The following is a 144179-nucleotide window of genomic DNA, read 5'->3' as shown; positions in this document are numbered from 1 at the left end:
AACCTCTTTGTTTGTGACGTGTTCTATTCACGATATTTTCAGAATTCTTCTATACACCCATAGCTCGAATAATTCTAGTTTTTCATTGATGCAGCATTCAAGGTACAGCTTCATTTTAAATTATTTGTATACAAATAAATTACATTCAGTGTTTCCAAATTTGTTCACTGCTCTTACCTCAATTTACCTCAAATTGCCAGTGACGGTAGCGCACAGTGAAAGATCATTTTCTAAATTGAAAATATTTAAAAATTATGTAAGGTCAACATTGTCGCAAATACGATTGACAAATTTCTCACTAGTCAGTATTGAATATGAAATAAAAATTGAAGTAAGTGATATTATTTCAAGATGTTGCTAATGCAAAAGCACGAAAAGTATCTTTTTTATATTTATATGTTGTAGTAAGTGCCTAAGTGCGCCCTTTAATAATTTGTTAATAAATTATTATTTTTTTAAATTATCACAAAGTTGTTCTTTTTTATTTATCTAACCAATTCCTTCCTAAAAATACTATTTACTCGTGTACTCTAACTTGTCAAATTTCCTCAACCAATTTTCCTTTATACCTCATAGATAAAAAAGTTCATTTTTAATTAAATATTTTGGACAGATTTATGTAGGTTGTTCTGACGTCGTGAATACCTATTGGCTCCCGACATAATTTAATATTGCACTATTTGCATCTGGATTTTTGTTTACATTATAAGCGTACATAATACCCTCTAATACTCTATGTACTATTAGTACAGGTACTGGGTATTATAGGTACTATTCGACTAATCCATTTTGACCGCGCTTCGACCAGGGCATTGACTGCCCACGGGCGCTAGAGGGGCTTGAGCCTCCTCTGGCACGATAAGAAAATAGTATCATCTAAAATGAATCGTATGAACACCATGTCATCACTTTTTATTGGCACATGCGTCGACAGTGGCGCATCAAATTTACACTTATGGATAGGATAATTAAAACCCACAACCCCCCCCCACCCCACATCATCATTTTTGGTTTTCTTTAGGTGGCATGCAATCAATAATTTTAAAATTTCAATAAATTCACACGCATAATTGAGGCTTTTACAAAACATGTCTATTTTTATAGACGCTAGATTGAGTGAACATAATTTAAAAAAAAATAATTTTTTCTACGAGCGTGCAAAAATGTCTACTTTCGCGCACGCATTTTAGTTTAGAAAGTTTCACTTTTCCGCACGTGTGTTACTTTTCCGCACGCGTGTTACTTTTCCGCACGCGGTTTTTACTTTTCCGCACGCGTGTTAATTTAGATATGTTAATATGGCCTTAAAGTAATTATAATACATGCAATAAACTAATATTTAGATATTATTTACTAATTTATTTCAAATATATCTTATTGTGTTCCTGTTTTAATGAAATTAACGCGACAATTCGATGAAATAAAATTATTTTGACATAATATTCGAAAGTCAAATCGGTAGACAATAACAGTCGTTTTGAATCATCGTCATGGAAACCAAGATCGTCGTCATGCTAACTAATTATATTGAAAGTTTGGTTTTGACAACCTTGTCAAAGAATTAATTTGTGTATATATTTTCATATTAATTAAATTAATTGATTAAGATTTGGTAATTTTTTAAAGACTCTTAGAAAAAATATTGTTCCTTACTCTGCAGAAAGTCTCTTTTCCGCACTCGACTGCTTGCCGAACTCCCGCTTCGCGTCGTTCGGCAAACTGCAGTCGCGTGCGGAAAAGAATGACTTTCTGCACTTGTTAGGAAAATAACTATTTTCTACGGCCGTGCTAATAGAGCCACTTAGAAAGTAAGTTTTCCCGCACGGCGTGCGGAAAAGTAAAATACCTTGTAATATGGCATTATATTATATTATAATACATGCAATAAGCTAATATTTAGATATTATTTACTAATTTATTTCAAATTTATCTTATTGTGTTCATGTTTTAAGGAAATTAGCGGGATAATTCGATGAAATAAAATTATTTTGACACAATATTTAAAAGTCAGATCAGTAGACAATTACAACGGTTTTGAATCGTCGTCATGGAAAAAAATATCGTCGTCGTGGTAACCCATTATATTGAAAGTTTGGTTTTGACAACCTTGTCAAAGAATTAATTTGTGTATTTTCACTTCTAAATAAAAATTGATATAGCTATATTTTGTGGCTTTTTTACAAACGTATGGCCCTAGAAAAAATATTGTTCTGCACTAGTTAGGAAAATAAGTATTTTTTTGGAAAAAAGCGTGCCTATTACTTTTTTTTGGGATCGCTGCAGATCTAATTAATCTAAATCTTGTGTATTTTATCAGACACTACATTTCTAATTTTTTTCAGTTTTTTCCGTAAAGTTGGCTATCTATAAAGAATCCAAAAATTTTTTTTTGGGGTTTTTGAGGGTTTGAACGTGTTTCGTCCATTTTTAAATAAACTAAAGAACTCCGTTAGTTAAATTTAGATATAACCTATAAAACCATTGATTTGATCTGTATATTTTAACGTCTATAAAATATGGAAAATCCTCAAAAACCCCTCAAAAAACAGTTTGTCGGATTTTTGACGGTTGCGATCCTTACGGACAAATCTGAAACAAATTAGAAATATAATTTTTGATAAAATACACTAGATTAAAAAAAAATTAGACCTGCAGTTATCCCCAAAAAGAAATTGTAAATATACTTATTAAAAAATAAATAAAAAAAATACTGAGGTTAGGTACACTCAACCTAAGGGCGTAGATATTTAACCTAGACTGCGCGCTGCCATCTAAAACTAAATGACGATTGCGACAGAGAAAACTGAGGCTATTATGCGGGAAGTCTCTTTCTAATCGACGAGGTTTATCCAATGACGTTGGGTTTATCGATCACGTCACTTTCCCACTGTCTCCGATTGGATGAACTTCTCCGATTAGAAAGGGCCATCCCACCTAATAGCCTCAGCTTTCTCTGTCGCATTCGTCACTTAGTTTTATATGACAGCGCGCAGTCTAGGTATTATATATTTATGCCTAGGGGTCTATAAAAAATAGGTATGCTTTGTAAAAGCCTCAACTATGCGTGTGAAATTCTTCTTCTTCTTCTTCCTTCTTGTATGTAGGCTTCAACGCCTGTTTCTTCTTCAATATTAGCCTCCTAAATTGTTTAAGTTATTGTGAATTTCTTGAAAGTTTAAAATTGAAGGCATTTATTTCACCTAAAAAAATAAAAACAAATAATAAAGTTATTGATGGCGGGTGAAGGGGGAAGGGGGTGGTTGGTTAAAATTACTCTGAGTTTTATTTTTTAATCACATAGAACTTAAACAAATAAAAAAAATTAATTCTGAAAGTGAGGGAGGGTACCATTCATTTTATTTATCCCATCCATAAGTGTAAAGTTTGATGCGCCACTGTCGACGTATGAGCCGCTAAAAGGTGACCACACAGTGTTCATACGTTTTCTTTTAGGTTCTACTATTTTCGTTATAGACTCTTATCGTAATTAAAATGATTTCCATATAAACAATGTATCACAAGGAAGTCCAGATGGGGAAAGGTATGTAGGCCCAGAAAGAAGTGGAAATATGCATTGATAGAGGATATGGAGAAAATGGTACAGGACTGACAGCCATGAAAGGCGATAGTAGACACGGCAGAGGCTCATGAAGAGTTGTCACTTCTTCAATAATCTTTTTCTTCGAGTGCTATTTCCTTGAAGGAGATTGGTAATCATAGTAATTCGGACTTTAGTGATGGAGCAAGTTGTATCTCTCTCCACGTGTAATCCGATAATGTCCGAGATATTCCAATTTTCTTGTTTTGATGGTATTTAAAATTTCCATTTCTTTATTCATCTTCCTCCGAACTTCTTTGTTTATGATAATGTGTCCTGTCCAGAATATTTTCAGAATTCTTCTGTTGACCATGAGCTCGAATGATTCTAATTTTTTATAAATGCCTCACTTAAGGTCCAAGCTTTCATTCCATAAAGCAAAGTCGAGAAAGCGTAGCAACTTGCCAACCCAAATTTGGCGCTTCCATTCTTATAACACTTCTTCTTCTTCTTCTTCTTTGTTTTTGGTTTCGCTGCAAGGCGATTACCAGCACGATTTATAAGCGATCTTGACGTAGTCTGGCTCTAAGTAGGGATGGCGGTTATTGACAAAACACCGGTTTTCGGTTATACCGGTTTTTTTGCTTACGGTTTAACCTGGCGGTTATAACCGGCCAAAAAAACCGGTTTTTGGAAAAACCGGTTTTCGGTTTTTTTAATCCAATAGGTTACAAAGTTACATTTACAATACACTTTAGTTTGCGATACTCCATTCGACTCGATATCAATATGATCAAAATTAGTACTATCGAAAGAACATGTACTACTTTTAACGCGTTTGTATATTTGTAGAATAGGTACATTTTATTTAACTCATTTAATATTTTCTGTATGAATGAATCATTTTAAAAACGTAGCGAAATTCTTGGAGATCCGTATTCGTAATCAGTAATTCGATATTCATAGTCAGAGCATTATTTTTGGTAATCAGAAAAAGTCATTCACCTACTTTCAATGTCAAGAGTTAAGTGTGAAAAATAGATGATGTTTGCGTCTAATTCAACCAGATCACTTCTTATGTAAATATTATGATTACAAATACCTTTTCAAGGAAATATTATAATAAAACTTAATAATTGTTTCTGGCTGATGTGAGATTGCACTTTAAGTTTGCTTCTGTATTTTATGAAATAAAATAAAATTTGAATTGTGGTTTTGTTTGGAATAATTAATTGAGAATAATGATTATGATTGGGAACCAAAATAATACCTAACCTAATCCTAATCACCGTAAAAACCTAATAACCGGTTTTTACTTTAAAAAGAAAAAACCGGTTATAACCGGGACAAAAAAAAACAACCGGTAAAACTGGTTATTACGAAGTAAAAAAACCGGTTTTAGGTTTAAACCGGTAGGTTTTTCCCATCCCTAGCTCTACGCCATACCAAAATCGCTGACTATGTTCTTGTAAGGAAGCTTTTGATGAGGTGTGATGATTATAATTAAATGAGATTAATTGGGTCAGGTTAAGTATGATTAAAAATTAAAACATAAATTAAATGACAAATAGCAACATAATATAACACGGATACATATAAACAGTTGAGCCTTGCAATTTGTAAGCTTATTTTGTTAATTGCTAGAAAACGCATTGCAGTTTATAAGCTTATTTGGTTAATTGCAAGAAAACGCATAATTACATTGACTGATTCTTCCGTTAAGGAACTTAGAATATTGTATATAGAGAGCGGTGTTTTGAAGTTCATGGAAATAAATTGTGTGTATATATCAAAATTAGGAATCACATTAATCGGGCATTCAAAAAAGATGTGGTTTAGATCCTCGAGACGACCACATTCACAAAAAGGATTATCTTTTATATTCATTTTATACAGATGTTGTTTTGTTAAACAATGGCCTGTGCGCATTCTAATGATGGTGGTATTGTGTCTTCTATTTCTATATGGAAAATTGGAATACCAAGGTTTTGTAGGAAAGAAGTCTTGAATTGTTTTGTATTGCGAAGTCTTCTTCCGGACTAAAGATTTCCATTTTTCTTGGTACTCTTTTGTAATTTTTCCTCTGATGACTGATAGGGTATCCTGGGAATTCAGTTGTAGGTACTTCCATGGGTACATTCAGGTCTCTTCCTATTTTTGCCAGTATGTCAGCCTGGGTGTTACCAAATATATTAGAGTGTCCAGGTATCCAGGAAAGGAGAATTTTGGTAGCATTATAACACCTTATTTTACAAAAATTTTTAATATACGTCAAGCTGTTGTTAATTTTGTGAGTTAATGTCAAAACGCACAGCATTATACATACTCGTATGTGTACTAAATTACTTCAAAACTATTTGGCACTGAGAAATTAACTGAAAATTGTCTGTCTTGACGGTAGCACCCTCTCGCGGTTTGAAACTTGTACTTTTCTGATAAGATTGGTGTATGTGAAATATACAAAACGAGAAAAATAGATATTTATCTAGAAAAACACAAATTATGAACTGAAATATTATTGTAACCTGATTACTGAACGAATACACAGAATTGATAGTAAAGTAATTATGTTTTTTTATTTTATTCATTATAAGTTTAATATTTAATATATAAATTCGTGCAACTGGATGACTGCTTACACAAGAGGCCATTGAGAAAAAGAAGAAGTTTATGTGAAATTTAGAGGTTACCTCTGTTTTTATTGCATAGAGGTATATATTAACATAGAGTGACCCCGCGCTTCCTGACGACAAGATCTCATGGACTGGTTTGCGGTATCTCTTTCTAGCACATTGAGAAGAGAGGACAACAGTCGCAACTTTATTATGCGTAAGAGTGAAATAGGACTAATCCAAATAAAAAAGATGGTGTCGTCACTTCGCCATAAATGGCACTCTGTCTATTATAAGTCTATGTTTTATTGGCTGCGGATTTCGTCGGTAGCACTCTCTGTCGGTTTGAAACTAATACTTTTCTGATAAAATTGTTCAAATTCAATACACAAAACTGCCAGTAACAGCGCTGGCGAAAACTGTCAAATCCTCTCTACTCATCGGCTCAAAGCGAATTGAACAATAAATATGTACTATGCTTGTACATAAATAATATTTTGATGAATGGTACAATTATATAAAAAGAATAGTTTTGTTCTAAAGCTCTTTTCTTGTAGAGTTTTAATATTATTTCCTGTCTCTAATGCGGTATAACCACAATGTTATATTAAAATTACCTTTATTTCGATTTCGCTTTCCACTTCTGAAGTTACGAAATTCGTATTTTCTAGAGATTCATCAATCAGTATATTTTTTGCAGAAGGGCATTATTTGGTAAGATAATTTTAAATAAGACCATATCGCACCCGACGTCAATAGAGCCATAACCCTAAGAAAATGGGTAATATGTTTTTTGGCCTAACACGTTTCTTTAGGCGTTGCCTTCATTGTGTAATAATGCTATATAAATTAGTTATCAGTTTTGGCTCTCACAGCATTAGCAAGCGCGCCATAAGGCAGTTTGCGTTACACTGTGGTCGAAAGTAGATAGTAATAAGTAGGTAAATACCGTTCATCTTAAATATTCCCCTAACCTGTGATAATGCATTTTTGGCCAAGAACAATAAAACTGCTCTAGTGCCATAACTTGTGATATGGCAGGTTGATACGCCCTACGCCTCGAATTTTGAATATATGTGCCTTAATAATAGCGCCTTTTTATATTTTACGGTTAATTTCAGGGTAAAGCAATGCCAATAATTAAACATAAATACTAGCATTAGATAGCTACACACAGAATCAAATCGAATACAGAATTTGATTAGATAAGGAAGATGCAGAGAAAAACAATAAAGAGTTCACATAATGTACATCTTGCCTTTGCTCTCCTGAAAATAGGGCTTACAATACCGGGATTCCGGGATCCCGAATACCGGAATCCCGGACGATTTTTGTCCGGTATTCGATACCGGTATTTATAATAAAAATACCGGTATTTCGGTATTAGCTTAATTTATAAAAAGTGAATTGATGCACAATAAACTTTCTTCTAAAATATTTTTTGCTATTACAAGAAATTATTTTTGAAGATAAACAACCAATATCATTGTAAAAAATATTTATTAAACACGTTTATTACACATACAAGTCGTTAATTTAAGGCGAAGCGTTATATCAGTTTCTACAACCAAATTATTAAATCTCGTCTATACAAATATGTACATAAAATGAGTTATATAAAAATTCTTAAATTTTTAAAAAGCCGTAAGATTTATCAATCAGAATTGTTTTTACATTTTTAGATGTATTTTTCATTTTTTTTGTGTATTGTGGTGTATGAATTAGGCTCACTTATTTTCTGAATTATTTATAATAATTGAAAATATCACTTACTTACTTATTCCTCATCAGTTTCTACAACCAAATTATTAAATCTCGTCTATACAAATATGTACATAAAATGAGTTATATAAAAATTCTTAAATTTTTAAAAAGCCATAAGATTTATCAATCAGAATTGTTTTTACATTTTTAGATGTATTTTTCATTTTTTTTGTGTATTGTGGTGTATGAATTAGGCTCACTTATTTTCTGAATTATTTATAATAATTGAAAATATCACTTACTTACTTATTCTTCTTCACTCCATGCGGAGCATAGGGCGTCAACTGTCTGCCTCCATTCTGTCCTATCCTTTGCACTGATCTTTATTTCTGCCCAGGTTTTCCCAATAGCATTAATTTCTTTTTCGACACTTCTTTTCCACGTTTCTACGGTTAGTTCTTTTCCATAGGTTCCTGGTTCGTTCTTGTCCATAGCTCTTGGTTTGATATACGGTTTGGCCAGTAAATGTTAAGAATCTTCCTTAGGCATTTATTTATGAATACCTGCATCTCTCCGATACATTTTCTTGACATTTTCCAAGTTTCTGCTCCATATAGTAACACAGTCTTCACGTTGCTGTTGAATAGCCTTATCTTGGTTTTAGTTGTCATCTGACGTGAAGACCGCATTTTCCTTAGCATATTGAATGTGTTTTGAGCTATTCCTATTCTCCGTTTTACGTCCTCCTCCGTCCCTCCTTTGTTTTATAGTTAAATTAACTTACAAATAGCAAATTTCATATGTAAAAGTACTATCCTATTATATGCAAAATTTATCCTAGAATCAAATATACTCTATAGTCTTTCTATTTCCACATTTTTTGTATCTATGTATTCCTACTCTCTATCTAATACTTATTATAAACAACATCTACTCATTTGAACACAAAATTTAATAGGTTTCATGTATTATTTAATGACAAGTCGATATAACAACTGAGGATAGCATAAATATAACGTGTATATTTTTTATTCATAATACCGGTTTTAATACCGGAATCCCGGTATTTGAAATTTTAAATACCAAATACCGGTATTGTGATTTTGGCTCGGTATTGTCGGCCCTACCTGAAAAGTTTGTGATTTTATGATTACGGCACGAATGGAGTCGGGTTGCAAACACATCATGTAAAGTTAGTTATTATTTAAAACTATAGTTATAGCTGACAATTAATTCCGACTAAATGAAACATTCTTAATTAGATTTAAAATTTTTATTTATTCTAATAGATACTAATCCCGTTTTATATAAAACATAAAAATGCTACATTGTTTCTGTCAAAACACATCTGTATATCACAAGAGATTTAATTAAGTTTTAACAAATATTCTTTACAAAAAAACATACCAAACAAGCAGGAACTCTTCGTGAATTTAGTATTACAAAACTTTTGAAGCTTAAAAACTGTCCGGAAGTATAGGGGAACATAAAAGAAAAGAATAAAGGCGGATGTATCAGTAAACACTGGAGCTTAATGAGGATCTGCCTTTAAAAGAAAAGTCAAATAATGAAAAACCCCATTGAGGAGGATGCTTACCGTGTCGTGAAAAGTGCAATCGGTGTCTGGAAAAAGCAAAAACTCTCCCAAGTCGTTTGCACGATGGCAATCGCACTTTGTTGAAAGAATGGATGAGGATTTAGTCCTGAATGAGGAGAAGAATTTTTACCCGTATACAGGGTGTTAATAAATAAGTATGACAAACTTCAAGGGGTAATTCTACATGAAAAAATATTGACAGTTTGCTCTATAAATGTATATCCGCAAATGCTTCGTTTCGGAGATACGGGTTGTTGAAATTTATATTTCAAACTGCCAATTTTGTTATTGCTCTAAGACCATTTAAGCTGTGGAAGTTAAATTTGGTGGATTTTAAGAGGTAGTTATTGCGCATTTTTTGACAAACAAATAAGACTTTTGTATTGGTTACATACGGGTAATGGTCTCAATTTTTTTAAAGAAAAAAATAGTACGCCACTGAGATATTTCAAATTAAGACATATTTTTGTATTCAACGTTTAATTTATAATAAAAAACCGTTCTTGTGGTTTTTTCGTATGGTGCATCGTTTTTATGCAAAAAAAATTAAACATATTCGCGCGTATTTTTCATTTCTTAAGAACTCTCTAATATAATAATACCAAACTGGAACAATACCAGAACATATTAGTAAAAAATTTGAACTAGGTGAAAAGCTACAACAAATGTTTAAAGTTACCTTCTTTAAAGGTGGCAATCTGAATTTTTTTAAAGAAAAAAATAGTACGTCACTGAGATATATCAAATTAAACATCATTTTGATTTCCTTGTTCAATTTATGACAAAAAATATTTCTTGTCTTTTTTTCATATGAGTCTCCGTTTTTATACGAACAAATTAATATCTCGAATAATTTGTAAGCGTTAAGATGTTTTTTTTTTTTGTATAAAACGGCGCCTCATATGAAAAAAAGTCAAGAAAGATTTTTCCTCATAAATTGAACGAGGAATTCCAAAATAATTTTTAAATTGACATATCTCAGTGACGTATTATTATTATTTTGTTAAATTTTGACCAGTACCTGTACGCGGGCCAACGGTGACTATGAAATTATTCTGCCACCTTTAAAGGAGGTAATTTTGAACATTTGTTGTAGCTTTGCACCTAGTTAAAATCTTTTTAGTAATATTTTCTGTTATTGTTCTGGTTTGGTATATTATTTTGGAGAGTTCTCGATAATGTATTAAGAAATCAAAAATACGCGCGAATACGTTATACTTTTTCGCATAACAACGGTGCACCAATTGAAAAAAAGACAAGAAAGGTTCTTTATTATAAATTAAACGTGAAATAGAAAAATAATTTGAAATATCTCAGTGTCGTACTATTTTTTTCTTAAAAAGAATTCAGACCATTACCCGCAGGTGCGCCAATGATGAGTACAAAATTGTTATTTGTATGTCAAAAAACTCACAATAACTACCCCTCAAAACCCACCAAATTTAATTTGCACAGTTCACACGGTCTTAGAGCAATAAAAAAATTGGCAGTTTAAAATAAAAATTTCAACACCCCGTATACCGGAAACGAAGCATTTGCGGACAGACGTTTATCGAGCAAACTGCCATAATTTTTTAAGTAGAATTACCCCTAAAGTTTGTCATACTTATTTACTAACACCCTATATATGTATTGTAGATTAGTTAGAAAATAAGGTTAAAAATATTGGGGAAATTTTTAAACTAATACTCAAAGTGTATCAATTGTACGGCCTAACGTTTTCGTTTGTTCACTTCTTCAGAGTTGAAGTAAAGAAAATGACAATTAGCCAACGTATATCGCATACAAAATGTTAGTTTCTATTATCAATACGCTGAATTGTATAGCGAGTATTAGAAAAGAGGACATGCAAAATAGCATAATATCTCTGTTTTAGTTGAAAGAAAAAACCAAAACACAACACTCTATCTGGGAAAAATATGGCAAGGTCACAATCAATGAAGTTTGTACTCAAGGAACGAACTACACATATAGGTTATAGTCAAACCCCGAAGTTCCGGCACTCCTAGGTTTGACTAGTCAATCCTCAGGTCTGCCTAACTGTGTTAGTCAAACCCCGAAATAAATTCCATTTTCGGCCTTTGACTGAAGTGTTTTTGCACACAGGGGAAAATTTATAAAAAAAACGCTATCAATTCGTCTGGAGAGACTCATAATAATACTGATACAGATACTGATAATATTATTAAGTGGCAACTTTCCCATCAAGTGCTGGAATTTTAGATTTACTTAACTATTGATTTCAATACGTTTCTTTTATAACTTGCAGACTAAATTAATTTAAAAATAAAATAAAAATTCCATTTTTGTTCAGTTGCAATGCGAAGGCAAAACCATCTTATTCTTCACTTAGAACAGGGAGCGCAGACCAGCAATCTAAATCGACGATTTTCGACTCTATTTGGAGTCATAATCAGAGAGGCGTATAGACCAGGGGGCATCTGTAAAAATATTAGTACATTTGGACGTTGAGAGGTGACTTATAAATTTTTTTGCAGAAATTGCTTGAGAATAACTCAAATAATAATATTTGAGTTATCCTCCCTCTCAAAAAAAGTCTGGAACATTGTTTAAATAATCAAAATGTCAAAGAATGAAGGAAAAATTCGATCTTGTTTCTTAGTTTTTTGATTATAACTTTAAAAGTATTAATTTACGAGATAAGTTGTACTAACGTAAAAGTTGAATAATTAAATTTCCTACAATATAAAATTGGACGGAAATTTAAAAAATAGTCACCCTTGTGGCAAAATAGCAATAATTGCCAAAAAACAATACAAAAACCAGTATTGGCATTTTACGTTTTTCAACCATTTATGCTACACTTAGAATCTTCATATTTCACCCAGAAAAACTTTATGATACAGTAAAACAGTACTGTAAATTTCATTAAGATCGGTTCAATAGATTTTGCAAAATAAATTTTGCAATCCAGCTTTCGCAAAAAAAATCATTTTTTCAAAATGTTACAGGACTGAAAATAAAGCAGAGAGCAAGTTGAAATTTTTTTTAGTATAGAAGTTGCGTATAGAAGTGTACTGTACCTTTCATTTTCTATTTGCAAAATTAAAATCGATTAACTACCACGGCGTCAGGAATTTTTTTAAATAAACATTAATTATTGGTGCTACGCGCAGGACAGCGGATAGTTTGCTCTGATTGGGCATTCCAATGACCTTTGATAATGATTGATACATTTTAATTTTTATTACATTTCGATATAAATAAATAAATTTGTTTATTGCAAAATAAAAACACATACTATATCTTTCGAAATAACACTTTTTTTAGCAAAAATTTTCTTTGTTCATATATTTTAACTTAGAGAATAAAAGTAAAAGAGTAAAATAAAAGCAACATATGCAATTGTTTAAACAATATTTCACAAACAATAATAAAATTAGTTTGATTTTTGTGGAATTAAAATATTAAAATACAACAAATATAGATTAAGAAAATAATAAATTAGATAAATATTGGAAGACATTTTGCTGGAAATCAACTTGTGTGAATCGAACACCGCTGTCCTGCGCGTAGCACCAAAAATTAATATTTATTTAAAAATTTCCTGACGCCGTGGTAATTAATCGATTTTAATTTTGCAAATTGCAAATTAAAGGTACAGTACACTTCTATAAGCAAAAAAAAATTCAACTTGCTATCTGCTTTATTCTCAGTCCTGCAACATTTAAAAAAAAAAGATTTTTTTTTGCGAAAGCTGGATTTCAAAATTTATTTTGCAAAATCTATTAAACCGATCTTAATAAAATTTACAGTGTTGTTTTGCTATATCATAAAGTTTTTCTGGGTAGAATACAAAGGTTCTAAGTGTAGCGTAAATGGCTGAAAAATGTAAAATGCGAATACTTGTTTTTGTATGGATTTTTTTTCGCAATTATTGCTATTTTGCAACAAGGGTGACTATTTTTTAAATTTTTAACCAATTGTGTATTGTAGAAAATTTAACCTCGCAACTTTTATGTCAGTACAACTTTTCTCAGAAATGAACAGTTTTAAAGTTATAATCAAAAAACCAATTAAAAAAATCGAATTTTTCCTTCACATTTTGACATTTTGATTATTTAAACAATGTTCCGACCAATTTGAGTTGGAGGATAACTCATATATTATTATTTGAGTTATTTGCAAGCAATTTCTGCAAAAAATTTGAGTCACCTCTCAACGTCCATCTCAAAACAGATGCGCCCTGGACTAGTAGGCCTTCTGCTCTCTGCCCGAAGTGACAAAATCACGAAAGCTTATGCCCGCATTGCAACTGACGTTTATGGAGTAGGTGACTAGCGGCATCTGGCAACTGAAAGACAAAGTAAGTTTTCAACTTAATAGAAACATTAATAATATTGAAAAATATTAAAAATATTACTAAAAGATTTTTAATGGAAAACTTATTGGTCCGTTTCCCTGGTAACACCTCCATGGCTTCTAAAATTGCAAACCAGATGGATGCTAACGCGAAGAAGACAAGAGGAAATTCAAAAACTTACAATTCACAACCCCGTCTGTTCAGCTAGTAAATTCCAACGGATAATGGACATAGTTACTCAAAGGAGTAAAGACCAATATAAAAATAAAATAAAAATTCCATTTTTATTCAGTTGCAATGCGAAGGCAAAACAGTCCTATTTTTCACTTAGAACAGGGAGCGCAGACCAGCACTCTAAATCGACTTGCACTACTTTGCCTAAATTAATTTACTATACATACAGTGCACTACACCGTGTACAGTGTACGTGCCTTGCTCTAGCTTTACCTAGTATCTTAATAAAATTTCATAAAAAAAAGTTTCAACTTAAAATAAAAATTTTATTTTATCACAAAATATGAGAAGGGATGCCATCGTCGACTGTGAAATCAGATATTTTGTAACGGTCCACCCGTTATAATATCATTTTTAGCTCTTTAATTATTTTTATAATTATTTTCTCTTGGCCTCCCAATTAATTTCTGTAATTTTCTCGTAAAGGACTACTTACGTGACGTCATACCTCGGTAAGAGAACGTACTATATACGCCACCTATCGAGAATTATTTCGTGTTCTGAGAGAATTTGACGTTTACCTTGGCGGAGAAACGCATCTCGTTCGCCACTTGGCTGTTGGTTGTCTCGACGAAATGGCGGGTTGCTAATTTCAACTAAATTATTTATATTTAACATATCCAGTTTAATTTTAAAGTGAAAAGTAGTTATTACCAATTGTTGTTTTGGAGAAAGGAGAGAAGTGTAAAACACAAATGGAATCTGGATAAGAATCACCCGATAAAACATTTATTTTTTCATAATAATTTTTTTATATATAGCCTGGTTTTTTTGTGATGGAACATTTGATATATTAAGTTCATTGTTAAATTTCTTAGTCAACTCATTATTTGGATTTTATGTAGATTATTACATGTTTATTGAATATTCATTCAAGGAAAATTATATATTAATATATTTTTTGGTTAGACATAACCAAAACTTATGCAATTCTCAACTAATATTGGAAATACTTATCATTTCTCTGTAGGTTTTAAATTTATTGAACATCCAATATTTTTATAAATTCAATATATTTTTACAAATATATTCCCTCAGATAAATCATATTCAAATTTCGAATTCAATGTCATTATTTGTTCATATCTTCACACCCAAAATAGTTCAAGGTTACCTGAGATTAGTTTTTGCTCCATTTAATGGTTGCTTTTTCTGTATTACATATTTCTTCTAAAAAGGTTTTTCTCATCTACTTATTTCTTCTTCTCTTTATTTGCTCACCGGTTTATATGAGAAATAAAACGAAGGATATGTTTTTAGCCATTTGGAAGAAATATACAAAGTCATAGCCTTTAAAACATCTTTAGAAGCCCTGAGACAGCCACAGCCAAGTCAATCATGGGAGTATGTCTATTTGGGAGCAAGCTATGGAAGCGTTCCAGCTCAATTTTTGTCTTGGCACCTGGGCCTACAGGAGACATGGGGTCGCACCATCCTGATGCTCATTTTCGAGGATGCAACCGAAACCTCTTTAGGAGTCGTTTGGGTTTGTTTTGGGAACATTTTGTGTTGTGTAACTATTGGTTTTTATATTTCAGACCCTTGGTTTAATGCACAGTGTTTATTAATTACTTTTTCAGATATTTGTATATTAATGTATTAGGTTCCCAAACTATTGTATCTATGGTAAATTACTTGTGTGCACAAGGTAATCAGGCCTAGAAAATAAGGGTTTTATACTTTATTATTGGTTTGATATTTATTGTGTAATATTACTTGCTTGTTTCCCAAATATTTTAATATTTATTCGCTTTATTCCATTTGTTCGGTTAATTTAGGTCATCGTTCGGTATTTATCTTAGCTTCATTTCTATAACTTTTATTAATTAATTTTGCTTAATTCATCATTGTATTTTCTCTTCGTCAGGCTTGTGCCTATTTATTTATATACTTTTCATATTCGTCGGTTTTTTTATTTAGTTGTACGTAGCAGGCGTACTATAACCATTTGGTAGAAATCTCCTGTGAGTTTTAGCCTATATGTAAGTAAGAGGTACTTGTATAATTTTGTAACAGGTAACATTATTGTTGTTATCTTAGATATAACCTTTGTATAACTCTTGTCATGTTGAAGTCACAATATATGCTTTGTCTAACTCAGAGACTGTTAAAAATCTGGTATTTAATTTTAAAAAATGGTTATTTATTTTGTACATCATTTATTCTTATTCCCTTTATATTTACATTTACTTACATATTTAATATGTTTAGTATTTGACAGCAGTGTAAGGTACCTGGGAGAGTGATCGAAGATCATTTTCTTGGCGCCCATGATTTGTTAGTTTTATTTAATTGGTTCTTCTCTATTACTTATTTATCTTTATACATTTTCAGTACAATATTCTTATCTTAATATTTACCCTTTTTAGTCATCATTATCTACTATGAGCTACTGTTCTTCGACAGGCATGCAAACGAGCCGTATCCATCCTTGAGTGTCAAGTTGTTCTCTTGCATCTCTTGCTAGCGAATTCTATTCAGTTTGCCTCTGTCTCTTCATACTTCTACTTTTATGCCTTCTAATCCGCCTTTCTTCAGTACTACTGCAAAGTAGTAGTTTTTTCTTACTTCGGCCTCAACGTAGAAGCCACCCCTCTCTCTCTTCATTTTTGTTCTATTAGCATCCACTAGTTCTTTTCTTTTTTCTACTTCTGTTGGAGTTTATCCCTCTCTTTACATTCACTCCAACAGAAGTACTTCTTATTTGTTTCAATTTCAATAAAAGAAAACACTAATGATCACAACATTATTCAATAATTAAGAGTACTTCTTCAGATGTGGTTTGTTGTGTTTGGCAAAAAGAGAGTTGTGGCGCACATACGTGCAAAATTTTAAAATTATATGCATGCATTGTGCACAGACAGAAAATATAAAAATAAATAAAGTAAATGCGAATGAAGATCTTCATGATCAGGTTAATGTTATGAAACAATCTACTTAATAATTAACCGAACAAAAATTTTCAGCCAGTTACTATCGGAAAAACTGATAGAGCTTGATAGAGCTAAAGGAGATGCTCAAAATCTTTTGGGTATCACACAAGATAAAGTGGTTGACGGTTTATACAGAATACAGTAGTAGAAATAATGTAGTAGGTAGTACAATGAAATAACGCAAAAAGTAGATTCTTAATAAGATGTGCCAGACGTTCAGATGTTTCTAAGAAAAATCCGTACAAAAGATTCTCAAGGGGGAACAAGTGTTTATGAAATAAAAAATGGTATTAAAAGTGATGTACATAAATATAAAATGTCCAGCGTGTTGTGCAGTTCTAAATATTATAGCTTTTTTTATTAGAAAAAGAAGTCGCATCCACCAAAAGATTATTAGCGACGGAACAAAATATAAATAACAAAAGTAAACATCTACAGATTGTACAAAATGTTTATGGATCTTAGATAATTAACTATATTGTCATAGGAACAGTTTTGACCTAGAGCCTCTGGTGGAGTGTTTGGAATATTGTTGCGCTGTCTTTCTTGGTCATATTTACTACAACTTGTTAAAAAGTGTTCGACTGTTAATCGAACGTTACACTGATCACATATAGGTAGATTTTTCTTTGTTGAAAGGTAAGAGTGCGTTAACCTGGTGTGCACTAGACGTAAACGCGCAACCACAATTTGTTCTCGTCTATTTCGCGACGGTGGAATCCACTGAGACACATTATTTTTTATTTTATTCAGCTTAGAATTATTTTGAGACCACTCACTTCGCCACAAACACAACACTTTATTTTTAAAATAAGCTTTTAAGTCACTGGAAACACACTTGCCTATCGGCTCCGAAAAATCACTTAAAATTGCCTCTCGTGCAGTCCTGTCAGCTTCTTTATTTCCTGTTATTCCGACGTGTGAGGGAACCCATAAAAATTGGACGCTTCTTCCATGTTCATGAGCTTGGGATAGCGGGTAGTTTAGCAACTTTTCAAAAGGATGTTTCGGAAAAATGTGTTTTAATGTGTTTAGAGAGCTAAGAGAATCTGTTATGGTGAGGGCTTTTGTGAGTGTAAGCTCGTTAAGAAGTTTCACAACACGGTATATGGCGTAGAGTTAAACTGAATATGTGCTACATTCTGGGGTTAAACGGAGAAGAAGATTGTTTTCTGAAGAAACGATTGCTATTGCTACACCACCGCTTGCACGACTTGCATCTGTATTGTCTTTGCGAAAGCAAGTGAAATATTTTGAATTGTACAACTGATTGGTCTTTGAGTTTGTCTCCTGTAGACAGATAATATCTGGAGAATATTCAGATAAAAGAAGCTGTAGCATAGGCAGACGATGGAAAAATTCATCAATGTTCCATTGAGGTATCGAGTTGAATATTGTTAACAGATTTGGAGATAGATGATACTGAACAATTGTCTACAGAAGAGTCAATGTCTAAGTCAGAAATCTCTTTCCCTAAATGGTTGTGTAGTTTCTTTTGAAGCTTTGTAAACTTGGTTTTTGTAGATCTATCATTTGTATATTGATAGCTGCTTTGTAAAAGATGGAGAAACCAGCCATATCAGTTGTAAATTCTTTAACGACACTAATAGTGTCGGGGGAGCCTTGGACATTATCAATCAGTAAGGACAATTGGTGGTAATTTAAAACGAATGGTGGGGTATGATTATCAATAAAATTTTCAAGAGTTTCCCGTGTAGATGGGACTTTAGATGAGCGCGGTTTTTTTGGTTTAGAGGACTTGGGTTTTGCAAACAGATTTTGTGATGAAATTGCTGAGTCTGAAGGAGGCATATCAACCTCACCAATACTGCGTTTCATGGAGGAACTTGCGTTTTCGCAAGTGCTATTAGAGTTTTTACTTAGATGTTGTGGCTTTATTACATTTGGAAGTACTGGAGCAGGCTCATTGGTAGTGACAGAAGTCGAGCTTGAAGTTTTGTTTGTAAGATTGGTTGAAATGGTTGTTGCAGAAAATTGTGGTGTTGTATCAGTTTTATTAGAGTTTTCTGCAGTTATATCTAATGGAAAAGGTGCTGATAGATTGGAGGATATTGCTTCCGAAGTTTGTGAAAACGGTATTGCCGTTGAATGCCGTGGTTGATTGAAAGTGTTGCTATGAGTAGGAGTATTAGTAATTTCTTGGTCATGGAGATTTGTAGGTGTAGGTGATATGCTCGGATTTGATAATGCATCACTTGATGACTGCTGAGTGTTTGGTACCTTGTGTAATATACTTGTTGGAGCTGTTTGATTTGGTACTTCATTGTTTGAATGAATAAGAGTTGATTCCGTTACTGAACTGTTATTGCATTGGGATGATATGTGTCCTGTATTTTTGCAAATAAAGCAGGTGACTGTACCTTGTGACAAAAATATGCAGTAAGGTGTTTGGTCGAAATTTATTAGAATAGAATCTGGAATTGATGATGTTATAGGGCTTACATAAACTTGCCTCCGAATGCTCAATATGTGACTATATTCCGGAAGATTCGAGCTAATTTTCAGAAATGTTATTGGGGAAATAAGCTTTAAACCGATATTCTGTAATTCTTCAACTAATACTTGATGAGCAATTGATGGGCAGACACCAGACAAGATGTAACGATGAGTGCCATCGTTACGATATTATTATATTTATTCCTATAAGCCACCTAATAAGTATGCAACCAGTTATGCGTTCGTGCTTAGAACGGGTTACCTAGATTTGTGACCAAATATAATAGAAGGTTGGTACTACGCTTGGGGAATTCTGGTCTTAGCTTGTGGCTGTACGGCTTCCGACGGAGGGGCATGTCATATCGCCCATCGGAGAGGATTGTCACTTCAATTTTCAATCTGGTTGGATGAACAAGTAAATTTTTCCGTGGTCACTGTTTAAAGAATACAATATTTAGTTAAAATATTCATTTATTATAAGATTGGTTTATTTTGGAAGGAGCTATTTTTTGTTTTGGATTTGTGCGGTGAGAGGAAGAGTTTTATTTCCAAGTTTCCTTTTGGAAAACAGTGGGTAAATCGGCTATTAAGTATTCTTGTAAAAAAAAACATGGTTATCATTCTCAATACAATACTTATAGTAATATTATAATTGTTATTCTATGAATATAAAACATCAGGTCTTAACGAGTCAATCTCACTATCAAATTCATGTTTCTACAAGAAAAATTCTTTAAAATTAAATTTCCAGTTCAAAATAGTTTCTGAAGTAATGACACTTTTCATTTCCTTTTAGTATCTACGTCTATAAAGTAATCCCTTATTGCAATATATACATATCTTCTTGGTTCATATGTCCTTCCATTTCTTTATATTTCCATTTTTGTTCAAGGTTAATGACACTTACTTATAAATGTCAATAGCTCCTCTTTTTTCGGTAACTTTTTCTAGAAATTTTTATAAGGTTTTTATACCTTTCTTATATGCCCTGTTTTTTGTGTACTTAAGGAACACCAGCTAATAGGAGATTCTTATGCTTTTAGCCACGGAAGAAAATAAGAAGATGGAAAATTAAGTCAATCATACTTTAATTTGTTTTTTTGGAATACATAATCATTTTGGGGATATTTTGGATGGAATGTGGATGTTTTGTTTGGTTTTTGTGGAATAAAAGTTGAGTTTTCCGATACTGGGCAGCTACCTGCTTGCCGTACCTTCCTGTTGGTGTGGAGTACCTCCCTAGGGTTGGGAACCAGAGGATACCTTATTTGGCTCTCCCCTCATCATCTTCACCGAAGGTTGGAAGAAGCAATCCGCCTACTTTTTGTAGGGACAGGTTTTTATATAACTAAATTTGCATGTCAATTTGTTTTAATAATAACTTCCAATTTTACTATTTTTTTTCTCTTCGTATCAATAACTTTCAAATCACTCTAATAATAATATACCATCATGGTTTTTTCATAACCATAATTAACATAATATTCAATATTTTTCAACAATTTTTATTATATTTTACCCTTATTTAATTTATTTAAAATAGCCTGGGATTTATAAACCATATGTAAGATAATGTGCACAGTATCTAGGTCATATCCTATTTAATAATAGTTATTCCAGTTGTCGGATGTTGTCACCTCCGATTAGATACGGTATTGTCAACCAATATTTTAACCCTCATTAATAATAAGTTGTTAAGGTAAATACCTATTCATACTAAATTCATTACATATTTTTTTTCTACTGTAAAACCTGCATTATCGACAGCAGTGTATTAGCCTAGTACGTCGGATAATTAGCTAGTGTAAAAATTGTATATAGGGTATATAGGTTTTTTTATTAAATGTGGTTGTACATACTTATATGTTTTATTATCCTACCATTTTAATAGTACCATTTTAATAGTATCAGTTAGGTACAACAATATAGGTCACGTGGAGAAGAATTTATAAAATCCTTCCCTGGCGCTCAACACTACTTCTGAATATCTTCTTGGTCAGTAGTTTCATTTCTTTTCATTACTCCTTATATTCATTTATTTTCTTTATCATTCCAGTATTTCATTAGGTACCGTCTTACTAGGGCGTGCAAATACGGCCTGATCCTTCCCTGAGCCCTACTGTTTAGTCTCTTCAATTTCCAGCTAGCCGATTTTGAGGAAACTTCCATAAATAAATAATTATCCTTTAAAGCTATATCTATTCTGCCACAACAAAACCTCGTTTTTGTTACAATTGGCGCCCAACGTAACCGACTGCTCAACCGACGAGCTGCTAAACTAACGACCGAATAAACCGACAAACCAAATATAACCGAGATATATATTTGGGGTAGATATTTAAAATAATTTAAGTAACTGTTTAAACGAAAATGTATATAAAAAAAATGAAAACTTTATAAATTATATACAGGTATGGTAAGCAAAAATTTAACTAACTGTAGTATATTGTGGCTGCAACTAAATCAAACGTAGTAATGTACCTAGATATCAAAAAAAATAAATCATTCAAAATTTTTCAAAATAAATATCCAGGTATCACCAAACCGACCAGACCGAAATGTCAACCAATATACCTGTTCAAATATTATCCTACTCACGATTTACAATTATTATTTTAAATAAATTAAAATAGTACCAATACAGCAATACAAGTGCACTAGTGTATTTTCCAAATAACGTACAAAAAGAATCAAAAAAATATCTCTATATAATTACAAAATATACAACAATGAACCAGAAAGATACTTACTAGAAAAATTTACAATAAGCAACAAAATAAAGAAAGGTACTGTCTTACTGAAAATCGGGCTCCACGTTGGCGAGCGTCAATTGTGGATAAAAGTCTTGCTACAATAAATTTTCCCCTTTCTTGTTAATGACTCTTATATTTAGGTTAGGTTATACTGTGGTCTATTTTTTTTGCATGTTGAGAATTGGCTACGAGATTTCTACGGACTGTTCACTTTGGATATGCTCTATTTAAATCTGTTGTCCATCGATAGAACAGTTTGTACTACTCGTCCCATTCGACATTTTTTTGATTAGAATTTATCTGAATTATGAAATTTAGCAAAGGGTTATAATAAACCTTAACTATGTATGTTGGTACCATATGTGATATATTGGTCATTAAGACAAACCCATTTACATGACTCATAATTTGCGGTTAGGTATAATCGATCGAGTCAGCTGTAAGTGTGAGTAAGTTAGTCGTCGTATAGGTTATATTAAGTTTTGTATTCGAATATTGTGGTTATGGTGTTCTTGTTGACTATAATTTGGGGTTTTATATAAATCTACTAAATCAACTGGAACACAATTTTGTCTTTAGGATATATATCAGAGGACTGGTCCTACGAGTTTGGACGATGTCCTACGATAGGTTAGTTTAGAGTAGTGAAGTAATCATAGGTTCGCACTATATTTTTGCTATTTGGTTTGTTCACGCCTGTGTTGGATCCCACAGCGTGTGATTTTTCTCTATGAATACTTGCATTGAGTATTTATAAGTATATATGGAAAAAATTGTTCCTAAGATCAATTTTTTTTTTCCGAGTAATGGGGGAATGTAACGATGAGTGCCATCGTTACGATATTATTATATTTATTCCTATAAGCCACCTAATAAGTATGCAACCAGTTATGCGTTCGTGCTTAGAACGGGTTACCAAGATTTGTGACCAAATATAATAGAAGGTTGGTACTACGCTTGGGGAATTCTGGTCTTAGCTTGTGGCTGTACGGCTTCCGACGGAGGGGCATGTCATATCGCCCATCGGAGGGGATTGTCACTTCAATTTTCAATCTGGTTGGATGAACAAGTAATTTTTTCCGTGGTCACTGTTTAAAGAATACAATATTTAGTTAAATATTCATTTATTATAAGATTGGTTTATTTTGGAAGGAGCTATTTTTTGTTTTGGATTTGTGCGGTGAGAGGAAGAGTTTTATTTCCAAGTTTCCTTTTGGAAAACAGTGGGTAAGTCGGCTATTAAGTATTCTTGTAAAAAAAAACATGGTTCTCATTCTCAATACAATACTTATAGTAATATTATAATTGTTATTCTATGAATATAAAACATCAGGTCTTAACGAGTCAATCTCACTGTCAAATTCATGTTTCTACAAGAAAAATTCTTTAAAATTAAATTTCCAGTTCAAAATAGTTTCTGAAGTAATGACACTTTTCATTTCCTTTTAGTATCTACGTCTATAAAGTAATCCCTTATTGCAATATATACATATCTTCTTGGTTCACATGTCCTTCCATTTCTTTACATTTCCATTTTTGTTCAAGGTTAATGACACTTACTTATAAATGTCAATAGCTCCTCTTTTTTCGGTAACTTTTTCTAGAAATTTTTATAAGGTTTTTATACCTTTCTTATATGCTCTGTTTTTTGTGTACTTAAGGAACACCAGCTAATAGGAGATTCTTATGCTTTTAGCCACGGAAGAAAATAAGAAGATGGAAAATTAAGTCAATCATACTTTAATTTGTTTTTTTTGGAATACATAATCATTTTGGGGATATTTTGGATGGAATGTGGATGTTTTGTTTGGTTTTTGTGGAATAAAAGTTGAGTTTTCCGATACTGGGCAGCTACCTGCTTGCCGTACCTTCCTGTTGGTGTGGAGTACCTCCCTAGGGTTGGGAACCAGAGGATACCTTATTTGGCTCTCCCCTCATCATCTTCACCGAAGGTTGGAAGAAGCAATCCGCCTACTTTTTGTAGGGACAGGTTTTTATATAACTAAATTTGCATGTCAATTTGTTTTAATAATAACTTCCAATTTTACTATTTTTTTTCTCTTCGTATCAATAACTTTCAAATCACTCTAATAATAATATACCCTCATTGTTTTTTCATAACCATAATTAACATAATATTCAATATTTTTCAACAATTTTTATTATATTTCACCCTTATTTAATTTATTTAAAATAGCCTGGGATTTATAAACCATATGTAAGATAATGTGCACAGTATCTAGGTCATATCCTATTTAATAATAGTTATTCCAGTTGTCGGATGTTGTCACCTCCGATTAGATACGGTATTGTCAACCAATATTTTAACCCTCATTAATAATAAGTTGTTAAGGTAAATACCTATTCATACTAAATTCATTACATATTTTTTTTTCTACTGTAAAACCTGCATTATCGACAGCAGTGTACTAGCCTAGTACGTCGGATAATTAGCTAGTGTAAAAATTGTATATAGGGTATATAGGTTTTTTTATTAAATGTGGTTGTACATACTTATATGTTTTATTATCCTACCATTTTAATAGTACCATTTTAATAGTATCAGTTAGGTACAACAATATAGGTCACGTGGAGAAGAATTTATAAAATCCTTCCCTGGCGCTCAACACTACTTCTGAATATCTTCTTGGTCAGTAGTTCCCTTTCTTTTCATTACTCCTTATATTCATTTATTTTCTTTATCATTCCAGTATTTCATTAGGTACCGTCTTACTAGGGCGTGCAAATACGGCCTGATCCTTCCCTGAGCCCTACTGTTTAGTCTCTTCAATTTCCAGCTAGCCTATTTTGAGGAAACTTCCATAAATAAGTAATTATCCTTTAAAGCTATATCTATTCTGCCACAACAAAACCTCGTTTTTGTTACAAAGACTAGTCATTCTGCTGGAGAGACAAGTCTCCGTGCTGTTACAACTTCGCATAGTACTTCTATAGAGCCATGTTGTGTCATGAAATTATCTACTACGGTTTTGTTTGCCAAATACATGCAGATTCTATTATGATATAATCTAGATGAAAAATGATATTTTTTGGGTTGATTATTGTGCCCAACGGAATTAAATAATCCTGCAGTTTAGCATTATCGATATAACTAAATACAATTGCTTGGGTCTTACTCGGAAAGAATGTGAAGCGGCTGATGTATAACTGTTTGTTATACTCGAACGTTGATTTACTGGACTGGTTAGATCGGAAGGTGTGTTTACATTATGTGAAGTCATCTTAAGCTGCGGTGGCGAAAGCTTCAGTCCGACTCTGGTAAGTGACAAACCAACCGCATGCTAGCTAACCTCACAAAATGATTGTACGGTGGTGTATATTTATTATTTAACGTTTTCTTTTCACAATAATAAAGTAATAATTACGTATAGATGACTTACGTAGTAGTATCTAGTAGATAAACACTTTAATTTTAAAAACTATTTAATATTACCACTTGTTTTTAGTAAAAACTAGGAGTACAATATCAGTACAACTTGACCATACCTTGCCAGGGTCGGTCCTAAATATTATAGTGTTTTACCATGTGAGAATAAAGATTAATTTTTATTTTAATTACATACGAAAATAAAATAGTTATTTTCCTAACTGTGCTAAAAGTCATACTTTTTCGCACGAGATTGCAGTTTGCCGAACGACGCGAAGCGGAGTTCGGCAAGCACTCGAGTGCGGAAAAGAGAATTTCCGCAAGAGTTAGGAACAATATTTTTTCTACGAGCGTTTAAGAAATGACCAAATCTTAATCAGTTAATTGAATTAAGAAATAACGCTAATAAGATATAATAATCCCGAATTAAAGTCAACGCGGTGCCTAAATACCTGTTATTCAGTAATGAATGGTATATGACAATACAGGTTTTAATATTTTAAAGTCATAACAACGGTGTGAAACAAAGCAATTATTGTCAAAAAGCACGTCACACACTTTAAAATGTCCACGCATCTTTACTTACGAATTTTAAAATAATTCGGTGATTTAGATGGCATCAAATTACGAAGAACTACCCCATCTATTCTCGGCGTTGTCAATAATCTTGATCTGTTACCGGAAAAATATGTATGTAAATTCACTGTGGAAAAGTAAAACTTTCCAAACCAAAACGCGTGCGGAAAAGTAGACTTTTTTGCACGCTCGTAGAAAAAAAACAGTAAACATTACAATTAAAAAATAACGTTTTATTAAACCCAGTCTAACTAATTGTCATATTCTAATACCTAATCGGAGTTTGACTGGTCAAAGCCCAATTTCATGAAATTAAGTTTCGACGCTTGCCTGACCGAGATAGTCTCTCCTAGGTTTGACTAGTCAAAGGCCGAAAATGGAATTCATTTCGGGGTTTGACTAAGACCGTTAGTGAGACCTGAGGATTGATTAGTCAAACCTAGGAATGCCGGAACTTCGGGGTTTGACTATAACATACACATATAAAACTAGATTTTTTATTAGATGCAGTCCATTCCAACTAAAATTTGACCCCCCAGAAACTCAGAAAACAAGAGCTATTTTTTTGAAAAGGTTTTATTTACAATCTTTCCTTAACTGAGGACAATAGGTAAATTATTTGACAAAAATTAAATGACCTGTAGAGGAAGATCCAGTGATCACCCTCTTTACATAAATTAAATTAAAACAAGTTAAACAGTAATTGAAAAAACAACATTTTCGGGAGCCATTTTGTTTATAAAAAAAAGTAGCTCACTATCTGCGGACTTTGCATAACTATATTATTAATATTACAATCATAAGAATCGATTCCAGCAAAAAAATTGCTGGTAAATAACTTTTCCTTGCATTTTGCTAATAAGCCCAGAGTAACGTACTAAGGGGCATTCAGCATTGTTCTAAGGACTTTGTTCTGGAATCTCTGCCGTATTTCTAGATTTGTTTGACTGGCTGTCCTCCAAAGTTGGATACCATAGGTCCACATTGGTTTTAAGAGGAAACAGTAGCGATCAACAGGTAGCGAAAACGCGTTACAAGATTGCGGCTGTAATTTTGAATATTTTTTCGAGATATTTGGCATACGTATTCGTAATATAATAAAGAATGGCGGTACAGAACCCAATATGAAAAATATATTAATATGTGGAAATTACTCTGTAATTAAATACAATATAAAAAAACCAGCCTGTACCGCCATTAAGAAGAACAAAAAAATACACTTTCTTCAAATAAACTTTTTTATCCGATGCCTAGATTTTGTATCATTTTGGAACTACTAATGAAATAAAAAATTTTAGTAGTTCCAAAATGACACAAAATCTAGGCATCGGATAAAAAAGTTTATTTGAAGAAAGTGTATTTTTTTGTTCTTCTTAATGGCGGTACAGGCTCGTTTTTTTAATATTGTATTTAATTACAGAGTAATTTCCACATATTAATAAATTTTTCAAATTGGGCTCTGCACCGTCATTCTTTATTATATTACGAATACGTGTGCCAAATATCTCGAAAAAATATTCAAAATTACAGCCGCAATCTTGGAACGCGTTTTTGCTACCTGTTGATCGCTACTGTATCACCTTAATATAGCTTTATATATCATCAGTTTGTTTTCAAGTGATAGTTGAGATTTACGACCGATGATCCAGTACATTTCTCGGAATTTTATTGCTAGTTGTTTTCTTTTTGTGAAAATGTGGTTTTTCCAAGTTAATCTCCTATCAAGGTGGATTCCTAGGTACTTGACAGTATCGGTTTGTGGAAGTTGTGTTTCATTCAGAGTTACAGATGGACATGTTTGTTTTTTCATGGTGGATATCATCTTTGGATATTATTAAGGTCTTTTTGAAGGGTTCTGGATGCTGTGATTGGATCATGGTGAGAAGCTAGTACAGCAGTTTCATAAGCAGAAGTTGCACACGTTGTTCTGTTACTTGTTGGTAGGTCAGCGGTGTAGAGCAAGTACAATATTGGTCCCAAGACACTTCCTTGTGGTATACCGGCTTTTATTGTTCTTAGGTGTATGTATTCATTATCCTGCGTGACTAGGAAATGTCGGTTGGAAATATAGCTTTTTAGGATTTGATAAAAAGGATGGAGAAGGTTTTTCTTTAGTGTAAAAAGCATATCAGCATGCCATACCTTGTCGAAGGGCTGACCAATATCCAGGAAAGGAGCAGAACAATACCTTTTATTTTCTAGATCACTTCTGATGTGTTTTGCCAGTCTTTATAGATCACTTCTGATGGGTTTTACTAATCTATGTACCTGTTCTATCGTTTCGTGTTGTGTTCTGGATCCAAATTGGTATTAAGGAATTAGTTTCCTTTCTTTTATTACTGGGGATAATTGTTTAAGGAGAAGCTTTTCCAAGATTTATTATAGAATAGGTAGCAGGCTTATTGGTTTGTATGAAGCCACCTGAGTTTTATTTTTCACTGGCTTATGTATAAGAATAGTTTGAGCGACTTTCCATTGTTCTGGGTAGTACCCTAGCCTAAATATTGCATTAAATACTTGTGTTATCATCTCCAAACCTTTGTATGTTAATTGCTGCAGTACTTTTCCGTTGATCAGGTCATACCCTGGGGTTTTTTTTCTCATTAAAAGCACCCTTGAAACTCATTTAAAACGTCCTAGAAGTGAAGTCGCCTCTCCAGAAACCGACATTGCATTTCAAGAAAACCCATCTGTAGTACCAAAACTTACAGCAACTCGAAAGAAGCCAAAGACATCTAAACTTAAAGAAACAACGCACTCGAATGTATCCATTTAATCTACGATAAATCCTGTCGAAACCTTCATCGAAAATCACGAACCACCTTTTCCGATAAAGAAGAATCAATTAGTCCTCCTCCTAGATAGCATAGCTGGCTTATCAAACCCCATAATCACAATCAATGACTTCACTTATGATTTGGGAGGTCTCAGTGACATTTTAAAGGAAATCCGGCCCTACTTAAAGAAAGATCAATAAAAACAAGGCTGACCAACTTGAATAAAAAAATACTTGCTCATCTTGGAGAGGTGGGCTCCGGATTAGAAAGTAATGCATCATAGTCATCATTCATCATAGATCAGTAGCTGGTTTCTATCTCTTGTTATATTCTCCTTTTTTTACATTCAACGAATTATATTTGCTCTGTATCGCGCCCTAAAACATGCAAACCTCTCAAATATCCCTGTTTCTCACCGACTCGCCCAAGTCTCTTCTTCCAATGCAGCATCTGTGTCCTAAAAATTTTTTAGAAAAAGTAATAAAAACTGAACTACAAATTGCCCAAGAAAACAGCACGACTCCGAAATTTACATGGATCCCTTCATATACATATAGGATGGGAAGAAGAGGCAGACAAAAGTTCTCGTAATGCAGCAACAAGTGCTGAATCTGAACTAGTGCGCGAGTGTGTACGTTATTATCTCAAAACGTTTTTTTTTATACTGATTAGTCAGTGGCAACGCGAATGGTGTCTGTCGAAATCTAAACTAAAATGGGTAAAACCAGATACACCACAGTGCAAAACAAGTGCTAGTTCACGGTTTATTCAAACGGTTCAAACGCGCCTACTTATAAGACACACCAAGGTTTCATACTCATATTTACTTTCGGCTAGTGAACGTCCCAGGTGCGACCTACATATGTACTACTGTCACCCATCTGTTAATTGAGTGTCCAAAATATTGTTATGACAGTTCCGTAGATTGATCCTACATATAAAAAGTCCCTTGACGTAAAAGAAGAAGTAGTTACGTACGAGAATGTTCTGGATGTCATGGAATAACCCAGAAATGTCTGGTGACGTCCACAACACCAGAAATCTATATAAACATATGTGTTTGACATTTTTACAGTTCAGTTGTAATTCAGATTTTGAAGTTGGCAGTTATCAGTTTGTTAAAGTATTGTAATTTCTGTTCGAGTTCAATAAAGATATTTACAAGAAGCGTAACAACATCAAAGTCTACGTTCAATAGGCAATCTACCAAGCACTCTACCAGCTTTATCAGGAGAAAACTGTCCAGTAATAGACTTACTATATAATCTAAATCAATATTTTTGTACCAAATTTAGTTGTTATTTGTTAAAAATCATTGTTAACCTTTGTTTATCAAGTAATGCCGCTAATAACCTGTTGGTGAATGCGGTAAGTTTTCTTTAATAAAAAAAATATTTTTAAACCTTTTTTCTGTTTCAAAAATTATGCGATACTTTTTGTGTGTAGCTAGTTGGATATATCCGTCATAAAATCGTCTTTCACGCATATTAAAATCAATAAAATATTTATCCGACCAGCCCTACGTGTATTTAATCACAATACTTTAGCCCCCTAACTGTTGGGGCCGCTGATGAATTAACTGACGGCAGCACTTCATGAATCTCACCATTTGTCAATGTTGATTTTGTCTAATTGCCTGAATCAGTCACGTGAGAATGATTGAAAATATATTGGGTTCGCTTTTCGTTACGATTCAGCCCACTTAACACAGCTTTTTTAAATAATTGTTGAGAGTGTTTGGGTCCGAAAAATAAACAAACGCTGTTGACTGATGTACAAAGCTAGAGAATTATTTAAATGCTCTATTATTAAACGTTTTTTTTTTCTCTGATTCTGGCTTTGGTTTAGAACTAGAACCTTTAGCCACGTAATTGTATAACTTATCACTAAGTCAGGGGAGTAATGTGTAGTGTATATGTTGAGTAAGTGTCTTGTTACTTTGCAAAGTCGACGTCATTGTCTTTGCAAAGAGACGCTAATTGTTATTAAATTATTGTTATTAAAAGTTTTTAAGCGAAGGATAAAACCAACATTATTTTTTAATATTTTTGAATAAGTGACCTTTATGGTTTGACATTGTCAATGTAAAATTTGGTTAAATCTATTTATGTTAACAAATATATATCGGAAAATTAAGTAAATATGGTACTCAACAGCAATTATTAACGAATAATACATAGGAGTTATAGTCGCGGACAGACAGTCGTACGGCGTATTGCTCAGGAGCGTCGAATAATATATCGCTGGTACTATTTTGGCGACTTTAAAACGGTACTTCAAAGGATGTTCAAAAATATAGACAACACTAGCTTAAACAATATTACAGTAAGGCCAATGAGAGGAATCACTGGAAACACACTGAGGGATCGAAAAAGAAGCGGCGAAATCAGAACAGCGAGCAAGGTGGAAAATATAGGCAACTGGATACTGCATAGGAAGTGAGAATAGAACAATCATATAACATAAGCAAAATGAGAGATAAGACTGGGACAAAAATCACCGTTAGATGGAAGAAGTTTTGGCCGACCACGGAAAAGATAGAGAGACAATATATTATGAGGTCACAATCCAAGAAGACAGAAACCTGCAGAATTGTCTAATAAGAATATAGAAGGATAAGAAGAGATATAGTGTAGAGTTGAATATATTTAGTATCGCAAATACTGGTTGGAACCGTTTTTTACTTTATCGTACTACATACGCAGTATGAGTATAATAGATAAAGTTATTGGATCGTGCAAAAAAATTTTTTTCAGATTTCACTTTTTTTCGGCGTTTTAAGTCCCCCTGAGTCTAAAAAGCAAATAAAAAAACATGTCTGAAGTATGTACGTATGTACGTACGTATGTCGCCATCGCCCAGCAAAATCTACTGGACCGATTTCGATGAAATTCGGTATGAGTAAGTTTAAGGGAATTTTGTCGAGAAACTAAGCTTTTAAAAAAAACCTCTCAAAGGGGGGCCGAAATAGGGGGGTTATTTGGGGCCCATTTTTGAAAATTTTGACCGAAACGAATGAAATTTAACCTAAAGTTAGCTCATCGATAGGTAAGTAGAAATACGGAATTTGACACTTCCAAATCCAAAATGGCGGCCAGCATGGCCGACCGTCCACCCGATACATTTCCCTACCAATCTAAAAACTTGTTTAAGATAAATTTAATTTGGAAAAAACATTAATATAGCCCAAAGATGGGGCTATAACAAGAATATTATCGTTTTTAAGGAGAAGTTATGGGTTGCCTATATTTAAGGGGTCAAAATTTGACATAAATTTGAACTAAATTTTCTCAAAAATGACTCCAAGGAATTTGTTTATTTTTTGAAATATTTTTGATGTCCTATCAGTGAATTGAATAACATTAGTCAGATTTCTTAACTCCTCATAGGAGGGAAGTTATGAATTTTTAATAAAAAAATATTCAAATGCCCGTAACTACCTCTGTAATAGAAACTAAAATTTGACATTTGGCAGACATATATAGTACTTTATTATCTATTAGCACAATAAACTTTGCCCACAATGTAGCTTCCGGTTTAACCGGAAATGAAAAAAAATCTCAATTTTTTACATATGCCCTGTATATTTTTACATATTTTGAAAGAATGTAAAATTATCTTTCCAATGACATAAAAGTCGTTGCTGTAACTCAAAAACTCGAAAAGTTACAGAAAATTGAAATTTTGCTAGAATCTGGTGTGTCCCCTCTCACGCGATCATAGCAGAGCATTATTATAGGGCAGTCAATGAGGGTATTTGCTCCGAATTCCATCCTACTACATCGATGTACTTAATATTTTCACAGTAAGTAGGGAATAGCTCAAGAAACAAAATCTACCTTATATACTATGGCGCTTTTATCTTGGGGCAATTCCCACCCCTTCAAGGGGGAGGAAAATTTATTGATCAAAATAAGCATGGAAGTGGCTAGAGAACCTATTTTTAAGCAAAAACTGATCTATACTTTTTTTTGAGAACTCAATACTTTTTGAGTTATGCGTAGTTGAAAATTGGCCATTTTCATTTAAAAATGACACGTTTTCGGACGGTTTTTTGTGAATACCTTAAAAACTATGCATCAAACTAAAAATACTGTATAAATATTTTTTTAATTATAAATAACAAAGAGATTCGTTCCTTCGTAAATTTTCTATTTATAATACAAAAAGAGATATGGTAGGTAAAAAGAGTTTGTTTTTTGGTGCATGCTCAAAGTGCTCATACTTTTGTAGTGTTTAAAAAGGCCTTTACAACTTCTTCTTCTTAAAGTTCCCTCTCCTATCGGAGGTTGGATATCATAATGGCTATGGTCACTTTGTTGGCTGCTGCTCTGAAAAGTTGTAATGAACTACAGTTAAACCATTCTCTAAGGTTCCTCAGCCAGGAGATGCGTCTTCTTCCTATGCCTCTTCTTCCTTGGATCCTTCCTTGCATAATAATTCTCAGCAACTCATATTTTTCTCCTCTGGTAATGTGACCCAAATATTCCAGTTTTCTAGTTTTTATACTTTTCATAATTTCTAACTCCTTATTTAAACGTCGTAGCACTTCAACATTGGTAATCCTTTGAACCCACTGAATTTTCAATATTCTTCTGTAACACCACATTTCGAACACCACATTCTTCTTATGTGTTGTCTCTTCAATGTCCAAGCTTCCATTCCGTATAGCAATATAGAAAATATGTAGCATCTTAGAGCCCTCAATCTGAGAGGCAACTGAAGGTCTTTGTTTGTAAGCTGAAATGAAAATATCACTAATATTCTATTGATTTATGCAATAATCTATAGTGTGTCCCCGAACATTTTCTCAAATGCGGGAATTAATGATGCGTAGAACCATAAAATATTTTTGAAGAAGCATATTTAGCATTTAGAACCATATAAATAAAGTATACAAGGTGTTTCTAAAATACCAAAATAACGAGTAACTTTGTTATTTTTATAGAATGCCAGTATCTAGTACGATAGCGATAATAGATCGGTACGATAAAGTTCTCGGGCGGCCCTTCCGTCCAGCGTTTTTTTATGACAATTAATGATGCAAAATATCACAATGAGATACTTTATTCGAGAAGAATAACCAACTTGATGGTGGTAATTACAAAATGGGTATTACTAATGATGACTTAATTACACACAGAGGTTCAATATTTTTGAGAGCTTTTTCAGCGAGAATAATAATCAGGAATACTAAAATATCATCTTCACTGGATACCTACAGTTAAGATTTAAACATAATATGTAAGTTTTTTATTGGCGTTGATAAAAAGTCTTCTCTCGTCATACCTAGCCAACAGGAGGTTCAGAGTTCGGATAGGGCCAACCCTGTCCGAAGTTGGGAACATGGAGGCTGGTGTACCACAGGGGGCAGTGTTGTCACCATATCTATAAACCATATATACGGCAGACACCCCAACTGAACCCAGATCGTTGCTAAGTCTATACGCAGATGATACAGCGATAGCTTTTAGCAGTACCCACCCAGATTTTGCAACAAGACATCTACAAAGAGCTCTTGATGGACTACAAGAATGGTGTGTGCAGTGGAAAATAGCTATCAATCCTGACAAAACACAGGCCGTCATGTACCAAAAAAGAAAAGGCAGGCCAAATGAGCTACTATCCCTATTTGATACCCAAATTGAATGGTCAAATCAAGCCAAATACCTAGGCGTAATGTTGGACAAAAGGCTGACCTTTACAGAACACGTAAAACAAACAATCAACAAAGCTAAAGCCCTTAGGAGTCAACTCTCATCACTAATAGGTCGAAAGAGTAAACTGAGATTTAAGACAAAGATTAGGATGGCAAATTGTATAATTTTGCCAACACTAACGTACGCCTCAGCCGCATGGGGACACACGTGTAATACCAACAAGAAAAAAATACAAATCATCCAAAACCACATGATCAGAGAAGCTCTGAATATACCTAGATATGTCCCATTAAGATACGTATTTGGGCATACGCAACAAAAGAAAGTCCTGAGAATGATAGACGAAAGAGCACAAGAAATATTTAATAATATCAGGAACCATCCTAGCAGATTATTAAGAGAATTGACTAATTACGACGAAAACCAAAGAACGGTACATAGACGGCCTAGACAGCAGTTAGCTGGATATAGGGGAAACCCTTAAGAATGAAAAATTGAGAAAGCCACATGATATCGAAAGACAAATGTCGCCCTTCAGGCACTAAGTACCCTTCAGGTAGGTCAAATGGACCATAGCCGCGGAATGTGAGCATCGAGGTCACGTACCGACAGACGTGGGCTTGGTGGCCACACCTTTCGGGCGCTCAGCCGTCGAGGAGAACAAAATTTATTTTGTCAATTCGCCGGCTGAGTGACCGAGCACACACGGTCTGGACAGCGAGACACCGATTTAGATCGGTGCCTTGATGTCCGGAACACATTTTTTTTTAGGACACAAGTCCAAAGTAAAGAAAAAAATTAATTTAGTCATTAATAGGGAGAAAAGCTCTTCTAGCTACCCTAAAACCAGGTGGCTTAACCACATGAAGTAATACAAAGGATGTCCCATTACCCAGGGCATCCAAAGTAACGTTAAAGTCAACGCCTCCCCATTCGGTATGTCCTTCGATGGGGAGGAGTGGAGGTATAGCTTGGGGGTCAGATAGGTACCACTCTATTACGGGGTGTGACCGGTTTGATCTTCGGACATGTGGGTTCCACTTTTCCATTGGAACACACATGTCCCCCGGGGCTGGGGTTGATACGAGCATGTGTGTGTGTGACAAAAAGTTACATTTTTATGGATGACCAATTTAAAACCTTTAGTTTGCTTTAGATGCAAGAAGCCAGGTCACATTGCATCCCATTGCTCCGAACCACTAGCTCAACTAAACACTAACCAAAACAATGAAGCATCGGTATCCAGCGCAACAAATATATCTTCGCAAGCACCTAATTATACAAACCCTTCTCAGTGTGAACAAATGTCTATTTCTAATGTCCCGGAGATACCGAACAAAGTAGATGCATCAAATAAGGACAGTCACATAATCAATCAACCAAAACGTAACTTTGATGAAATTATTTCACCTGAAGCAGACCCATCTTCAAAAGAACGTAACATTTTTCCACCGCCTAAAGTCCAAGCAAAATATAAAAAAGCTAAAATTAGTTCAGCAAGCACTTCTGAACGCTCATTTTCTCTCTTACTTGACTTGACATGCTCCTAACGAATATCACGGGATCAACAGATCATATAGCCACGATTAAGGAATATACCACAGACCTAGAAGCCTTAGCCGATATGCTCACTGAGGTTTACCCCCATTTAAAGGAAAGATCTTCTTCTTCTTCTTCATGTGCCGTGCTCGATTATCGAACGTTGGCTATCAAATTGGCTATAGTAATTTTGTTAACGGCAGCTCGGAAAAGGGATGCAGAAGATCTGTTATACCATTCTCTCAGGTTTTTAAGCCATGATGTTCTTCTTCGACCTGGCCCTTTTCTTCCGTCTACCTTGCCTTGTATTATTAAATGGAGTATATTATATCTCTCTGGGTGTCGCATAACATGGCCAAAATATTCAAGTTTTCGATTTTTAACTGTTCTGACGACTTCTGTGACTTTTCCCATCCGGTGCAAAACAACTTCGTTACGAACTCTATCCACCCAACTTATTCGTAGGATTCTTCGGTATACCCAAATTTCAAAGGCTTCCAATTTCTTGAGAAGAGCATCTGTTAAAGTCCAACCTTCGACACCGTACAAAAGAGTAGAGAACACATAACATCTCACTAATCTAATTTTAAGATTCAAAGTAATGTTGTTTCCACATAAAAGTTTCTTTATCTTAAAGAATGCAGCTCTGGCCTTCTCTATACGTATTCTAATTTCTTTGCTCATGTCCCAGTTCTCATTTAGATTACAACCAAGGTAGGTGATACTGTTAGTTCTTTCTAATTGTTCACCATAAGCTGTTACTACTTCCGGTTGTATTGGCGTCTTACTGACAACCATCACCTTGGTCTTTGCGGTGTTTAGCTTGAGTCCATATTCATCACACGTTGTGGTAATCCTATTAATCAGATGTTGAAGTTCTTCATAATTGCTCGCAATTAACACCGTGTCATCCGCATATCTCAAATTATTAATATTGACGCCATTCATTTTGATACCACATTGAGCATTATCCACTGCTTTATTGAAAACAAACTCAGAATAGATGTTAAATATTAGTGGGGACAAAATGCAGCCCTGCCTTACTCCTCTTCGTATTTGAAGTTCTTCAGACGTGTCCCAGCCAATCCTGATGTTTGCACGTTGATGCCAGTAAAGATTTTTGATAATGCGTAGGTCTTTATCATCAATACCCACTTTATGAAGAATAGCAATCATTTCCGTATGTTTTACCCGATCAAAGGCCTTCTCAAAGTCAATGAAACACATATAAACCGGATGTCCGACATCTCTGCATCTCTGTACCATAACCTGAATACTAAACAGTGCTTCTCTGGTCCCAAGGTTATTGCGGAATCCAAACTGTGTATCACCAAGCTGTTCTTCTATTTTTTGGTACATCCTAGAGTGCAAAATTCGTAGAAATATCTTTAAAACATGACTCATCAAGCTAATGGTTCGGTAGTCACTACATCTTTTCGCGTTTGCTTTTTTAGGTATCGTCACAAAAGTCGACAGCAGCCAATCCGTTGGTATATAGCCAGTTTGATAAACTTTATTAAAAAGATGAAGGAGAGATCTTTTACCTGAATTTTCGAAGAGCTTTATTATTTCATACGGTATTTCGTCTGGTCCCGTCGCTTTTCTGGTCTTTGCTAATCTTATTGCTTGTTCAATTTCGTCCATAGTTATGTCAGGTCCTGTAACTACTTCGTTAATTTCAAGCTCGGGCCTTTCATCATTAAACAGTTCCTCAATGTATTCTTTCCATCTGTCTATTTTATCCAAATCAGTGATAATCAGTTTTCCGTCTCTATCAACGATGTTATTTGCATGTTTTTTGTTCTGACCGGTGAGTTCTTTTATTTTTGAAAGATCTATAAAACGCAAAATCACGTCCTTAAAGAAAAAAATTTTTAAACACCTTGGTAATGAGGAGGCATCGGACTGGGAAAGTGACACATCTCAATTAAGTCAACATTAAGATTTAATTTTCTACTTCACAAGAATATTGATGGATTTATCCATGGCCTGGCTATGCTCCAACATCTTTCTCTAAATTCCAGCATCTATACTGCAGAGCTCTTTGGTTTGTTTAAAGCCATCAAACGTGTAAATATTAAAAACCTCCCTTGTTGTCTAGTCCTTTTCGACTCTCTTAGCATAGTCAAAGCTATGCAAAATATATACCACAAACACCCCATTGAGAAAAGAATCAAGGTCGATTTAATTTAAGCTCAAGAAAGTTTCAGAAGAATCTTCCTGTGGATACCATCTCATATAGGTATAGAAGGAAATATGAACAAGCAGAATACTAGTGCGCGTAACGCTATCACTAATGATGTATCAGAAAGAGAGTGTCGGAGTGTCGCTGGCGATCTGAAAGTTCATTTCAAAAATAAAGTGTTAGTGCGTGGAATCCAATTATTGCTCCAAAGGTTTAATTGTATACAAATTGTAATTAATGTTTACCAATTTTTGATTTAATATTGTTACAAATGTTACAGAAATGTCGCTAATAACCTTCGGGTGGATGCGACTTTGTCTTTCTTAAATAAAAAAAAAATTTAAAACCTTGCAAACTTAATAAATGTTTGTTTGTTTATTGCAGAGAAGAGGTAGTGTGTGTTAAGACTTGGATGGACAAAATTTACAATAATTTCGTAGTATTAAGTAACGTTTGAATGTATTTTCAACGAAAACATTTCGTTTATAAATTCGCAAAAGTGTGTGTGTTATTGCGTTGCCGCTCCTGCAACACTCAGATCAGATTTATCGATGGATTCTTATGTAGTTTTTTCTTCTAAATCCAAATCTGAAAACGGCATTTCGATATTTCTAACCGTCTTCGAGATAATCGACCTCAAAATCTAAAATGTGACGTCACAATCGTTTTATTTTTTGCCGACACACTACACGTCCAGCTGAAATCGTTGCTATTAAGTAGGCTAGTTTTTTAATCTCGATTTGTTAAGCAAAGCATAGGTTATTTACATTTGAGTTTGACACTTCGTGAATGTCAAGCTAAATTTTAAATTAAGTATTAATAAAACATCAATGACATTTGATAGTGAATTTAATTATTATATAAAATAAATAAGATGTTCAAAAATACAATTTGAGTATATTTTAAAAGCAATAATTTATAAACAGCTTTAAAAAGGTTTATACGAGTATACGGCCTCCCCTTTATGATAAATGGACTGTTTCATTTGCTATGAAATTAAAATATAGTCGGTTCGCTAAACTCGACACAACTGGCTAGTGATTTTAGTAGGTATTTTTTCTGTTTTTTGCGAATTTTGCCAAAATTGGCAAAATTACTAATTATTTAGTAATTATTAACTGATCAATAATCATTTTTTTGCCCAATTGGCAAAATTATTGACTAAAATCACCAGCCAGTTGTGTCTGAGTTTAGCGAACTGACAGTATATGAAATAATATTGTTTGGTATAAAAAATTATGGTCTGATATGTGCAATTACATCCATCTAATGGAAAAAAATATTTGAAGATTTTTCTCAAATTATGGATGCCAACAACATTTTCATTTATAACTCTTATTTTTAATTTGACGAAGAAAATTTATTCTACATAAAAAGCTCTTCATGTTCTAAGATTTATGATGCAACCATCATATATTTTTTTTTATTAACTCCATTGAGTACGGCAATCTGCCCATTGGGCATTAAGCATTTGTTATGGTAAAAAATACAGACATGTAGAGAGTTACTCCAGTGAGTAACCTCTTTACAATTCTAAAACTAAAATTTTATCAGTCTGAATACACTTTTGATTACATTCAGTTGGTTAAGTCGGACGGCAGTTGCCGTTTTAGTCTACGCACTTCAAAGACGTCCCGCACATTTAATTGTCTGGCAAACGCATTAGGATGCACTAACAATCGTTCACAGTATTTAACACTAAAACGTTGTATGGCTTCTTTCCTCGTTGGATACATAGTATGGCGCATTGACTATGGAACGCAGCACCTTGTTTTGAAATATGTAAGATGTTTGTATTGGAGACGCTAGCAGTGCCCCATAGCTGAATCCCATAAGTCCATATGGGCTTGAGGATTGACTTGTAGAGTAAAATTTTCTTATCCAGAGATAGTTTTGAATTGCGTCCAATGAGCCAATACATATTTCTCAATTTAAGTCCAAGCTGTTTTTCGTTTGGTAAAAATATGTTTTTTCCAAGTAAGGCGGCGGTCCAAGTGCATGCCAAGATATTTGGCGTCCTTGGATTGAGGAATTAGACAATTATCAATATATACAGGGGGGCATGTTTCTCTGCGTAGCGTGAATGTAACATGTAATGGTTTAGTTCCATTAGATTTGATGCGCCATACTTTCATCCATTGCTGAATTCTATTTAGGTTTGATTGAAGATTCCTTGATGCTGTTGTTGGATTTGTGTGGGATGCCAGGATAGCAGTGTCATCTGCAAACGTTGCAACTGTAGTTGTACTAGATGTTGTAATGTCCGCTGTGTATAAAAGATACAGAATTGGGCCGAGAACGCTGCCTTGTGGGATGCCTGAGTGAATAGGATATATCTTAGTGTGCTCGGTACCGTGCTTCACAAGGAAGTGTCTATTTTCTATGTAGGATTTTAAGAGCTGGAAGTGAGGATAGGGTAGGAGCTTCTTTAATTTTATTTGTAGCCCTATGTGCCATACCTTGTCAAAAGCCTGAGATATGTCAAGGAAAGCAGCAGAACAGTATCTTTTGGAGTTAAAATCCTTGTTTATTTGGTTGACTAGCCTATGCACTTGTTCTATGGTTCTGTGTTTGTCTCGGAAACCGAATTGGTGTTCTGGAATTATTTTATTTTCGTCTATTACCGTTTTCAACCTTTTTAAGTACATTTTTTCAAAGGCTTTGCTAATCATAGGCAAAAGGCTTATAGGCCGGTATGAAGATGCATTTTCCGGTGTTTTTCCGGGTTTAAGGATCATTAGGATTTGTGCCACTTTCCATGAACTAGGGAAGTAATTTAGGCGCAGAATTGCATTAAATATAAAGGTGATTAATTTTATGCACTTATCCGAGACTTCTTTTAGAATCTTGCCAGAGATTAGGTCAAATCCAGGGGATTTTTTTAGGTTGATTTCATCTATTATTGTTTGTTTTACTTGGTTGACTGTAAATTTCGTGTGGGGCAGTTCCATTTGAAACGGTGCTGTTAGGAATCTGGTTAGTTCTGTTTCTTCCTCTGTAGATACTGTAGAAGGGTATGGCGTAAATACTTTTTGAAGGTGCTTGCCAAAAAGATCAGCTTTTTCTTTGTCATTCCTAGCCCAGGTGTTTGCCTCATCTTTGATTGGTGGGTTATGCTGTTGGGGCCGTTTGAGCTTTTTCGTGGCTTTCCAGAGTGAATAATCTGTAGCTTCAGTTGGTGTTAAATTTTCTAAATATCCTTGTATTCCATGGTTTTCTTCTTCATGGATTAATTCCTTTAATTCCTTTGTTGCTTTGTTAAGTTTTTTCTTATTTTCTGCCGTTCTTGACTGTTGCCAATTTTTACGTAATTTTCGTTTTTCTAAAATTTTTTGTTTAATTATGGGAGACACATTATTTCTGTTTGGAGATGGTTCATAGCTGGGAGTCGCATACCGTGCAGCAATTTGTATGCTTTCTGTTAGTTTATCTACAGCTGATTCTAGTTCGAGTTCATTTTTCAAGGAAAGATTTAGTGAGATCAGGCTGTCTAGTTTTTCTCTAAATTGGGACCAGTTAGTCTTGGTGTTATGCAAAGTTGGTTGATGTTCTTTGTTTAAGATTTTTTCGGAGATTGTTATTATAAAGGGTGAGTGGTCTGATGATAAATCAAAGCATGATTCAGCTTTACATTTTTTGGTATCGATGCCTTTTGTGATGCAGAAGTCAATGACATCAGGTATTTTGTTTAAATCAGACGGCCAATAAGTTGGTTCGCCAGTAGAAATTTGTTGCAGGTTATTTTCTACCATTGCTTTAGCTAATTCTCTGCCTCTTGGTGTTGTTAGTCTAGAACCCCACATCGGATGTTTTGAATTATAATCTCCACCTGCAATGAATTTGTTCCCTAGCGTGTTGAAATATTCTAGGAAATGTTCTTTTTTAACGACATGTTTAGGTGGGCAGTATAAGGCAGATATTGTTATTGGGCCGTGTGCTTCCTCAATTGTTAAGCTGGTTGCTTGAAGGTAGTCTTTGTTATATTTTTCCATTTCAGAGTGTTTAATAGAATCACGTATAATAATGGCGCTTCCACCGTGAGCTCTACCGTCTGGGTGATTTGTGTAATACAACTTGTAGTTGGGAATCCGCATGTAGTGTTTTTCTCTAAAGTGTGTCTCAGAAATTAATAATATATCAATATTTTGATTAAGTATGAATGTTTTGAGTTCTTTATCCCGTTGATAAAGGCCATTTGCGTTCCAGACTACTATTTTATATTTTATCCATCTATATAAAATTTTACCATCATATTATATAAAATTTTAATAATTTTATACGAGGTATATAAAAATATTAATTTCGATCAAGAGTAAACTATCTCTATAGTTCATAACATTTAAATTAGACTGATATAATTTCACATTAAAACATAATTATTAATTCTAAACTACTTTTCATAATAGCAATTTTCCATATTATGAATTAAAATACGTAAATAAACAAAGTTTTCGTTATGATAATACTCGCATTTTCAGCTTGTTGTTATTAAAATAACCACTAGTTAACTAAACCATTAACTTGGACCAAACATATATATGAACGAAAAGACTACAACTAGGAATTTTATACAAAAAACTTTACCGGATACTAAGAAAAACTCACACCTATTGCTGCTGATATACAAAGTAATAATAAAACCCATCTGGTCATATAGTTCGCAGCTCTGGAGATCAGCTGGCAAATCTAATGTTAAATAAAATACAAATACAATAAAAATACAAAAATTAAATCTAAACCTCTAAAAACAATCGCTAATGCCCCTTGATATATTCACAATGAAGCCTTACATTGAGATCAACAGGTAATAACAGTCTTTGAAGAAAACAAATTCTGAACAATATCAAAATAGGCTGCGCGTGCATCCTAACACTCTGACATACAACTTTCTCAACAAACAGCACGAAAAGAACCAACCCAACTGATTTTGACAGTGCCTACAGAGTAGTATCTAGAGTAGTGTCTTCAACAGCGCCCAGCGTCCATTCGGGTATGCTTGCGTCCCACCGATAAACATAAACAAGCCAATACGTGTTGTGATACTTTGAATACCGAACCTTACATATCACAGATATTTAAAAACAAACAATTATTACTGTATTATTGTTTTTATTGCAAAACAGATTATAAAAAATCTTATACCTATAGATGTTAATAAACTAATATGAATACAATTTTACGCTGTTTGTAGTTGTTGTAAAATTCTTCCTTTTTGTCTTGGTAGTTTTTATTTGTTAGGGCATATACATTTACTATTCTATTATAGTAACTTGTATTAAGAATCAACCAGGGAAAAACACAATACATGGTAATGAAAGGAGATATAAATAAAGAGGATAACTTTATAAAAATGAAAGGAGAAGGAGATGAATCTAATATTTAGGAAGTATCAGAATTCGAATACCTGGGAGTGACTGTAACCAATACTGGAAGGGAAGAAAAAGAAATTGATAAAAGATTATTATTGAAGGGAAGTCGAGTTGTGGGTGCCTTACACGATATTAAAGGCATAAAATGTATCACGAAACGCGAAAATCAGAATATATGAAACGATAATACGGCAAACAGTGTTGTATGCGAGCGAAACGTGGGTAATGAATCAACAAGAGGCGAAGAAGATACAAATATGGGAAAGGAAGGTCCTGAGAAATATTTTTGGAGGTATACAGATAGCGGAGAAAACCTGGAAGAGACGAACAAATGAAGAAGTAATGAGGATGTATAGGAGACCAAAAATAACGACAAAAATACGAACCCAAAGAGTTAGATGGCTGGGACATATTTCTCGAATGCCAGAAAGTAGAAACGTCAAGCGAATATTGAATGACAGAGCATTGGGAAAAAGGAGACGAGGTAGCCCAAGGAAGAGATGGTTAGAGGCTGCAGAGAGGGATTTAGAAGAAATCGGGGTGAAGGACGAGAAAGAGTGTAGAGGACCAAAAAAGAATGGAGAAATATTATCCAGAATTTAGAAGCCGTAGTAAGGCCTGTTAGCGTTGTTTTATATATAGGGTGTCCCAAAAGTAGCGGAACGGTTGAATATTTCGCGAACTAAACATCAGATCGAAAAACTGAAAAATACGTGTTCAATCATTTTCAAAAATCTATTCAATGACACCAAACACCAATCCCCACTACACCCCCTGGAGGTGGGGTGGGGGGTAACTTTAAAATTTCAAATGGAAACCCCCAGTTTTTCTTGCAAATTTGGATTCGTTACGTAAAAGCAGGCAACTTTTATTCAAGACATTTTTTCGAACTGTGGATAGCTGGCGCTATAATTGGGAAAAACGATTTATCCTGATACCATAGGTAAATTATCGAAACGGTCTAGTATTTCACGAAATGCACTTCCAAATTAGAAACTGAAAAACAGATTTTTAATCTTTTCCGAAAACCTTTCGAATAACACCAAACGTGACCATCCAACCCACCCCCTGGAGGTGGGGTGGGGGTAACTTTAAAATCTTAAATAGCAACCCCACTTTTTATTGCAGATTCGGATTCGTCATTAAAAATTAAACAACATTTATTCGAAACATGTTTTTAAATTTTTGATAGATGGCGCTAATAAATGGTATCTTTCCAATTAAAGCGCCATCTATTAACAATTCTAAAAAATGTTTCGAATAAATGTTGCTTAATTTTTTATGACGGATCCGAATATGTAATAAAAAGTGGGGGTTGCAATTTAAGATTTTAAAGTCACCCCCCATCCCACCTCCAGCGGGTGGGTTGAAGGGTCACGTTTGGTGTTATTCGAAAGGTTTTCGAAAGAGATTAAGAATCTGTTTTTCAGTTTCTCATTTGGAAGTGCATTTCGTGAGATACTAGACCGTTTCTATAATTTACCTATGGTATCAGGATAAATCGTTTTTCCCAATTATAGCGCCATCTCTCCACAGTTTGAAAAAATGTCTTGAAAAAAAGTATTTAACTTTTACGTAACGAATTAAAATCTGCAAGAAAAACTGGGGGTTTCCATTTAAGATTTTAAAGTTACCCCCACCCCACCCCCAGGGGGTGTAGTGGGGGTTGGTGTTTGGTGTCATTGGATAGATTTTTGAAAATGATTGAACACGTATTTTTCAGTTTTTCGATCCGATGTTTAGTTCGCGAAATATTCGACCGTTCCACTACTTTTGGTATATATTATAGTAACTAGCCCTCAGAGTCACCCAAATTATCCTTTTTGGACTAGCAGTATTTCCACTCCCTTTCGTGATTATCATTTACGCTTGTCTTCCCATCAGATATGATGAGTTATTGGTCTCCTACTGGGGTTGATCCCATTACATGGGATTATTTGGTTATAACACGTTTATCACCAAATACCAGATGGAGTTAGGAGAATAGGCAGGTGCAGAGCAAGATTGGAAGACCAAATGGAAGACAACTTACAAGTGTTACAAGGCCGGCGTATTAAAGGTATTCAGATGACTCAGCCGCGCCTACTTTACGGAATCGTAGCACGTCGCTTCACATCGCGACGCGCCGATATCTGGGAAGAGCATTCTTTTGCCGTTCGCGTTCGCCGTAGTGCAGTGTAGCGATTCGATACCAAGGGCATACTGTGGGCCGAAATAAAGGAGTACATTTTTTAGTTGAAAATGTATGTGTTTTTTTTTTTGGGCGATTTAATTTCTTTTTGTAGGGCTAATAGCCTAACATGTCCTCAACACGACTGCAAATTTGAAAGCAAAAATAACGTACAGGGTCGTACTTATAAAAAAATTTATCTAACGGTGCATTTGAGCTCGTTGCAAATGAAAACTGCCTTAGCTAAAATTGAACTGATATGCTTTTTTTGGTAGGTTAACTATCCAGAACACTTCAGTAAAGAGGAAATTTTTCAAAATTACCGAATTCGCAAAATATAATTTTTTTATTAAATTAGGAAAATATAACATTTTAACAAATAACACATTTATGAAAACAGTTAAATTTTAAAGCTTAGACTAAAATATAATGAATATGGCCATCATTATTGTTTACCACTTCTTGAAGTCGTCTGCGCCGTAAATTGATAACCCCATTTATTACACCCTGTCAAAAATTTTTCCAAACAAACTGCATTCTTTCTTGGAACTGTTCATGTTCAATGGTTTCAAATTGTTGTCCGTCATACAAATTTTGTTCGAAAATTCCCTAAATTGAATAGTCAACCGGATTTAATTCTGAGCTGTTAGGTTGCCACATCTCTGGCTCAATATAGTCCGGGTAATTTTCACTCAAGAATATCCTTGTATTGGGGGAAGTATGCGAAGGAGCACCATCCTGCTGGAAAGTGTAATCATAACATACTTCTTCAATTTCAGGTAATAAGTGCTGCAAGATTTGTTCTTGCCCCGGCATCAACAATAATCAGACGAGATTTTACCAACATGGATACTGCAACAGAGACCATTACACCTTTTGAGAAATGTCTTGCCATTTAAAAGATGTTCTAGAGGAATTTCTCTCTTAAATTGTATGTACGTCAGAATACACCCCATTATTTTGGGTATTTTTAGGAGGCCGTAAAAAAAAACATTTTTTCATCTGAAAATCATATTTTTCTAATGTCTTCAAGAGAGCGGAATCTTCTTTGTGGAGAGTCGCAAATTACATATTTCCAGTCGTTTTTCTCTTATATTGATGATGCACGACAAATTAGATAAACATGTGATGTACATAAACTTGAAAAAAATTCGTGCTACATAATTTAAAATCGCACCGGCGGCTCTAATCATCAAGAGATTTTAGGGTGTGAGTTCATACAACAATATTTAAGCTAAAGAAAAGAAATTATTAATTTTTTGGGCGCCATTAATAGATCAGAATCTATTGCTATTTATCTATATAAAAATTACAAAAATGTTACGAAAAAAATGGTTTCCCTTTGACTACTAATGGTACTTACCCTTGTTGTCTGTGGTAGGCTGCGTTTCCTAATACAATAAGGATACCTAGATGGATTGTGCGAACAGAAAAAGACGAAATAAGTTTTAAAATAGTTACCATTTATTTAGATAGAAAATTGTCATTAAACTGAGTTGATTAGAAAAATAAAAAAAAATAAGTCTTTCGCGTTTCATCTTAAAAGTTCAAAAAAAAAAGAAAAAGGAACGAAACAGTTTATTGCATAATACCTGGTGATGATCCGTTGTTGTTGAATTGCTGGAATCGGTTAGCTCGCCAGAGTTGTGGGTACGACGAAATCACTTTCACTTTTCACTTTCATTTTTAGAGTTAAAGTACTGTTACATAGTTGTTATTATATTATACGAAAAATAAAAATTCCATAGTTCTTTTTGTTTTATGAAAAGAAAATAACTGCATTCATGATTATTAGTGATACTTCTCACTGACTTGATAATTAAACATATTTTATTTAGACCATTGTCTTTAAAAAAAATGGAACTGCGTTCCACGAAGATTGAATTAAGTGCGGTTTATATGAGACATATTAAACGGAAGTCTTATCCGCAAATGTTGAACTAAGTTCTGTTTGAACGAAACATATAACACGCCGTACTAAGAAAACTATTCTTTTATCGTACCGGACACAACACAGAGAATATACCGGTATGGTATTTAAGACAACATATCGCACTTGCGATTTTCACGACAGAATCTTTAAGATTCCATTTTGCCTATTTAGGCACAGACAAGAAAAAATGCAGGTCTTCACTGCATGACCGCTAGAACTTAATTGATTTCTTCTTGTCCTAATCTCGGACAAGATTCCTCTCTGCTCTCTATATTCACCTCCCTTTTTCACAGCTATCACCTAATTTGACCAATAATCATCATTCCGAAATTTTCGTACCAATCACATAGCTGGAAAATAATGTTTAGACCAGCCTTATTATGATCATACGTTTCTTTTTCGGCCAATCACCACGAGTGTCCTTTTTGTAACCGTTTAAGGATTCCCACGAAAGTTACTGCGTTGTAATTTTGTGGAATTCCTAGATTTCTATCACTCAAACATTTAGCAATCTTTCCTATTCTTCTTTTTATGAGGCATATCCTGTGCAAAATAAATACTTTTAGGAAAGCTGTCTCCGAGCTCTAAAGTCTCTTTGTGATTTTACTGCCTGCAATAGCTAAATTATCAGCTTAGGCGTCTAGAATTTCTTAAAATATTAATCCTTCCGCTTTCTTGTGGGTGGCCTAAGAGAACGCGTTGGGAAGTACATTTCGTCTTACTTCTATCTATAACGACATTTGCGATATTTAGATTGTGATTCTTCGAGCCTCTTTCATTGACAGTAAGTATTTGACAGTAGACTTTTTAAATACTTTAAGATGGAAATCTTCTTTAATGATTCTTTGGACAGATGTGCGGGAAACCTTAGTTTCTTTTGCGATTTTCCTTGTTTCAACAGATTGGCCAGGTTGCAAATTTTTTAAACCAACCCTTTTGTCTAGCAATATTTTCTTCAGTTCTTGAGCTTCGCTTCCTTTCTGTTCCATTCTTATGTTCAATAGACCCATGGGTTTCCCTTATATGTCTTAAGAACTTTGCTATCGTTCCAATATGCCAATTATAATTTTCACGGTAATATTTAATTAATATTCTGTCCTCTCTGCTGAAAAGTGGCATTATGAACTGGCCAATTTACTTATTTAACTATAAATGTCAAACAAATTTCATGGCAACCTAAGCAGTCATGGCTTCCTAAGTAAAATTGACATATTTGAGAGTTTGAGAAATTCTTAAGACATTTAACAAAAATTACTGCTAATACGAGGCAAAAACAATGGAAAAGATGTAATTTAGTGTTAAGAGGGTTTCGTTCGGTGAACATATTTATTAGAAAAGAACTCGAATAAGATTTCCTAATTTAAGTAAAAAATAATATTTTACAAATTCGGGATTTTTTAAAATTTTATCCCGAAGGCGTGTTCTGAACATTATTTAAATAAAAAAAAATGATATTTTACGAATCCGGTAATTTTGAAAAATTTCATTTTAACTGAAGTGTTCTGGATAGTTAACCTACCAAAAAAGCATATCAGTTCAATTTTAGCTAAGACAGTTTTCATTTGCAACGAGCTCAAATGCACCGTTCAATAAATTTTTTTATAAGTCCGACTCTGCAGGTTATTTGTACTTCCAAATTTGCAGTCATGTTGAGGACATGTTAGGCTATTGTTTCTTAAAAAAGAAATTAAATTGCCCAAAAAACAAAAAAATTATTTTCAACTAAAAATGTACTTCTTTATTTCGGCCCACAGTGTATAGTTAGTGCTTCCACAATGAACGGAACAAACCGAAAATTATGAACGTGGGCGGTCCAAAGGTTGTCTTTATTTTAATGTAAGCAGATGTTAGTAGATGTAGAAATCATTATAATAATTAATCGTATTAGATTTCAAAGAAAGCATAGAATAATTGTTAAAGTGAAATAATTAAATGTTGTAGGGGAGACCGGGGTTAGTAGGCCCACTTTTTGGATTTTGATTTTTTACAATTACGTGAAACCAGATTACTTTTTCTGAACTATTATAAAATATAATACAAGGTGTGAACACTATATTACAGTAGAAATAAATACTCAAAACAAATTTTTAAAGGGATTATACGTATTTTTGTTCGGCTGGTCCAGTGGGCGAACTAACCCCTGAAGCGGGGCAAGTGAGCCACATCATTGGGGTAAGTATGCCCATACTTTTAAATGAATATACAAAACGATAATATCAATTAAAATATATTTGTAAAAATATACAATCACTAATCCGCATCGGACAAACAGCTATCGCACACAAAAAAAGGATATCTCCAGCTGTGCAAGCTTCATGAGCCCATTCTTTATATTTAGTGCACTGTACCCATTTCTCCTTACTAACACTATTAGAGAATAATTCGAGACATATTAGATAGAAGCATTCGTCCTCTTCTGAAGATGAATCTATCTCTTTAGCTTTCGTTTTTTTAGAACATATGTCTCTTTTTACATTCTTTAAACCTGCTTTACTTTGCTTTGTCTTCTTCTTTTTTCTCTGCTGCTTCTCTAACTCAAGCTCATCTTTTATTGGTGTATCCGTTAACATTGCTGTGGTTCTACGTTTTCTGCCTCCTGTTTTACTTGTTCTCTCTCCTGCTTTTGCTAACGGTCTGATTTCTTCCAAAGATTTCTCACAAACGGGAGAAGGAACATGTGACGGTCCGGCTTCTAACAGATCTTTCAAAGAGATGTCATTATTTATAGCACCCATCAAATTCTTCTTATCTTCAAGATGATTGTTTATTTTTTTTTTTGAGTAGTTAATTTGGGGGATGCATGAATTTCTAATGTGCTATTATTCATCTAATTTGGTGCAATCACTGTATTTGGAGGCCCATCGGTTGTATACCTACGCAGGTAAGAAATCTTGCTCCCCAAAAATATTTCTATTAAAGGGACATCCAGTACAAACAAATCTCGATTTTATATTTTGGGGGGTTTCTTGGAAGTTCTTCCTGTTCAGTAGAAAACACCTACAAATTTTAATCGGCTGAAGAAAAAGAAAATAAAATTAAGTTAAAGAATACCTGTCGGCTTTTAGCGTAACCTATTTGAATATTTATCAAATTTCCATTTTGTTCCTGAACTGCCATAAATTTTTTGCAATATTTTTCTAAGGTTTTTCTTGGTATCTCAAAATTTTTTGCAGCTTTTGTGACCGAAAAATTTTCTTCAAGGACAACCTTCACTGCTCGCTTCATAATATCGTACGGGGTTTTACCCTTCTCACTTTTCCTTTTGTATGTTCTCATTTTTTTTTTCTAAAAAGTAAAAAATTTCGTTTTGTATGTAAGCACAATAAAAGACCAGGGTTTAGTTCGCCATATGGCTAACTAACCCCAGCTAATATGGGCCAACTAGCCCCGACTAGAATATTTTACAAAAATGGTAGCCAGTTAACAAAATAAGCGATATTTTAAAACTACAATTCTACCAATATATTACAATAGTAGCATGTATTTGCATATTTAAAAATAAAAACTTGTAGATTATCTATATACCTACACAAACATTAAAAATGTAACAGAGGTAAAATTTACTCACCAATTCGAAAAACACTTAAACAGCGGTATGCACGCAACGAAGTCTTATAGATAACTAAAACGGAACTCGCAGTTGCCGGGCGAGGTAACAAAGGAGTGGTCAGGCCATTGGCGCACTATCGTGATTTACATAGGAAATACGGCATGTGGGCGAACTTGCCCCTATGGCACACTAACCCCGGTCTCCCCTATTTTGTTTTGTTAGATCAGTTTTTATAGTAGATAAGAGTTCTTGATATTTTTCGTAACTCATTCTGAAGTATTGATAAAATTTGTTTTGAAGATTGATTAAATCGGGAAATAAAGTAGCAAATTCCTTTTCCATATTTGGTTTTTACAAATTTCTATCCATTATTTCGATTCTACTTCCATCTTGTAACAATGTAGAATCTTACCGATTCCCTGCACTCAAATTTATCTGTTTGTCCTTTATTTAGTGTATTCGTAGTTATAATATGTTAATTTAAGTTGCCATCATTATAATTTCATAATAAATGACATTCGAGGATACCTTCATTTTATTGACGAAATGTCCCTGAAGATGCTCTAGGAAACGAAAGTATACTTGGGCAAGTTTACATTAAATTCAGTGGTCGATATCTGCCTTTCACTTTGTAAAGTTTTACAAATTTCATGCACTCATTTATTTTTGAAAATCTATTTGTTGTTCCTCCTCCGCTCACACAAATAAAATAGAATGGAAATATGCTTTATTGTTATTGGACATTGTACAATTTTATGGACAAATCTTAAAATGAGTCATAAAAAACAATAGCAAATACTATACCGGGTGGTGAATCGGAAAACGGGCCATAGGAAACTCAATGTAAAATTCTAAACTGTTGAATTCCTGCTTCCCTAATTATGTTACATCAAAAGTCATGAGAAGTTATTTGTAGAGGATTGAAATCTGTATTAAAAACAGAAGTTACAATTGTTCTACGATTTAAACACATTCCAAAATTTTGAAAAATATAATGTATTTACCGCAGTAGGTATGTGTGGGTATGTTGGGCCACACGTTACTATTTAACTGACATTGAGCACATTATTGACTGAAGAAAATATCTTTATTATTAATACTTTCTCCTTAACTAAGGGTATCTTATCAACTTTATTGTGTTTTAAACAAAAAATTAAAAAAATTGACAGTTCTAATTGTTAATATAATAAATTCATTGTCAACAAATGCAATCGTATACACATTATTGTATTGTGTGTGGCCTAGCTTTGGCGTATTACTCTGAAAATTGTATTATATTTTTACAAAATTTTGAATAATTATTGTTCATAGAACAATATTAACAGTTGTTTTCAATAAAGATTTCAATTCTCTACAAATAGTTTCTGATGACTTTTGATGTAAAATAATTAGGGAAGCAGGAATTTAACAGCTTAGAATTTTACATTGAGTTTCCTATGGCCCGCTTTCCAATTCACCACCCGGTATACTCAAATTACATAAATAGTCAATATAAATAAAAAATAATGAAATATAACAAAAACAATCTATTGCAAAATTTAAATAAATTACAGATTGCATAATCAACCTTAAGAATTAATCATAATCATCAATATTCATCCTTAGCAAATAACATGTGATGCGGGGAGAGAATCGAGAGAAGTATGGCATCCTGCGACTCATAATGCAAGGAAAGATAGATGGCAGAATAAGCATTGGAAGAAAACGAATTTCATGGCTGAAGAACCTGAGAGAATGGTTTGGGTGCAGCTCAAAACAACTATTTAGAGCAACTGCCTCAAAAATTAAAATAGCTATGATGATTGCCAACCTCCGTAGCGGAGATGGCACCTGAAGAAGAATGCAATCTGTAATTTAAGGTATCTGTAAGGTTAAGATTGTTAAGTTTAAGCAAAATAACAAACTAACAATAATAGTTTTTGGATCCATCTTCTCGGAAATATGTAGATATTTATACTGACTGAGCTGGCGAGATTTTGCCGATGTGTTGCCGATTAATGCGCGTTTCGGCATTTAATTCCGGGCTGTAGTGGTCCGTTCCGTTGTCGACCGATTTGATCTATTATGCACAGACCTTAAAAGTACGAAATTGTAAAACCAAGGCGAAAGATAGGAATGAATGAAAGCTGATTTTAGAATAGGTCAAGACCCAACATGGGCTGTAGGTAGAGTATATAGAGCCAATCATTTTTTTAAATGACATGGACTTTATGTCATTCAGCCAGTCACAACATGAGGTATCTAGTGTCGTGTGTAGTTTGTGTGTTGAGTAAGTGTCTTGTTACTTTGCAAAGTCGACGTCATTGTCTTTGCCAAGAGACGCTAATTGTATCCGAACGTCTGTGATCATAATAAATCCAATAAATAAATTCATAAATAAATAAATAAATCCAATAAATGCCAATCATAATAAATGGGTTTGATCCACTTCCATTCTATCGTATTTCGCTTAGTCCAAAAATTTCTAATTTATACTTATCAATCTCTTAACTTAGTTGCTTCAATGACAGAATATATAATTTACACCAAATTACGAAAAATATTAACAATATATTGATAGAGAAACTATCAAGTGGCATGTAAAATATTCCTTATTCAACAAGAATTATTATTGCAAAAATTTAATTACAAATTTTGGCTACACAATTGCAGATTTTGTGTATGCACTCTAAATCAGCTGGATTTTTACAGATAAATCAAACGTATGCGTCTTTTTTTTTTCTTTGTAGGTGGACATTGTCTATCTTCTTCTTCTTGTAGCACCCATCTGTACTTTGCCCAATGATGCTCTTAAAATATTTATGGTCGTTGTGTTAAACCCAGAGCCGGATTTAAGCCTGTGGGGGCCCCTGGGCAGAATTGGTGTGGGGGCCCTACCTCCTACCATTAAAACAAGAATGTGTGTGTACTATGTACGCACGTAAGAAGTTATACTTCTACTACATATTATGTGATTTTTAAGACAATACCAAAAATTTAAAAAAATAAAAGAATAAAACGCACACAAACACATTGAAAAATGCCACAAAGAAAAAATGATTTCTGAACGATAATAATTGTTGGCAAAAATTTTAAATACGCACGTTCTGAAAAAAAAATTATATAACAAATATACTTACAATCATAACATGCATAAAAAAATAAAAAAATAAAACTTGCATCGGGAATTGAACCCGTGAATTTCGTGGCGCTTTGACTCGTAATCGAAGCGTAGACTCACTCGTCCAATCCCACATTATTTATTATGTGGAAAAATACGGTAACTGAACGTTTTACTCTTTGACAGTTGTTTTGAAAATTAAATTATGTAGTTAAAATTTTGTGGAAGAAAATATAAAAATATAACAAAACAGTAAGAAAACAATATATTAGATGAAGATTGGTAGAACTTTTGTTGGTAATCAAATTACGTATGTAAATCAAAGCATTACATACCTACTAGATAAATAAATCTACGCCAAAAAATCATAATTTAAAAATAAAAATCGAACCTAATTTGGGATTTCTCTCTAAAATCCGCATTCTTGAGAAAATAAATGTATGTATTTCAACCTAATCCAAATGTATAATTACAATATGATTATAATAAAAACTACTTACCAAATTAGAATGAGTTTTCCTTGTCCAAAATAGTCCAAAAGTCCAAAAATATAGGTATATGAAAACTATTTAAAAAGGCAGTATAACTATTAACTAACTTTTGTTTGTTGTTTCTTTTCACACAAATTTTAAAACGCAACAACGCTAAATAATCTAACTACAGCTGTGCCACAGCCGCTATATTGAATAATTTTTGACATGTCATTTGAACATCCAATCAGAACAAAGTTATAATGCGCATGCGCCCGGTCGCTAAGTTTTATCATATAAAAATTCACCCTCTATCGCCGGTAAAGAAGTATAACTTCAAAAATATTGATCAACTTTTATAAATATAATTTTAAATAATAAAAAGTACAAGAGCTGTAACTTGTTACAGTAAAATACTAAAAATAATAGTAAGATGTATGGTAAAGTCCGGGAACTTTTCGAGATATTTTAATTAAAAATTTCTTGATTATGTGGGACATAAGTTGCATTTAGACATCGTGGCCAATACTCATTGTAGAGAGATGAGTCTAACACTCTTGGCCCATCATAAACCGAAGTCGATTTTTAATTAACTTAAATTTTAAGAATGATCTCTAACCACTGCAGTTAGTTAGCATCAGACCTAAATATTAACAAAATGTCACCTCAACATTTGGAAAAACATCATTCATATTCTTTTTTTTTTAGCAGTTGGTACATTTGAAATTCTTTGCTTATATTTGATGAGCTGATTTCCTCTTAAATGAATTAAAGAATCTTACAAACTGTACCAGATAGACACATAAGTTTTCATCTAAATCATTGCTATAAATGTTGGTAAGCTTTAGTGAGTGAGCTTCAATTTCATTCAGAGTGAAATTTTCCAATTTTCCAAAATGATGTAAAAATCCAAAATTAGAATGGATGGAATCCTATTCGGAAAGCCTCTGACTTAGACGTAATCTATAATACCGATAAAATTTTGAGTTCTAAACTTCCCCGATGTTCTCATATCTTTCGAAATTGTCACGTCTTGACTGTAAAATTTGTATAAGTGATCTAAGTGCTGCCACTCCTAAATTAAGGTCAATATTTGTATCTTGAATACGACTTGTGTTGTTTGTCCTCCCCGATATCCTATCTGTTTCCAGTAAACACATTCGATTATAGGTACAACAAACCATTTGCAATGAGTTTTAGATTGTTGCTCATAGTCTTCCGAAATTTTGGATATTGCTCCTTTAATCTGAATATAACCTTTAACTAGTTATTTTGCGGCATTACCTCGATGACCATCTAGTAGTATTTGCTCTTTTAGGAACAATAATATTTTTGGCACGGTCTGTATTGCTGTCGCTTTAAGACGCAGCTTTAAAACATTCTGTTAAGTTGTATCTATATGTAGAGGAAGTGAAAATATATATATATAAGCTAGTTCTTCTAAGAAATTAAAGAATGCGGTGCTATGCTAATGCATGATAACACTCAGTTGCAGCTTTTGAAACTAAATTTAGAGAGTGGGCGACACAAGGAATCCACAACTCCAAGATGTTAAGGTACGTATCCATACGTGGGTGCTCCGTGCTCGATGCAGCAGCTCCACATAGTAGATACGAAAGAGTGATCGCCAACCAGTGATTTAACCGGTTTGCTGTTTATATGTAGGGGAGCCCATGCCGTATCCATTTAAGCAGCTGTACCGAGCACGGAGCACCCACGTATGGATATGTACCTTTTTGTTCTATAATTTCAGCCTGAACACCATTGTATTTTCCATTGATATCTGACGCATTAACGTAGAACGGTCTCCTGCAGTTTTTCAGATCGATATTATGTTCTTGCAAAAATGTCATTAGATAATTAAATATATCTTCTGCTTTATGACGGCGATTTGGCAAAAATATGGTAAACCTTTCAACAGGAGTGAAACCTTCTATGTAACGAAATGTCACAGTTAATTGATTTGTATGAATTGAATAATATTTTGACTTCTTAATCCTTGAAACTACTTTATTTAATACGTTTTGACCCATCAGATGTACAATTTCCTCACATATGGTTGATGAAAGATAGTTGACATGTCCGCTTCCAGGATTTGAATATTTATTAAAATATGGTGCTTCAAAAATTGATCATATTCAGCTAATAACTGGAGTATTTTCAAATAATTTTCATTTTGTGATGAACTCGACAACTCCTTTTCGCTGCGAAATGCTAAATCTCGTTCACAAATAAACTTTATAACTCTAAAATTAGTCTTTGAGTTACCATTTTCCAATAATTCTTTATTTCTTCGGTCTGTATTGCTACTTCAGTATCAATATGCCCAATTCTTTGGTGTGCTTTAGACATTTCGTGATCCATAAGCCTACTATCTGCATCTACATGTTTCCTATCACAAAATTCTTTTCTCATCACTTCATAAGAATTTACAAACGAAGCAATACACCCACCCGGTGGGGTCTAGGACATTTCGCCGTCGCCGTTTCGCCGTCGCCATTTCGCCGTAGCCGTTTCGCCATCGAGCCATTTCGCCGTCGCCGTTTCGCCGTCGAGCCATTTTGCCGTCGCCATTTCGTTGTTAGCATTCGTAGCTTATAATTTCGGGATGATCATTAATTGTATATATATATAAGTTTTGAATGGTTTTCGAACGATTAAATACTATCACTTTTGCATAATGAAGTTTTTTATTTTTGATAGAGTAAAAACAATTGAAATTGAAATCACTTTTCTCAATATTGTTTATTTCCGGAAATCTGATAATAGTCTAGCAACTTCAGCATTTTATTTACACTGATATTTAGTATAAAAAAAGTTAGTATGTTATCACGTTCTTGCGACATTTAGTATAAAAAAGTAAGTATGTTATCACGTTCTTGTAAACTTAACAAATGCCGGGATGGCGACGGCGAACTGGCTAGACGGAGAAACGGCCGACGGCGAACTGGCTCGACGGCGAAACGGCCGACGGCAAAGTGAATTGTTAATTAAAAATTTTTTGGGATCAACAGGAAACTCGTAATTTTAAAGAGGGGTCGCGAAAGAAAATAGTTTAAGAAGCCCTGATCTACAACATTCTGATGTTCACCATGTGTCAAATTTGTTGTATTAAGAAGTAATGATGATCTTGCAGATACTAAAATGATAGCCTATTTATAATTTTCAACGAAAATTTTCGTTTATAAATTTGCAAAATTGTGTGTGTTATTGCGTTGCCGCTCCTGCAATACTTAGAGCAGATGTATCGATGGATTCTTATGTAGTTTTGTCTTCTGAACCAAATCTGAAAACGGCATTTCGATATCTCTAACCGTCTTCGAGATAATCAACCTCAAAATCTAAAATGTGACGTCACAATCCGGTTATTTCATACCACGCACGAAACATCAGCTGAAATCTTTGATTAGGAAGTAGGCTACATTTTTTTAATCTAAATTTGATATTTCATCATTTGCAAAGCAAATGTTATTATTTACATTTGAGTTTGACACTTCGTGAATGTCAAACTAAATTTTAAATTATTTAGCTATTAATAAAATATAAATTATATTTTATAGTGAATTTAATTAATATATAAAATAATATGTGTAATACATGTATAAAAATACAATTTGAGTATATTTTGAAAGCAATAATGTATCAATAACTTTCAAAAGGTTTGTACGAGTAAGTATACGGCCTCCCCTTTAATGATAAATAGACTCTTCCATAAGTACTAATACAGTTCATCAGTAAAAAGTATCTTTATATATTATGTATTTCACAATATTTGAAAATGGTTCTTAAAATGTTGTTTGGAATAAAAAATTATAATAGTTGACGAATTTTCTCAAATTATGGATACCAACATCATTTTCATTTATAAATCTTGTATTTTTAATTTGACGAAGAAAAGTTATTCTTCATAAAAAGCTCTTCTTGGACTAAGATTTATGATGCAACTATCACGAATAAAATTCTATTAATTTTATACGAGGTATATAAAAGATATGAATTTCGAGTAAAGTATCTTTATACACTGCGCGTCATAGAAAACTGGCACCCCAAAAAATGGGTCATGTTTGATGTCAAGTGTCTCCTAAACCTGTCGTCCGATTTAAGTAATTTTTTCACTATTTTATAGCTTTATTCTTTATCAATTTCGCTGTGATAAAATTGTTGCTAAACACGTAAATTTTGATTGTATACCGGGTGTATGAATCAAACTGTGTTTTTTCCTCAAAGTTTGCAACACCCTGTGGCATATTCTAGCATTTATAAAATACTGAAATTAAAATACAACTATAGCCTCAGGTTCTCTTAACATTCTGTTTATTGATAAATTCGCTTATATTGGATAATACAAAAGTTAGGTACTTTAACAACAAGCCATGCTCTTCATCAGTACAGGGTGTTTCTAAATAAGTACGACAAACTATAAGGGGTAATTCTGCATGAAAAAATAATGACCATTTTGCTTTATAAACATATGTCCGCAAGTGCTTCACCTCTGAGATACAGGATGTTGAATTTTTTCTTACAAACCGACTATTTATTTATTGCATTAAAACCGGTTGAGATATGCAAATGAAATTTGGTGGAATTTTAAGAAATAGTTATTGAGCATTTTTTGACATACAATTAAGAATTTTATATTCACGTATGCACGCCAATGGTGAATATAAAATTTTTAATTGTATGTCAAAAAATGTGCAATAACTACGTCATGAAACCCACCAAATTTTATTTGCATATCCCAACCAATTTTTAAGCAATAAATAAATCGTCAATTTGTAAGAAAAAATTCAACATCCCGTATCTCGGCAACGAAGCATTTGCGGGCATACGATTGTAGAGCAAACTGTCATTATTTTTTAATGCAGAATTGCCCCTTAAAGTTTTTCGCACTGGTTCTCGCATTTAGAAACACCCTGTACTGACAAAGACCATGCCTAGTTATTAAAGTACCTAATAACTTTTGTACTATCCAACATAAACGAATGAATCATGAAACAGAATGTTAAGAAAACCTGAGCTTCTTGTAGGGCTTTAATTTCAGTGTTTTATAAATTCTAGAATATTTCACAGGGTGTTGCAAACTTTAAGGAAAAAACACAGTTTAATTGGTACACCCGGTAGGTATACAATGAAAATTTACCTATTTAGCAACAACATTATTACTATATACAGCGATATTGTTAAAGAATAAAGCCATAAGATATTGAAAAAAATACTTAAAGCGGACCACAGGTTTACGACATACGAGACATCAAAAATGACCCATTTTTTGGTGTGCCCGTTTTCTATGACGCGCAGTGTAGTTCACAACATTTAAATTAGAATGATATATTTGCACATTAAAACATAATTTTTAATTCTAAACAACTTTTCGTTATAGCAATTTTCCATATTATGAATTTAAATACGTATATAAACAAAGTTTTCGTTATAAAAATGCTCGCATGTTTAGCTTGTTTGGATCTATTATTTAAAAAAAAAATGAGAAAGAAAAAAATAGTAAAAATATTTCAACATGCTACCATACTATCTCTTATATTTTTCGTAATATCTCGATATTATTTTGTTTTCCTTCTTGCACAAGTATACTACGTCCAATTTGCTTTGGTAGAATACTTGTAAGGTTGTTTTAATCTTCTAATACACTTGAGAAATTTTCCAAAGTACACACGTTGTTTTAAAGAAAACAAATAATTTTTTCAGTTTAATCTCAAAGTCTCGTATAGTTACATTGTTAGATTTTTGTTCCCAAGTGTGTACATGAGAAATAACATTTTTAAAATTTGAGTGACATGACTGAAATGTCTGTGTTAAAACATTAAGAAACATATTACATTCTTTAAGATGTATTAATATTGTCGAAAATATTAAAATAATTTAAAAAATTACTTCTTTTATTATGTGGTAAATGACTATTAATATGTAAATGTATACCTAAGTAAAAATCCTAAAAATGATTTAAGAAGTTCAAAGCTTTACTTCCTGAGAAATAATGAATTCTACTGGGATCAGATTCTGGTATCTCCTATATTCGTGTTTTTTTAATACTTGAAAAGCAGAAGAACGATGAATTAAAGAAGACTAGGGGAAATCTTAAATTGCACTTCACTATCTGTCTATTCATCTAGGTAAAAATTCCAACTAATCTTGGTCCCTATACTCCTAGTAGTGAAGGAAATTATGCTAAATTTGCAGTTACTGGAGCGTTATGGGGATCTATTGGGTTGTCTAGATTAGGTCTTAAAACTAAAAAAGTTAAGTAGAGTTTTCCATAAAGTGGGGGACTTTAAATTTTTTTAATTAATGTTCCATTTCCAACATTCTTTTTTCCGATTATAGCGCCATCTATCCATAATTCAAAGAAGGTCTCGAATAAAAGTTACTTATTTTTACGCCCAGAATTCAAATCTGCAATAAAAAATGGGATATACTATTTAAGATTTTAAAGTAGCCGCCTACCCCACCTCCGTGAATGTCGTTTTTGGTGACATTAGACGAATTTTTCAAAATATTGAATACCTACGTGTATTTTTCAGTTTTTCGATCTGATGTTCATTTCGCGAAATATCGCGGGGTTCGTATTTAAAATTTTAAATTTACCCCCACCCCTCTTCGTGGGGGATCGTGTTTGGTATTATTCGATAAATTTTAAAAAATGTTGAAAACGTATTTTATAGTTTTTTCGATCTGACGTTCATTTCGCGAAATATTCGCTTTTTTGTGAAACTTTGTGACTCACCCATATCCTTAAGCCCCGCACAAATCGTCAGATTTTTTAAATATAAACTGTTTTGCACGTATGTACTTAACCTACCTTATCTTAATCTGACGATTTCGAGTTTTACTAAGGACAGATTTTTCTTCGGACCTCCCTTAACAGACTCCCCTGTGTTAGGAGCCAATATATGGTATATTTACAGGGTACAAGGTTTCTCTTCATGTGATAATCTGACGCCCTCGAGTAACTGCAAAAATCCCAGCTTGGGTGGGGTATATTATCAAAAAGAGAGAAATCTGTTATTTCAATTCATTGAGAGGACCATTATCCTCTTAATGCACAGTACAGTTGAGTCCGCGAATCTTTACCCGTGCGTCATCACTTAAAGCTAGGGATGGGAAAAACCTACCGGTTTAAACCTAAAACCGGTTTTTTTACTTCGTAATAACCGGTTTTACCGGTTGTTTTTTTGTCCCGGTTATAACCAGTTTTTTCTTTTTAAAGTAAAAACCGGTTATTAGGTTTTTACGGGGATTAGGATTAGGTTAGGTATTATTTTGGATCCCAATCATAATCATTATTCTCAATTAATTATTCCAAACAAAACCATAATTCAAATTTTATTTTATTTTATAAAATACAGAAGCAAACTTAAAGTGCAATCTCACATCAGCCAGAAACAATTATTAAGTTTTATTATAATATTTCCTTGAAAAGGTATTTGTAATCATAATATTTACATAAGAAGTGATCTGGTTGAATTAGACGCAAACATCATCTATTTTTCACACTTAACTCTTGACATTGAAAGTAGGTGAATGACTTTTTCTGATTACCAAAAATAATGCTCTGACTATGAATATCGAATTACTGATTACGAATACAGATCTCCAAGAATTTCGCTACGTTTTTAAAACGATTCATTCATACAGAAAATATTAAATGAGTTAAATAAAATGTACCTATTCTACAAATATACAAACGCGTTAAAAAGTAGTACATGTTCTTTCGATAGTACTAATTTTGATCATATTGATATCGAGTCGAATGGAGTATCGCAAACTAAAGTGTATTATAAATGTAACTTTGTAACCTATTGGATTAAAAAAAACGAAAAAGCCGGTTATAACCGACAGGTTAAACCGTAAGCAAAAAAAACCGGTATAACCGAAAACCGGTGTTTTGTCAATAACCGCCATCCCTACTTAAAGCATTCAAAATAAGTCGATGATAAGTTGGAAATTGAAATTTACTAAACGCAACAGCAAGAGACAGTAAGTAACTTGCTGTTGCGGTTAGTAAATCGATGGCCCAGAAGCAATACCTCGTAAGTACATCTGTCGGAATTTGTGGTTTTTAGAAAAAACTTTTTATCGATTGCCTAGAAGCAATACTTCGTAAGTACCAAAAATCACGCTTTTGGCACCGCAATATTGACATACACCTTTTCTAGCAATCGCAAGACTGGTAAACTTTATAATATAAACTTGCAAAACAAACTTTTACGTTATAATCGACATTAACTACAATAGCAAAATAAACACATACGAGGTGTTGTACGCAAAAATATTTAGGCGAGGTATTGGCACATGATGAAAAGTACGATATTAATTGCGTTGCGCCTTTATACTGCTGGTGATTGGTAGAAAAGGTTTAAATCAGTACTGCGGCGCCAAAAGCGTCATTTTTAAATTTTTGGTACTTACGAGGTATTGCTTCTAGGCCATCGAAATTTCAATTTCCGACTTATCATCGACTTATTTCGTATGCTTTAAACAATGACGCACGGATAGTGATTCACGGACTCAACTGTACGTTTCACCCTTTCATCGGAGAGGCTCCTAGTGTTCTTTTAGTCCATCGTTAGTCTGCTTTATAAGTGTTAAGTCGCGTATCCGTTTCGCGAGGCTACCGCGCGCGGCATGTTCGTTGTCGTTGCTGCGGAAAGTGTATACCACACTTTTATGCGCGGCAAAGCAATAAAGCCTCGTGCGCCACGTGCGAGGCAAATGCCAAGTTTGCCTCGCGACCCAGGCCGCGCGGCAGCCTCGCGAAACGGATACGCGGCTTTAGAAATCACGAATACAGAAGTTACCATTCCCATTACAACTCCCAGTAGAATTCTGTATTGCTTTGGAAATAAAACTTCGATCTTTTTAAGTAGATGCCGCTGCAGCGTCCGTATCGAACTATTTATTTTAGTTCGGCATTGGAAGACAAATTCTTTCTCTTTTCGTTCAGAGCAAACCATAGAGCCTCTCCGATGATCCCTAAAACCTTGATTACACGTAACGAGTATTGTAGCGAGACAGTGTTCTCGCCCGTGTGCTCGTTTTTCTTCTCGATAGCTCGAAATTTCAAATCTTTGGTGCATAAAAATAAACAAAAACGTGATGCAGCATATTTATCGATTGTAGAAGAAATAAATATTGTTGGTTTCAAAACTCAAATTGTTGGCTTCAAAAAGTCAAATAAAATAAAAAATTTAAATTCCACATATAGACAAGAAATAAAAAAATAAATGAATCGAAGAAATCGAAAGCACCGAAATTTGGTCTTCTTAAAATCCATTGTCCAAAGACGCGTATTTCCTTATCATAATATATCCGTCAATTATTGTATAAGCAGTGGTATAAGCCGTTTGATATATTTTTAATGTTAGCTTTACGATCCATAAGTACACTACACCTTGTTTTTGTGAATCGGAACTAACTGACTCGCCTCCAAATTCAAAAATTGCCAAATACGTATAAACCATCTCTCGCCCTCAGCACTGCCTCGGCCTAGTAACAGTTTGCTGTCTCGCCACCGTACTCGTTACGTGTAATCAAGCCATAAGGAGGGTAAAACGTACGTAATAGGATGATGGTCCTCTCTGAATGAATTAAAATATAAGATGTTTCTTTCATTTTCATTTCAGATTTAAGAAGTCTGAAAGAGGTATACCAAAGGTGAAGGGTTACCATCATTCCCACTAAAACCGAAATGGTTCTTTCCCACTATGATCAGATCCATTTTTAAGGGTCGTTTCTCATACCTACGTTAATCTATGGTTCAGTTGACTGAGGTTCATCGGTGAACTTCGGTTTTTTTTTGGAATACATTTCCCATTGTCAGTTTACGTTCTACAGCTTTCGATAAATGCCAATAGATGGCAAAAGGTAAAAACTATCGCCATTTTTTACGACCTTTTTATGCTGTTTTTGAATAAAGTTAAATTTAAGGGTAAGATATGCATGCATCATGCGTATCATGATAATCTTTCGTTTATGGATCGAGGCTGACAGCCATAATTTTAATTGTCCAGAGAGAATCAAATGTGTGCTCTCTGAAGAAATTCTAACAAGAGTTGAAATTAATTAGAGCAATTTTGGCCCTCTCTGAACTAACTAAAGTAAAACTGCTCTTGTTTCGATTCACAACGAAAGGATTATTTATTATTTTTTTAGTTTTACTCCTATTCTGAGTATTGGGAACTAATCTTTGTTGGAATTTTACCGTGCTGGACAGGCGAGTTGTGAGATGCAACTTGATAGATATCCCTCGGCCTTCTTTGCTCCGGCGATTCGTTGGCTTGCAAATTTTAGAAGCCACGAATGGTGTAACCAGAAGATTAGTTCTGATAAAGTTTTATTTTTGGTATTGTTAATATTCAAAGTAAAACTTTCGTTAGTCTTTACCAGATGAAGTCACGGCATCTATATCATAATAATCTTTCGTTTGTGGATCGAGGCTGACAGCCATAATTGTAGTTGTTCAGAGAGAATCATAAATGTGCTCTCTGAACAAACTCTAACAAAAGTTGAAACTAGTTAGAACACTTTTGGCGCTCTCTGAACTAACTGACGTAAAACTGCTATTGTTTCGATTCACAACGAAATGATTATTTATTATTTTTATTAGTTTTACTCCTATTCTGAGTATTGGGAACTAATCTTTATTGGAATTTTACCGTGCTGGACAGGCGAGTTGTAAGATGCAACTTGATAGATCTCCCTCGGCCTTCTTTGCTCCGGCGATTCGTTGGCTTGCAAATTTTAGAAGTCACGAATGGCGTAACCAGAAGACAAAGTTTTATTTTTGGTATTGCTAATATTCGAAGTAAAACTTTCGTTAGTCTTTAGCAGATGCCGCCACGGCATCCATATTATGATAATCTTTCATTTGTGCATCGAGGCTGACAGCCATAATTTTATGAGAGACAATCAAATATGTGCTCTCTGAAGAAACTTTAACAAGAATTGAAACTAGTTAGAGCACTTTTGGAGCTCTCTGATCTAACTAAAGTACTGCTGCTCCTCCTGGTGTTCTCTATGACAAGTTGTAAAACATTAATTGTTATTAATTTCATTGAATGTTCATTTTTTCGTAGCAATGAAGGGCATTTGACGTAATACTTGACGACGGGAAATTATCGAAAAAAATTCAGTAGTAATTACACGAGAGCTCTAAAATTATCGATTTGTATGACGAGTGACACTTTGACAGTTTTAATTTCAAGACCTGCAGTGTCACGAGAGCAAAACAAATCGATAATTTAAGAGCTCGAGAGTAGTTCGGTAAGATTATTTCATGAATGAAACTATATTTTTAAATAATTTTAACTAATATTATATTGATATCTTTGCCTGAATATTTACTAAACTTGTTTCTTGGTATTTTCTGTAAAAAGTTGTAAAACATTAATTGTCATTAATGTCACTGATATATTTTTGTGTAGCAACGAATGACATCTGACGTAAAATATTTGAAAACGAGAAATTATCAAAAATTGTCAGTAGCAATTGCACGAGAGCTCTAAACTTATCGATGTGTTTCCCGAATGACACTTTGACAGGTTTAATTTCACGACCCGAAGGGGAGTGAAATTATGTGAAAGTGGCACGAGGTCAACAATTCGATAATTATTTTAGAGATCGAGGGTAATTCGCTGCGATTATTTAATGAATAAAACTATCTTTTTAAATAATTTTAACTAATATTTCATTGATATCTTTACCTGATTATTTGCTAAACGTGCTTCTTGGTGTTCTCTGTCACAAGTTGTAAAACATTAATTGTCATTAATGTCACTGAATGTTCATTTTTGCCATAGAGGTATATATTAACATAGAGTGAGCCTAAACTCCGCGCTTCCTGACAACAAGATCTCATTGACTGCTTTGCAGTATCTCTTTCTAGCACATTGTAGCACATTAAGTGTAAGTATAGGCACGGAAGGGGAGGACTGCTGTCGCAGCTTTACTATGCGTAAGAGTGAAACAGCACTGATCCAAAGAAAAAATATGGTGTCGTCACTTCGTTTTGAATGACACTCCGTCAATCATTATTTAAGTCTATGATTTTTGCATAATTACGTAGGGCATCTGACGTAGTGTTTGACGACGGGATATTATCAAAAATTATCATTTTAATTTTTATTTCTGTAGCTTTCTATTGGTTAGAATCTCTATGAATGATATAAACAATTCAATAATAACTTGTGTCTTTATTTACTTTTTAATTTAAAAAATATATTTTAATAATCTGGTAAGGATAATAATAATGATTATGCATACCTACACAGTCATGATGTTTGGTCAGAAGCTCTTATATAGAAGAATATTCGTAATAGCTAGTGGCTTAACTAGTTCTGATATACCATATTAAAACATTCTAGAGTACAAATAAATTCGTACCAATGACAAAATATTAGCTAACGAAAACCATGACAAGCTTGACGCTGAACTGCGGTGGAATTTTTGCTGAAGTTCGGTGGTATTATTGATTAGAGGAAATGGTAACTGGTACTCTAAGTTTGATGCTGAACTACAAACTTTATCTTGAACCAGTGTTAAATAGTCACCTACGACTTCGGATGGATCTTTTGATTCACATTTTGATACGCTTGAGGTGATGCATTTACGCCCAGCCTGAAAGTCGCTGAAAAAAAAATAAGCATAGTTGTAATAATACACCTAACGAGAATAGGGAACTTGCTGATTTTACATATTTTTGTTTTATTACCTAATAATGTTCAGTCTCGTCTAAAAATAATTTTTCCGTAATTTCACGCCTCAAACCCTGATAATAACTTAGAAGTACAAATTTAAAATCTTCTGTGTATTAAGATCATTTAAAACGATCGTGACGTCACATCATTTTATTTTTTACTGACGTTTATAATACTTCATTTAAAATTATATACAATTTGGTTTGCTTTGGAGTCTAACACAGTTTTTGAGGAGATCGTATTGAATTGTGTGTGTTTTATTATGGAAAATAAAAGTAAATACTATGAATGGGTTCTTTAATGCCATTCTGTCATGGAATTTTTTTATTTTATTTTGACCACAAAAGTTGGTAAAAACGTTCATTCTAAGCAAAAAACGTTCTATACATTTTTTTGATAAAATTAATAGTTTTAGATTTATTCGCCATCGAAAATGTTAGTTTTATATCGAAAAAATCAATATTTTTAATCAGTAGAGCTCGGAACATGTGCACTTAAAAAACCCTAAAATATGCATGCAAATATGCACACAAAACAGTTGAAATATGCACTTAAATATGCTTTTATGCATTTAATGCATATAAATAAAAAAACACAGTAATCCTTGTTTTGAAGGTATTTAATTATTTATTTGATGCCAATGGACTGTCGAGGTATTTGCTAAAAAAATATTTATTTTATGCTAAAATCATAAAAAATATTTATTGAAATTTCTATAACCTACATCGCTGTATTTATTTTTTATTCTTTATATTTATCATCATTCTTTATTATTTATTATTACAATTATTATTAAAACGATACATTGTTAAACGTTTTTCTAAATTTTGTACAGAATAACAGTCGTAGGTATATCTGATTGTAATTGTTTAAGCATACACGGAAAAACTTCTTTCTACTTCACATGAAGTTAAAGAAGCAAAATTAAAATATTGTTTAATTACGGGTTCTACCTATAAAATTAAATTATCTTCACATTTCCCAATCTTAATAATATTTTTTGATATCCCTCATTTTTCTTTAACACCGTGCAGATTTTTGATATACTTTGTTGGTTTCACCAAGGTGTTTAATTATTTCATTTAATGAATTGATAATTTCAATAATTTGTTCTAAAGAATTGTTTCGTTTTTCTAATTTAGTAATTGGCTAAGCAATATTCTCAAAATTGGTTTGGATATTTGTCAAATTACATTTTAATGACTGTTTTTTTAAACATCCACACATTTTTCATTCCCTAAACATTATCGGTTATGAAATTTACAGAATTTATCCATATTCTCCATCTAGTTATCAAAAGTTCAGGTGGTAAAGGCACATTAGGTAAACTATATTTATACACCTATACTCGCAGAAAGGCTTTTAAAAATATGTTTTTATATTTGATACAAGGGTATTGACCATTGTAATCCTTACAGTTTGTAGCATCTTGCTACTCTATTTGTAGCAGACGCGTGCTCTAGACAAGTAACAAATTTGAAAAAAATATTTTTAAATGTTGTCCACCTTTGGTCATATGGCGCAGCATCACTTAACAATAACAAAATGTTTTCACTAACGAAATGTGACTGCATATTGTAGAATCCCCTTTGTCTCCTTTATTCGTCGCCTTATAAATTGTAAAAGGCAGATATTAAGGATATTACTAGAAAGTGGTGAGAATTTTCAGATTTATTGTTTAGATCTGAAACTTCACATTCCTCTTTAAAATGCATCTATGCAAAAAAATGCAAAAAACTCTAAAAATATGCAATTTTAATAAATGCGTATGCACTTACAAAGTTTATCCAAAATATGCAAATATGCACTTAATATGCATTTTGCATATTTCCCGAACTGATTAATAATCAGTTTTCTGCTAATAACTCAAAAAGTTTTCGTTTTATCAAAACAACTTTGCTTAACAAAAATGTACCTTTTGAAAAAATAAACAAAACCGTTTTCTTATTTCTTTAAGACCAATAGTAATCGAGCTTTACTTTATTATATGTTAGCTATTCTTCGTCAAATGCTAAATATTGTAGTTTCAAAGTAAAAAGACGGGAAAACTATGCATTTTCGAGGATGTTCAAACTTGTTCAAATAATTTAAAGTATTTAAAAATCTCTATCTCCAGGAATGAAAAATAGTCTCTAGCTCAAAAATTTAGTGACTTATAACAAAAAGAATGTCAGTCCGTATTTTTTTAGCGAAAAAATAATCGGAAACTTCCCCCTACTAACCACCCTAATTAAAGTTAATCATTGACCTTATTTGGTCTTCTTTATTTAGGTATTATTAATAGGTTCTAGAGGTTTGACCGGTTTAGAATGATTAGTTTCGAAAAAAATGGAGTTAAAAGCGAATAACGAAATTTGTAGTTTGTTAAAAACTGCCCTTTTCTTCAGAATAGAAAGATTAGCATCAGAGATACGAAAAAATATTTAAATATAAAATTGTAGCTTATTTAATTCCAAAGAAATTTGTTTGCAATATTTTTTCTACGTCAAAATTGAGTGAGCTATTGACAATTGAAACTTGTAATAACATGCAAAAACCACCTTTGCCAACCCTTTCAAAGTCACGTATTTTTGCGACTAAGGATTTTAAAAGGATTTCATATTAATAGCGTTGTAGATCTTGTAAAAACCTACAAAATTATTTTCTAACACACTTTCTGGGATAAAAAATAAAAAAGTTACGTTTAAAAAATCAATATATATTTTTTGAAAAAAAAAGGAGGAATCCTTTGGAAAAAGCATAAAGAAAAAAGAGAAATTGGAAGCATAATAATGTAAGGTAGCGGTGTTTTTAGTAATTGGCCTTATTTACGCTTCTTTACTTATGTATTATTAATAGATTACAGAAGTTTGACGGGCTTACAATGATTAGTTTAAAAAAAACGGGAGTTAAAAACGAATAACGAATTTTTGTAGTTTGGTAAAAAATGCCATTTTCTTCAGAATAGAAAGATTAGCATCAGAGATACGAAAAATGTTTAAATATGAAATTGTAGGTTATCTAATTCCCAAGAACTTGGTTTGAAAAAATTTTTTCTACGGCAAAAAATTAGTGAACCGTAAATGAGTATAATATCGAAAAACATTGATTTTTTAGAATAAAAACTAACACTTTCGATAGCGAATAAATCGAAAACTATTAATTTTATCAAAAAAATGTATAGAATATATTTTGCTTAACATGAACGTTTTTATCAAATTTTGCGGTCAAAATATAATAAAAAATTTCCACCCCCGAGATGGGGTGGCAAGCACCCCCATGGTAAAAGTGCCTTTCGGCATCATATAGATTTTGATCCTTGGACTGTCCACTACTTATTCTCAAATTTTCAAGCAAATCGATCCATTCTGTAAAAATTGCGAGGTGAAAAGCTTCGGTTCCTGGACTATAATACATTCGAAACAAAAAGAGATGAAACTAGTGGAGATGGAAATAATCGTTATAAACGTATAAATTAACATTACAGTAAATAGTTTCCCACCTCTAGACGTATCAGAGGAGTATGACAACTGTCACTGTGACAGTAGAATTTTATAAAATACTCCTGTCACAAACGTTTAAAGGTGGGAAACTATGCAATGTAATGTTAATTTATACGTTTATAACGATCATTTCCACATTCGCTAGTTTCATCTCTTTTTGTTTCGCAATGTATTATGTTTTCCATCTTTTGCGCTATTTTGCTGGTTATTAGCACGTTCATCACTGTATAGATGTAAAAGGTCAAAATATTAAATTAATATAGGTACAGTGATGAGCGAGCTAATAACCGGCAGAATAACGCAAACGATGGAAAACAGAACACATTGCGAAGTAAAGAGAGATGAAACTAGTAAAGGTGAAAATTATCGGCATAAACGTATAAAGTAACATTACATTACATAGTTTCCCACGTTACGACATCTGTGACGGGAGTATTTTATAAAATTATCCTGCCACAGTGACAGTTGAAAGTTTCCTTCGATACGTCTAAAGGTGGGAATCTATGTAATGTAAGGTTAATTTATGCGTTTATACCGATAATTTCCACCTCTGTTAGTTTCATCTCTCTACTTCTCAATGTATTATGTTTTCTATCTTTTGCGTTATTCCGCCGGTTATTAGCGCGTTTATCACTGTACTATATCAATTCTGTGAAAAATTTTCAATCCCCTGAAATTATGTGGTCACCTGGAAACCATAAACATATATTTACACTGGGTAAGATATCAGAGTGCCCTTTAGAAAAACCCTCTTCGGACATTGTAGAAAAATTGTCTTAACAAAAACACTCAAATATTATGAAATATATAGTTCACAGCAACTATGTTAAAACTTATAAAACTGAAATACACCATAAAATATTTACACCATAAAAGTCAATGAATATCAAACATAATGAATTAATGGTGCGGAGTTTAGACATTATAATCATATGACGTCGCGGCACGTTTTGGGCTGGCTGCTATAATTTGAATTTAGAATCGTCTTTAGGGGCCAAACGAAAGCTAAAAACAACTTCTTTTTCTTTGAAATATACACTGATCAAAACGAAAAAGGAGCCACTTATAAAGATGTTCGTAGTTTTGAACTAATTTTTTTTATGATTATAATATTATTTTTATTTAATTACAGTTAAGGGTTTTCGCTATATAGCAAAGTTTTTGTTACTGAACCGTAAATTTTCTGGTAGTCCGTTCTTTAACGGTAAAATATTGCAAAATCTCTAAATTTTAAAGAACCGCTTGAATTAACATGAAATTTGGCATACACATAGCTAACACGTCAAAGAAAAAAAGTGATAATGTGCCGATATGTGCTTTTGCCCTGGGGGAGGTTTTCACCCCCTCTTGGGGGTGAAAAAATATTCGTTCAAAGAAAGTCAGGAAATGGATAAACTGGATAATTTTAAGTAACTTTTGTTCTATAGAGTTTTTTCACTAGGTCAATACTTTTCGAGTTATTTGGCAGTGAATATGTTCATTTTTTCAACAAAATAACCACGCTTTTAGACGGTTTTTCGCAAATAACTCAAATAGTAAGTATTTTGTTGAAAAATCATTCTTAGTAAAAATATAGCCTGTAAATTTTTTTAAAAAATGGTGTATATATCACGTCTCTACACCTAGCAGAAGCAGAGTTATAGCTAAGGAAAAATAGGTTCATATTCGTCAAATTCCAAATGGAATAATTTAACGTGAAATAACCAAAAATGAAGCACATTTCGGGGAAAACTCATTACAACTTATTTAAAGTGTTTAAAAAATGCTTTATTTTTGTTTTACAAAAAAAAATTTCTAGCATCAAAATTAAACAAGTTACGCTCAAAATAAAGTTAGTCGCTTTTGGTTTTGGTAAAAAAATCGAGAAAATCACCCCCTAATTAGTATCTTAAATGAACTTAATCGTTACGACTTCACAAGTTTCTTGACTCGTGTATATGTTGTTTATATGATCTGTAAGTTTCATCGGTTCAAATTCCTTATTATTGAAAGGGCTGTAGTTAAAAGAGGTTGAACGAGTCACTGATCACGAATGTATGCAAATTTAGAAACACCAAATCTTAATCAATTTTGGTCTAACAGAAAAACAAAAAAATACATGATATTCAGAAAAGCAAATCTGACTTTTTTTTGTTTTTCGAGATTTTTGGTATCTCTAACAATTTTTAAGTTATTTTGAAAAAAACATATTTTTCAAAATTTAAGTTTTTAAAAATTTTATTTTGAAACCAAATTTTTTCAAAAATAAGCACTTTGAATCGATGAAACTTATATATCATATAAACACAACATAAGTAAAATAATTTGTGGAGCAGTAACGATTAATTTCATTTAAGTTGCTAATTAGGGGGTGGTCTTCCCGATTTTTTGTGCAAAACAAAAAGGGACCAACTTTATTTTGAGCGTAACTGGCTTAAATTGAATGCTAGAAACTTTTGGTAAAAACAAAAATAAAGCTTTTTTTAAACACTTTAAAAAAGTTATAATGGGTTTTTCCCAAAAAGTGCTTAATTTTTTGGATATTTCACGTCGAAATATTCTATTTGAAATTTGGTGAATATGAATCTATTTTTCATTGGCTATAACTCTGGTTCTACGAGATGCAGAGACCTAAGGCGCACACCATTTTTTTACTTTTTTATAAGCTATATTTTTGCTAAGAACGTTTTTTTGACAAAATACTTACTTTTTGAGTTATTTGCGAAAAACCGTCTAAAAATGTGGTTATTTTGTTGAAAAATGAACATATTCACTCGCAAATAACTCGAAAAGTGTTGACTTGGCGAAAAAGCTCTATAGAAAAAAAGTTTCTTAAAATTAGTCAGTTTACCCATTTCCGGACTTATTTTGGACATATATTTTTTCACCCCCAAGAGGGGATGAAAGTCACCCCCAGGGCAAAAGCACACATCGCTACAATATCACTTTTTTTTTTCTTTGACATTATAGCTGTGTATATGCCAAATTTCATGTCAATCCAAGCGGTTCTTTAAAATTTAGAGCAAAAACCGTGAAAGAATGGACTATGGAGAAAAAAAATAAAAATAATAAATGTTAAAAATTTGTTTTAATTTTTTTAATAACAGAGTTGCTAAAAATTATTTTAAAACAAAACCATTATTAGCGTTTATGGGCTCCTCTAACTCGCCGAACTTCTGCACAACGTACAGGCATGCTTTCAGTCACATTTCGAATAGTTCCTTGATCTAGTTGTTCCCATTCTTCCACGAGAACTTCCTCGACATGTAAGTTGCTTGGTCGCTAACGATCCTTTAAGTGCTTCCCGAGTGTATCCCAAATGTGTTCAATGGGATTTAAATTATCATTAAATATTTGTACTGGAATCAAACTGCTATCGTAAAAATTGGAGATAATTACACCGATGAAATCTCCATACAACGAGGAGTCAGGCAAGGTTGCAATTTTTCGCCCACATTGTTCAATGTTTACTACTACTACTATCATTGTTTGATTTGCGTGTATAGATAAAATGCTATGTGGAAATGCGATCAATGATTGTCCCCGTTTAGGATTTTGTCCTCTTCAGGGTTTGTAGTGAATGTGTAGTGTTGGCAACAAAAGCAAACAGTCCGAAAAGCACACTGGGGCAAACGCCGTGTCCTGGTGTTTTTGGATCCTGGGTTATGCCGGACGGTGGTGTCCAGAAGGCTAAGAAGTCAACAGAGAAGAAAGTTTGATGGATTGTTGTTGGTTCCATAGACATTTACGTGTACTTGTCCGTGCTTTGCTCTCGACCAGTCTCCCTAGAAACCATTGTACAACGACAGGCGAACCTGCGTCCCTCGTCGGCGGTTAGGAGGTGGCTTTGAGCGCAGCGTGGACAGTGTGCGTTTGAGTGGAGAAAATAGTTGCGGCTATTTTCTTGGGACGAACAGGTATAATTGTGCAATGAAGTTGGGAAACCGCAAAAAACCAACTTCTCCCTGTTCGGGGTAGGGAAGAGGAAATGCTAGAGGTGGGTACGGTAGGCTAACGGGGTAGCCTCAAGGATGTTTTCGTACTCCACCGGGAGTTCGTCAATGCATGTTTGCATTAGAGCGGACGGTACATGAATCTTTTTGCGTTTGGGCTTTCGGTGGAGTACGTGGCCGGAAGATGAACAGAAACATTTGAGAGATTCTTGTGTGTCGGAAGGGGGGCCGTTGATTACTTTGATTGTGAAGTTCCTGTTCAGAGAGTTTATTCTCTCGGTGATTTTGGGGGTGTTCGAGATGTTATGGATTTCGTTTGAGGGATATCGCCAGTGCTCATAGTTGCATCTACGCAAGATTCTACGTTCTGTTCTCAACAACCTCTCTTGTTTCTGTCTCGAACAAAGAGAGTAGATACATGATTTGTACTCCATGACGGGTCGAATAAAGGTCTTGTAAGTGTGAATGAGAGTCTTCTTGTGTGTCTTGCCAATTTTTCCCGAGAGAGCGTTGAGAAGTCTGGCCCTGTTCCTTACCCTATCTAAAGTTGCCTTTAGATCTGCGTCCCAGTTGAGAGTCCTGGTGAACAGTACTCCCAAATAGTTCGCAGTCGGGCTAACAACAAGCCTTTCTCCCAACAGTCTCAGTGGATATTGGTCGTCTTCATTGACTATGATTCTATTTGACACAGAAGGGGCGCGAAACACAATTGTTGTTGTTTTGTTCGCGTTCAGCGTGACTCTCCACTTACAACACCATTCGCCGACGCCGTCCAACAGAGCCTGGGCTCTTCTGAAGAGGAGTCTTGGGTTGTATCGAGAGGTTGTTGAGAGCAGAGTCGTGTCGTCTGCATAGAGAAACAGCCGAGTACCTGGGATATTTTGGTTAGTGATGTCGCTGTTGTAGATAATGTACAACAGCGGTGCTAGGACTGAACCCTGGGGAACTCCAGCTTGTGGAGTGAAGGGGGTGGACTTTTGATCGCCTATTTTAACTCTGACAGTACGGTTGTGGAGGTAGGAGTGTACAATTTTGGTAAATTGCAATGGTAGCCCGATGTCCAGAAGTTTCCGAACAAGCCCGTCGTGCCAGACCTGGTCGAAAGCCTTCTGCACATCCAGAAATGTGGCTATGGCGAATGAACCATCGTTGATGGTTTGAGTAACTTTGGTAGTGAAATCTATTAATGCATGTTTAGTAGATTTACCTGACTGGAATCCGTATTGGAATTTTGGTATAATATTGTGGTTTTCGAGAAAGTCATTGAGCCTCTCTTTTAGGATTAGCTCAAGAACTTTACCCAGAGTATTGATTAATGAAATTGGTCTATAGGATTCCACGTTTCCAATGTTTACTCGGACCAGCTATTTAAAAACGCACTTGAGAGACAACCATATGGAATCAAAATCAACGGGGAACTACTTAATGTAATTACATATGCAGACGATACAGTAATTCTGTCAGATAATATTGAAGGTCTCCAAATTCTGCTTGATCGTATTCACGAGGTAGGAGAGGAAATGGGCATTAAAATAAACTCAAACAAAACCAAATTTTTAGTGTTTAGTCGTGACCCACATCCAGATGCAAAGCTTCAATTAAAAGGAATCCAAGTTGAGAAAGTTCACAAAATGATATATTTGGGAATTGTGATAACGGACCAACTAGATCCAGACATAGAAATAAAACGTAGATTAGCAATGACTAAAACTACATACTTTTATGGAAATGAAGTCGTTCCTTTGCAATAATCATCTCAGTTTAAAACTAAGACAAAGAATGGTTAAGTGCTATGTTTGGTCCGTACTTTGGTATAGTGCAGAAGTGTGGACGCTAAAAGTATCGACGCAGAATTGAAGCATTGGAAATGTGGATTCATAGACGAATGCTGAAGATACCCTGGACAGCAATAAACACTAATGAAGAAATACTAAGGAGGGCCAACAAAGATAGAGAACTGCTAAAGACTGTTAAACATCGAAAAATGTCTTATCGGGGACTATAGTGAGGGGAAGTCGGTATAAAATAGATATCAAATGCAGGACAATTATTCCATATTGCAGAAACCGAGAAGCCTTCGCAATGGTGATCGCCAACGTCGGATAATTCTGATATGACACGTGAAGAAGAAGAAATTTAAATCTGGACTCCTCGCTGGCCACTCCATAACCTGAATATCGTGGGTAGCCAAATAATTTTGCACTATTCTGGCCACGTGCGGTCTCGCATTATCTTGCTGAAGGATAAATTCTGGACTCATATTTTCAGAAAATGGAACAACATGTGGTTCAAGGTGGTTTGTCGAAAAAATCGCGTCGCTTAAGTAGAATTGGGCAGGACACGTCGCCAGATTGCCAGACAACCGATGGACAAAACGTATTGCCGAGTGGAGGCCGCGAGAAGAAGCACTACGGGGCAGAGGACGCCCACTAACCAGATGGGCCGATGATTTGAAATATGTTATCGGTAACTGGATGCAAGCCGCACAAAATAGAGATAAATGGAAAGAGTTGAGGGAGACCTATGTCCAGCAGTGGACGCGTACGGGTTGATGATGATGATGTGGTTCAAGAAATTCTTTTATGTACCGCTCAGTTATCATCTTCCCTCGCCGAATAACTAGGTACTAAGTCAGAACGGCCATTTAAATTTATCCCTTCCCTAACCATAATGGAATCTCCACCAAAAACTTGGGTTTATTGAATTGAGGAATCTAAAAAGCAGTTGATTGTCTTCTCTAGACACTAGCACGTCCATCAATATGATTTAAAAGAAATCTGGACTCATCAGTAAGCATCACGTTACTTCATTGTGACCTAGTCCAGTTCATGTGTTCAAACAAGCGTCTGGATCTACGAGATACAGGGGTCAACCGAGGTACTCTAGCTGACCTCCTTGCATCAAACTCATGTTCGTGCAGCCGATTACGTATAGTTTGAGTAGTTACTCTTACTATAATACTAAGTATCAAAAGACAAAACTTGGGTACATGGGACATGTGATGAGAGGGCAAAAATACTCATTATTACAACTTATTATGCAAGGCAAAATCCGAGGAAAGCGAAATGTGGGAAGACGAAGAACATCCTGGCTTAAGAACTTACGGGAATGGTTGGAACGCAGTAGTGCAGAGCTATTTAGAGCGGCAGTCAATAGGGTCCGCATTGCCATGATTATTTCCAACCTTCGATAGAAGATGGAACGTAAAGAAAAAGAAGTTACTCTTGCACCCGTAGCTTCTGCCAACTAATTTTGTAACGTTCTAGCAGTACTTCGACAGTCTCTGACGGCCCATAGTTGTAAAAGTTGATCCTCTCTAGCTGTAGTTGACCTTGCACAAAACGTTTAAGGTTGTCTTGTAATAACTCCATACAATTCATGTCTAGTCCAAGTTCTATTATCGCAGCACGACTAACATTTAACATTTCTCGGGAACGACGTTTTGAGTAACTTTCTTGAATTAAAGTTACTGCCCTAGCAATTTGTGTGAAACTCTATGAGATACACTCTGCGCCTTCGGGGCCTTCCAAGCACACCAAAATCCATCACTAATTCTTAACAAAGTTAACGTAGATATCGACAGAAAGTCAATAACGGAATAAATGTGATTAAAAAATGTTATCAACTTTTGCTTTGTTACTGAATACAAGAAAAACGAAGATGAGAAACTTGCTTTTTCCTTTCTATTATAAAAACTATATGTGTCTACTGGGTAGACGTATATTTTTAAACTCCTACCTAATGAAATAAACAAGTTACATTAAATTAAGTTAGTGGCTCCTTTTTCATTTTGATCAGTGTATTTTGAATTATGTTCGGTTGTGATTTTTAACATTTTTTTCGAATTTATAATTATATACAAGTTCCCTATTTGATCTAGCAATTTTACATTGATTAAATAAGCAATTTATTATAGTTTCTGTTACATTTCTAATGACTTTATACGTCACGTATACCAGTTTCTACTCTAATGTATTGATTCAAAAAATTAGGGGCTACTTCTAGAGGAGCAAAAACATTATTAAGAAATAATATTTGCAAAAAAAAACTAACACATTGTTGAGCACCCTAGGTTATGTCCGAGACAGCACACATTTTTTATTTTTACAGAGGATATCTAAAAAATATTATTTATAGCAGTTCAAGGAGATAAAAAGGATAATAATTAAAAAAAGCAAAGGTATGTATACGTCCGTCGGCGTCGGTGCCACATCACAAATATTTTCTACACTGTTTACGTCTACGCTATGTCTTAAAAATTGTAATGCTGCTGTTTTTGTGTAGATATAGGATATCAAATAAAAACACTAATTTTTGGTAATCGTTTAATTGCTAATTTACAAAACTATAAAAAAATTTAAGGACACCCAAAGTCCCATTTAACGGCAATGTTAACATTATGTCACATATCTCTGTAAACAAAGCACTTAGAGACCTAATTCTTTTTTTATTTTAAAACTACATCAATTTTTTAGTGCCGCGTAGATTTTTGTAAAGTTGAAGCAAAAAAAACATTTATTATAAAATACTCAAACTAAATACAAATACTAAAATACAAAAAAGACCCAAAAAAGTTTAGATTTTATTTTTTATTTTACTTGTTTTTGTACATTTTTCAATAAAACTTTACGCTGCTTTACTATTTATTGTCTATCTACGACTACTGTAAAAATTTGGACTTTCTATCATCTAAGGATCCAGAGATATTTGACATCAAAATTGAGAAACCTAGTATTCGGAAAACCACAAAAACATAAAACACTCTAATCTAATAGATTATAAAGCTGCCGGTGCACGGCAAGTTGGGTGCAGACGTTCAGAAAACAAATAGTTTTGTAACCATGAATATTTTATACTATAATGTGTTATATACAGGGTTGGGATAAAGTATGGAACCAAGCAAATGCAAGTACAGTGACGCAAAAGGCATCTGATGCCATATTTTTTGTTACTACTCCACTTCCGGTTTCACCGGAAATGCCCTTAACTTATTTACTTTAAATTTGACACCCTGTATATTTTTGAAGATTTTAAAAGAACTTGTTTTTATTAATTTATACATACCAAGTTTGGAAGAAAAAACTATTAAAACAAGAAATAAATCTCTTTGCAGTTAAAAAATAGGTTGATTTATTTACGTTAGACCAATGATATTATACATATAAAAAGTACTTTCAAATGTTAAAAATGCTTGCCGTTCACCTCTGACAAAGTGCAGACCAATAAATAAATTCTTGAGCATCTTTTTGCAAGATTCCTCCACGTATTAGTTCACAATAATCAATTATTTTTTGTCTCAAATCCTGCAAGCATGTTGGTCGCCTAACGTAAACACGTAATTTTAGATAACCCCAAAGAAAAAAATCTAACGAATTGAGGTCCGGAGAACGAGCGGGCCACTCTATGAATCCTCTACGCCCAATCAAATGATTTAGAAAATTCACCTCCGAAAAATTAAAATTCACCATACCCGATTTATTATTAATATTTCAGTATAATCGCTTTCACTTAAATGAACTATTTTTAATAAAACTTAATTCTGTCAATTAGTTTAGAGTAACGGTTTTACCTACTATACTAAATTCAAATAAGTCATGCAGTGCACGTAAACAACAATTTTAGTCTACAGTATAGAAAGTACTCGTTTATTTCCTACTACGTTGTATTAATACAAAAAATGATCTACAGACACTTTTTAACAATTTTTTTCTTCTGTAACGGTTCACGTTACGAGATTAGATCTTTAATTATTTTTATAATTATTTCCCCTCGGTCTCTCATTTGATTTCTTTCAACTTCTCTAATTTTCTCGTAAATAAATATTTAAGTGACGTCACACTTCAGAGTATGGAACATACTCTACACCTCGGGTAATAATTTGATTCGTGTGCTGAGAATTTGACGTTTTGCTCTGTGAAGTGGCGAGACGAGAGACTTCACTTGTGGCTGGGGATTTGGTTAGTATGGATGGCGTGTGAAGATCAAATTTGGAGGTTAGACCTCGTGTTAGTAAAAATGTGTGACTTTTGAATTATGGATCACCAAACCTATCTAGGAGTGTTTGGGAATAAAGAAGGTATTAATCCAATGGGGTTTACAGCATAACATCATCGTATCACACGGTAAATAGCAATATCTGTTTTTTATAAATAGTTTTTATAACCATTGTTGTCACTCTTGTTCAAGGTGACATAATATATTATAATCTTTCTGATGTGTGTGATGTGTAAATTTATTCAGTGAATTGTTCTTTTAATTATTCTACTATCTATGAGTAATATCTTTTAATTTTTCCCATATCTATAGATAATATTCATTCAGAGAAAATTCTAATATTTTTAACTTTTTGGTTATACTAAAGTCACTTTCAATATCACTTATCAGTCCTATAATAATTATTTTAAAGAAAAATCATATTTATTCTGTATTTAAATCCTAAATCCACATGTCTGTAATGAGAACTCACATAAACTTTGTCAAGGTCAAGTACTTCAGTAATTAAGAGGTCTCTTTTTGTGTGTTTTTTTTTATTACTATCTATCCAAAAAACCCTTTCCTAGTTTTCTTCTTTCTTTATTTGATTGGTCGTACACATAAGAAATTGAAGTAAACGGGAATTTTGTGTTTTTAGCCATCCATGTGAAATCTTAAATAACACCTCGAAACACCAAGAGGCCAATCTCCATCCATAAGTCCTCATGGGAGTATGTCTAATTGGGAGCAAGCTATGGGAGCGTTCCAGCTCAGTTTTCGTCTTGGCACCTGGACCTACAGGAGTCATGGGGTCGCACCATCCTGGTGCATCATTTTCTAGGATGCAACCGCAACCTTTTTAGGAATCATTGGGATTCGTTTGGGAACAATTAGTGTGTTTTAGTAACTATGGTTTTCTTTACATTTCAGACTCTCGGTTTAATGCACTATGTTAATTAATTATTTTTCCAGATTTAGTTTACCTCTGGTTTTTTTTAATATGACATATTTGTATATTATTGTATTTGGTTCCCAAACTTTTTATCTACGGTAACTTCTTGTGCACAGGATTAAGCCTAGAGAAAATTAGGTTTTTATTACTTTATTATTGCTTTGATATTGGTTTATGTAATTGGGGTAAATTTATTCTGTAATATTACTTGCTTGTTTCCCAAATATTTTATTGTTATTCGCTTTATTCCATTTGTTCGGATAATCTAGGTCATCGTCGGTATTTATCTCAACTTCATTTCTATTTATACTTAACTTACTTACTTCATTATTGTGTTTTCCCTTAGTGAGGCTTGGGCCTATTTATTTGTATTATTTTCATCTTTGTCGGTTTCATTTAGTTGTACGTAGCAAGCGTACTATAACCATTGGGGTAGAAATCTCATGTGAGTTGTACGCTATATGTTAGCAAAAGGTACTTATACCTTTAAGTTTTGTAACAGGTAACATTATTATTATTTTAGACAAATGTAGCTTTTATATAACATATGTCATTTTAGAGTCACATTATATTTAATTTGTCTAACTCAGAGATTGTTAAAAATCTGGTAGTTAATTTTAATAAATATTTACTTTTTTTGTATATCAATTATTTTATTACTCCTTTATGTTCATTATTACAGGTTTGATATATTTAATATTTGACAACAGTATAAGATACCTGGGAAAATGATCGAAGATCATTTTCATGGCGCCCATGATTTGCTAGATTTATTTATCTTGTTCGTCTTTAGAAATTATTCATCTTCATTCCTCTTCAGTACATTATTGTTATTTTATTAGTTCATCTTTTAGTCATCATTACTATCTATATAGAGCTACTATTCTTCGACAGGCATGCAAACGAGCCGTATCCATCCTTGAGTGTCAAGTGGTTTTCTTGCATCTCTTGCTAGCCAACTCTATTCAGTTTGCCTCTGTCTCTTCCCACTTCTACTTCTATCCCTTCTAATCCCCTTTCTTGAGTACTACTGCAAAGTAGTGTTTTCCTTACTTCGGCTTCACCGATGAAGCCCCTTCATTTTTATTTTCATTATAGCCCCAACTATTTAATTATTTAGTTACATAGTCTTATAGCATTTTTTTCCTTACTTCTGTTGGAGTATATCTTTCTTTTTACTTTCACTCCAACAGAAGTTTTCTTATTTTTGTTACATTGGCGCCCAACGTGGGGCCAACCGTTTATGGTTTTAAGACAGTAGTTATGTTAGTTAATTTTTCTTTTATTGGAATTTTCTGTATTATTACCTTTTTTATATCTTTGTATTCATGTTATTTCTGATTTATTTTTGTCTTTAAATTTTTTATTAATACTAAACAGGTAGACTTATACTGCTTCGTGTTTTTGATTAGTTTATTTTCGATACCTACCTCATTTTTAGTCTTAGTGGTACAGCTCATATTGTAGTTTGAATTTTGTATTTTTATTGGAAATTTATTTATGTATTTAGACTGAGTATACATAACTGACATTATGTTCTATTAGTATAATTTTTATTCCTTCTACCAATGGTAGTGTGTTTGCACGTACAATTAACCGTTGACTATATGCATACGTTTTTTTCTAGTATGGTTATATTTTATACATAACTAGAAATCATTTTCAGTATTTAGGTATTTTATTTACTTTATTGTATTGATTTTTTATATATTTTGCTGGCATTTTTGATTTGTTGGTGTGTCGCTAATATTTTCTCCATATGTATATTTGTCTTACAAACTTTAGATTATATTTTATATTTGTTATTTTTGATATTTTGGTTGATTGGTAAGACAGGCACACACCACAAAGCAAAATCAGTCCAGAACATTAGCTTCTATACATGATACGTTGAATTCGCATGGTTCGGATGATTACAGATGGTCATCCAAATTATTTTTCTTTAGTTGGTAGTGTTAAACGTAACAATTATAATTATTGTATGGTAAAGTAGTTCCATCATTCATCTCATATTCCAGTTTTGTTAAATTTTGGTAATAATATTATATCAGTGTGGGTACAATAATATAATGCTTATACAAATCAGATACTTTAGGTTGAGATTCAAATATAAATTGTTTATTAGTTAGGAAACATTGATAGTATTTTTTTATTAAGTTATAGAACAATCTTCAGAAGAAGATTACCTTAACAGTGTTGTTCAAGCTAATCTCTTCTTCTGTTTGTCTTTAGCTTAGCTCAATCTTTAGTATGGTTAGAAATTTTAGTCTGATATTTTTTTTTATCATCCGATAATGCAGGTACCTACATACATTGCTTGATTTCATCCTTGGCTTTGTTGTTGATGACTTTATTTATGAATTTATTACTTATTGGTTTAAGTATTATGTAGTTCTTTATGTATGAGTTTATTTTTTTTTTGGTATTATACATGATGCATTTTAATTATTAGTATGGGTCAATATTATTGATTGCTTATCCTGTCAGTAGGATTACACAATTAATAATAACTTCACTTGTATTTTTGTTTAGTTTTGCACACCTAACCCCTAAGTTAGTAGGGTTGTTAACTTATTATATATTTATATAGTTGGATAGGAAAGTTCATACAAGTACTCTTGTTTAATAGGGATATTATGATGGAACTATGTTACACTACCATATCTCAGGTTATGCCTTATATTATTTTGAATATTTGATTATTTACTAATTTTTTTATTATTTTTTATATCTTGTTATTGAATTTGCCATATTGGAAAGATGTGGTTTTTAATTTGTTATTAGGTTACTCTAGTAAAATTTGTCTCCAATATCTTAAACACTTTATAATAATTTATATCCTTCTATCCTACACACTATGATTCTGGAATTAGGTTGGCATTTTGACATATGTATGGTTTCTTAAGTCTTTTATTGATTTCTTCTTGTGGACTAGTCTGTCGTTACTCTGTTAATGGTAGTGAGTGAGTACGTGGGTTCGAAATTCAGCAACTGATCACTGCTATCCGGTTTCGTAATATATGTCCTCATGGCAGAGTAGGCAGATGTCTATTCATCATCAGTTCCTAACCATTCTTCTGTAATTAGTCCAAGTATTCCAGTTTTTTTTTACAATTTAATAGGGAAGTATTTAGTTCATATTAGGTCTTTTACTTCATAGTATGTTTGTACTTTGATAGTTGATGGATAAACATGGATAAATATCTTGCGCACTTGTTTATAAATCAATGCTTAGGCCATCCCTATACATAGTAGGTTTGTTAAGTCAGTATTTGGAGTGTTTAGACAAATGGGTTGTTCTTCAGAGTATATTCCCACTTTTCTTTCCTTAGGCATTAGTCTTGCTATTCAGATTCTAGAATATTTCCTGAATAATTCCACGTATGTGCATTAATCTGCAGTTTTAATTAAAATTGGTTGCCTGTTCTCGTCAATTTTTTTTCTAAGTATCACTTATCATATTTTTTTTTCCTATCACTTATCATAGTGTCATAGAACTTCTAAGTTCACCATTCATTCTGTTTTCTTACTTATTCTTACGTTATTGGTACTTTATCTGAGTCTGGTTATTCTCATACATCTGTTATAGCAACATGCTATAGTTAGCGAATACCAGCACAAAATAAGTTTATGTAGTTTCTATAATATTTTAGTCAATACACTTTAGGTATTTATCTTACCTTTGATTTAGTTAGGTTACATCTCTGTTACTTAGTCTGTTAAGTAGTAATTTATTATTCTGACTTATTTTGATTACTTAGTTTGGATAGGATCATATTACCGGATGAGGGTGTATGTAGACCTAATTTATTTATTTTGTTCAGTATTAGTTACCATTGGATCCAATAATTTAGTTTATTTAGTATTAGTAAGAATTGGTCCATAAATTTTCCTGATCGTTCTTCTTTGGATATACTCCTATATAAATCTGGTGTCCATTGATAGTCCGATTCTGGATAAGTGTCCGATTTTTCATTTATTTTGTATATTTGGTTGGATAGGTTCGTATCACCGGATGTGGGTGTACGTAGACCTGATCTGTTTATGTGGTTTAGTATTGGTGTGAATTGGTCCATAAATTTGCCTGGTCGTCCTTCTTTGGATATGCCTTTTATGAATCTGGTGTCCACTGATAGTTCGACTTTGGATTACGTGTCCGATTCCATATTTATTTTGGTTATTGAGTTTTGGATTCCTTTGGTATGTTTATTATTGGTATTATTTGGCATTAGTGAGAGTTGTTCCCTAAATCTTCCTGATTGTTCTTCTCTGGATATACTATTATGAATCTGGTGTCCATTGTTAGTTCAATTTTGGATTAAGTGTTCAATTCTTTACTTATTTTAGTTACTGATTTTTTTTATTCACTTTGATACATTTACTTGTGATATGGTTCGAATTGGCTCACACCTTTTCCTGGTTGTTCCGTCCTTGGATATACCCTTTATAAATCTGATGTCCATGGATAGTTCAATTTTGGTTTTAGTGCTCAATTCGACACATAGTTATTATTATGAACTTTAGTAAATATTTAGTTTTGTTTTGACTTTTAAGCCATATTATGTCAATATTTGGTAGCAGAGAGTAACATAGTAACATTTTAGTATAAATTTGAGTCATATATTTATTTATTTTTCCTTGATCATTAGTTTATGCTTATTGGTAGTCTTGCGAATCAACGTGGATTGTTAGACTATTGTAAATTTAGTTGTTAATATTTTGAAGTTTAGGAAAACAAAAATTTTTGACAAAAAATTTTTTTTTCCGAGTAGAAGGGGATTGTAACGGTTCACGTTACGAGATTAGATCTTTAATTATTTTTATAATTATTTCCCCTCGGTCTCTCATTTGATTTCTTTCAACTTCTCTAATTTTCTCGTAAATAAATATTTAAGTGACGTCACACTTCAGAGTATGGAACATACTCTACACCTCGGGTAATAATTTGATTCGTGTGCTGAGAATTTGACGTTTTGCTCTGTGAAGTGGCGAGACGAGAGACTTCACTTGTGGCTGGGGATTTGGTTAGTATGGATGGCGTGTGAGGATCAAATTTGGAGGTTAGACCTCGTGTTAGTAAAAATGTGTGACTTTTGAATTATGGATCACCAAACCTATCTAGGAGTGTTTGGGAATAAAGAAGGTATTAATCCAATGGGGTTTACAGCATAACATCATCGTATCACACGGTAAATAGCAATATCTGTTTTTTATAAATAGTTTTTATAACCATTGTTGTCACTCTTGTTCAAGGTGACATAATATATTATAATCTTTCTGATGTGTGTGATGTGTAAATTTATTCAGTGAATTGTTCTTTTAATTATTCTACTATCTATGAGTAATATCTTTTAATTATTCCCATATCTATAGATAATATTCATTCAGAGAAAATTCTAATAATTTTAACTCTTTGGTTATACTAAAGTCACTTTCAATATCACTTATCAGTCCTATAATAATTATTTTAAAGGAATCATATTTATTCTGTATTTAAATCCTAAATCCACATGTCTGTAATGAGAACTCACATAAACTTTGTCAAGGTCAAGTACTTCAGTAATTAAGAGGTCTCTTTTTGTATGTTTTTTTTATTACTATCTATCCAAAAAAAAACCCTTTCCTAGTTTTCTTCTTTCTTTCTTTGATTGGTCGTACACATAAGAAATTGAAGTAAACGGGAATTTTGTGTTTTTAGCCATCCATGTGAAATCTTAAATAACACCTTGAAACACCAAGAGGCCAATCTCCATCCATAAGTCATCATGGGAGTATGTCTAACTGGGAGCAAGCTATGGGAGCGTTCCAGCTCAGTTTTCGTCTTGGCACCTGGGCCTACAGGAGTCATGGGGTCGCACCATCCTGGTGCATCATTTTCTAGGATGCAACCGCAACCTTTTTAGGAATCATTGGGATTCGTTTGGGAACAATTAGTGTGTTTTAGTAACTATTGGTTTTTTTTACATTTCATACTCTCGGTTTAATGCACTATGTTAATTAATTTTTTTTTCCAGATTTAGTTTACTTCTGGTTTTTTTTTAATATAACATATTTGTATATTATTGTATTTGGTTCCCAAACTTTGTATCTACGGTAACTTCTTGTGCACAGGAATAAGCCTAGAGAAAATTAGGATTTAATACTTTATTATTGCTTTGATATTGGTTTATGTAATTCGGGTAAATTTATTTTGTAATATTACTTGCTTGTTTCCCAAATATTTTATTGTTATTCGCTTTATTCCATTTGTTCGGATAATTTAGGTCATCGTCGGTATTTATCTCAACTTCATTTTTATTTATATTTAACTTACTTACTTCATTATTGTATTTTCCCTTAGTGAGGCTTGGGCCTATTTATTTGTATTATTTTCATCTTTGTCGGTTTCATTTAGTTGTACGTAGCAATCGTATTATAACCATTGGGGTAGAAATCTCATGTGAGTTGTACGCTATATGTTAGCAAAAGGTACTTATACCTTTAAGTTTTGTAACAGGTAACATTATTATTATTTTAGGCAAATATAGCTTTTATATAACATATGTCATTTTAGAGTCACATTATATTTAATTTGTCTAACTCAGAGATTGTTAAAAATCTGGTAGTTAATTTGAATAAATATTTACTTATTTTGTATATCAATTATTTTATTACTCCTTTATGTTCATTATTACAGGTTTGATATATTTGACAACAGTATAAGATACCTGGGAAAATAATCGAAGATCATTTTCATGGCGCCCATGATTTGTTAGATTTATTTATCTTGTTCGTCTTTAGAAATTATTCATCTTCATTCCTCTTCAGTACATTATTATTATTTTATTAGTTCATCTTTTAGTCATCATTACTATCTATATAGAGCTACTGTTCTTCGACAGGCATGCAAACGAGCCGTATCCATCCTTGAGTGTCAAGTGGTTTTCTTGCATCTCTTGCTAGCCAACTCTATTCAGTTTGCCTCTGTCTCTTCCCACTTCTACTTCTATCCCTTCTAATCCCCTTTCTTGAGTACTACTGCAAAATAATGTTTTCCTTACTTCGGCTTCACCGATGAAGCCCCTTCATTTTTATTTTCATTATAGCCCCAACTATTTAATTATTTAGTTACATAGTCTTATAGCATTTTTTTCCTTACTTCTGTTGGAGTATATCTTTCTTTTTACTTTCACTCCAACAAAAGTTTTCTTATTTTTGTTACACTTCCAAATATGCTATGTATGAATTAAAAATAATAAGTTCTTTTAAAATCTGCAAAAATATACAGGGTGTCCCATTTAAATTAAATAAGTTAAGGGTTTTCCGGTAACACCGGAAGTAGACTAGTAACAAAAAATATGGCATCAGATGCCTTTTCCGTCACTGTACTTGCATGCAAAGTATCATAAATATTGCTCTTTTTGTTTCAAAGATATTTGCTTGGTTCCATTCTTTATCCCAACCCAGTATAGTTGGAAAGAGAAGATTTCAGAGAATAATTTCCAATCATAACCCAAAAAAGTTAAAAAAACTCAATTTTCGGATTTTGGGTGCCTTTAAATGCACAACAAAATTTATATTTTTGGATAGAGATCATGTGAAAAAATTTATGTACTTATAAACTAAAAACTAAATATTAGCCCTCTGCGGAGAAACTATATATTATAATCAAATTCCCTTCTACCCTATTGGTGTCGAGATTACAATAATAACTTAGATATTATGTACAAATTTACGCCACTCATTTCTATTTTGTGTCAAGACTTTTGCTTTTTTCCAGGATTTGCCTCTCTTTTTGCACAACTTTTCCAATAGCTTGGTCCCATGTTTCTCTTGGTCTTCCTCTCTTCCTCTTGGTATTAACTCTTGCTTCTCAAATCATTTTTGCTGGTGTTCTATCGTCTCCTTCTTCTTCTTCTTCAGCTTTCAGTAATCCAACTTTGGGCATAGGCCTCCCCCAATTAAATCCAGTGTTGTCTATTCTGCGCTACCTGTTCCCAGTTGTGTCCTCCAAACTTCTTTATGTCATCGGCCCATCTCATTTGTGGCCTTCCTCTACTTTTTCTTCCTAACCACGGTCTCCATTGTTGTATTTCGTGATTCCATCTTTTACCCTTTAGTCGGGCATTGTGTCCTGCGAAGCTTCATTTTAATTTGGCAGCATGTTCTCCTGCGTCTTTTACTTTTGTTTTGCTTCTAATCCATGTGTTTGTTTTTTTGTCTATGAGCCTCACCCCGAACATTGATCTTTCCATCGCTCTCTGTGCCTTTACTATTTTATCCACATTGGCCTTGGTGAGTGTCCACGTCTGTGAACTATACGTAAGTATAGGGAGGATACACTGATCATAAACTGTGGTTCTCAAACATTGTTCTATTTTAGTGATTTTCAAGATCCAACTCAGTTTTTCAAATCCTATCGTCTAGTCTTTGCAAATGTCCCCACCAGCTGATTGTCTTTTTCTATGAATTCTAAGATTGATTCCACCTCCATATCTTCTCTTATCTGCTCATTTCTTACCCTGTCAAGTCTTGTGACTCCTCTAGTTCTTCTTAGGTACTTCATTTCCGTCGCTTGTATTCTGCTCTTCTGCCTCTCTGTCAATGTCCACGATTACCAACCGAAGGTGAGTATGGGTCTATATATTGCCATAAATACTGTCATTTTTGTACTCTGCGCTATTTCCTTTTTACCTGTAAAAGTTGTGTTCATTGAATAATATGAATTTATTGCTTTCTCTATACGTTTATCGATTTCCAAATCTTGTTTACCTGAATCTTCTATTTTTACGCCCAGGTATTCGAAGCATTCTGCTTGTTCTATACGTATATCGTTGATCTGTCTATTCACGCTTTCGTTAGTTTCAGCTACTACCATTACTTTTGTTTTTGTTGTGTTCAGTTCCACGTCGTTTTCTTCTAGTATTTCATTTCATCTTTTTAAATTTTTTTGGAGGTCTTTTTCTTTTGCTGCCATGATAACGATGTCATCTGCAAAAGCACATTCTGATATTTCAATCGGTTGCAAATTTTTGTATCCTACAAATAGGTGTTTTGTTCTTTGGGTACTATGCTACTCGCAGAAACTATAATAACTTAAAGTACGTTAATTATTTTGGTATAATTTCCTGAACATTCTGCGAAAATGTTTCATGCAGAGCCAACATTTGTAAAATTTGCAAAAATAACGAGTTTTTGCTTTTTTGCAATACTTACAGTGAACTCTTTTATGTATTTGGTGATGGATCTGGTTGTTGTTGGATTTGCTGACCAAAATATTTATCTATGGTATTACGAATGTATGCATGTAATCCTGATGTTGTTGCTCGAGAAGTCATATAATCCTTGACCAACTCTAATCCCAAAGCTTTCAAAAATAATTTTCTGTTTTTGTTAAAATCCACATCTGGATTATTTTGTCTAGTAATATAGTAATAATAAACGCATTAAGGACTGAGAATTCCATAAAAATAGTTAATGGCCAGCGCTTAGTATTTCTAGCGACGTTGTATGATGAAACCATTTTATCAGCTATAGCCCAATCAACAACCATTTTCTCGTGGAATTTTGAGAATCACGAACGATTTCCTTGAAAATTTGAATTTAGGTAGTATGTATAACCTTTGTCAAAATCTACCCTACGCCGAAGCGAGTTCTTGCCCTCTTGCCCTCTTGCCGAAGGTGAAAATATCCCCATCTAGAGGATGAAAATTTTATAACTATGATAGTCGATAAAAAGATTTTCGCAAAGTTGGTACTTTCCAAATTATTAGCGATTGAAACTATGCATTTTTCATTGAAAAATCTCACGTTTTATAACCGTTTTTCATGAATAAATTAAACGATTTTAATTTTATAGAAAAAATTATTAAGAATATAATTGTAGCTAATAAATAGATGGAGAAAGTACTTTGACAGCTTATTAAATGAAGAATTTGATAGACAGCCTGTAGAGTCAACGGAGACAGTAGCAGCAATGGTCACCAAAATAACCAACGAGGAATTGGCTCAAGCTCTTCAAAAAATAAAGAAAGGAAAAGCGGTAGGACCAGATGATATTCCTGGGAAAGTATGGAGAGCATTGGGAGAGACAGGAACAAGGTGGCTAGCAGGTCTATTTAATAGAATTATGGACGTTGGACAAATGCCAGACGATTGGAGAAGCAGTATACTGGTACCTGTTTACAAAAACAAGGGAGATATACAACAATATACAAACTACAGGGCTATAAAACTGCTTAGCCACACCATGAAAATATGGGAAAGAGTAATTGGTAGACGGATACGTGAAGAAACCGAAATATCCGAGAATCAATTTGGCTTTATGCAGGGTAGATCAAGAACAGATGCAATTTTCATTATAAGGCAGTTGATGGAAAAATACAGAAGTAAAGAAACAAACGCTCATATGGTATTCATTGATCTTGAGAAAGCATATGATAGAGTTCCTCGAGAGATTCTGTGGTGGGCACTCAATAAGAAAGGAGCCCCTGGTGAATATGTAAAGATTGTGGGGGATATGTATGAGGGAGTAACGACTAGTGTTAGGACAGGTGTGGGAGAGACTGATAAATTTCATGTGTAAGTAGGATTGCACCAAGGCTCTGTGCTTAGTCCGTATTTATTCTCATTAGTTTTGGACCAGATAACAGCGAAACTACAGGATAACATTACATGGTGCTTAATGTATGCTGATAATGTCGTGTTACAAGGAAAAAGTGAAAGAGACTTAGAACAAAAACTGGAACAGTGGAGACAAGCTCTGGAGGAAAAAGGTTTAAAACTTGGTAGGTCAAAAACAGAGTATTTGGAATGTTCATTTAAAGATGGAGCTACTACAAATAAAATGGTATCTTTGGATGGTGAAATGATTGTGAAAAGCAATAGTTTCAAGTACCTAGGATCGGTATTACAGAGTAATGGAGAAATAGATGGAGATGCATGCAGTAGAATTAGGGCTGGATGGATGAAGTGGAAAGAAGCGAGTGGTGTGTTGTGTGACAGAAAAATTCCAATGAAGCTGAAGGGAAAATTCTATAAAACAGCCATAAGACCGGCTATGATGTAAGGAACTGAATGTTGGGCAGTGAAAAAGAAAGAGGAACAACGAATGCATGTGGTTGAAATGAGAATGCTTAGATTGATGAGTGGAGTGACAAAGAAGGATAAAATTAGAAATGAGTATATTAGGGGAAGTCTAGGTGTGCCAATTGAGCTAATTGATGCCAAAATGAGAGAGCATAGGTTAAGATGGTTTGGTCATGTTCAACGGCGAGACATTAATCACCCAATACGAAGAATGGCTGAAGTGCAGATTCCTGAAAGGAGTAGGAGAGGAAGACCAAAGAAGACCTGGGGGAGACGATAAGGCAGGACATGTTGGTAAAGGGGATTAACATTGATATGACCCAAGATAGAATTGTGTGGAGAAATGCAATTAGGGAAGCCGACCCCGCATAGGGATAAGGCAAAGAGAATAATGATGAAAATTATAAAGAGATTCGTGTCGGAAAGACCTATATAAATCTCATTACCACTGAGGTATTGCTGTTTAAAGGGTGGTTATCTTCGAAGAACCTCGAAAGGGAGAACTTTTAATCTCAAATATCTCGAATGTGGTGAAATTTTTTGGGAAAACTCTGAGCGCCTCAAATTATTATTTAACTACTTACCTACAAGTCTCTGCATCAAACAAGAGATTATTGATTGGTTTGGACACGAAAATTATTGCACATTTTTTGATATCTTCACCTACAGAGTTTAGACATAACGTAACTCCACCGACAAGTAGTCCTAGAAAAGCAATTAAAAATATTAAATGTAGTAATGAAACACAGACTTGCCCACAATCATTTAATTATACTTTTTGTCAAAGTATAATTAAATGATTGTGAGTAAGTCTGTGTTTCATTACTACATTTAATATGGACTCACATATGCAACCCATTCAATATTTCAATATAAAAATATTAAAGTTTGATACCAATGAAATTGTTTTCTCGATTTTACTAGTTTTAGAAAACTTAAAAATTTAGATAAAATGAGATGGAAAGAGGTCACGCAAAAATATTTTGGGACATCCAAAAAAAGTAGTATGTTGGTTCCTAAAAAACTGATACGACTCTTAAAGCGTATTTTGTAGAAAATTGAGCAGTGTATTTTGAAGGATAAATACTTCTTATTTACATACTGTCACTGTCACTGCCAAACCTTAAAATTTGTCAGATATCTTATTCTGTTCATCCTCAGAAAATGGCTCCACATGCTAGCAAAGAACTAAAAGCATGAATTGTAACGAAATTAGAAGATGGTAGGTCACCATCTGCCGTAAAGAACAATTTTAACGTAAGCAGAACAACAGTTTTTAATATTAATAAGAGATGCAGAGAACAAGAAACTCTCGAAAGAAAGCAAGGTTCTGAAAGACCAATTCTGGAAAGAGATTAGAAGAGAATCCTTTTGAAGATGCGAAAACTGCAAGAGTTCAAAATAATATCAAAATTAGGACCTTTTTTTTTTCTTCTTTTATGGCCTTTGGGAACTGCGCCCATTTAGATAGAAAAACTTTTTGAAATCGACGCCTCACCATACATCAAGACCTTTACGAATCCATCTCCGAATCCATTACAAAATCAATCCTGGGTAGGTAAGGGAAAAAGACTTTTCGCACTCAGATCATTCAGGGTGACTAACCACAGACTAAGTAGGGTAATACGGGGTTTTATTAATTTACACGACTAATTTTATAAAAAAAACTTATACAGAAGTAAAAAACTTATAAGTTGTATATAAGTTGTATACTGGTATAAAAATTGATGGATTCGACCGTTACTTGATGGAAGTTCATTTTATCTAACAATAAAACACTGAAAACGTTTGTTTTCTATACTTCCACAAAATTTATTATAACTAAGTGACTACAGCTGTTTCGGCAGAGTGCCTTTCTCAAGTGATATAGTTTACAATGTGTTTGCCTTTTTAAGTCTTCAACTGAAGAGGTTGAGGAGTGGGGAGCTGTTTGTCTCGAGTTGGTCATTCAGAATTATATCTGTATTTTTCAGTTTATTAATTTCCATAGATTCTAAAAAAGATAGCTTAAGGCCTTTATTTTGAATATGCAGAATTTGAAACTCTTCATTGAAGGAATGATTATGATCTAGAAGGTGAAGTGCGTATGTAGAAGTGTCTGTTTTTCTATTTTTGAATGTCCTTTTGTGTTCTGCTATCCGTTTGTCAAAATTTCTGCCAGTTTGACCGATGTACGTTTTCGGACAGTCATCACAAGTTAGTTTGTACACACCACTCTGTAGTTGCTTTCTCTTTCGGCTTTTATTGTTCTTAATATATTTGCTTAAGTTATTGTTAGTTCTGAAAGCTGGTGTTATTCCTTTCGTTTTTATGTATCTGGCTATTTTTGTTGTTATCTTGCCAGTATACGTGAGAGAGCAGAAGGTACGGGGTTCTTTCTGTGGTGGTGGATACACTAATTTCAGGGCTTTCTTATGGAGTTTTTGGTTTAAAATTTTGTTAACTGTTTGTTCGTTATAGCCGTTGTTTACTGCTATTTGTTTAATGATGTTTAGTTCTATCTCGAAGTTATTTTTTGTCGTGGGAATTTCTGTCAGTCTATGTATCATGCTATGGTAGGCTGCTAATTTGTGTTGTGTAGGATGGGATGATGAATTGTGTATTGGTGTGTCAGTATGAGTAGGTTTATGATATACGGAGAACTCATGTTTGTTGTGTAGTCTTGAAGTCGTTGCATTTAGAAAGTTTATACTTTCAGAACAGAATAACTCCATAAACGTTCTAGATGTAACGATTTCAAGACTACACAACAAACATGAGTTCTCCGTATATCATAAACCTACCCATACTGATACAACTATACACAATTCATCATCCCATCCTATACAACACAAATTAGCAGCCTACCATGCATGATACATAGAATTACAGAAATTCCCATGACAAAAAATAACTTCGAGATAGAACTAAATATCATTAAACAAATAGCAGTAAACAACGGCTATAACGAACAAACAGTTAACAAAATTTTAAACCAAAAACTCCATAAGAAAGCCCTGAAATTAGTGTATCCACCACCACAGAAAGAACCCAGTACCTTCTGCTCTCTCACATATACTGGCAAGATAACAACAAAAATAGCCAGATACATAAAAAAGAAAGGAATAACACCAGCTTTCAGAACTAACAACAACTTAAGCAAATATATTAAGAACAATAAAAGCCGAAAGAGAAAGCAACTACAGAGTGGTGTGTACAAACTAACTTGTGGTGACTGTCCGAAAACGTACATCGGTCAAACTGGCAGAACTTTTCACAAACGGATAGCAGAACACAAAAGGGCATTCAACAATAGAAAAACAGACACTTCTACATACGCACTTTACCTTCTAGATCATAATCATTCCTTCAATGAAGTGTTTCAAATTCTGCATATTCAAAATAAAGGCCTTAAGCTATCTTTTTTAGAATCTATGGAAATTAATAAACTGAAAAATACAGATATAATTCTGAATGACCAACTCGAGACAAACAGCTCCCCACTCCTCAACCTCTTCAGTTGAAGACTTAAAAAGGCAAACACTTTGTAAACTCTATCACTTGAGAAAGGCACTCTGCCGAAACAGCTGTAGTCACTTAGTTATAATAAATTTTGTGGAAGTATAGAAAACAAACGTTTTCAGTGTTTTATTGTTAGGTATAAAAATTGTTTATTAAAACTTCATAAAATGTCGTGCAAAACGTTTTCGCTCTAATTCAGAACATCTTCAGTGCATTCTGCTAAGTAATTGAAACTAGCACAACATTTAAAGTGGTAACTTCATGATACATGGTTTACATTTTAAATTTTTTAAAAATATGATGACTACCAGTTGATGTTACAAGATTAAAATTAAGAACATGCTTAAAGGGCACCATGCTTCCCTGCTCGAAAAAACTAGGTACTTGCCAGTTCAATGTTTTTAATTTAATCTTGTAACATCGACTGGTAGTCATCATATTTTTACAAAATTTAAAATGTAAACCATGTATCATGAAGTTACCACTTTAAATGGTATGCTAGTTTCAATTACTTAGCAGAATGCACTGAAGATGTTCTGAATTAGAACGAAAACGTTTTGCACGACATGTTATGAAGTTTTGATAAACAATTTTTATACCAGTATAGAACTTGAAGTTTTTACTTCTGTATAAGTTTTTTTAAACTATGGTATACAGCTAACTATTGGGATTTTCCCATTGATTTTACTAATTTTATAATCTAAAGTTTCAATTTATACGACTTAACCTAATCTCTAGAAGAATCCTAAATATTGACGGTTTGTTCGCTATTAAGGTTATCAGATTATATGGGGGATAAACATTTTCTTGCAATAGCTGCATATTCAATAGATTTATTTTGGTCACATATTTGTCACATGCAAAAAATATATGATCCAAGTCACTTATTGTATTGCAATTTTCGCACAAATCCGACTGTATTACATTGATTTTGTATAGATGTGCGGGATAACAGGCATGGCCAAATTTTAGTCGAGAGATAGTTACAATATCGTGTCTTGAAAAATCTAAATTTTTATGCCAATAATCTGTCGGGATTTTCGGATGTAAAAGAGTATTAATTTGGACCTTAATAATTATTTAAATTTATGAATTAACATATGTTATCAGTTGTTTGTTGTTTGTTTATTTTATTATTTGTCTGTCATAATAAATATAATATAATCTCAAACCAATCAAATACACTGCTCAAAATGATCAAATCTTACTAAGGGCCGGTTGTTCGAACGCTAATCAACATTGATCACTATCAAATATTTAATTACTGTCACAACTGTCAATGTCAACTTTGGTTGGGTTGCTGAAAACATAGTTAATTATAATTATGAGATTAGTTAGTCAATTAACATAACAATTATTAACATAATTGATTAACTAATTTCATAATTGTCATCAATAATTATGTTTTCGGCAACCCAACCAAAGTTGACATTGACAGTTGTGACAGTAATTAAGTATTTGTTAGTGATCAATGTTGATTAGCGTTCGAACAACCGGCCCTTAGAGTCGTATCAGTTTTTTTAGGAAAAAACTGTATCTTCAAAACCAATAATTTTATCTTAATTATTAATTAAACGAAATCCAGATAATATTTTGTTTGTTCTTTTTGTTACACCGTTTTATTTTTATAACATTTACTACTTTTATATTACATCTTTATATAGTAGAAAAATCGACTAATCTAATCTTATAAAATCCTAATGTGACATGTCACGCAGTCTGTCCGGTCAGATTTTGATAGGTAAGCATTGAATGATGTTTAATAAAGGTAATTTTATTTTGTTATTTATCTTTTTTATAACAGCTCCAGAATGACTACATCGAATTAGCTAATTACGATTTGAAAACATTTGTAGAAGTTCAAGGAGGTTTAAAATGACAGAAAATGTGATAAAATTGTAAAGAAATTACAACAATGTTATTGTCATATACACACATAATAATATTAGATAAATATACTCCTTTTACACCAGTCAATGGGAGCAAGAATAGGATATTAACTCAGAATTCTATCCTACTGCATGAATTTTAATGAAATTTTGGGAACAGCCTCTACTTATCTCCTAATTCAAGGTCTACCCTATGTCGATGTGAGTTTTTATCTTGGGGGTGGTTCCCACGCCTTCTCGTTAGTGGAAAATTTTTTGGTTACACTAACCACGGAATTGCCTAGATAACCTAATTCTAAGCAAAAACTGTTCTATAATTTTTTTTTGTAAACTCAATACTTTCTGAGTTATTCGTGGTTGAAAATTGGCCATTTTCATTGAAACATAACACCTTTTCGAACGGTTTTTTGCGAATACCTTAAAGACTATGCATCTACTAAAAAAACTGTATATAACATTTTTGTAGACTATAAAAAAGCGAAGAGACTCGTTCCTTCATAAATCTTCTAGTCATAATAAAAAAAGAGATATGGTAGGTGAAAAGAGTATGTTTTTTGGTGCATGCCCAAATTGGTGTATTCAACTTGAAATAATAGAGAAACGGTCGATTTAGGTGTATAATGCTACAAATTTCTTTTGTAGTGCTTGAAAAGACCTTTAAAATGAGCAATCTTAAGGTTGATTACATTCAAACTAAGAGAGATATGCTACAAGAAAAATTGATGACTAATGTATTTTAAGAAAAAATGAGAAGTATATGTAACCCCCATCCAACAGAATTTAAATGTATCGGTTTCCTTCTACATTACCTTTTATTATAGTGTTATTTCTATGTTCAAAAAGTTGAACGGGTTTAAAATGAATGGTTTTTGAAAAAAATAAGATCAAATTATTGAGCGCATTTTTAAATTTCCTTAAAAATCGTCCTTTTCCTCCATGTAATTTGAAAATTATAAGAGGTACAGTAATGAAAAATAAAAACAAATTGTTTATTCAAAAAACCCTACATTTTTGTGTGGTAGGTATCTTTATTTCGTACCTCTTATCATTTTAGAGTTACATGGAGAAAAAGGAAGATTGTTAAAAAATTTTAAAAATGCGCTCTATAATTTGATCTTATTTTTTTTTCAAAACCCATTCATTTTAAACTAGTCCAACTTTTCAAACATAGAAATAACACTATAATAAAAAGTATTCTAAAAGGAAAACGATGCACTTAAATTCTGATGGATGAGGGGTTAAATATACTTCTCAATTCTTCTTAAAATACATTAGTCATCAAATTTTTTGCAGCAGATCTCGCTTAGTTTGTATATAATCAACATTTAACATTGCTCATTTTAAAGGTCTTTTCAAGCACTACAAAAATAATTGGTAGCATTTATACACCTAAAATCGACCGTTTCTCTATTATTTCAAGGTAAAAACACCAATTTGAGCATGCACCAAAAACATACTCTTTTCACCTACAATATCTATTTTTTTTATTATAACTAGAAGATTTATGAAGAAACGAGTCTCTTTGTTTTTTTATAGGTTACAAAAATGTTATATACAGTTTTTTTAGTTAGATGAAAAGGTGTTATATTTCAATGAAAATTGCCAATTTTCAGCCATGAATAACTCAAAAAGTATTGAGTTCTCAAGAAAAAATTATAGAACAGCTTTTGTTTAGAATTAGGTTCTCTAGCCACTTTCGTGGCTATTTTAACCAACAAATTTTCCACGACCGAGGGGGGTGGGAACCACCCCCAAGATAAAAGCGCACATCCGCATAGGGTAGACTTTGTTTCTTGAGCTATTCCCTACTTACTGTGAAAATAGAAAGTAAATCGATGTAGTAGGTTGGAATTCCGAGCCAAATACCCTCATTGACTGCCCTATTTATATTTACGTCTTTTTCCCGTGAAATTCATAATTTTGGCACTTTGTTTGATCTAAATATGGTATTTATAGCCCAGTAAATGAACGGGAAATTCGGCGACACCGTGTAATTTTCAGTGGCAACTCCGAATTGCATGAAAATTTGGATTTAGGTTCTACTTACCCTCCACTTCAAAGTTGAAATTGTGCCGTTGGTTGCTTTTACTTGGGGGGTGACAGTCACCCCTTCTCGTGGGTGAAAAACATACGTTCAATATAAGACCGAAAATGGATAAATTGACTGATTTTAGGCAACTTTTGTTCTATAGAGTTTTTTACGTAAATCAATACTTTTCGAGTTATTTGCCATTGAAAATGTTGATTTTTCGACAAAAAACTACGTTTTCAGACGGTTTTTCGCTAATAACTCAAAAAGTAAATATTTTATCGAAAAAATATCCTTAGCAAAAGTGTAGCTTATAAAAACCCAAAAAAATGGTGTATCAGTAAAATCTATCAATCAAATAAAAACAAAGTTGTAGCTCATGAAAAATACGTTCTTGCTCGTCTAATTCTAAATCGAATATTTCAAGGTCAAATCACGGAAAAATTAAGCACTTTTCGGGAAAAACCCATTTAAACTTTTTTAAAGTGTTTATAAAAAGCTTTGTTTTAATTGTTAACAAAAGTTTTAGTATTAAAAATAAGCGAGTTGCGCTCAAAATAAAATTGGCCCTCTTTTTTTTTGTAAAAAATCATGAAAATCTCGCCGTGTTTAGCTCCCGAAATGAAATTAATCGCTACCGCTTTACAAACAATTTACTTACCTATCTATTTTTTATATGATCTGTCATTCTTACCGGTTTAAAGTGTTTATTTTTTAAAGGGATATAATTGAGAAAGCTTGAATGGGTCACTAATCACGAGTGTATGCAAATTTTGAACAGCCATATCTTAACCAATTTTTGTCTTACGGAGAAACAAAATAAACTAGCATATTTATAATAGCAAAACCTACATGTTTCTACTCTGTAAGATTTTTCTTATCAATAATACTTTTTAAGTTATTTTGAAAAAATGACATTTTTCAAAAATTTTTAGAAAACTTTTTTTCACTATAAAACCGAATGTTTTCAAAAATAAGCACTTCAAACCAATCAAACTTACAGATCATAAATATAAACAATACACATACAGTTAAAATAGATGATAAGGCCAAACGATTAATTTCATCTAGGGTGCTAAATAGAGGGATGTTTTCACGATTTTTTTTTACCAAAAAAGGGGCCAATTCGATACTTTAAAAATTTTAATAAGGTTTTCCCGAAAAACGCTTCTTTCTTTGGTTATTTCGCCTTGAATTATTCGATTTGGAATTAGACGAATAAGAACGTATTTTTCATGAGCTACAACTTTGCTTCTACTCAATTTGTAGACTTTACTGGTACACCATTTTTTTCGTTTTTTTATAGGCTACACTTTTGCTAAAAATATTTTTTTCGGTAAAATATTTACTTTTTGAGTTATTTGGGAAAAACGGTATCAAAACGTAGTTTTTTTGTCGAAAAATCAACATTTTAAATCGCGAATAACTCGTAAAGTATTGACCTACGTAAAAAACTTTATAGAACAAAAGGTGCTTAAAATAAGTCAATTTATCCATTTCCTGCCTTATTTTAAACACGCGTTTTTGACCCCCCGAGAAGGGGTAAATGTCATCCCCCAAGTAAAAGCAACCAACGGCACAAATTCAACTTTGAAGTGGAGGGTAAGTAGAACCTAAATCCAAATTTTCATGCAATTCGGAGTTGCTCCTGGAAATTACGCTCCAAAACGGTCATTTATTGGGCTATTAGGATCGTTTCATTAAAGGACCCCGCACAAACCTTATGGAAAATAGGTCCCAGTGGATTTCGTTCATACTTTGGGAAAATACCCTTTGAAGCATCCTGATAAAAAGTTCTCATGGGCACAACTCAATCGTATGAAGGATTTTCAAGATATAGAGGCCCAAACTCGGAAAATTATAATATTTACGGGGTATTCCAATTCCGTGAGTTACTGGTTATTTGGTAACATGTTGAAGTTTGGATCAAGGAAAAGTACTAGTAGCCTAAGATTTTTTCCTGGTTATTCAATGGCGAACTTTACTTTGACCTTGACCTTAAACGGATGTCATCTTCTAAAGTTTTGAGGGTTTTAGGCATTCAATTGATGCAAATAAATTACTGGTGGGTTTTTTGGGGTCGGTATAAACGAATAATGCATCAGAATTAACCTCCGGATGACGTGGTGGCCAGGGCCACTGCAACGGACGTCATCTTCTAGAGTTTGGATGGTTTTCGGCATTTAATTGATGCAAATGAATTACTGGAGGGTTTTTTGAGGTCGCTAAACACGAATATGCCACCAGAACCGACTCCCGGAGCACCTGGTTTCCAAGATTAATGAAAGGGGCTCCTGGAGTTTCGAGGGTCTTTCGGAGCACCTGGTGCCTAAGGCAGGTGTTCTTCTGGAGTTTCGACAGGTTTCGGTATTAAATTGATGCAGATGGGTATTACTCATTAGTTTTTGGAGCTGCTAAACACAAGTACGCTATCAGAACAGACACCGGGGTACCTGGTGCCTAAGGCACACAATCTTCTGGGGTTTCGAGAGTTTTCGTTACTAAATTGATGCAAATGGATTACTCTTATGTTTTTGGGGTTGCTAAACACGAATATGACTTAGATAAAATACTCTGGAGTATCGAGTGGCCACGATGAATACCACTATCAAAATATAATGTAGTAAATCGATATTAAAATTAGAGAAGGAAAAACATTATCAGATATAAATTGAGTTTATATTTTGATAAATAATTAAAACAATAATTGAGTACTTAAGTTACTCACTTAGTGAGTACACACCAAAGAGTAATCCAAAAGAGCAACCCCAAAAACCTAAGAGTAATCCATTTGATTCCTCCGAAACTCCAGAAGATAACCTGTTAGGCACCAGGTGCTCCTGTGTCTGTGCTGATCACGTATTCGTGTTCAGCAGTACCAAAAACCTATAACTAATCCGTTTGCATTAATGTAGTACCAAAGACCCTTGAAACTCCAGGAGCCCCTTTCATTGACCTTGGAAATCAGGTGCTCCGGGAGTCGGTTCTGGTGGCATATTCGTGTATAGCGACCTTTAAAAAACCCACCAGTAATTTATTTGCATCAATTAAATGCCGAAAACCATCGAAACTCTAGAAGATGACGTCCCTTGCAGAGGCCCTGGCCACCATGCCATCCTGGCAATTCTGATGGCATATTCGTGTTTAGCGATCCCAAAAACCCATGAGTAATCTGTTTATATCAATTGAATGCCGAAAACCCTCGAAACTCTAGAAGATGACATCCGTTGAAGGTCAAGGTCAAAGTAAAGGTCGCCATTGGATAGCCAGGAAAAAATACTATACTACTAGTACTTTTCCTTGATCTAAACTTCTACATGTTGCCAAATAACCAGTAACTCACGGAATTGGGATACCCCGTAAATCTTATAATTTCCTGAGTTTGGGCCTCTATATCTTGAAAATCCTTCATACGATTAAGTTGTGCCCATGAGAACTTTTTATCAGGATGCTTCAAAGGGTATTTTCCCAAAGTATGAACGAAATCCACTGGGCCTATTTTCCATAATAGGTCTGGATCCCGCGTATGAAAAAAAAGTTGATTAATAGCAAGCTGAAAATTTGTTAATAGCTTAAGGGTGTCTAGTCGGATAAACTTTGATATATGGGAACACTGAAACAGGGGCAGTTTTAATTGTGGAACAGGTTAAAAATTTGGAACGGTCACAACACAAAAACGGCACATTTATTTTGTCCGACAGAACAGACTTAAACTTCCCGGACATAGATTAAACTCTCATGCAAAAATCAGACTGCTATTTATTACCTGTCATAATTCCTGTCATTTGACATATTCTACATGTTCGACTCATTAAAACGCCCATTTGGTGATAAATAGCAGTCTGATTTTTGCATGAGAGTTTAATCTCTGTTCGAAGAGTCTGTTCTGTCTGACAAAATACGTCATGTCGTTTTCGTGGTCTGACCGTTCCAAATTTTTAGCCTGTTCCAGAATTAAAACTTCCCCTGTTACAATGTTCCCATATATCAAAGTTTGTCCGACTAGACATCCTTAAGCTGTTAACAAATTTTCAGCTTGCTATTAATCAACTTTTTTTTCATACGCAGGATCCAGACCTATAAGGTTTTGTACTCATCCTTTATAATATTAAAATGGATTGCAATAATGCACGAATTTGAATTTTCAATTTTATGGCAGAGAAAATGTTTATTATTGTAATTAGATAATGTTTTAAAATTATTTTTAATTATAAACATATTTTATGTATAATAATTTTCGATATGGTCAAAAATAGAGATATTCTTGAGCAAGGCGCACATTTTTTACATAATTCCTATAAAACCTTTTCCTATAAAATAATTTCCTTTTCAGGCATATGGGTAAGTCCGATTTAAATACATAGCTCAGTTTACCAAACGCTGCCCAGGCTAATCCTATGCGACATGGGAGCTCGCACGTCTGGTTATCTCTTCCCAACCGAATTTCATGTCCCAAGTACATACTTATAAGATGCAGTCTGCTCAATATCCATTCCATCAACAACAATATTACGATTTAGCACGAGATTAGTCATTATTTGCGTCTTGTTGATGTTAATCTTTAGTCCGACCTCTAAGGAAGCGTGATAACTTGTTCAACATTACTAATGCATCATCCATACGATCGGCTATAAGGACGATGTCATCTGCGAATCTCAAATGACTGAGCTTTTCTCCATTTATATTGATACCATATTCGTTCAGATCTGCCTTCTTAAAACTGTGTTCTAAAGGGTTGTTCTCTTCAGACATATATAATATATATTATATTATAAGTTGTTTACGCGATATTTGTAGAGTATCGAAAGAAAATTAGATACTTAACCAAGAGAACAAGCTGGACTCAGAAAAAGTTACAAAACAAACAAATCTACAAAGTATAAAAACCCTAATAGAGAAAGTAGTGGAATAAAATAGACCTTTATTTCTAGTGTTTATCGATTTTCACAAAGCTTTTGACATAGTTGAGCTAAGAAAAATCTTACAGGCTCTTAAATAATACAGGTAGATTATAGGTATACAAAATTATTATACAAAATATACCTGCATGCAACAGCCACTGCCAACTTACATACTAACAGTAATTGCATAAAAATAGAACGAAGGAGTTAAGCAACGAGACCTAATCTCACCTCAACTTTTTAATACGGTCTTAGAACATGTTTTCAAAAATTTGGATTGATGACAATGGGAACAAAAATAGATGTAGAATATCTAAACAACTTACGTTTCGCCGATGATATAGTCGTAATAGCTGAGGATCTAGGGATGGCATGAGACATGGCACAGGAACTCGTTATGGCCATAGAAAATGTAGGTTTAAATATAAACATCTCGAAAATAAAAATAATGACAAATTTGGTACCCAACCAAGGTATCAGTATCGGTGGAAAATAAATAGAACTCGTAGATAGTTATAAATACCTGGTACATGAAATTACGATTAGCCGGAATAACCAGACTTAGGAACTGAAGAGAAGAATCGGTCTTGGGTGGGCAGCATATGGAAAACTTAGAGAAACTTTTAAAAGTGAGAGAAAAAGGCAGTTTCTGTTCTTATTTGATTCAGAGTTGGACCACCATCTCCAGATAGCTATTTCTACATCTCATGCGTCCTCGGTGGAGCTATGCAGTCACAACTCTAAACCAAATATTAACAGCCTGCCTATTTAAGGGAAATCACCGCGAAGCAATGATTCCACCTTTGAAATGCAAAACAGCGATGTCGTTGTCACTATCGTAAAACGAGGAAGACAAAAAGTCATAGGTACGAAGTTTACTACAATTAAAACAATTAAAATAACTGAAATAAAAATAATAAACAATATTTTAAATCCAAGGCTTTTCGTTAAGAAACTGCTTTCTGGCTGCATCCTGTATCTCTGGCTTTTACAATATATAAGCACAGAGACGATGAATATAAAAGAAAGCAAATAAAGGACACGGTCACGTATTTGCATTCTTTTCGTTTAAGAAAAGGGCCGAAAGACAGTTTCTGGTACTCAAATCTGAGTAAAGAGAAATTTAAAAGTGGGTTGCCCACATGCCTAAAGAGGAAGGTATTTATTTGATCAGTGAGTCCTTTAAGTCTTGACATACGGAGCAGCAACACTTAGCTTAAGTAAAGCCTTGGCTACCAAACTAAGAGTCATACAGAGAAGATTGGAGCGGTTCCCGTTAGGAATAACTCTTTGCGAGACAAAATCAAAAACGAAGAGATCAGAAGAACAAAGGTGACTGACATCATCAAAAGGATAGCTAGACTAAAATTGAGATAGGCAGGACACATAGCTAGAATGAGAGATGGGTGATGGACAAAGAGGTTATTGGAATGAAGACCAAGAGACGACATATGAGAAGCGTCGGTCGACCGCCTCCAAGATAGATTTTAAGGAGGCTAAATAAAAACTGGACGAGAGCGGCACAGGATAGGCGGAGTTGGAAACAAGAGGAGGAGGTCTATGGTCAGTAGTGGACTTTTGAGGCTGGATGAAGCCTTCTAAAAGTTATATTCATTGCTGGAACTGAAAAAGGTCATAGGGGCCCTAATATCAAAGAAGACACTACTTACTACATACTTACTTATAATGCGATAGGCATTGTTTTCGCATAAGAAAGTATTTGTGTCACCGACGAGGGAAAGTGTTTTTTCAACGGTGCGCTTTTCATCGCTAGTCAAACATTTTTCAGTAGAAGTCACCATAGGCTGAATACACCCATGAACTTCAGGCCAAACTTTACAGTATTTCTTAAAAAAGTTAAGAAGCTCGTAAGTTCGTTCAGCACGAGAAAATTCTTCAACGATTGTATCTGGATTTAAATTAAGTTGTTTGCCATCCAGGCATGTTGTAACTTGACGAGACATTTCCTAAAAATCAATTTTCTTTAAGTATACCTTCAATTACTAAATAAATATACAGTGATGAGTGCGCTAATATTCGGCAAAATAACGTACCTAAAAGACGTGGAGGTGGCAGTGGTGGAAAATTTAGCGATAGAGACCTAGAAATCTACATTATTTTGATTTTTTCTCACCTTTAGATCTATCAGACGAGGTTGGCAACTACCACTGTGACAGTGACAATTTTAGTTGATATATATACTCCTATGATATATACGTTTAAAGGCGGGAAACTATAATAATAATTGTTGGTAGTACAAGGTACTACTAACGTAGTGGATAGGACAACGGTTAAAATCTATATAAAGCTGAAAGGCGCTTTTACCATGGGGATGGTTGCCACCCCATTGGAGGGTGGAAATTCTTTATTATATTTTGACCGCAGAAATTCGTAAAAGGTTTAATTCTTAGATTAATACATTTTTTTGTAGTTAGTGTTAGTTTTATATCGACTATTTCACTAGACTGTTTTTAACTGATAAAACGTCATAGCAACGCAACGTTTCCTACTGACAAAACTCCTTAGCGACGTGATTTCTCAGCGACAAAATTATGACAGCTCCGTCACGAAAGTGTCTGGTAATAACAAATAAATAAAGATTATATTTCGTTGATATGGTGCATTAAATGTCTCGTGAAATAGTCTTGTCGAATATCATTCGAGAGAAAATTATTGACGGGCAAAATTTTCTCCTGGTTTCATTCAAGTTCGTTGCCTTTTGGTAATTTTCGCTTATGAAATTTTGACAAAATCACTCGGGTAACGTCTCGTGATTTAAGTCAAAATTTAATTCGCGAAAATTGCCAGGCAACAAACTTTCATACCAGTCGAGAATATTGCCGGCAAAATTTTTTCTCTTGTGATATTATATTATACGAAAAATCAATGGTTTTAGTCAGTTTTCTGCTAATAAGTCAAAAATTATTCTTCCGAGTAAAACTTCTTTTACTCTGTACACCAAAAGTAAGGAGCATTTCTAACAACGAGGAATCGATACTTATAGGTACTTTGGGTATTGTTATGTACGTACAGATATCCGTTACATTTCTTTAGTTACACTATATGATAATTTAATTATTTATGCAGATGTTCACACAAAAATTTTTTCTCTCATATTTATATAAACTTTTTGAATTTTTGGATTGACCATTTTCAATAGTTGTTCAAATTGTTCGGTATAGACGTTCTGTCCGTTAACGTGTTAATCTTCATTTACTACTTCACTTAGAAAATTATACGAAGCTCCAAGCGCCTTACGTATTCAATTACGAGTCCAAATTTTCTTTTTTTTATTTCTTTTTTCTGGATTTCAAGCTCATACATTAACTTATCAGCAGTCAGCAACCACTTGAATACCCTCCATGATCACTTTCGCCATCTTTGCAATGGTTATTGGATTTGGTCCAAGTAATTTACACGATCAAAGTAGCTTCCAAGTAAAGGCGGGTTGACACGATCCAAGTGTACTTGGTACAAGTCTACTTGGACGCAGCGCGCGCAACACTTGGAAGCTACTTTGATCGTGTGAGCGGGTTGACACGTTCCAAGTGTTCTTCGTCCAAGTCCACCCTAGTCTATTCGGTCGCTGCGCACGCAACGCTTGGAAGCTCCTTTGATCGTGTCACCACCCTCGTCCAAGTATATTTCTATCAACCAGTTCTATCCAAGTCGACTAGGACGGTGCCGAACTTTCTTCCAAGTAGCGTCAAAGTATAGTTACAATGGCGTGACAGTCAGACAATATAAATCGGGATATAAGTACAAATATAAAATGGTCAAACCGGCAAACAGGTGTATGTTCTCAAAGAAATTGAAAGTGTGTAAAAAAACTTTTAATAATCAGCTAAGTCCTTTCAGCACATAACGTGCCATCATCAGAGCTTCCTAAAAGGACATTTAAGATAAGAGATTTTTTATAAACAAAAGATTGAAAAAACTTACGTCCTCTTATAAATCCTTCATAGAAGAGTAATTGTTAAAACTCACATGATAAATCATGGATACTCGGCAAAAGCCACAGATATTGGGTATAAAACCCTTAAAATTAAAAGTTATCACATCTAAATTCTTTTTTTTTTTTATTTTAAAATTACAACATGGCTGCGTCAAACCGTTGTGAGTTCACGTGAACAGCTGAGCGCTGTCATTCATTCAAATGATAAAGAAGGAACCACTAATTTATGCGCCCTCTATATTGGTATGTAAATAAAAATTAATTAAAATGAAAATGGCTAAAAGGCCATGTGTTGGTTAAATTAATTCTAAGTGAAGATACTAAATTTTTTTTTAAAGTTAAATTTTCAAAATTACAAATATTAATATTGAAGTGAAATGTTAACGTGTTAACATTTCACTTCAATATTAATATTTGTAATTTTGAAAATTTACCTTTAAAAAAATTTAGTATCTTCACTTAGAATTAATTTAACCAACACATGGCCTTTTAGCCATTTTCAATTTAATTAATTTTTATTTACATACCAATATAGAGGGCGCATAAATTAGTGGTTCCTTCTTTATCATTTGAATGAATGACAGCGCTCAGCTGTTCACGTGAACTCACAACGGTTTGACGCAGCCATGTTGTAATTTTAAAATAAAAAAAGAATTTAGATGTGATAACTTTTAATTTTAAGGGTTTTATACCCAATATCTGTGGCTTTTGCCCAGTATCCATGATTTATCATGTGAGTTTTAACAATTACTCTTCTATGAAGGATTTATAAGAGGAAGTAAGTTTTTTCAATCTTTTGTTTATAAAAAATCTCTTATCTTAAATGTCCTTTTAGGAAGCTCTGATGATGGCACGTTATGTGCTGAAAGTACTTAGCTGATTATTAAAAGTTTTTTTACACACTTTCAATTTCTTTGAGAACATACACCTGTTTGCCGGTTTGACCTTTTTTAGAAGTGTGTACAAGTCATAAAGTCTGTTTCAATTAAATATAAAATGGGCTGAAAGGGAGAGCGTTAGATTTATGGCTGAGAAAGCATGATGGAATATAAAAATAAATGAGTATAAAAATAAGGATGCCTAGAAGTGCGGCCCTATAACGAATAAAAATGAACATGAATATTCCTGGTTTCACAGAAAACGACGTATTAAAAAAAATAAATTCCATGAGAACTACGTATCAACAGGAAGCCGAAAAAATAAAAGCATCAACTACAACAGATGCGTCAACTGAAGACATTTATGTGCCCAATATAGCGTGGTTTGATATCGCAGATCGATTTTTATAAATATGCTGTAATGATAATCAGAAAAGATTATTTCATCTGCTAAGTAATTATTACGTGTAATAATATTTTTTCATATTATCAGTGTGTTAAAACCCATTTACGGCAAAAGTGCGTAAACGCAACCAAATTGTTATTTTTTGGCACGAGGATAATCTTTTTAATGTTTTCTTTTTCTTGAAGTAAAATCTCAATAGATTCAGATTGTGGTATATGGTATCATTTTTCTTTTTCCATTTTATCATTGTGGAGTCCGGCCCTGATATCGAATAAGCACACATGCTTTTTGATCGATCCTAACAAATAGTAAATTTAACTTACAAAAACCAATCATAGTATTCTTACACTACGTTAACATCAAGTATAATAGTGTTAGTTAAGTGTGTATAGAAGAACATTTTCTGTGAGTACATATTTTTCTATTAATAAGTATTTCATAACCAAAGAATTTTATAAAACCGTCAATAAACAACACCAGTCATTGATCGACACCAATTTTTTGTCTTTAAAGACAATTACCAAAATTCGAAGCGGAACAGGTCCGTACTTAGGAAAATCAAATGGTGTTGAGAAATGGAATTCGACGTCACTAATAATAGCGATGAATCATTATCGCAATCCACATCACAAAATCCTTTATCTTACTCTGCTGCAGCTAGTAGACAAAAAGAAACAATCTATCCATCCAAGCTACAAGCAGTAGTTTTTAATTCTCTCAACGATGTTAAATTAGAAGAATACTTGCTAGCGGTAGGAGCTTTAGTTAGTCCAAAACACATTATTTTTTCATCAAGAATCACCAACAATCGTATCTGTATCTATTTCTCAACCAAACAAGTCGTAGATGAATTTTTTTCAAACAGTAGAGGTTTCATCACTGTAAACAATACACAAATTCAAGTCCGTAGACTAATTACTCCAAGTGAAAGACTCCTAATATCCAATGTTTCTCCCACTATCCCGCATAAGGTAATAGAAAACGAACTACTGCTCTTAGGGCTAAAACCAACTTCATCAATGTCATTTTTGCGAATAGGAACCAACAATCCTGAATACAAACATGTACTCAGTTTCCGTCGACATATTTACGTATCTCCACCCACAGGTCCAATACCATTTTAATAACTCATGAAGATACTACAAATCGAATTTTTTTGACATTAGACAATTTATGTTTCATTTGCAAACAACATGGCCATATTTCCAGTAGTTGCTCAGTAAATGTAAATCACTCAGAAACAGCTGTCCCAACTGCTACACTTTCAAACAGAAACGAACCTAGTACAGTAACTTCAACAGAAATGACTGCTATTATACCTTCAACAATATGCACTTCTACAAACATATCAAATAATTCAACGCCACTAACAAAAATATTATCTACAACCAACCTAACACCTCTTGATACATCAACTACAGATAATACAATGCCAGTGATATCTAAACCAAATATATCCACCTCATCAGCCCCCTCACCTCACATAGTCATAACTAACCAGCCTTCATCTTCCAGTCTAAGCAATAATTCTTGCTCGGTTAATGAACATAAAGAGAATCCAGCACCAAAAGAATTTAGCGTATCCAACGAAGAAAATACATCTAAATCATCCTCCAAACGAACTGTATCTGAAGCAATATCACCCCCGATTGAGACATCAGCTAGTGACGAAGTATTTTCAAAGCCAACTCAGAAACAAAAAAGAATAAAAACAAAAATATCAACAATACCATTAGAAACGCTAATGCAACCAATTAAAGAATTATTCAATTCCGAAAAGCAAATATTAACTTTTGAGGAAACAGTTGATTTATTTGAGAACGCTCATGGAACAAAAGATGTTATCAGCGTTATGAATAAATATACAGTAGACATTCTAGGATTTAAAAAACTCATAACCAAAATTCATTCATATACATCCGAACGCTCATTAAAATTGAAATGTACAAAGCTTAACAAAAAAATTACGAGACAGCTCACAAAAGACAACTACGAGGATGAAGAACCTGACACGGATACATCGACTGAATTATCCCAGGAGCTGAACATTCAATAATTATAACTATAACATTCAACAAACTAACAAAATTTTCTAAATCCTATCATATATATACAGACGCTTCTAAAACATCTACTGGAGTTGGGGCAGCTGTCATTACTCCAAATAGTACACTTGAGTATAAACTACCATCCTTAAGCTGTATACATACTGGCGAGCTATACGCCATCTATCAATCTCTCGTTCATATTAACTCCAGTAATATATCCAATGCTCTTATAATTACCGATTCCCTCAGTTCCATCCATACCATTAACCAACTGTACACGAAGCATCCAATTGCTCTCCTAATTAAAAAAGAACTAGCTACCATTCAAAACAATCAACCATATTGTACAATTCCTATGGGTTCCTTCACACATTGGCCTCCAAGGAAATGAAGCGGCGGATCGGACAGCCCAACAAGCCAGGGACAGTGAAACCGCGAGTGAAGTGAGAGATGTAGTTCTTAATGATTTAAAATCATTTATTAAAGTGAAAGTCAGAAATCTGTGGCAAAACCAGTGGGACAGTTCAACTTCAAAACTTCGCGAAGTGAAAACGTTTGTAAAACCGTGGAAATCTCAAATTCACAACAGAACTCACCATGACATTGTTACTCGCCTTCGTCTAGGACATACCCGACTTACCCACGGACACATAATTGGTCACACTAATCCCACTTTATGTGAAAACTGTAATATCCCACTAAGTGTTAAGCATGTACTTGCAGAGTGTCCAAAATACCAGTTGCAGAGACAGAACAACCACATCATCGGATCAACAAGTGAAATCTTAGGAGAAAATTGTAAAATTGAACACTTGGTAAAATTCCTTAAAGATATCAATGTATTTAACAAAATCTAACATCTGTAAATAAATTACCTTATGTATATGTATATGTCGCTAATAACCTCCGAGGTTGATGCGACTATTTTGTAAAATAAAAAAAAAAAAAATTTTATCATTGTTCTGTTAACAAAAATATTACTTATATTTACATAATATTTGGATTATTTCTATATTAATAACAGGTACTTTATACTGGTTATTTTTGGTACCTATTTAAAAGGTAAATAGTGCAATATCAAAACAACCGTAAACCCACACCTTTCGGCATTCCATCTTTTTATCTCTTCACAGACACCGACATGCCAATTCTTTGTTTGATTCGGTATTACGGACATCTGGTTATTTCGCTATATAAATGGGTTTATTGTTTTATTCAGACTTCTTTTACTCTGTACACCAAAAGTAAGGAGCATTTCTGACAACAAGGAATCGATATTTATACTTTGGGTATTGTTATGTATGTACAAGTATCCGTTATTTGACGTTACATTGCATGAGTTACACTACATGATAATTTAATGATTTGTGCACATGTTCATACAATTTTTTTCTCTCATATTTGTATCAGGACTGACCATTTGCAATAAATAGTTGTTCAAATGATTTGATAGTTATTTTTAAATGGTTTTTAAATGTATCTTAATCTTAATTTTTCTACTTCACTTAGAAAATTAGACGAAGCTCCAAACGCCTCACGTATCCAATTAAGAATCCAAATTTTCCTTTTTTATTTTTTATTTCTTTTCCTTTTCTGGATCTCAAGCTCATGTATTAACATATCAGCAGTCAGCAACCACTTGAATACCCTCCATAATCACTTTCACCATCTTTGCAATGGTTATTTTATTTGACGTCCAAGTAATTTACACGATCAAAGTAGCTTCCAAGTAGCGCGCACAGCGTCCAAGTTGACTTGGACTAAGTACACTTGGATGCAACTTGGATCGTGTCAACCCGCTTTAAGCTCGCGCAGCGTCCATGTTGACTTGGACTAAGTACACTTGGATCCAACTTGGAGCGTGTTAACCCGCCTCTATCTTCAGAATAGAAAGATTAGTATCAGAGATACGAAAAAAGATTTCCATAAGACATTGTAGCTTTTTGAAATCACAAGAACTTAGTTCTCAAAAATTGCTTTTACGGATAAAATTGAGTGAGATATTGTCAATTAAAGCTTGTACTAACATGCAAAAACTACCTTCACCAACCATTTCAAAGTCACCCCGTTTTGAGACTGAGCGTTCTAAAAGGATTTAATATTAATAGCCTTATAGGTCTTGTAAAAACCTAAAAAACGCTTTTTTACCAAACTTTTTAAGGTTAAAAATGAAAAAGTTAAGGTTAAAAAACCAATATATTTTTTCAGAAAAATAAAATGCAAGAAATCAAAGTGGAAGCATATTAACATAAGTTAGCGGTGTTTTTTGGATTGTGCACCTTAGATACTTATATACACGCAAAATTTGATTCATACTCTACTCATGGAACACACAAGAAGATCAGGAGGAACGGATATCCTAGTCAAGAAAGGAATTAAACACAAAGATTCACAACCCCACCACTGGTAAACATGGAGGCAACAACAATAGAAGTGAAAATGAGGCAAGGCGCAGTCAGAATAACATCAGCCTACGTAAGACCGCAAGACCTATTAATGGACGATCATCTACATGCGTTCATAAACATCGCCGAAACATCGATAATAATCCCCCAACTGGAACGATAGAGCTACGAACAGAAACGGACGACTACTAAATAGCTATATAGAAAATAACGAAGACACAGTGGCAATGGGCCCAGAAGAACCAACACATTTCCCAGGAAATGGACTTCCCACCCACATTGACATCGTTGTGGCTAAAAACCTAGGACTTCAAGCAGAACTAATCACCCTAAACGAAATAACAACATACCACAACCCCATTCTATTAGAACTAGGAACATAACATGGGAACAAACAAACCCGCCGAAAAGAATAAGAAAGAAAATAAAGTGGACAAATTATAAAAGATTAGTGAGTGAAGGAATTAATATAGTGCCAGTTATAAATAACCCACAACAAATAGAAGAAGAAGTCCTAGAGCTAGAAAACATCATCCAAGGAGCAATTAGAAACAGCACAACAGAGGAAGAAGTCGAGATCTACACGGGAAGGTTCAAAGACATACCACAAGAAGTACAAGACTTGATAAGGGAAAAAAACAGAGCAAAGCAAATAGCCAGAAGAACAAGAAACCGAGTAGACAAAACCTCGGCAAACACATTAAACAGAGAGATCAAAACGGCTCTTCGACAACACCGCAGCGAAAAATGGGTCAACTTCGTACAAGAGATGGAAGAACTAGACTCAAACATGAAAAATGTTTGAAAGCTCCAGAAAATGATAAGAAGCGACAGAAAACCCATCCCCCATTACATGGAGAAAATGGCATGGTATATACCATAAAAGAAAAAGCAGAGGTGATGAGGTCCAAACTCGAAAGAGAATGCAGGTTAAACTACCACCCAGACGAGGACGTAGACTTAATGGAAGAAGTCGAAGAGCAAGAAGAAAGACCAGACGATCCAGAAGACATCATCCCCCCAACATCACCGGAAGAAATAAATGAATATATAAAAAACAGTTCACCGAGAAAAGCGCCTGGTCTAGACGAAATAACAAATAGGGCCCTAAAGTACTTGCCTATAAGAGCTATAGTGTATTTTACAAACATAGTAAACGCGATACTAAGATATAAAATATTCCCGAACAGATGGAAAGAGGCCCATGTCATAATGATCCCAAAACCTGGCAAGAACCACACATTCCCGCAGAACTACAGGCCAATCAGCTTACTCCCAGCGATCAGCAGGATAGTGGAAAGAATTATTCTCAGCAGACTGCAAGCCGAAACACACAGATTAGAGATAATCCCAGAAGCTCAACTCGGATTCAGAGCAGAACACTCCAGCGAGCTACAAGTACTCAGGTTAACTGAGTACATAGCAGCTGGATTCAACGACAAGCAGTACACTGGAGCAGCATTTCTGGACGTAAGCAAAGCTTTCGACAGAGTATGGCATAAGGGGATCATATACAAAATGCGAGGTTATGGGTACAGCGGGGCGATGACGAGGCTAATCGCCTCGTACTTAGGCGGCCGGAGTTTCAGGGTTCGGATAGGACAAGTCCTGTCCGAGCTCGGAAACCCGGAGGCTGGAGTGCCACAGGGAGCAATCCTGTCACCTCTGCTGTACAAAATATACACCGCTGACGCACCTAGAACACCAGGTACCCTTATGAGCCTTTACGCCGACGACACAGCGATAGCGGCCAAACATAGAAACGTAGATATAGCAGTGACCAACCTGCAAACAGCGTTAGAAGACATCGAGGAATGAAGTATAAAGTGGAAGATAGCCATCAACTTCGAGAAGACGCAAGCGGTACTATACAAGAAAGGAAGACAACAGCCAGAAGAACAACTAACGGTGCAGAACAACCCCATCGAGTGGAAAATTGAAGCTAAATACCTGGGAGTCATCATGGATAAAGGATTACCCTTCGAAAAACAAGTATAAGCCACAGTCCAGAAGGTCAACATGGCAAGAGCAACATTAAGAAGACTCACAGGCAGAAAAAGTAAATTAAAATTAAAAACGAGGTTAAGATTAATAAACAGCATAATATTACCGGTATTAACATACCCATCTCTCGCATGGGAACAAGTATGCAAAACTCACAAGAAGAAGATACAAGCGGTCCACAAGAGCAGCCTAAGAGAAGCAGCCAGAGTCCCGAGGTACGTCGCTGAAAGATTCCTGTTCAGAGAACTACAACAGGTGAGAGTCACCGAAATGATGACAGACAAGGCGAGGGTCAAATTTGCGGAGCTGGAGCACCACCCAAGTCCCATACTGCGAGAAATGTTAGGGTATGACGCTTTCCACCGATGGAAGCACAAACGTCCTAAACAGCAAATAGTGGAATAAAGTAAAGAAAATAAAGGGAAATAAATAAAGTAAATAAAGAGAGACATAAAGAGAAAACAAAAGTAAAGTGATAATGAAGTAAAAATAAATAAAGTAAATAGTTCGTAGCTCGAAAACACCAAGTGCCGAAGAAACACGTAACCAAAGCGTAGGTCCAACATCACGATCAGGTAAAGTCAGCCCATAGAAAAATAGAAGGCGCAAGCCTCAAAAAAATATAAAAAACAAAGAAAAGCGTAAGCCACAAAAAAAAAATATAAAAAACATAAAAACAAAAAAATACTTGAGCATCAAGCCATTGGACTGAGCTCAGTGGGGCTTGGTACAATTACTTGGGGCCCAAGCAAGCAATTTTTAGTTCCGCGGATAAGTAATCAGAAGATAAAGGCATAGAGCGCTTCACGATGGCCTAGTTTTGAATTCGATTAGGGCACCACATTGGTTTCTTATTACCCAGGATTCCATTGTGAAGAGCATTTTGCTACGATAGTTGTGCCCCCATCGCGCATCAGCGTGCTATGGGAGGGGGGGGAAGGGATGGCCTGGGGTATTGGAGCGAGGTGGGGTGATCCCTCTTTTTACTCGGGTCAAAACACCTCGCCCCAATGAATTGTTACACCCGAATGTACTTTTTCGATAGGGTGGACATCTCACACAGGTCGGGTTGAATCAAATTGCTTGCTTGCTTTACTCATGGAACTATAGAACATATATACAAATAGGTATAATATACATGTTTGTATATGCGTGTCCGACGATGGGCACTAAAGATTATGAAAAAGAAGAAGTGTATGCGTGTAATATACTTGTTGAAAGATTTTCAACTAAACAAAAAGTTAAAATAAGAATGTATACCATGCCAATCATTTACTGACAATAAATATACACTCCATAGTATGCATGTTTCTGAAACTGTTTTCTTGTGGAATGTTTAAATTTAATATGTTTACATGGGATTGCGCCATAATTGTTGGTGCAATGACAGTTAAATAGCAATTACAATTTAGTAATTAATTAAAATTAAGCGTTGAAGCTCATCAGGTTGCAATCTGTGGTGTAAATTGCAGCAAGATGCTAAGCCATTATTTCTTGCTGATACATTTATAATAGCTCCATACTACATAAGACTTTTTGTTTTCTGGCCACGTTTGAACCATCGATCCTCTAGACTCTAGATCATTCACAGTAAAGTGAATACGATTCAGCGATGACAGCGGCAAAAAGGTTTAAATACCTGTTGAAGTAAGTCCTAGATCAAAAATAGGTTCGTAAGCAGATGCTAAACATATATATCCACAAGCTGAAAAAATTTAGATCTAAGAGATACGCCAAATGTCTTCGAAGTCGTATTGTCTATTTGTGGCCGAAAGACCTGTGACTTTGCATGTCTATCAATCTGCAGTCCAGAAAAATAAAAAACGAGAGTAAACGTACAATGTAATAGAATCCAAGTAACCCCGCCAAAAAAAGTATCCAAAAATAAAGTAAGAAAAGGAGTAAAGAATAAAAAAAACTTGAAATTTTGTGTCAACAATCTAAAGAACTTGTTCTGTTATAGAATAAGACAAGTTATCTGTTATGATTTATGTTTCTTCGTAGTTTTGAAATGTATGATACTCTTACTCATTACATTTACAATGTGTTTTAATCATACAGCGACGTACGGTATGGTTGACTATTGGTTTTTCCTTTATTGTTTAGAAATAAGATTCCCTTTCTCATACCAGCGTTACTGACCTGAAGAGACTGAAATACTTCAGATAACCCAGCTTGTTCACATTTACGTTCAAGTTTTTCTAGGATCTGCTTACCAAGGAATAATTCAAAATACTGGGTGTAAGCGAAACCTGAAAAAAATGTGCGATAAGTATTTTTGTATAAATATAACTGTTTACAGTGAAACATATTTCATAACTTTATGAAACCCTTTTTATAAGATAATAGCTATTGGTATAGCAAGGGAGCAAAGTGCTACTTTTCTTCCCGAGAATGAAGTTTACTGCCCGACGCGTAGCGGAGGGCAGTAATAATTCAAGGGACGAAAAGGCACTTTACTCCCATATTATACATATGATTTTTCCACTTCCCTCATATAACAAGCCATTTTTTCATTTTTAAATATTTTTATTATACTTTTCAAAGTCTATCGAATGAAACCAAACACAACCCCACGCAGAGGGGTGGGGGTAACTTTAAAATTTTAAATATCAACCTGGCGATATTTCGAGAAAAATTAACATGAGATCAAAAAATTGAAAAATCTGTATTCAATATTTTTTAAAAATCTATTGAATGACATCAAACACTACCACTTACGGAGGTGGGATGGGAGGTTACTTACATTTTTTGCATATTTGGATTGCTTACGTAAAAATAAGTAACTTTTATTCGAGACATTTTTTAGAATTATGGATAGATGGCGCCACAATCGGAAAAAATGATTGTTGGAAGTGGAACGCGAAATTAAAAAATGAAAGGTCCCCTCTAAACTGAAAAATTAACTTAAATTTTTTTGGTTTTAGAATCTACTCTTCACAACGCGATAGGTCCCGATAACGCTCGAGTAACTGCAAATTTAGCATACTTGCCTCCCCTACTACACTGCGGTGCCAAAAAAATCGATCCACTAAAAATTTGATCATTTTTTATGTATCGAATTTCCTAAACCTGTTGTCCGATTTAGGCGATTTTTTACCACGTTATAGCCTTATCCATTGACAATACCGCTGTAATAATATTATTCCTAGACAGTCAAACTGTCATTGCATACCGGGTGTACGAATCAAACTGTGCTTTTTTCTCAAAGTTCACATCACCCTGTGTATTATTCTATCATTTATAAAATACTGAAATTAAAACTCATCTATAGCCTCAGGTTTTCTTAATATTTTGTCTTTCGATTAATTCGCTGATCTTGGATAATAAAAAAGTTAGGTACTTTAACAACTGGCTATATTCGTCATCAGTACAGGGTGTTTAAAAAAGTGCGACAAACTTTAAGGCGTAATTTTACAGGAGAAAATAACAAAAATTTGCTTTATATGTCAGCAAACGCTTCGTTTCCGAGATACGGGATGTTCATTTTTTTTTTACAAACTGATGATTTATTTATTGCTTTAAAACCAGTTAAGATATGCAAATTAAATTTGGTGGGTTTTAAGAAGTAGTTATTGCACATTTTTTAACATACAATTAAAAATTGTATATTCACCATTGGCGTGCGTACTGGTAATATTATCGGACCCATTTGCGCGCCAATAGTGAATATTAAATTCTTAATTGTATGTCAAAAAATGTGCAATAACTACGTCTTAGAAACCACCAAATTTGTTTTGCATATTTCAACCGGTTTTAAAGCAATAAATAAATCGTCAGTTTGTAAAAAAAATTGAATATCCCGTATCTCGGACACAAAGCGTTTGCGGACATATGATTATAAAGGTAATTGTCATTATTTTTTCATGTAAAATTACCCCTTAAAGTTTGTCGCACTTATTTAGAAACATCATGTACTGATGACGAACATGGCCAGTTTACAACTTGTTAACAACAACTTTTGTTAAAGTACCTACCTAACTTTTTTATTATCCAACATAAGCGAATACATCGAAGGACAAAATGTTAAGAAAACCTGAGGCTGTAGTTGGGTTTTAATTTCAGTATCTTATAAATGCTAGAATAATCCACAGGGTGATGCGAATTTTGAGAAAAAAACACAGTTTGATTCGTATACCCGCTATAGAATAGAATAGAGAAATATGCTTTATTGCCACTGAAAATTTTTACAATTTTATGGACAAAGCTTACATACAGTCAAAAGAAAAACATAATATAAATAACAAATAACAACTACAATTTACTAAAATTAGATAAATCGTCAACAATGTACAGTATAAGATATAAAAGCCAAGACAAAAACAATTTATTGCAAAACATATATAAATTGCAAATTGAACATACAACAAATAAAATAAAATTGGTACAACATAAGGAACTGACAAGTTTATGCTACTGCGCATGGAACCCAATTTTCTTAGTTATTCATTAAGAAATTCTTCTATTGAATAATATGGTCTTTTGGATAGATAGGCTTTTGTCATTTTTCGGAACTTAGGGAAAGATGTTGCAGATTTAAGTTGTAACGGAAGATGATTGTACAGTTTCTTTGCGGAATATAATATAAATTTCTTTACTAACTCAGTGGATGGAATCGGTAAACAAATATCAAAGATTGAATTTCTGGTGGAGTAAAGATGATTGGGCCTTGATGGAAAGACATGAAGGTGTTTACGAATTAAACAAACCGTTTCTAGAATATATAAAGATGGAAGTGTTAAAATTTCGTGATCTCTGAAGTAACTTCTGCAATGTGTAGATCTTCTGAGGCCAAACAAATATCTTATTGCTCTTTTTTGCAATCTAAAAATGACATCAAATTGAGCAGCTGTACTAGAACCACAAAAAGGAACACCATATCGAAGATGAGACTCGAACAACGAAAAATATGTTATTTTAGAAGATGCTAAATTGAGTTCCCTTGAGACAGATCGTATTGCATAGCAAGCTGAGGCGAGTTTCTTACTTAACGAATCGATATGAAGGGACCATTTGAGGTTGCTGTCTAAAAAAATACCAAGAAATTTTACAGAATCAACGGTACTGATCTGGCTGTTATGAAGTGGCAAAGGTTGAAGAGCTCCTTTATAGGATAATGCTACTGTTTTATTTACGTTAAAAGAGAGTAAATTAGAGTCAGACCAGGTCTTTATCGTCAGTAGAGCCGAAGTTATAATTTCATGAAGAGATGCAATAGTTGAGTTGCTCCAAGTGATACTGGTATCATCAGCAATAAGAAAAATTTTCCCATTGATTTTTAAATTAGTAATGTCATTTATAAAGATAAGGAACAGTATAGGACCCAATACTGAACCTTGTGGTACTCCACAGACGATGTTTTTAAGACTAGAGTCAGTATCATTTGATCTAACTAGTTGTTTCCGATTATTCAAGTAGGATTGGAACCAATTCAAAGAAATACCTCGAATTCCATAGAAATTTAGTTTTGTAATCAAGATGTCGTGATTTACACAATCAAAAGCTTTGGCATAGTCGCAGAAAACAGTGGCAGTATAAAGATTATTGTTTAGTGCTTGGTAAACCTCATGTAGTACAGAAAACATGGCATCAGTGGTACATTTATTTGTTAAAAAGCCGAACTGATTTTGTGATAAAATGTTGTTGTGTGTGTGTGTGTGTGAGATCCTGGCATCAGACAAAATCTATTTGCCACAAAACATGTAAATTCTTAATTACATTAAATGATTTCATATTGTCTATTTCTAAACTATACCGCTATTTTTGAATTTCTGATAAAATTAATGATGGAATCTAGTACCGCTTTATCTGGGGAAGAAAGGAGAGCTGTAATATTTAGTGGCAATGGGCACTCGTGATGAATTAGTTCTTGATACAGAATTGAAGAAGATTGAGAGTTCAGAGAACATTCTAGAAATATATGATTTAGATCACCAATGGATACATTGTCACAACTACAGACAGGAGAGTTAAGTATTCCAATTTTATATAAGTGAGATGGAAAGCGAGCATGATTCAATTTTAAACGAGTCAATACTGACATTTGTGCTCTATTATAATTAAAGGTGAAATGAGGAATGTCTTTTGGAAGTGTAGGGTGAATTCTGAAATAAGGGTTTGTAGATTTATTTGCAATTCTTTTGTAATCAGTTTCCCATTTCCTTCTGATATTAGGTTGGAGAGCATTATTCAAATCTTTTAAATTAAATACTTTGTCCATATGGTGGCAACTGTGACTACTTTTTGCGGCTATATCCGCAATTTCATTACCTTCGACTCCGCAATGTCCTTTCGTCCAAATAAACCAAACAGTTACATTATTTTGTTTAAGATCCATAATTAATTTTTTAATGTTCAAAATTAAGGCATTTCGGAATTGGTTTATTGGGTGACCGCTAATAGCTTGTAATGCTGATTTTGAGTCTGAAATTATTGCCACATTCGTGCATGTTTGAGTTGCACACCATTTTAGTGCCTTTTCAATAGCAAAGGACTCGGCGGTAAAAATGGAACAATAATTTGAGATTCTGTACTTTTCAATATGATTTATGTTTGAAACAAAAAATGCCGAACCTGTGTTTAGCTCCGTTTTTGACCCATCTGTATATATTTTAGTTAAGTTCGACCCGAGACCATTTACAATGGATTTTATCATGGCTTGGTTTAAGATATTACAATCTGAATACCGAGGGAATATGGTGATAGGTTTGTCAATTATAGAATCGAAACTGTGTGCATACAATGGTATTTTATTAAGTTTAACAATATCATTTTGAAATAAGTTTGTATCAATAAATGCATCTGCCAAAGGAGGAGAGTTTTTCTTTTTCCAATAATGATTTGTCAAATTCTCAATTACAAGAAAGTTAATTTTTGCGATCAAATCACTGTTGTAACATCTATATTTTAATAGACTTTTATTTGCTAAAAACTGTCTTCGAAAACTAAGAGGAAGTTCTTGAGACTCTGCCAGAATGGCATGATTTGGTGAAGATGCCATTGCTCCCAAACATATTTTCAGAGCTCTATATTGTATTCGATCAAGGGTAAGTTGGTTCGTATTGGAGGTAGAACCATAGAGAGTACACCCATAATCCAAAATCGAGCGAATATAAGACTTGTAGAACATTAAGGAAATTTGTTGATCCGCGCCCCAGCTCTGTTTGGAGAGGAAGCGCAGAAGATTAATTCCCTTTTCACATCTTTGTTTGACATACTTAATGTGACTGGTCCATAGAAGTTTACTATCTATAATTATACCTAAATATTTATATTCTTTAACGATAGGAATAGTGTATTTACCTATAGAGAAATTATCGACTAACTGATATCTGTGCCTTGTGAAACACATCACAGCTGTCTTTTCTGGTGAAACACTAAAACCCATATCGTCGAACCAGTTTTGTAACCTGTCAAAAGTACGTCTTAAGTCTATCATGCAGCGATCGTAGGTATTATGGGTGACATAAATGCATAAATCGTCCGCGTATTGAATAATTTGTATGCCATCGCTCATCAAATCATGCAAGTCTGCAGTGTATAAGTTAAACAAAAGGGGACTTAAAATAGAGCCTTGCGGAAGCCCGTTGTAAAGTACTCTTGGACCATGTAAAACGTTATGACTATCTCGCAAAAATACTTTTCTATTAGCAAACAAATTTAAAATATTTATAGAGACTCTTTTATTGATGCCAAACGTTACCATTTTTGAATATAATATTTCCAAATCTACCACATCATAAGCCCCTTTAAGGTCCACAAAAAGACACAACATGTAATTATTTTTTGATAGACACAATTGAGCATCTGTAACTAAATGGGAGATTGCATCAATTGTGCCTATACCTCTACGAAATCCATACTGATTTTTTGGTAAAATTGATCTGTTTTCGACAAAATGTTCGAGTCTAAATTTTATAAGCCTTTCGAAAGTTTTTGTAATACACGATAACAATGAAATAGGTCGGTAGGACGAAGGTAAGTCAGGTGGTTTCTTAGGTTTCGCTAGAAGACACACAATTATATTTTTAAGACTATCTGAATACTTTTGTTTCAACCACCAATCATTAAAAATTTCTAAGAGAAGAAGTTTACCACTTTCAGGCAATTTATTTATTATCGTATAAGTAAACCCGTCAAGTCCAGGTGCAGTATTTTTTGATTTTTTTAAGGCTAATTCTAATTCCGAAAAGCTAAAATTTTTTGAGAAGGTGTCTGAGTCTTGATGGAAGTGAAATTGATTAATGTTGTCGTTAAAAATTGGACCTGCAGCAGATGAAGGAGCCAATGTATCAAGAACTTTTTGAATAAGGCTTTCGTCTAATTGTGGTTTTCTTTTTTGATGGTGTTTATTGCAAATAGATCTTACAGTGTTCCATATCTCAGTCAGAGGAGTGTTTTTATTTAATTTATTCAAAAACATTTTCCAACTGTTTTTTTGTTTAAGTTTGAACGTACGTTTGACATTAGCAGAAATGTCTTGATATTGTAGATAATTGATAAAATTACCTTGTTTTTTAAACTCGCTGAGAGCTTCTTTTCGTTTTTTAACAATCGCAGAACATTCCTCATCCCACCAATAAGGTCTTGGTACAGAAGGTGTGAAAGATTTCTTAATAGGCATAGATTTCGATGCTGCGACCGTGATTGCATTGAGGAAAAATTCGATTTTGTCTACCGAAGTTGAATTCCTATCTAAATTATTGAGCTTACTAATTTCTAATTCAAAAATATTTCCAAAAACAGACCAGTCAGCACGAGAGTCATTCCATTTTGTTGATGGGTTGATGACAAAGGAGGAGGGATTGATTTGAATTTCTATATTGATTGGGTAGTGATCTGAACCTAATGAATCTGAATCTACTGACCAAGCTATACGGTCGGCTAAAAGGGGAGATGTTAGAGTTAAGTCAACGGCTGAATGATTACTAGTTGGGGATATTCTTGTTGGTGTTCCGTCATTCAGTGTAATTATTTCACAATAATCCATGGCCTCCACTAATATTCTACCATTTCTGTCGTCTGCAATTGGCCCCCACATACCGTGGTGAGCATTAAAATCTCCCAGAAAAATAGTTTTTGCAATATTAAACTGACGGAATAGGTTGATCCAGTCATTTATTTCTATTCTAACATCTGATGATCTATAGATTGATACTAATGAGAGATTAATTTTGTTCAAAAAAACTGCGCATGCTTCTATACTGTCATCGAAATTATTATTAATTTCGGATTCTTGGTAATCTATTCCCTGTCTGATGAAAATACCTACGCCACCGTAACCATCTTCACGACATTTATTGATAAAGTTATATCCGTTAAGTCTAAAATGATGACCGGATGTGAGCCATATTTCTGATAGAACTATTATATCTGTATGGTAGTTGTTAATATGATGCATAAGACTGCCTTTGTTACTATAAATGGATCTACAATTCCATTGTAATATAGTTAGTTTTTCTGTAATATTTTTAGTAGCCATTTTCACTATCTGTGAGAATGGATTCTAAATTATCTTCATTATTATCGAATATTGTAATGATATTGTCCCTGATTTTATTTAATTCAAATTTTCCTTGATTATTTATTATATTTGTAATTAATGAATATATCTGTGAGATAAGTTTATCTCGACAAAACATGAAATTATTCTGTTGTGGAGCGGGTGTATATGGAGGAAGAGAAATTTGTCTTTTTTGATGGGAATTTTCTAAATCTGAATTACTAGTGCTTGGAACCTGAGAAGAAGTGTCAGTTCTTCGCCTTTTAATTGTTTTTGATTCTAATGCGGTTGAATTTGATTTTGGTTTATTTAAAGGAGCATAATAAATTGTTTTGTTTGCTGGTGCTAAATCGGGAAAATTTTCAAGATTATTTAATATATCAAACCTATTGTTGGTATTAATTTTGGCATAAGCTGGATTGTTAATCGATAATTCGGCATCCTTAAAACTTTTATTTTCGAAAGCCATTACTTTTTTTATGTCGTGTTGTTTTTTGTACATTGGGCAATCTCTTGAAATTGAAGGATGATCAGAAGATTTACAGTGAACGCACATTTGCAACTCGGAATTACATTCAGCGGAAGAATGCTCATTTGCACATCGAGAACAACGAGATTTGCCTTTACATTGAACGATATTGTGTCCGTAACGTAAACATTTTCCACATTGGACAACTGGATGGATGTATGGTTCTACAGGGAAATTAACCATATTTATATTAATAAAGGACGGAATTTTATTACCTTTAAAATTTATTACTACCAATTGTCTATTGACAAATTCTTCTTGTTTGGTTTCAGGGTTTATAATTTTTCGTTTCATTCTTCGCACTTCCGCCACTGGAACTATAGAATTAATTGCTTTTTTCAAGTATTCTTCAGTAAAAAAGGTATCAACGCCACGTATTATGCCTCGTTTATGCGTGAAAAATTTTGGAATATAAGCAATCAACTTATTTTTTGTTAGTATTTCGTGATTAATTAATAAATTAGCGATTTTGTATGTTCTAAAAATTACCTTAACACGTTTTAAACCTACCGAATGAATATCAATAACATCATTTCTAAATTCAATTACTTGTTGTAAATAAAAGCCAATTCTGATAGGAAAAAGACGACCAAGATTCTTATCAGTATGTTCCAAAAATACCTGATACGGACCTGCATCCGTTGGTTGATATTTATTATCAAAGTCATATTTTTCGAAACCTGAGGATACTGTATCCATTGAAGAAACATTAATTTGATTATCATTGTTAATTATTTGAATATTAGTATTTAAATTAACCGAGGGCGGACCAGGACCGCCCCCGTTACCTGACATTTTCTGTACAGCAAATCTGTCTTCAAAACTCTAGTTTTCCGCAAAGTACCACAAAACACAAACTATTGATAAAACTCTGCACGTGGAAACAAGGCCGGAATGTACCAAAAAACTGCCAAAATTAATAATTCTTTGGGACGAACTCCAAAAAACGAACACGACTTTGACAGTTATTTTGACGTTGTAAAATGTTGTTATCAACGATAAAGGACATAAGTCGAGTTTTAATGAATCTCTCAATAATTTTGGAGAGTACCGGTAGTAAGGCAATAGGTCTATAGTTGCAGGCATCAGATTTTTCGCCACCCTTATGAAGAGGAATAATAATGGCTGTCTTTAGGCACTCTGGAAATTTACCTTTTTCGAAGGAATCATTAATTAGTGAGAGGAGGATTTCCAACACATTTTCTGTGAGATTAGAGAAAATTTTTATAGATAGTCCATCAGTACTACAGGATGATTTGCTTTTGATACAATTGATTGTTTGGATAAGTTCAGAGTTATCGACTGGTCGTAAAAAGAATGAATTCGAGACCTGTCTTGAATTAGGAAGATAGGAAATAGGATCTTGTTGCGGCAAAATTGTTGATGTTATATTTTTACTCACATTAACGAAGTAGTCGTTTAGAGTTTCAGGATTTGGAAGGGAAAATGATTGAGCTGTGTGAGTTTTATTTCGAAGATCGTTTATTATAGACCAAGTCTCTTTTGCAACACTTTTAGAGCTTCCCAGACGATTTTGATAATAGGCTTTTTTAGCTGACCTGACAAGTTTTAGATATGTTGTCCTGTACTTCATGATATATTCAGTGACAGCAACATTGGTAGTAAATTTCTTGATGTATAGTAGTGAACGCATATTCTTAGCTGATATGCGAATACCTTTCGTAACCCAAGGTTTCCGATGTTTTGGCTTAATAGGAATTAAACGAAATGCCTTATTAAAGATGTGGAGAAGCTTATCTAGAAAAACACTGAAATTATAGTCCACGTCTATAGAAGGAAATTGCCACTCAGAAGTTAAGCATAAATTTTGGAATTTACGAAAATTCCGTGCGGAAAAAATCCTACCTAAACGTCGGGTTTTTGAGGAGGTTTGTTGAAGATGTTAAACTTCGTATACACTGCTTCATGATCAGATAGTTCCGCATTAATAACTGTAGAGCAGACATCAAGGGGTGAGAAATCTGAGACAATATAATCGATTATGGTAGATGTAGTTTTTGTAATCCTTGTAGGAGAATCAACGTGCATTGAGAGACCATACGATTCAAATATGTTTGCCAGGGACACTTGGGTAGCACTAGCAGCAGCATAATTAATGTTAAAATCACCGCATAGAATTTTTCTGCTTTTATGAGGCAGGTCATCTAACAAATTTAGCAGGTTCTGAAAAAATAGTTCCACGGTAGAATCAGGTGATCTATAAATGCAAATAATGTAAAGATTAGGATTTTTATTATAAACTAAGGAAAACTCAAAGAAGGATTCACTTAACAAAAAGTCATATTTTGTTACCAGAGAAAAATCATTATTTCTAGAGAGAATCAGGGTGCCTCCATGAGCCGAACTTGGACGATCATACCTGGCAATTGTGGTATATTTTTCTACAAAAAAAGGCTCGTTAACTTCAAGCCAGTGCTCTGTAACCGCAACTATCGGAGGAAATCCTAATTCCTCCAGAAACAAAAATAATTCATCAGTTTTATTTCTTATAGAACGAATATTAATCAGAACCATGCCAAAGTTGTCATCACTAAAATAATTTGAGGTTTCTAGTCCCTCAGAACACGTCGTGTTGTTTAAAAATTTCGCTTTGGAGAGCCAGTGGAATAATAACTTCGGTGACATTCCCTTGACTTTTGTAGGTGTATAATTCGTTCCGAAGTTAGATAGGACCTATAAGCGGCAAGATCAGCTTCCACTTCAGCTGGACCAATTCCATAGGCATGGTTAAATTCTAGAAGAACTTTTCGTAGTTCTTCAGTCTTAGTAGGTAATCCTTCGGAAGCCAAAAAGAGTTTCACGCTGGTGTTGGTATATCCGTCATAAAATACAGAAGCAGGCTGATCGTGAAGAAAAGCAAGATGTAGTTTAATTGCCTTTAAGATGTCTGGTTCCCTTAATCTTGCAAGAAGATATCGACTGTTCGAGTTATTAGTTAGTCTAACTCTTGGTGGTGTTAAAGGATCCAAATTTATGGATGGTTCCAAAGTATCTTTCTTAACAAAATTGATATGGGAACGGAAAGGCTCTTGAGATTTGCAAATTTTGATGGCCTGCTTGTCTGTAAATATATTGGCTCTTCAACTTCATTTTTGTTGTTGCTTGGAATGGTAATTGGGTTTTCCAAGCTAACCTGGCTTCTGATGTACTTCGGATTCATATTTTCTTCAGATGAAGTCTTTGATTCAGAGTGTGGTGATTCTATAGACCATTTAATGTTGACACCAGGTGGCCAAATTTCCTTATTAAATAATAAGTCGATAGATGGTTTGGATTTTATGCCTATTTTGAATGAGGAACCAGTTGCTGTGTTGGCGTCTTTAGGGAGAGCGTAACATCTAATATAATCCTTGATACCTAGCCTTTCTTTAATGTAGTGTACTATTTGTATAGGGGTGTATGCTGCGGTTAAATTACTGATAACAACAAAATGACACTTATCTTCTGAAACTTTTGACTTTCTTTCTGGACAGGTTTGGAAATGTTGAGGGCCTTCAGTTTGGGTGCTTGAAGTGACATACACTATCTTTTTTTTAGGTACCTCTTTTTCAGTTTGTATAGTAGGTAGTTTGCTGGAAAGATTACTTATCTGATTAGATATTTCGCTGATGTTTTCAGATAGCCTTTGTAATCCCAATTTTATCTCGGATGAATTTGAGTCTTCAACTTGAACCTTAATAGTATCATCGGAACTGCCGAAAAAAACTGACGATATATTGAAAATATCTTGTTGCATTTGCCGTACCGATTTTAAAAGATGTTCAGGATTCATTAGGCTATTTAATTTATAGATCTCGTCAATTTTTTTTGTAAGGTAATCCAATTTGCCATCTTTTTTTGTTAATAAATCGTATGTCTCTATAAAAACGGGCAAATTATCAGTCAATTTTTTAGTTAGTTGAATTAAGGCATTAAAGTTCTCATGAGGTATCTGATTTTTTGATAGATTTGTTATTTTTTCATTTAAATATCTGAGGCTAGGCGAATCACATAGTTTACAGAAAAATCTTAGATTTGAATTTTTTGGGTCCAGGAGAGTTTTGGTGATGGTCTTGTTGTATCCAGAACAGTGCATACAGAAATTTCGCTGACATTCCCCAAAACAACGAAGCTTATTATATTTGTCATTTTCGGGGAATTCATGTAAACAATTCTCACATTGGTAGTTTGCCATAGTTATGGTCAAGGTCCATTTGCAATATTTAACTGGGTCGTTGATAAACAAAACATAAAATAAATTAAACAAAGCTGGTGCAAAACTTACAGTTTCGTTCACTGCAATAACAATAACAAAATAACAATAACACACTCATGTATGTCGACCGCTAAACAGAACAAAAACAAAACGTGTTAACACACCGACGATTCAAATACGATTTGACTGTCTAGCCACAACATTATTACAGCGATATTGTGAATGAATAAGGCTATAACGCGGTAAAACATCACTTAAATCGTACAATAGGTTTAGGAAATTCGAAACATCAAAAATGACCAAATTTTTAGTGGATCGAGTTTTTTGCACTGCATTAACTATAACAACTTTGTGAAACATTATTAATTTAAATAAATTCCCATATATTAATTGTATGCGGTAGGGCTCCCTGTGGTTTTCTTATCTTCTCGAGCATCCGAATTCTAGAATTTTTAAGAGACTACTTATTTAAAACATAATATCCTTAACGCGGTTACAGCAAAACCAGACGGACTACGCTGCAGCGCTACGTTGTGGATCCACAAATAATCCAGTCTGGTTAGACCGGCCTAACCTTGCATTAGGAGTTGTCCCAAATTTTATTTTTTTATCCTTAGGGGGTCAATAGTAGTGTAAATTTAAAATGTCGACTGAATTCCGCGGTTGCATTAGCCGCCATATTGATTTTAAAGGAGAACCGTTTTTGCTCAATATCTCCGCCATATTCAACTTTTTAACAAAAACGGTAGGAACTAAAATTATTGGAAACGCAATTTCCTACAATTGTTTTCCCACAATTTTTTTATGCGATCAATATTCTCCGAGTTAAGTAGGAAAATAATGGAAGCGGAGGGGAAGCATAATTATTGAATTACTCTGGGCTAATTAGCAAAATTCATGGAAAAGTTATTTACCAGCAATTTTATTGCTGGAATCGAATTATAAGATCCTATATATTAATAATATAGGTATGCAAAGTCCGCAGATAGTGTACTACTTTTTTTATAAACAAAATGGCGCCAACAAATCGTATTTTTTTCAATTATTGCTCTATAACTCCGAAGATTTTAATTTTACAACCAAAACACCTTAATAAAAATTCACCGCAATTAAATTCTGCATAGAGATAGGTTTTTCACGATTTGCTCCGACGAAAATTTTCCTCGGAAAATGCGGGTTTTCCTAACAAAAACTCTAATTTTCAAATAAAGTTTTAAGTAAGTAATTATTAATCAATAATTAAATAACTTAGTGACATCAAAGCTTTCTTGGTATATATTGTAATTCCAGAAGCTGGTGAAAATTAAACGAAAGTTTTAGCAACAATTCAATTGTTAATTAACAAATTACGATCGCAATAATAACCAAAATAATCATGATACATTGATCAAGCTTATAAAGATTATAAAGATGAGATGCTTATTTAATATTTTATCGACAAAATATAAATTTTTCTTTTTTTTGCATAATCTTTAAATTTTGAAAAAAAAATAGTTATAATACGCTGGTCTAATTAGTAAAGTACAAATAAAGGTTATTTACCACCAATTTTATTGCTGGAATCGAATTATAAGATCCTATATATTATTAATATAGGTATGCAAAGTCCGCATATAGTGTGCTACTTTTTTTTTAAACAAAATGGCGCCGACAAATCGTATTTTTTTCAATTATTGCTCTATAACTCCGAAGATTTTAACTTTACACCAAAAACACTCAAATAAAAATTCACCCCAATTTAATTCTGCATAGAGACATGTTTTTTCCCGATTTGCTCCGACGAAAATTTTCCTCCGAAAATGTGGGTTTTCCCAACAAAATCTCGAATTTTCAAATAAATTTTTTGGGCCAGTAATTATTTATCAATAATTTTATAGCTTGGTGAAATAAAAGCTTTCTTGTTATAGATTATAAATTCAGAAGCCGGTGAAAATGAAACGAATATTTTAGCAACAATTCAATTGTTAATTAACAATTTACAGTCGCAATAACAACCAAAATAATCATGAGACATTGATCAAACTTAAAAAGATTATAAAGGTGTGATGCCTATTTAATATTTTGTCGACAAAATATAAATTTTTCACTTTTTTGCATAATCTTTAAATGTTTAAAAACAATTGTTATAAACAAATTAACATTTCTCAGAAATTGTTTATTATATTCTAATTTAAAAAAATACTTAAAATGCGTATTTCATAGGTCTTGAAAATGAATGCTTTAAAAAAATTTTCCAACCATTTGCAAAAAAGTTATGAAACAGCAAAATAAATATACGATTGCTCCGTTGTTTATAATTTGTTTTAATTGTTTCAAGCTTAAAAGTGAGTCTATGGTACAACCTAATTACTCACAAAGAATGTCAAAAATTAGTGTAATGGTTATATTTTAATCAAAGATTAAAAATACTTTTTTTTGTAATTTTTAGCGCAAACGTAGGCCTGATACAGAGTCGGAGCTAAAATGTTCACTGGAAGCGACTGACACGCAGCATGCATTATTTATTAAAAGTGTACATCACGCGGCCGGTCGTCGCTCCGAGTGAAAATTTTAGCTACAGTACTGTGTTACTCTACTTTCGCGCGTGTAAATTACAAAAAAATATATTTATAATCTTTAATTAAAATATAACCATTAAACTGATAATCAATATTTTTTTGTAAATAATTAGCTTGTACTTTAAACTAACTTTTACGCTTTGAAGGAATTAAAAAAAATTATAAACACAGTAGTAATCGTATGTTCACTTTGCTGTTTCATAACTTTTTTACAAATGGTTGCAAAAAAGTTTTAAAGCATTCATCTTAAATATATTTAAAATGCCCATTCTAGCTATTTTTTTAAATTATAATATAATAAAAACTTTCTGAGAAATGTTAATTTGTTTATAACTATTTTTTTTAAACATTTAAAGAGTATGCAAAAAAATAAAAAATTCATATTTTGTCGACAAAATATTAAATAGGCATCTCATCTTTATAAGATTTCAAAGCTTGATCAGTGTATCATAATTATTTTGGTTATTATTGCGACCGTAAATTATTAATTAACAATTGAATTGTTGCTAAAATATTCGTTTAATGTTCATCAGCTTCTGGAATTATAATCTAAACCAAAAAGGCTTTTAAGTCACCAAATTATTTAATTATTGGTAGATAATTACTTATCTAAAACTTTATTTGAAAATTAAAGATTTTGTTGGGAAAACCCGCATTTTCCGAGGAAAATTTTCGTCGGAGCAAATCAGAAAAAACCCGTCTCTATGCAGAATTTAATCACGGTGAATTTTTATTTGAGTGTTTTTGTTGTAAAGTTAAAATCTTCGGAGTTATAGAGCAATAATTTAAAAAAACACGATTTTCGTGCGCCCTTTTGTTTATAAAAAAAGTAGCACACTATCTGAGGACTTTGCATACCTATATTATTAATATATAGGATCTTATAATTCGATTCCAGCAATAAAATTGCTGGTAAATAACTTTTCCCAAAAATGGCCCATTCTCCGATAATCAGCCCAGACTAAATTGTCTCATTTATTATTAATTTTACTACATAACTGTACATAAAGAAAAATAAAGAGAATTATATTTTATACAATTTTTGAAACTTCCAATGAAGCACCAACCAAACTAAGTACATAAAAGACATAAATAATAACTTATATGCATTAAGTCCACTTAATTTCATTAACTAGCGGGTTTTATTGGTTGAATTTGTCTGTCGATAATTTAGTTTCATGTCAGCTAACATATTTTAATATTTCAACAATTTTTATTTAAATTTTGGACCCCGTTGGGTGGAATTTTCCCATTCCCTCCCTCTTCGAGCCGCCACTGGTTCTCTCGAAAAATTGTAGTAAATCGTAATTGCAACAGTTTCAGTCCTTACACTTTTTGCCGAAAAGGTGAAAATGGGAAAGATATTGAAAAACAATTGCTTTAAAATCAATCGGGTCTTACACTCGCGCATTTACCGCATACGTACTACCTTAAATATTGATTTAATCAAAAAAATGAAAGAGATCAAAATAGTACAAAATTTAGTTCTCTTCATTTTTGTATAGGTTAAAATTTGTTGTAAAAATAATAATAAACGAGATAATTCAATAGATCAATAATTATGCTTTAACTGCCACTGTTTTTCCCCATAACTCGGAAAACATGGACCTCACGAAAAAAGTTATAATAAACATAATTATAGAAAATCATATTTTCAACAATTTCAGTTTATATATTTTTTGTCGAAAAGTTGAAAATGGCGGAGATATTGAGCAAAAACAGTTCTCGTTTAAAATCAAGATGGCGGCTAACGCAACGGTCAAATTCAGTCGAGATTTTAAATTTATACTACTATTGACCCCCCATAAAGATTAGAAAAATAAAATTTGGGGCAGCTCCTAATGCAAGGTCAAATGGTATCCCGACTGGGCTAAAAAGTAGTTTCCGATTATTTACCGTGGGTTCTTATGTATGTAGAGTGGACGTTACTACACCCCAGACGAGCGACGTGAGTTTCACCCACCTCGAGGGTGAAAAAATTTACGTCCAAAAAATAAGATTAAGTCCGGAATTCGATATACTGACTAATTCTAAAGCAACTTTTGTTCTATGCAGTTTTTTCGCTAAGTCAATATTTTTCGAGTTATTTGAGAGTGAATATGTTCATTTTTCAACAAAATAACCAAGTTTTTGGACGTTTTTTTGCAAATAATTCAAAAAGTAAATATTTTGTGGAAAAAATATTCTTAGCAAAAATATAGCCTGTAAAAAAGTGAAAAAATGATGTATGTATTAAATATTTAGACCTAGAAGAAGCAGAGTTATATCTAATGAAAAATAGGTTCATATTCGTCAAATGCCAAATCGAATATTTTAAGGTGAAATAACCTAAAATAAATTATTTCTTGGGGAAAATTCATTACAACTTTTTTAAAGTGTTTAAAAAAAGCTTTATTTTTTTTTATAAAAAATCTCTAGCAACAAAAGTAAACAAGTTGCGCTCAAAATAAAGTTGGTCAATATAAAGTTTTTATTTTTGAAAAGGCTGTAGTTGAAAGGGCTTAAACGAGTCACTAATCACGAGTGTATGCAAATTTAGACACAAAAAATTTTAACCAATATTTGTCTTACAGAAAAACAAAAAAATACAAGATATTCAGAAACGCAAAGCCGACTTTATTTATTGTTTGAGATTTTTGGTACCTCTAATAATTTTTAAGTTATTTTGAAAAAAGCATTTTGTTCAAATTAGAAATTTTACTTTAAAACCGATTTTTTCCAAAAAATCGATGAAACTTACAGATCATATAAAACAACATACTTAAATAAAGCAATTTGTGAAGCTATAACGATTAATTTCATTTTAATTGTTAGTTAGGGGGTAATTTTCCCGATTTTTTTGGCAAAACAAAAGGGACCAGCAGTATTTTGAGCGTAACTTGCTTAAATTAAATTTGATGCTAGAACCTTTGTTTATAAAAACAGAAATAAAGCTCTTAGATATAATGTAGAAAGATCTAGAAACATGTAATGAGTTTTCTCCAAAAAGTGCTTCATTTTTTGGTTATTTCACGTTGACATATTCTATTTGGAATTTGGCGAGTATAAACCTATTTTTCTTTAGGTATAACTCTGCTTCTACTTGGTCTAGAGACTTCATACGCACACCATTTTTTTTTTCACTTTTTCACAGGCTATATTTTTGCTAAGAATGTTTTGTTTTTAGAAAAATACTTACTTTTTGAATTATATGCGAAAAATTGTCTAAAAATGTGTATGTTTTCTTAAAATATCAACATATTCACTCACAAATAATTAGAAAATTTTTGACGTAGTGAAAAAACTGTATAGAAAAAAAGTTGCATAGAATTAGTCAGTTTATCGAATTGCCGACTTATTTTGAACGTATGTTTTTCACCCCCGAGAAGGGGTGAAACTGTGAAACTTACCCCAGGGCAAAAGCACACATCGGCAGAATATCACTTTTTTTACATGTTAGCTATGAGTATGCCAAACATGTCAATCCAAACGGTTCTTTAAAATTTAGAGCAAAAACCGTCAAAGAATGTACTATGTATATTTTAGTAAGTTACAGGGGTAAAAAAAAGAGAAAATTTATTATTTTTAATTTCAAATATCTCATTCAAAAGATACATTTTGTTCATTCTAAGGGACTTTCGGCACTCTGTAATAATGTATCCACTTTTTTATTCTGTGTTTAACTTTTTCAAAAGTATTTATTAGTTTTCTTACGATTCGAAAAAAAATCATGCATTTAAAAAGCATTGTAGCCGAAATTTTGCGCCTACGCTCTTAATGTGCATTAACTTATTATATTATTATTCACATTAATTTTTAATATAACACATAGTTAATATTTCAGTACGATAATAAAAAATACTCTAATGAACAAAACGTATAGATTTAATTTTCAACTCACCTATCAATAAGATTAAGATAATTTTTCCAAGAAGCTTCATAATTTTGAAAAGTTTAATTCACTGGAGTTAAAAAAATTATTACAACTGAGCGAAACCTAAGAAAACTATTTGGTTACAAAACTATACCTTCTTCCGTTTTAGAAGTTTAGAAACAAAATCCAAATCACAGCACATTACGTGAACCAGCTAGCTGCAGAATGATATTTTTATTATGAGTATTGAAAGATAAGAAAACACACAAAATTCCCCGTATAATCAGTACAACCAGGTCAAAAATGACGCAAGTATTAAAAAGCGGTCGATTTAAAATACATACCGTACATTGTTAATGATATAATGCTGCCGTCCGTTAGCTAAAACATCGCTAAGCCACAGCGACCGATTTTGAGATATGAGCAAAAAAGAGGGGGAAATTTTCAAGACATTGCTACTTTAAAACTATTTATCGTAGAAGTATGTATGTTACTTCGAAAGGAGCGTGTTTTAATTCTCTTCCAATTAAATAGAGTTTCAAACAAAATTTACTTATTTTATGGTATAAAAAAACAATAGAAGTGGTTTTAGCTGTGTCATTTATTATTTATTACATATGAAAACCTTTACTAAAACATCACTAACCATACTTTAATGACGTTGTAGTTTAGTATTTTGGAACAAATGTTTGATACAATTTTTACATAACTAAATTATCAATAATTCCGACACTATAATATCGCTACGGTATTTAATGACGTTATAGTTAAGGTTTTGATTGATTTTTAAAACAAAACCTTGTCTAAAACATCACTAAGGGTGTTTAATTGTTTATTGGCTAAAATAGTTTACTCCAGTAGCCATTTTTTATATTATATGCTTAACTAAAACATCGCTTATTTGATAACCTTTCCTTAATAGCGATATTTTAGCTAAGTAATAATGCCTTAGATTTGAAGCAATACAGTAAAATGTCGTTAACCAACAAAATAAAACGGCAAACTGTGGACAAGAAACATTTATTATTATTAAAGAAATGAAAAAGGTATAAAAACAAAGTAGCACTCATAGGCCAAATAAAAAATCGAACAAAAAACAAAACTTATCAAATGAATATCAAATTTTTAGACAAAAGGATGTAATTATTTATGTACTTAATTTCGTAGACTGGTCTAAGAAAAATAACAAAACACATAAGGGACGGGGGCGCACGATAGATTGAGTGGATATGATGGATAAGATTTTGATGAGATATATTTCGCGTGAATCCGAAAGCACCAATAATAGTACTAATACTCGTTTCATGAATCAGTAACTAGATTTATTTTTAAATGTTGTCGTATTTTAAAACATTGTTATCCGTCCTGTCCGCCCGTCTCCTAATCCTAGAAATTGTTTCTCTTTTAATATTATCATTAACAATATTTAAAAGTTATCAACGTTAACATAAATCTAGTTTCATTCCCCTCCTCGTCATCAGTTTTTGTTGGTAATGTTTTCCAAAATGTCAATTTATGTGGCGGTACTATAGGCGTTAATTTATCAATTAACGTAGTTTTTCGGTTAAGTTCAACGCCTTTTGGAGAAGTGCGAAATGTGAGAATCATACAACTTGGATTTTTTAAATATCTGTCAGTCATAACATGCAGATATATAAAATCTTCATTAAAATTATTTTTATATAGTAACCCAAATGAATTTCGTTTAAACAAACATGTTTCATATGTTATAAGCAGGGCCGGCGATAACGGGCCTGCAAGGGATGCACTGCAGGCGGGCGCCCCTGTTTAGGGGGCGCCAAAATGAGCATTTTTTCTGCTGGTGCTATACAAAATACTAATTTAAAAGAAACGGAAGGGCGCCTATGCTAGTTTGGCAGGCGGGCGCCTTATACCCTAGCGCCGGTACTGGTTATAAGTAACCTCTCGGGTTACTTTTTTGTATACGCCTCTCACTTATCAAATTTGGAATATTAACAAAATTTTGTGGTGACATAGATTTGACTATCACTTTGGAGTTATTTATCGAAGCAACTGCGTCTTCGAAATCGGTAAAGTCATACATATTACTCTTCTTCTTCATTGCAAGTTCTACCTGATGGTGAACTTGATCAGCCCTCATAAACGTATGATTAGGTTAAATATAAAATAAGGAAATTTATTCTGTAGATATTAAGTCACTGTTTACCATATGAACTAATTTAGATAAAAGTAGCCAATTCTTATTTTGCGCTGTACAATTATCTAACCATATATTAAATGTTCTGGATATCGCGATTTTGCATTAAACATACATAGAAGGCGCTCATTATATCTTCTTGTTTCCGTCCAGCTATGCCATCATGCCACAAAACGGTTAACGGTTTTTGATTAGATGTTATTGTTCCCAGGGGAGCAAAAGTTTGATTGTAAGCAATTAAACGTGGGCAAAAGATTATACTTTTAAAGGTTTCTAATCTTGGTAGCATTATGATATTTTCTAAATCTGAAGATATATAAATTACATTGTCACTATGAGCCAGATTTTTATGCTTAGTATACAACTCCCTGGCTTGTGTATACTTAAGGCGATGTTTTCGAAATTCGACACAAGGATTGCAATCTACTGCAGTATTACAATCATGTGATGTTTGCTGTTTATGTAAATTAAAAGACTCACACATTTCGCACTCCTCATTACCAAGTCGAGTGAATGAAATATGCAAAGTTTTGAGTTGTTTGCGATAAACCTCATAGGACATATTTTATTTTCTTCTGGATATTTTGAACAGAAATCTTTGTACATAGAAGTTATATTGATATCTCTCGGTAAATATCGTCTCAATGACGCGTGCTCGCGTCTATAGTGCGCTCTGCAGGATTGAATGATTGTATGTGGTTATTAGTTAACTGGCGATCTATACGATACCTTTTCTGGTGTTTTCCACGCACGTCTGAATGAAGGGGATTTGTACCATCAAGTGACCTCAATATCGCGTCGTTATCTTTTTTATAACCCAAGGTAGTCAAAAAAAATATTTTACACACGTCAATAACAGATCCACTTCTTTTCTTCTTAAACGCAAAACATCTTTTAGGTTTCTTTTAGGTTCACTTGTGTATTTTCTTTTGGGAACTGCTACAGCCACTTGAGACATAACAAAAACTCTTCGCTGTTCAAAAGACAAACTCCAAAAATCAGAGTGTAACTGTGCTCTATCTTGCCCAGTAAATTGCTCAGTATTCTAATTGTTTTTAGCTCTCTTCTCTTTAATCCGTTCACCTAGGCCAGTGTCATACTTTCCCAGTACCAGTGCTTTTCGTTTGCATGGTGTTAGTATTTTTGTTTTTATTAGTCCAATCTACAGTGTGTTTTCTTGGCTCTTTTTTTTCCCATTTTCAATGCATCTTATTTGACGACATTGAATTACGGAATGTATGAGATGGTGAAGATTTGGTGAGTGTAGCTGTATAAGTAGAAGGCTCGGTTAAATTTGTAGGAAAAGTTAGTAATTGACTTTTCTTTGGCAATTTTCGGTGCGAAGGAACGTTTTCTGGCAAATTTAAATCGTCTGAATCTTCGCTTGAATCCGGAATATAATCTTCGTCAAGAAGTGAGTCCTCTGAATTAAAATCTAATATATTAGGGCATAATGATGGTTTTGTATTATTATCAGGGGGAAAAGAATTATGTTGGATAGAATCAGGTACATTATCAGAAGGAAAATCATCTGCTGGCATTTCTTCATTACAAAACATATCAGTGTTTTCTAATGATATGCTGGGAAAAGCTTTGTTTAGCATAGTAATTTCATTTATCAAATTTCGGGATTGGTAAGATGTTAAACTATTTTGAGTCTCACTAAATTTGTTGAAAACTGCCGACGTCATGGAATATGGTCGAGCATACAAATTGTTTACAAATTCTGTTTCCTGTTCGCATCTTAAAGTAATCCGAACTTGGTATTTTTGACGTTACCATATCTAATATGAGTTGAGATCGCCGGGAAATTTTAGAACTGCAAAAAACGAAAAATTACATTTACTAGGAATAATAATAGGTATTATTGGAATAGGATTAGAAAATAAGTAAATATTTCTTAAACAACATAAACTGTCATACACACAAACACACTATCATGGAAGCATACAAAATATACAATATTTCATCTTGTACATGTATGTACAGTACAAGTCGTAATTAATTCCATTAACTTTTAAAGCGCATTTGTTAAAAATTTTAGTAATAATAACAAGGAGGAACTTACCAAGGAGTTTTCTTAGCCATATTGATGATTTGGCGTGAAATATCCTGTTCATCAAAAGCGCGTGACGTACTTTCTCCGATCAACAATTAATAGAACAATACCGACGATATACGATATGACATATGACCGCAGTGTAGGACAGGTGATACGGTGAGTGGGAGGTCGCCTAGTGATGTTTTAGCGTAGTATTGTTACTTAAAGGTGTTTTAGTTATGGAACTTCTTGGAGATTATTTGTCGCAAAACACGCTAAGAACAATTAGTGATGTTTAAGTTTTACATCGTACAACAATATTTTAAATGTTCCTTACCTTTAATATCGTTAAGAAATTTTATCGATATTTTAGTGTAGTAATTGTGTATAACGATTATTTAGTAAAGTATTGTTTCGCGATGTAGTGAAATAAACCTTGACTAAAAAAAAGTTAAAGTATGTTAACGGTCTTATAGCTGTATAACTTTGGGCAACGTGGTTTTAGCTAGGTAGCTTAAATGAAAATTTAAACAAAATACTATCATTGAAGGCGGTTCCTGATGTTTTAGTTGAGTAATGTGGATAAACGTAGTTTAAGCTTTGTAAAGTTAAAATTCTGTTGTAGATAACGATGTTTTTGTTTATGCTATCTTTGAAACTACAAAACTTAGAAATTCGAATCCAGGACAGATCGATAGAGAATTTTTTTTTATATAGTGTGGCATCTATAACTCAAAATCGGCCTATGGTGGTTTAGCGATGTTTTAGCTAACGGACGGCAGAATGATACATACTCTAAAACATCTAGGATTATATCTTGACAAGCTGGCTAACGTGGGGAACACACATCTGGATAAAGCGGAAGCAATTAGTAATGAGATTAAAAAAAAAACACTAAATAGTTACTTATTCCTCTTCTCTTCTTCTTCGGCCTGTTTTCATCCACTCCTGGATAAAGGCCTCCCCATGAGATTTTCACTATTCTCTGTTTTGTGCTATTTGGTGCCAATTTCTCCCCACTTTGGCTTTGATGAAATCTAGCCATCGTTTTTGTGGTCTTCCTCTACTACGACTCTGTTCGCGTGGTCTCCAATGTACCGGGTGTCCCAATAAGAATGGCTCTCGGCCATATCTCAGGCACTGTTTATAGTACAGCTTTAAGAAAAAAAAAATATTTATAACCAAAGTTGCCACGGGAAAAGCCTGGAAATTATTTTCGTAATTGTAGGTCCACCGCTAGAGGGCGTAATTGAATATCAAAAATTAAAAAATCTAAATTTTACAAAATTTACCTAATGAAAGAGCACTGGAAATCCAATCGTCGTATTCTTCATAAAATTCTGCACATATTTGATTTATAAGTTTAAGTCTACCTTTGCAAATAAGAGCTGGGGGTGAGTGGGAACCTTCTTATGAAAAAATGGCTGTAAGTCCGGTTCTGCTAAATCGAATTTTGCATACTTGGTCTTGTTGAAAACAGCTCTTTTTCGTCAATGTAAGAGTTTTATTTTCGAAATAGCCTAATAAGTAATATGCAAGCTAGGAGGCGTTATTTAATTATTTTCAGAAGTCTAGTTTTCCTTGGAAAATATTAGATACAAATATGCATTTTTAATCCTGTATTACAAAATTAGACAACATTAGCAATAGTCTATTCTTTCACGGTTTTTGCTCTAAATTTTAAAGGACCGTTTGGATTGACATGAAATTTGGCATACGTATAGCTTACATGTCAAAGAAAAAAAGTGATATTGTGCCGATGCGTGCTATTGCCGTGGCGGTGACTTTCACCCCCTCTTGGGGGTGAAAAAATATATGTCTAAAATAAGTCCGGAAATGGGTAAACTGACTAATTTTAAGTAACTTTTGTTCTATAGAGCTTTTTCGCCAAGTCAACACTTTTCGAGTTATTTGCGAGTGAATATGTTCATTTTTCAACAAAATAACCACATTTTTGGCCGTTTTTTCGCAAATAACTCAAAAAGTAAGTATCCTGTCGAAAAAAACGTTCTCAGCAAAAATATAGCCTATAAAAAAGTAAAAAAAATGGTGTACGCGTTAGGTCTCTGGATCTCGTATAACCAGAGTTATAGCCAATGAAAAATAGATTCATATTCACCAAATTTCAAATAAAATATTTCGACGTGAAATATCCAAAAAATTAAGCACTTTTTGGGGAAAACCCATGTTAACTTTTTTAAAGTGTTTAAAAAAATTTTTACTTCTATTTTTACAAAAAGTTTCTAGCATTAAATTTAAGCAAGTTACGCTCAAAATAAAGTTGGTCCCTTTTGTTTTTGT

The 144179-nt window shown here is 33.5% G+C and overlaps 2 protein-coding genes and 3 long non-coding RNA genes across 6 annotated transcripts; 3 read left to right on the top strand and 2 right to left on the bottom strand.

The window, feature by feature from the left end:
* The first annotated feature begins 19564 nt into the window (after positions 1-19564).
* On the top strand, positions 19565-20796 carry LOC126879587 (uncharacterized). Its single transcript, XR_007696136.1, has 2 exons — positions 19565-19972; positions 20442-20796. It is a non-coding gene; the product is annotated as an uncharacterized LOC126879587 (long non-coding RNA).
* A 2494-nt stretch (positions 20797-23290) lies between these two features.
* On the top strand, positions 23291-24203 carry LOC126879588 (uncharacterized). The gene is made up of 2 exons (XR_007696137.1): positions 23291-23378; positions 23848-24203. It is a non-coding gene; the product is annotated as an uncharacterized LOC126879588 (long non-coding RNA).
* A 25761-nt stretch (positions 24204-49964) lies between these two features.
* LOC126880778 (uncharacterized) lies at positions 49965-50926 on the bottom strand. The gene is made up of 2 exons (XM_050644833.1): positions 50800-50926; positions 49965-50745 (listed from the first exon to the last, which is right to left on the bottom strand). Exon 2 carries the CDS (start codon positions 50481-50483, stop codon positions 49965-49967), a length of 519 nt encoding a protein of 172 aa, XP_050500790.1. The 5' UTR covers positions 50484-50745; positions 50800-50926.
* Positions 50927-67054: 16128 nt separating this feature from the next.
* On the bottom strand, positions 67055-138002 carry LOC114335892 (27 kDa hemolymph protein-like). Of its 2 annotated transcripts, none has more exons than XM_028286175.2 (5): positions 137686-138002; positions 119143-119252; positions 106986-107271; positions 93569-93689; positions 67055-67508 (listed from the first exon to the last, which is right to left on the bottom strand). In XM_028286175.2, exons 1-5 carry the CDS (start codon positions 137723-137725, stop codon positions 67232-67234), a joined length of 834 nt encoding a protein of 277 aa, XP_028141976.1. In that variant the 5' UTR covers positions 137726-138002; the 3' UTR covers positions 67055-67231. The 2 variants fall into 2 exon arrangements, with proteins under 2 accessions (XP_028141976.1, XP_028141977.1); XM_028286176.1 differs by having other exon boundaries at positions 137813-138000.
* On the top strand, positions 84389-88553 carry LOC126879586 (uncharacterized). The gene is made up of 2 exons (XR_007696135.1): positions 84389-87106; positions 87616-88553. It is a non-coding gene; the product is annotated as an uncharacterized LOC126879586 (long non-coding RNA).
* Positions 138003-144179: the final 6177 nt, after the last annotated feature.

This window comes from Diabrotica virgifera, chromosome 2 (assembly GCF_917563875.1).
Source record: "Diabrotica virgifera virgifera chromosome 2, PGI_DIABVI_V3a".
NCBI lineage: Eukaryota > Metazoa > Arthropoda > Insecta > Coleoptera > Chrysomelidae > Diabrotica > Diabrotica virgifera.
This window is presented reverse-complemented; position numbering and strand designations above follow the sequence as displayed.

Coding starts and splice junctions, on each gene's coding strand:
- LOC126880778 (XM_050644833.1), bottom strand. CDS start 50,483: ATGGGTGCTATAAATAATGACATCTCTTTGAAAGATCTGTTAGAAGCC.
- LOC114335892 (XM_028286175.2), bottom strand. CDS start 137,725: ATGAAGCTTCTTGGAAAAATTATCTTAATCTTATTGATAG. Junction 107,272..119,142: donor AAGTATTTCAGTCTCTTCAG/GTCAGTAACGCT, acceptor ATTGATTTTTAG/GAAATGTCTCGTCAAGTTAC. Junction 67,509..93,568: donor TTTGATGCAGAGACTTGTAG/GTAAGTAGTTAA, acceptor TTTTTTTTTCAG/CGACTTTCAGGCTGGGCGTA.